General features: G+C 42.2%; 1 protein-coding gene across 1 annotated transcript; it reads left to right on the forward strand.

The window, feature by feature from the left end:
• Positions 1–9,159: 9,159 nt before the first annotated feature.
• Positions 9,160–102,402, forward strand: ENTHD1 (ENTH domain containing 1). Its single transcript, XM_060113950.1, has 6 exons — positions 9,160–9,508; positions 25,543–25,785; positions 35,672–35,790; positions 55,263–55,386; positions 89,327–89,722; positions 101,798–102,402. The coding sequence occupies exons 1-6, from the start codon at positions 9,160–9,162 to the stop codon at positions 102,400–102,402; spliced, it is 1,836 nt and encodes a 611-aa protein (XP_059969933.1).
• Positions 102,403–144,179: the final 41,777 nt, after the last annotated feature.

The following is a 144,179-nucleotide window of genomic DNA, read 5'->3' on the forward strand; positions in this document are numbered from 1 at the left end:
CCCAGTCGGCCCTGCAGTCTGAGTGCAAACCACACAGGAACTAGCAGATACAGGGCTCCAGAGAGTTGGGCGTGAGCCTTAGGGTATGTGGTTTTGTCTTCTTGCTGCTGGAGTAGAACTAAAATGCAGGAGGTTCACTGAAACACTTTTTCTTCCTTATGCTTGGTTTCAGTTTTAACAAGTTCGCCCTGAACGATTATGTTCACATAAGAAAATTTCTAATCCTAGAGATGGTCTGTCAGCGAGCTGCTGCTGGTCTTAAGGAAAATGCATTTTCTGAGTCTATCCAAGCATCCAGAGGAACATTAGGACTTCTTAGTGGAAATTTGTTAATACCACCCTGGATCACTCACAATGTTAAAATCCCAGAAAAAAAAAAAGCTTTCTTAGTGAACTCAGCCCATAATATTACCCTTAGCCCATAATATTACCCTTAAGAAAAGACAGAAGAAAAACTTAAGCCAGGATGAGTTCTAACCCCAGCTTTGCCATAGTCAGGTGTGAGCTGGGGCTTGTTACTTAGATTTGGGCGATTTCATTTTCTCCTGAGTAGGTTGGACTGAAATATTTCTGGGATTTTAAGATTTTTCACAACCTAACGTTTTTGTCACCTTCAACTTCCTTAGCTCTTACCTTCAAATTTATAGCCAGCTCTCTTCTTTAAGCTCCTTCCTCCCATACCAAGTGTAACTTGCGAAGGCCTCTTCCTCTGTGTTTGCTCTTGCTAGAAAACGGATTGCCAACGTTGCATCTTTTGCACAAAATTAGAGACATTGCTACTTGTTAAGTGGCACCGTTCAGCGTTGGGTGACCGGACCCAAGAAAAAGAGGGAAATACTGGCTGACAAGATGTTCCCAGTGTTAATCCCTTAAAGGCTAAGAAGGAGGGTATCAGGTAAGACAACTTGGGAGTCTCCGATTTAAACTTATTCTCCATTGTGAAATGGTATCCTTTTCTATCTCTTTGCCCCTTTATACCTAAACCTTGCTCAAGATTTACTTTTTTGGGGGGGGAATTTCTCCTTGGTTATGATCGTTCAACATTTTTATTGAAATAGAAAAGAAGAATCTGGTGTGGAGTCATTAGAGTACTTGGTCATAGTGGGTGCTCAGTAAATGATTGGTCAAATGACTTAAAGGAAGGAATTTGCTCCTCTTAAGTCTGTCATAAAGAACTTTCTTTTTATTAATACAAGTTGTCAAATGTTCTTAAATCCAAGTTGCATCTGAGTAGGGTCCCCACTACTTCCACATGTTATAAAGACAGACTTTTCAAGATAACAACGATTTTAAAACCACATCTCCATGTTGGCCTCAGTGTTCTTCAGTCTCCAGATTCTAAGGGCCTTCTTGGCGCGATCACCCGACAGCTCCATCGCTAGTTTTCGAACACTGAAATCCTCTGGCCACAGTCCTTATCCCGAGCCAGTGGCTTTGAAGTGGGAAGGAAGGGGACTGTTGACTAGGGCTGTACAGGAAGTGCCATGGTGTTCTGAGCACGGGCCCAGCGAGGAAGCTGCTTTCCCACAGGGCAATGCCCCCAGGGAGCAGAATACAACCCCTTCCCCTCCAAGTATGGCACCGAGGGCAGAACAGGAAGATCTCACAGAGAAGTTATTTTGGTAGTAATGATCTGCAGACATGCTACAGAGCATACTGGGTGGGAAGCAAGGCCCCTTCAGTGGTTAATTTCATAGCAGCTCTGTAACTGAACCGGTGCAAAGGCAGAAACTGAGAATAAAAACCTTCATGTAAGAATGCCAGCAACTCAGTCCTCACCATCACAGGACGCTCATAAAAATATAAGCAAAATCAGGAGGATTAAGACATATATGAAATCTGGACTTATCCACCATGGAGACATTTTCATTTAAAACCATACTTGTTTAAATTTTTCCAGCAATTCCTTTTGACGGGTCATTGTTACTATCAAAACTTCTTATTTATAATTATGTTTAATTTAACTTCATGGTAAAATGTGTACTTTTCATCCAATAGTATGGATTCAGACATTCTCTTTTTATTCATTCAGTAGATAATGTTTGAACACCTACTCCTCGTTAGGCCTGTTCCAGATACTGGGAATGTATCAGTGAACAAAACATAGTCCCTGACCTCCTGGATCTCACATTCTGGTAGAGGAAGGAATAATATATACGTCAGATGGTTGTACTGCCACGGAGAATTATAAAATGGAGCAAGAGTCATAGACAGTGTGGCTGAAGCGGGGGTTGTGATTTCATTAGGAGATCAAGGATATTTAAGCAAAGTCCAGAACAAAGTGAAGGATCTGGCCTAATGGTTCTTTGGGGAAACAGCTTTTGCAGGTATTAAGACTCGCAGGGGCAAAGCCTGAAGGTGGAAGCAAGCTTGATGCAGTGAGTGAGGTGACGAGGAGTCGAGATGGAGGTCAGAGAGGGAGCAGGGGCCGGAACACGTAGGGCCTCACTGGCTGTTGCAAGGTCTTTGGATTTTATTCTGGAGTGAGATGGGAGCCAATGGAAGATTTTGAACTAGAGAATGATATGATCTGACTTGTGTTTTAAGTTTTTCAAGTCTCATGCTGATCACTGTGTTGATAATAGACTGTACAGTAAGAAAGCAAGAGAAAAAGCAGAGAGAGCAGGTGGGAGGCTACTGCAACCATCCTGGCAAGAGATGACGGTGACTTAGGACAGATGTTGGGGAGTGATTGAATTCTGTATATACAGGGTGACCATAAAGTCTGGAGCCATACATATTATTATTATTTTATGTGTATTAGAAATGTGGTATTGATAAACCATTTATTACCTATGGAGCACACATAACCCAGACTTGGTAGCCACCCTGTGGCACAGGTGCGCTCATGGACATGATGTGCAGTGTGAGAGAAAAAGAGATACGTCAGCGGTGACCCCAAGGTTCGTGGCCCGAGAGACTAGCAGCAAGGATGTGTCATTTCCTGACACAGGAGTGACTGTGGGGTAGCAGGTCTGGAAGGCCAGATCAGGAGTTTGCTTTCGGACATACTAAATTTGAGATGTCTATGAGACATGCCAGTGGGGCCGACAAGGGAGTTAGACATATGAGTCTGGAGGTCGAGAGAGGTTAGGGCTGGCGATGAAACCTTGACTGTCGTTGACAGACAGAAGGATGTTGAAAACTATGAGACTGGATAAAAACACCCCGGAAATGAATACAGACAGAGAGCCGACTCCTCCAAAGTTGAGAGGTCAGAGAAATAAGAGGAAAACCGCCAAGGAGATGAGAAGAAGCAATGTCCTGGAAACCAAGTGAAGAAAGCTTTGTTCACTTTTATAAAACTCTGAGTTCAGGAAAAAAACCAAAACAAACCCACACCAAGTTATTGTGGTAAGATGATGTCTGTATTTGGTGGATGCTACAGTATTGCAACTAAATTATGGTGCCCCCAAATGGAGGAAAGCAGACAAGAAGAATCTCTTTACACAATGTTTCTTTAGCGGAGTGAAATTCATAGGTTGGTAGCACGTGAGCCCTTTGCCTGCCTGATCCACACCGTCAGTGTTACTGGCCTCTCCACCTGCACCGGGACCACCGCCTTTGAGTTTGCTCTGTTCTCTGTTTCCCATCTGCCCCTTCAATCACCTCCTATGTGCTGGTTACTCTCAAGTCTGTGAGCCCAGCCCAGAACCCTCTCCTTTATTCCAGTTATTTCTACTAAGCTGTCTCCTGGGCATCTTCCCATGGTCGCCCCCAGACACCTCACATTCAAAATGTCCAAAACAGAATTCATTATCTTTCCTGCCAAATCTGTTCCTCAGACCGTGTACATATCTAGGTGAACTAGCGACAACCATTCACCCAAAACAGAAACTTGAGAGTCACTGTAGACTCCTTCTTCTCCCTCACTCCCACATGTATTTGGAGCCAAGTCCAGTAACTACTACGCTTTAGCATCATATGCAAAAGTTTGCGTGTCAGAGAAGAATGAGCAGAGTGGAGTATGGCACCAGGCCCATGACTTCTGCTTTGGTTACGGCTTTCATCACTTATTGCCAGAACTATTATAAAATTCTATTCTATTTCCAATCCCTCTGTTCCTGCTTCCAATCTATTTTTCTGAACATACCGGGAGATTTGTTCTAAAAGGAGAAAGTGAATGGGTTTAAAAAGAAAAAATTGGGGTCTCTGACCTTCTCAAAATATAACAGGTAGACTTGTGACTGAGAAGGTCAATGAAGCTCAACATCAAGGACAAAAGATTGCTTCTCAGCATAGGGGAAAGAGCATAGGATTGCGTGCAGGAAATCTGGGTTCAAGTTCCAGTTAAATCTTTGCTAGTTGAATATTACTGGGGAAGTCATATAACCTATTTGTTCCTGCAAACTCAGCTCAGGTTCACCTCCTCCAGGAAGCCTTCCTTAACTGTGTGGTTTGGACAAATTCCTTTTTGACTCCCATAGCAAGCTATACTTGCCTTTATCATGGTAATTTGTCACATTTACTGACGTATTCCTGTTTATTAGACTATTAGATTATAACTTCCTTATATTCTCATGGCTCAGAATAGTGCCTGGCTCTAATGTAGAATGATGGCATGTGCCTCAAACTTAACATTATTATCTGTAAAATGAGATAATAACACCTACATTTCAGACTTCCTTTGAAATTTACATAAGATATGCATATAGAAAGTCTTCATAAACTATAACTCTATGTAAAAAGTACTTTGGGTTTATTCCTCACTACTTTATCAAGTCCAACACCTTACCATGGCATTCAAGGTTCTGAACCACCCATTTCCAGGCCATCTTTTCAATTTCCCTCTGACTCCTAGCCCCACTACTCTATACTACAGCCAGCTAAGTTGGTTATAATGTACCAACTTCTTTCATATCTCCTATCATTTTAAAATATATTTATTTTATTTATTTATTTTTGGCTGCGCTGGGTCTTCATTGCTGTGCACGGGCTTTCTCTAGTTGTGGCGGGTGGGGGCTACTCTTCCTTGCAGTGCACGGGCTTCTCATTGAGGTGGCTTCTCTTGTTGCAGAGCACTGGCTCTAGGTGTGCAGGCTTCAGTAGTTGCAGCACGCAGGCTCAGTAGTTGTGGCTCACGGGCTCTAGAGCGCAGGCTCAGTAGTTGTGGCGCACGGGCTTAGTTGCTCCACGGCATGTGGGATCTTCCCAGACCAGGGTTTGAACCCATGTCCCCTGCATTGGCAGGCAGACTCCCAACCACTGCACCACCAAGGAAGCCCCATATCTCCTATTATTTTGTATTACACTTACCTATCTACACGTCAGTATCAATAATGCAGGCTGTTATAATAATTATGATTGAAGCAGTAACCAAAAACAAAGGTAACTTTCATTTACTAAGCATTTTCCTATTCTCTAAATCTCTTTCCTTCCATTCCAGTCAGTATTCCACTCAGCCACTACGGTTCTTTAAAACATGGGTTTGATTACATTTTCAATGCCTACTGGATAAAATCACCTGGTTGTACAGACAAGGTTCTTCATGATCTGAATTTCCTCTGGCACTTCATCTCCCTGTGCTGTTTCACTAATAGTCTGCGACAGCCATGGTAACTACAGTGCTTGTAGTTTTACCAAGATAATAGGCTCTCTCAGCTGTCAAGCCTTTATACACGATGTGCCCTTTGCCTCTAATGGCTTCCTCTACTTTGCCTATCCAGAGAACTCCTGTCATTCTTTAAGATTCAATTCAGATGTAAACTGTTCTCTGAAACCGGCCCTCAAACACTCCTTGGTAGAATTAGATGCTCTCTCCTCTCCCATTATGCTATACATATCTTGTCGCAATCTTCTGGGATGCTGCCTGTCATCTCCACTAGCCTCGAAACTCATCTAGCATTGAACTCTGTCCTATCTGAGCCCTTGCTGCTTTCGGGGGTGCCTGACACATAGTAGGTGCCCAGTGAAGGTCAGTCGAATATTTCAAGGACTACCCATCAGTAGTACCCAAGGCCCTCATCGGAGGCACTCCATCACTGCCCATCACACACTTTTCATCTCTAGTAATCTACTACTAGAGATTACATTCTTTGTCCTTTGAGATGAAAATCAGCTGCGGACGGTGTTTCCAGTCAGTTAAAATTACACTAGTAACACAAATTGTAAAATTTATTATTTGAATGAAGGATTAGAGCAGTGCCACAGCCCAACAGATCGTGAAATGAAGACATTTGCCTTCAAGCCGCGGGATACCCTCAAGCGGGGCTTATTTTAACCCTCGAGATCCCTCTCCTTTGAAGCCCTGGGAGGGGCGGACTTTGGCTCTGGGAAAGGCCGGAAGTTAGGGGTCGGAAGTGAGGAAGCGGAAGTGGGAACGGGCGTGGGCGCTCTGGCCCGGTTGGAGGAGGCGGGGCTTGTGTTTCGGAGGGAAAAGCCCGGAAGCCGGCGGCTGGACGTTCCCCTCAGGTAGGAGCCTCTAGTGTGAGGGTGGGAAGGGAGGGGGCCTGGAGGGGCCTGGAGGGGGTGCTATCCCGCTGCCCATCCCGTGCTGCTCCCTGCTCTGGCTGGAGGCAGGCGGGAGGGCGACGAGGCCCGCAGGTCTGCGTGAGGGAAACTACATTCCTGTGTGACGCCATCACGTCACTCCCTCCTTCTAGAAGCTTCTCCAAGGCCCAGCCTCCCACTCGCAGTAAATTCTCTGAGGGCAGTCGCCGGGCTGAGTCGTCTTTGTGACCCAGTGCCCTCCGCAGGGCCTGCCTGGAATACAGTGGTCATTCTGAAAAGATTGTTGAATGAATGAAGTGAATGCCAAGGAACGACCCTGGCTACAGGCAGTTGATTCTCCCTCTGCCCTTCACGTAGGATTACACTGGTAAATAAGACAGTCATGGTCCCTGCTCTCAAGGAATTTCCAGTTTGGTGGTGAAGAAAGTCAAGAGAAAATAACAAACACATAACTATGCATCCTGATAAGTGTCATGAAGGAAATAAACTGGGTGCTGAAAAGAGCATGATGGGTAGACCTAAGTAGTAAGTGTGGTGGGTGAAGGCTTGTCAGAGGAGGCAACCCAGGTTTATGATATGAAATGTCTTACTTCTCTCCATTTCTAAATATTACAGGGATTTGGGTAGCCAGACAACCAAAATTCAGGTGTGAAAATTTACCCTCTTGGGCACTACTTTTGTCTTAGATGTCACATCACTGTATTTATTGATATAATCTCAAAATTTTGAAGGACCGAGTAAACTGAGCATTTGCATATAGTCAGGTGTCTAAAACACATAGTAAAACAACATATAATTTACAACTAACACCAATTAATTGAACTCCTTGTTAGCTTCAAAAGATTTCATTCGTAGAATGGTGTCTTACATATTCTGTGTTCATGTCACAAAGTATTGTACGTTAGTACGTTAGTAAATGATATTAATTCGCTTATCCAGACATTTTTCCTTGTGGTTTTTTGAATGGTTAGGAATATATTTAATTTTGGTATGATGTTCAGCACATCCATTTTAAACTACTCTATTGGATGGAAGCCTATTATGTAGATAGTTTTCTTGGGCAGAAAGTTCATTTATGAAAATATTTTTAAAAATTTTAAAATGCAGGTTAGAGAATAGAGGAAAACCTAAAAATTATTTTGTCCCTCCAAAATATACATAGGTAGTTATCCAGAAAAGAAAAAGAGGGTTTTAAAAACTGTTGTTATTTAAAAACTGCAAGTTATGATTCTAACAGGGTTTTTTTTTTTTTTTTTTAATAGACTTGTGAAGAAACAGATCAGTATTTGTTGCTCTAAGCCAGTGTCACCGTGCATCTCTGCATTGAGTGAGCTTGGTAGAGGGGGAGAAAAGGACAATAGAAAAAGAAAACCCTCGTGATTGAAAATTTTAATAGCTTATTGAAACACATTATAAATCGAGTTTTCGCTGCAGGAGTGAGTCAGATAAAAATGTCTGTGTTTGAAGTGCAAACAAGAGAAAATCAGAAAACTGTAAAAACACACAAGTTCTCTTTTTCTTCCTAAGGTTGATGATAGTCTCTTTTGGAGAAATCTTAATTAAACAGATAGATTTTCTATCTTGTTTATTTGAGGATGTGTTGGACTTTTACCAAAAAAGATTACTTATCCCCTTCTCTTATTTTTTTAAAAAGAAGTGATAGTTTATTTAGGATGCTTCTGAAAACTTATGTCTTCCTTAAATACATACACAGAAATTAAACAAGCCTGAGCTAGGAATTGAGAAGGTCAAGGAAGAGAAACAAAACTAAAAATAACAAACACATTTGTTATGGATTTTAACATTTTTCTTTTGTATGTGTGCAGTATCTCTAGTAAAATCTGATTATAGATTGTTGAGGCTTCAGTGGGTCTGGATGCTCATCAGGGCATCTTTTTCTAAAGCTGAGTGAAGAAAGTAATTTAACCTTTTCCTTAAACTTGCCAGCCTTACGAGGACTAAAATATTGGTTTAGGGTGCCATGAGTTAGCTGTGGAGTCCACTAAGGACAATCACTTGTCTTAATAGTTGATGACCCTCCCCTCTTTTAGATTAACAAGAAAACAGACCATATTTCGATCTGATTCTAATGACTTGTAAGTTCTAAAAAGGATACAACCATAGGGTCAGTTGATGATTCTAAGACTCAGTTTTCACTTAATTACTCTCAGGACATAACATTTTTATACATGACAACAAATCTTAAGCAAGAGATATCACAGTGCAAGTTCCATTTTCTTATAGTAACTTGTCCACTGTCCATGTAATGCTTTATAATAATTTTATTTCTGGCCAAAGAGGTTCAGTGATACTTTCAATGGAAACTTTTAGGTCTAGAAAGACCACCTATATTTCTTTAAATAACATAGACCAATCCCTTGTGAGAGATTTTCCCATATCAATCCTAGGAACATGTATATGGTACCCTCAATTCTGGCTGATGTAAGTGAGGCACTGATTTGGAAACTAAAGCTAGCTTTTTCAGACTGAATTGGTCTTCTGAGGACATTTAAAAAATATTTAACTTACGTATTGTTTGTGTCTTCCTTTGCAGGAAATTGATACCTTGTCAAGGTGGAGATTAATCATTTGTATTTGGGAGCAGCAGACCTGGGGATCAACTACCTCTCAAAGGTTTTATAAACCAATCACATAAACTCCTAGTCCATTGCTCTCAACTCCCATTTCACCTCCAAATTTGTCTTACCTATGGCATTCAGGAGGCAAATAAAAAACTTTGTGAAAAATTACTCAGATGCGGAAATAAAAGTCAGGGAAGCAACTTCTAATGACCCTTGGGGTCCTTCTAGTTCTCTGATGTTAGATATCAGTGACCTGACTTACAACACAGTTTCTCTCTCAGAGATTATGCGTATGTTATGGCAGAGACTCAAAGACCATGGGAAGAACTGGCGCCATGTGTATAAATCCCTTACCCTAATGGATTATCTCATCAAGAATGGATCAAAGAAAGTTATTCAGCATTGCAGAGAGGGGTTCCATAACCTTCAAACACTAAAAGATTTTCAACACATAGATGAAGCTGGAAAAGATCAAGGTACCAGTTGAAGAAGTTTATACATTGTGCCAGTAAAGATTAAGAGTTTGGGAGGGGATCATTTTAAAGCAGGAGCTGGGGGAAAGTTGTTCTTAAATGTACTAGCTGCCTTTCCTCTGGGACAGTTATGGTTTTCAGTTTAATCCTTTGTGTTGACTCTTGAGTGCCTTAGAGAACAATATTTTGTTTTTCAAAAGGATGTGTGAAACTAACACACTTAGGTATCTGATAAAATCATGTCTTATAGACAATGACCATATAAGAGAGATCGTATGGTATTTGTCTTTCTCTGTCTGACTTATTTCCCTTAGCATAATGCCCTGGAGGTCCATCCATGTTGTTGCACAAGGCAAGATTTCATTCTTTTGGACCTCGAGGGCATTATGCAAAGTGAAATAAGTCAGAGAAAGGCAAATACTGTATGATTTCTCTTATATGTGGAGTTAAAAAAAAAAAGCTCATAGAACAGATTAGTGGTTGTCAGAGGTGGAGGTTTGGGCGGGGAGAAATGGGTGAACTGATTTTGTTTTTGTTTTAGTCTAAATAAATTGAATTTAAAAAGTGAAAAAAAATAAATACACCAAAAACGTTAAAAAGTTGGACTTGAGGTCCTGCTTAATTTAAATATGGCAAAATGAATAATTTTCCGTGAACAAACTTCATGATTGAAGTCAATATGTCCTTGGAGTTAATATGTTATTTTGGGGAGCTAATCCAACCTTTTACCCCCAGTACCATTTTGTAAAGATCAGTATATCATACTAAGATATATATCTCTTTTATAAGTTAAAAGCTTCGGAGTTTGTCATCAAATAGTGTTGTCATTCAACCTGGGGTTGAATCCTGACTCTGCTACTGCCTAGCTGTGTATCCTCAGGCAATTTACTAGATTACTTGAGGCCTCAGTTTAGCTCTCTGTAAATTGGGATAATAACAGTATCTGTCTCATAGGATGGTTGTGAGGAGTGCAAATATGTTTGCCTATTTTTCCCCAAAAGATGTCAGCTCCATGAGGGCAGGGGCTTTGTCTACCTTGCCCATTGCTGGGTCTTGGCAGGAGAGGAGCCATCGACATTTGTTGAGTGAGAGAATAAATGAAAGAAAGAGAGTGAATATACAAAATGGTCCAATTTTGTTTAAAAAATTATGTTTATGTATATAAGAGTTCACCAAGTGGCACTGGTAGTATTAGAAATGATTTTTATTTCGTTTTATATTAACGTGTATATTTTAAAACACATTTTATAATTAGACCAAATAAAACCAAGGTGGCAATGTGAAAAAAAAGAACAAAATGAATAAAATAGGAGGCATGGTAATTTGATATAATAATGTCACTGTAATTATAATTAGACTGGAATTTAGTCATAAATGTAAGAAAGTGTTTCCAAAGACTATGGAATCTTCAAAAACTACGAAGGAAGTAGTTTTATGAATACGGAAATTTAGGTCATAAAGTAATTTTGTCGGGAGTGGAAGAGGAGAAGTAGGGAAAGGCTGTACAGGATACTGAACTGAGAAGATTCAGTAGTGCCTGATATTCTGCAATGGTAAAAGAATCAGCACTTCCTCCCCATCTAACGTAAAATTATGTTTGTTAAAGTGAATAGCCTTATGAATCATGAGAAGAGGATAAAATTCAGTGCAATCTCTGTGTTAAGTATACATTTAAAAAAAAGTCTTTTTTAGAGCAGTTTTAGGTTTACAGAAAAATTATGCAGAAAGTACAGAGTTCCTACATACCCTTCCCCACCCACACATGGTTTCTCCTATTAACATCTTGCATTAGTGTGGTACATTTGTTACAATTAAACCAGTATTGATACATTATTATTAACTAAAGTCCTTAGTTTACACAAAGCGTTCACACTTTGTGTTCTGCAGTTCTATGGGTCTTGAAAAATGCAGTGTTGTGTGTCTACCGTTCCAGTATCATGCAGAACAGTTTCACTGCCTTGAAAGTGCCCTGTGCCCCACCTATCCATCCTTTCTCCCCTGCCTTGAACCCTTGGCAACCACTGATCTTTTTATTGTTTTTATAGTTTTGCCTTTTCCAGACCGTTATATAGTTGGAATCATTCTGTACATAGCTTTTTCAGAACGGTTTCTTTCACTTAGCACTATGCATTTAAGATTCTTCCATAAGATTCTTTTTACAGCTCGAGAGCTCATTTCTTCTTTTTTTTCCTTCACTTAAAAAAAAAAAGCTTTATTGAGATGTAATTCATATATCATACAGTTCACCCATTTAAAGTGCACAATTCTATGGGTTTTTGGTGTATTATTAATTTTAAAAATTATGATAAAATAAATATAACATAAAATTTGCCATTTTAAGTGTACAGTTCAGTCACATTCATTACATTCACACTGTGGCACAACCATTACCACTGTTTATTTCCAAAACTTTTTCATCACCCCAAACAGGAGCTTTGTAACTCTGCAGCTTGATCTAATCTACTTCCTGTCTCTATAAATTTGCCTGTTCTGGGTACCGGATATAAGTGACATCATGTAGTATTTGTCCTTTTGTGTCTGATTTATTTAACTTACCATAAAGTCCTCTAGGTTCAGCCATGTTAGAGGAGGTATCAGAACTTCATTCTTTTTATAGCTGAATAACATTCCTTTGTATGTACTTACTACATTTTGTTTATTCTGTTGATGGGTTCTTGGGTTGGTTTCACCTTTTGGCTATTGTGAATAATGCTGCAGTGAACGTTAGTGTACAAGTATCAGTTTGAGTCCCTGCTTTCAATTTCTTTGGGGGTATACTTAGGAGTGGAATTGCTGGGTCATATGTAAGTCAATGTTTAGCTTTTTGAGGAACCACTAAACTGTTTTCCTTAGCAGCTGTACCATTTTACATTCCCACCAGCAGTGTAGGAGGATTGCTGTTTCTCCACATCCTTGCTAATCCTGTTATTGTCCATCTTTTTTTATTATTATTATTATTATAGCCATTTTACTAGATGTGAAGTAGTATCTTATTCTGGTTTTGATTTATGGTTCCCTACAGACTAGTTATGTTGAGCATCTTTTCATGACCTTGTTTGGCCATTTATATGTCTTCTTTGGAGAAATGTCTATTCAAATCCTTTGTCCATTTTTAACTGTTTTGGGTTTTTTTTTAATTTTAAAGTTCTTTATATATTCTGGATACAAGACCCTTATCAGATAGTTGATTTGCAGATATCTTCTCCCATTCTATATAGGTTGTCTTTTTACTTTCTTGATTAAATTTTGAAGAAGTCCATTTTATCTGTTTTTCCTTTGTTTGCTTGTGCTTTAAGTGTCATATGTAAGAACTCCTTGCCTAGTCTAAAGTCATAAGGATTTACACCTATGTTTTCTTCTAAGAGTTTTGTAGTTTTAGCTATTACATTTATCTTGGGTCCATTTTGAATTAATTTTTTCATATGGTGTAAGGTAAAGGTCCAACCTCATTCTTTTGCATGCAGATATCTAGTTGTTCCACTACTATTTGTTGAAAAATCTGTTCTTTCCCCATTGAATTATATTGGCACCTTTACAGAAATCAACCATAGATATATGGGCTTAATTCTGTACTCCTAATTCATTCCATTGATGTATATGTCTAGTCTTATGCCTGTGCCACACTATTTTTATTATTGTAGCTTTGTAGTAAGTTTTGAAATAAAGGAAAGTGACTTTATTTGCAACTTCAGCTTTGTTCTATTTCAATATTGTTTTGGCTGTTCTGGGTGCCTTGCATTTCCATACCAAGTTTAGCATCAGCTTATCAATTTCTGCCAAAAAGGCAGCTAGAATTTTTTCGAGATTGCATTGAATCTGTAGATCAATTTCAGGAATATTGCCATCTAAATAATATTATTTCCTCAAATCCGTGAACATAAGAAATCTTTCCTTTCATTTAGGTCATCTTTCGTAAGTGTTTTGTAGTATTCATTGTACAAGTTTTATACTTCTTTTGTTAAATTTATTCCTAAGTTATTTTTCTTTTTTTGGTACTACTATAAACAAAATTGTTTTCTTAATTTCATTTTCATATTTTTCATTGCTGATGTATAGAAATTCAACTGGTCATCTGATTTTTATATATTGATCTTGTATTCTACTACTTTGCTGTAATATTTTCTATAATAATTATTAGCTGTAATAGTTTTGTTTGTTTGTTTAGATTCCTTTGGATTTCCTACATACAAGATTATGTCATCTGCAAATAGAGATACTTTTACTTCTTCCTTTCCAATCTGGATGAATATTATTTCTTTTTCTTGCTTAATTGTCCTGGCCAAAACCTCCTGTACAATGTTGAATAGAAGTGGTTAGAAGAGACATCCTTGTCTTGTTCCTGATCTTAAGAGCTTTCAGTCTTTCACCATTAAGTATCATGTCAGGGATGGGTTTTTCATAGACACCTTTTATCAGGTTGACAGAGTTGTCTCCTATTCCTAGTTTGCTGAGTGTCCTTATCACGATAGTGTGCTGACTTTTTGTCAGATGCCTTTTCTGCATCTGTTGTTATGTGTTTTTCCCCATTTATTCTATTGGTGTATTACATTGATCTTCATAGGTGAACCAACCTTGCATTCTTAGCATAAATTCCACTTGGCCATGGTGTATATCCATCCTCTCTTTTTTTATGTGTTATTTTAGGTCAGGTTTGAGGCTTAATGATGAAATTGGAGAACATCTTCTTGGGTTTTGAGCTTGCTATGCTTCTTAATCCAGAAATTGTAAAGACATCAACTTCTGTTAGGGTTAAATTTATTATTAAAATTAAATACTAATTAAAATTTTCCATGCCCAAGAGTTAGGTTGTAAAAAGGCATAATTTTTTGGATAATAGTGAATGAAATATAATCATTTTTGTACTTTACAGAACAGCTATTTTATCACTGTACTGAGCAGAGCACTATTATAATTTCTTTTTAAGTAGAAAGAAAGGGTCAGCCCCTGCTTTAAAGAGTTTATGAGCTATTTTGAGCATGAAAATAGATAAGCATGCAATTATAAATATACAGAAAAACCTATTTATTCATTTATAACTTTTATATGTACAGGTATGGTATATATGGGTATGTTTGAATACACTGTCATAAAGGTCTTTCAGATCCCCTAATGGTTGAGTTTAGGATTAAAGAAGTACAACTATGCTGTGCTGGACTTTATAAATACTCTTGATGATTTGTTAGCATCAAGAGAGCAAAAAAAAAAAATGCAAGTTAGAACTGAATTGTCAGCAGAAGCATAGTACAGTTGACCTTTGAATAATGTTGGGATTAGGGGTACTGACACCGCCCCCTCCCCCACAGCGCACAGTGGAAAATCTTCATATAACTTTACAGTCCACAGTTCCACATCCTCAGATTCACCCAGGCACAGATTGTGTAGTACCGTAGTACATATTTATTGAAAAAAATCCACATGTAAGTGAACCCGTTTGAACAAGTTCAAACCCATGTTGTTCAATGGTCAACTGTATATTCATTTGTTGATTATGGAAGGTATATTAGTTATTGATTGATAACATTGGTGCACACTATTAATTTAATATTAATTAATGAAAAATGATTCCATTGGGGAAAATATTACTCATTTTATTTTTATCTTTTATACACTTCTCTTTTTATGTTTGTTCCCTAATGAGTGTAACATATTAGAATAGTAACTCTTGACATAATTTAATTTATACATAAATAAATGTATATATATATTTGGGGGTGGATGCATGCACAAAAATTTGTTACTGATGGTGTGTGCAGTTGAAATAGTTCAAAACCACCGGTTCTCAGGACTTCCCTGGTGGTGCAGTGGTTAAGAATCCACCTGCCAATGCAGGGGGCACGGGTTCAATCCCTGGTTTGGGAAGATCCCATATGTTGCGGAGCAGCTAATCCCATGTGCCACAACTACTGAGCCTGTGCTCTAGAGCCCATGAGCCACAACTACTGAGCCCACGCACCTAGAGCCCGTGCTCCACAACAAGAGAAGCCACCGCTATGAGAAGCCTGCACAGCGCAAAGAAGAGTAGCCCCCGCTCACCACAACTAGAGAAAGCCCACGCACAGCAATGAAGACCCAAAGCCAAAAAATAAATTAATTAAATTAAATTTTTTAAAATTGTATAAAAAAATCCCATTGGTTCTCGTGATAGGGTCAAGACTCTTAGTGTGTTCCCAATCTACCTTTCTACTCTTATTTCCTTAGTCTTCAATCTAGCACATTGCATCACCAAGCATTCTTAATATATTATTTGCTTATACATCGCTGTGCTTCTATTTAAGATGTTTCTCCTTCCCTGTAATATTCTTTCCTTGCTACCTGCTTTCTGAATCCTATTTAGTCTTCAAATCCTAGCGCAGAGGCCTTTTCCTTTGTACCCCCAACTCTCTTCTTTTCTTCACTGGGCAGAATTAATTGCTGCAACATTTTATTCATAATATAAGAGTGGTATTTTTTACAGTGTATCTTATCTACTATATATATCTCTCCTTAGCTAAATTCTCAGGGTGTATACCATATGTTAATCATCTTTTTACCATCAGGCCTTGGCACATAATAGATAATCAGTAAATTTTTACTAATGGAAGTCATAAAAATAATAAGAGACTTGAAGAAAGGAATGTGGTCATTGAAAAACTACTCAGTATGAATGATTTTGTTCAGTCAAAGAAGAAAAAAAGCAGAGAGTGAAGTCTGTAATGGGAAATTAATCGAAGAGAAACTGTAGTGATCCAAGTAATCGACAGCTGGATCCTATCCTAGAAACAGGTTATCAAGAAGAGATACAGAAAAGATAAAAGTAGAAAATATTATAGAAGAAAGTCTTTTTTTTCTCCATTGGTCTTTACACTTGCTGTTCCCTTTGCCTGGAGTCCCCAGATACCTGCAGTGCTTTCTGCATCCTCCGGATCTCTGCTCAAAAAGTCATCTTATTAGTGTGGCCTTCTAGATGTACCTTATTTATAAAAAAGCAGCCCCACCCGTTCTTTGTACTGATATGCCCTAGCCACCTTCTCTGTTTTCTTTCTCTTCATAGTATTTCTTATCTGACGTAGGGTATGATTTATCTTATTATTTGTTTATTGTCTATCTCCTCCTACCAGAAACTAAGTTTCATGAGTGCAGGAACATTTTATGTCTGCTTCGTCCATGCTCCATCTCCAGCATTATAACAGTGCCTATCATATAGAACATGATCAATAATTAATAATAGTGATACTACAGGGGAAAAATTCAGAAAACAAGTCACAGTAGTTGGGAAACGGGAGAAATTTATTTTCAAATAGTACATTAGTTAACATTTTCAAATAATGTTCTCAATATGTTTTTCTTCAACTTCCAGACAGCTTCTCAGGTGAAGTAAATTTAAAGCAATGAATCTAATTATTAATCTCAAAAAATTTACAATAAATACATGATTTTCCCTATGTTTTCAGACTTTTGGGACACTGTATTATACTTATTGTAGTTTTTTTAAAGGTTAACAGTTGGACACATTACTTTATATTTCGAGATATTTCACCTGAAATACTGGAGGTATATTTTGAGGTAAAGTTCTTTCTTTCCTGTATGGTATCTAGTTGTTTGAGCATTTTTAGATTTTAATAATAGAGCATTTCCATGTATGGTATCTCATTTGATTCTTACAACATCTTATAAGGAAAGTAGGATATGTCTTATCTTTCTTACAGAGATGATGAGTTAACACTCAGATTAAGTTTTTTAGGTAAGGTTGCACAGCTGGTTAATGGCTGAACATGATTAAAACATATATATCCTAATACTGTTTAGTTCTGTTCTATTATTATGCTACACAGCCTCTCCTAATTTTTAAGGAGTTCTTAAAAATATCCTAACAAAGTTTCATTGAACTACCAGAATGAACTTAATTAAAATTGTCTGAAAAATACCTGGTTGAATGTTTCATACTACTAAACAATTTATGTAAACAAATTATAGTATTCTTTTTATAAAACCAATTCAGATTCTCAGAAATGCATATTTATAACTTTATGTACTGTTTTATTCTCAATTAGGTAAGTCATGAAATTGCGGTTAATTTCACTTAAATGGGCCATTTTACATTTATATAAAGTAAATATATATTATACACATATATTTAAACTAAAGGTAGGTTTTTAAAAGGTACATTATAAAAAACAAATTTTCAGTGTTGTTAAAAAGTTACGTTAAGCTATTTTACTAGAAGTAGCATGCCTTGATGACATTACTGCCATTTTAGTTTTCTGCTGTCATTATCAGTCATATAATTTAGGAAATTAGATAGTTCACATTTATGTTGATGGCTGATTTTGTATAGGCTGCTTCTCTGTCTTCCAAAACTCGAGGATGAACCCTTACCATTCACCTACACATTTGCTCATTGAAGTCGTAATGTCTTGGAGTAAGAACAAAGCCTTTTAAGCCATAGTTAAGAAATTAAAATGTGAAAGGTAAATTTTCTGGAATATGTAATACATTTGTTTATATTTACACTAACTTATAAATGATTAAGATGAACTTTTTTTGAGAGGAAGTTTGTTTTTTGAGTTCAGGTACTCTTAGAAGGAGAGAAAAACTCAGGTATTTAGGCTTAGAGAAAGAGGAAGCCTGGGCAAGTAGGAGAAAAAAGGAATGATAGGGATTTTCTTTTCAAGGCGACTGGAATAAATTGAATAGAGACAAGATACCTGGAAAGAGAAAGTTCAAGAAAAAGAAAACATTTCAATGTAAAAAAATTATTTTAGATCTTGGTTAGCTGTGTTAAGGCTCTAAAAGTCAAAAAACTAAAATTTGGAGGTATTACTTCTCTTATGGAAGGGACTGGATGTGGGGAGTGGGAAGCAACAGTTCCTAAGCAGTGATGTAGTGACTGAGCACTGTGGAAAAAACTCTAGCTTCAAAGGGCAGAGACTTAATTTTAATTTTTTTCTACAGCTGTCAGACAGCAGTAGTCAGAATTCTCTAACCATTGAACTCACCTGCTAGATGTTGGTGGCTTGACTAATTAATGCAATGTAGGTGTGCTGATCTATCGAGAGGCAGGTTACTTAACACAGTGCTGCTGAGTTCATTTATAGCTTCCGTGAGCAAATGTGATTTCCTATAACAAACATTTTTGTAGTCTTGAGGAACAAATGAATTTCCTTTAACAACCATATTATAGACTTTTGGGTCATCATAAGCCTGTTCTGTTATTGTTAAAAGTTATATTACTGTGAGTTTAAACAAAACCTTTATACCTAGTTGAATATTTTGGATCGTCTTTCGCTCCTTTTCAACAAATACAGTCATACTGATAATCATAGTAGCAAGAAGCAAATCATGAATTTATATAAAGTTAACTGTTCCCGTCCAGCCAGTCTTCCCACAGTGCTCTTTGTTTATTGTACTCATATGGACAGCAGACAGTAAACACAAAAGGGCCAGTAACCAGGTTAGGACTTCAGTGCTGTGTCAGCAGAATCGTTCTCTTCTCAGGTTCTCATCAAATAAAATAGCTTGCATTTGTATACTAAAGTCAGTCAAAGAAAATTAAAGTCTATATTTTGTTATTTTTATAGAGCCAATCTCTATTTTCTAGTTTATCAACTTTATGACTTTGGGAAAGTTTCTTACCCACCCTAAACTTTCTTTTCTCATCTGTAAAATGGACTTCATAAGCTCTGAGGGTGGTTGTGAGGATTAGAGATAATGTCTGAAAGTCAGGCCCATAGTAAGTCATAAGTCAATGTTAGGTAAAAATATTAGCCATTGACATATTTTTACTTTTATTATTTCCTGCATCGTATATTCACGTTCAAGCAAAGCTTCATGCAAAATGCACCAGAAGTGCTTTCCCACTGCCTGTGGAGTTCACCCATCCGTAGCACTTTGTCCACACGTCTGTGGTAGCACGCATGGCTCTGCTGTAATGACTTATTTTACCTCAGTCCCTTCACTGGACTGTGGGCGTTTGGAGGGCTGAGATTACTTTAGTTGTATCTCTGTTTCTTCACCTGGTTTGTGGAGGTGTCGAATAAATGTTTGCTGGCTGAGTGGCCAGTGGGCTTTTGTAGGCCCAAAGAAGGGATTGGTAGCTTTGAGTTTCTTTTTATCTTACATGTTCTTCTGGTTTTCTACAGTGTTTCTAGGTATAGTTTTATTTTTATTTTTATTTATCCTGCTCGGTGTTTGGAGATCATTTTTGACGTGAGGATTCTATGGCTTTTCTGTAAAATTCCCAGCTCTTTCTGAATATTGCTTTTTTTGTGTGATTACTGTATTCTTCTTCTTTTGAAACTTCTTCTGAGTGACTACTGGGGTCTTGCAATCTGTCCCTTATGACTTTTAGTTAATCTTTTTAATCTTGTTGCCCCTCTGTGCTGTATTTTGGAAAAATTCCTTAGTACTATTCTTTGATTACTAATTCTCTCTTCAACTGTTAGATTTTGGTGTTTACCTTGGGTATTGAGGGTTTCTTCTTTTTAATCCCAGTGACTATAGCTTTCATTTCTAGGATTTTAAGTTGGCTCTTTTCATATCTATCTGTTCTTGTTTCATTTCTGCCTATTTTTTGTTTTGTTTCATAATTTCATATTCCTTGTTGTGAATGTGATTCCTGTGTTAATCTTTATTTAGTATTTATTTAAGTTCTGTCTTAATACTTATTTAAAACCTTTGTTATTAGATTTTTAAATCGTACAATAATATAGAATATTGATTTATAGAAGATCCTATAGAATCCTATAGAACATTGATTTCTTTTGGAGTGAATTTATGTTTTAATTGCTGCATTTATTGGCCATCTTAAGATTTTTAAAAATCTATTTTGGAATTTTAGTTTTCAGGCTTATTTTGGGTGAGAGGTTCTTCCCTAGCTAACCATGTTCACTTTTCCATTTATGCTGATTTTTCAGTTTCTACCTCCAGTACAGCATTATAAAGGTAGCTCAGGGGTCATGCCCTGTGATGATATGAGGGTGCCACAGATTCAGTTGCTGAGCCAGGGGGTGGCTTAGTTGAGTTCCAGGCCTTAGGGCTGCATTGTGTCCTTCTATTCCCACAGCTACAAATATGTTACAGCCCAGGAAGCAATTAGTGGCTGTTTTTGTTTTTTTTTTCCTTTTCCTTTTTCTTTTCTTTCCAGCCTTCTCTCACAAGCATGGATACCCCCTAACATCAAAGAGTGAGACCACCTCTGGTTCCCTAACACCTGAGGGGCTGAACTCCTGGCCGCCAGATCAAGAGCCCAGCAGCCCTGTGGCTTGAGCCCTGTTCAGTGCTTTTTCATTTCTCCGATATTTCTGGTTCTTGGAGGTTTTTATCTTGTTTTTCAGAACTAGTGATGTCTATTATTGCTGTGCATTTGGAACAGAGCAGAAGGGTACTTTGAAGCATGAACTTACTGTGCCAACTTGACTGAAGGTTTTTTATAAAAATAACTTGATCAGCTATACTGTTTGGGATACTTCTCCTCTTCCTCCACACTCCACCCCATCCCCACCCCTGAAGGCACTGTGGAGGGTAGATCGGAAAGGAGACTGAAGATAAATAAATGATTTAGAACATCACAGGCCTGAACTAAGGGAAATGGAGAGGAAAGCATGGAATTAGAAGATGGTTAGTAGGTGCAGTCAACAGACATGGATTACTGAGTCTGGGGAGGTGAATGTTCATATTTCTGGCTTAGAATGGAAGTAAAACTCACTGAGAAAGGAATATAGGAAGAAGAGTAGATCTTGGCAAGTCCGTGGGTCAGGAACGGAGAGAGGAGTATTATGACGTTTTATAACAAGAAGCCCACTATGTGTTTTTTGGTTTTAAGTCTGGTACGTGTCTCTTGCTGATGCATCTCAGTGCCCAATATCTTGGAATTTACCACATTTCCAAATCTCATTACATGACATTCAGTTGTGAATTTATATCGACTCCTCCCCTGCATTTAGGAAATTTTTCCTCAGCATATTATTTAACAAACATTTCTTAAGTCTCTCTTAAGTGAACAAGTACACTTCTGGCATTCGTGAATGTTACACTCTAATGGAGGAAAAAGACATTCATCACATAGGCAGTTACAAACTGTGGAAGCGCTCTGAAAGACAAGTGTAGGTGCTGTGAGAGTGTGTGAAAGCAGAGCCTGACCATCGAGGCCCTGATGTACGTGTAGGGTGAGGCGGAAGAGGGGTTGTTATCTCTCAGTAGAAGGCTTTCCTGAAGAAGTGGAATCTGGGCTGTTCCCTCTGCCAGGTGCTCTCTGCCTGTATGTCTGCTCAGCTGGCTTTTTCTTGCTATTTAAGACTCAGCTGATATGTTATGTTACTTCCTCAGTAAGACTTTCCTTGACTGCACCCTGAATTGATGTTAGCACGTCCCTCTGCTTTATTTCCTTTAGAGCATTAATTTTTATCTGAAATTATCTTCATTACGGACCTTGTCTCTTTTTTCCTCACCTGTGCCCCCACTACTTAGAACATTTCCTGGAACTTAAGTGTTCAGGAAATGATTAAATGACTGTAAAAGTTAACATCCTTGGAACTGGTCTCTTGCATAGTTGATCCAGTGATTTCTATGTCCTTGTCCTTTCAGTTTGGGAGGATTGCTCAAATTGGCCTTTTCCTCATTCATTTTTCTATTTTGTTCATCCTCCCCTCACTCCATTGTGTCTTTCTAATGGGGGTTGCCAATGGTAGCATTCCACCCTCTGGCCACGGTGATGAGTATATGACTTTCAAGCTGGGCCACTCAGTGTCATTCTCCTGGATGTTTCAGATTTGAATAAACGAAGAGGGGTACTTCTCAGGTGGCAGCGTGTGAGATGTGAATCTAGAGCTATCTGTGGTAATATCCACATCCAGATTGAAAAAGTCGACCTGCGAAAGGAGAAAATTAAGGCATTACACAGGGGGAAGCAGAGGTGGGAGGCGGAGGGTCCTGGTAGTTTTCCAGTCTCGGCTTCATTTGTATCTGAGGCCCAATTGCAGCCCCTGGTTTTCCCACGGCCCGTTCAAATTGAGTTTCTGTCACTTATAACCCAAACATTCCCAATTAAACAGTATATAGCTTTATTTTTATTTTAACCTTCACCTCAACCAACAAGCTTTTCATCTTGATGTGTTTTACATAGTGTCTTTGGATATTGATCTCTTACATAGTTTAATTGCTTATTTCAGAGAATGTTTTCTCCCTCCCTCCCTCTCCTCTCTTTGTCTGTCTCCCTCTCCTTGCCTCCTTTTCTCCCTCTCCCCCTTCCCAGTTCCCTTCCCTAGCCCCCCTTTTTTCAAACACAAAGCAGTTGTTGCCTAAGTTTATTCTATTTTCAGTACTATTCTATTTTAGTACTATGTATTCATTCTTTTTTGAAACATATTGGTAAGAAGTAAGTAGATGCCATCTTATTGCTATTGTTATTATATATCTCATCCCTGTTATTATTTATCTCAAGCAGGTTTATTGGGCTCTTAGATTTTTTTCACTTTCAACTTTGACGCTTTAAAACATCCAGGTTCCCGCTCTCCAGCATCTCGAGGGTGGTGGGAGGTAGCTAGGGCAGTGGGCAGCTTTGAATGGGAAGTTCACTTCTGGGTGATTTCTTCTCTGTTTTCTGTAAACTCCTGTGGCCCCACCGTCCTGATGCTGCAGGGAGGAGCCCTCCATCATTGACTGGCATTCTGCTTGACGTACCTGCTCGTCCCTCTGAACTACTGCAGCTGTCCTCAAATTCCACCAATCCATGCAGACTCCAAGTAGAATATTCCACATCTGTCCCATAATTTCTAGTTGTAACCTTTTCTAATTAGGAGTGTTGTAAGAAATTATTTCAGGCCAAGCAACTTTCTCAGGCAGCTAAGTTATAAATTGTCAATTAGTATTTTTCATCTATCTGGCTCCATTTGTATTATGTCAAGGAGAAAACTGAGACTTTTTTGGTCATTTGCTCCTTTATTGATTCATTCACTGAGTAAATGTGTGGTTTTTTTTTTTTGCAATACGCGGACCTCTCACTTTCGTGGCCTCTCGCGTTGCGGAGCACAGGCTCCGGATGCGCAGGCCCAGTGGTCATGGCTCATGCGGGCCCAGTCGCTCCGTGGCATGTGGGGTCTTCCCGGACCGGGGCACGAACCGTGTCCCCTGCATCAGCAGGCGGACTCTCAACCACTGCACCACCAGGGAAGCCCACTCAGTAAATGTTTATTGAGCATTTACTATGTGCCAATCACTCTTCTAGACACTAAAGAGTCTCTGCCCTCATGGAGCTTGTATTCTAGGTGAGAAAACAATAAACAAGTAAACAGATAACTATATAGAACAGTATTAGGTAGTGATCAATGCCAACTTGAAGAGTAAAACAGGGTAAGGGAATAGAGAGTGATGGGGGTGAGGCTATTTTAGAGAGGATGGGCAGAAGGAAAGCTTCTCTGAGGAGGTGACATGTGAGTAGAGACCTGAATGAATCAGGGGTCTAGTCATGCCAAGAGTCCCTGGCAGAAGCAACGGCCAGCACACAGCTCTAAGGAGGTAAAGAGTCTGGTGAGACTGCAGAATGAGGTGGCGAAGGTGGCTGGAGTGGAGGGAGTGAGGGGGAAAGTGGAAGGAGATGAGTTCATGAAGCAAAGAATGGGAAGGTAAGTCCCCCCACCAAATCAAGCTATGTTAATTATCCGGGAGAAGGTAGTATCTGGTGTGTTGTCCCCAAAGACTGATAGTCACAGCAGGCTTCTATCATGCAACATAGTGGTAACCCAAAACACGTGGGATTTTTAGGTTATTGACTGCAAGCCAATCATGGGAAATTAAGAGTGCTGAGAATGATGTGGTTTAAAGCAGTTATCAAAGAAGTTTGGAAGGAAGAAATGGCTAAGAAGTGAGATTAGATAAAATAATCTTGGAATAGATGGCAACTTGAGCAAAGGTTTTTGACATTGTCCATATCAATCTTAATGAAATGACTGGCACTTAGAGAACATTGATGGCCCCTGCCATCTAAATATACCCTGAATTTGACTATTTCTTACTACTTCCACTACTGGTAAATTATAGCTGGACATATTAACACTTTAATTAATCACACTTGGAGCCCCAAATGAGCATAGTAGTGAATCTTTAGGGACTTTCAGTTTACTTCTGGAAGACATGAGATATTAATATGAGTTGGTCCCAAGATGTGGAGAGGTGTTTCCTTTATCATTTCTCACGGGAGATGGTTGAGAATAGTACTAGTAATACTATATATTTGAATGAGTATAATCTAATATCTGTGAATTAACCTGAACAGATATGCTTATACAGTTTTCAGATAGGAAACTCAGGCTTAGACAGATCACCTAACTGGCTCAGAGTCACTCCGATGGTTAAGGACAGCATCATTATTAGAATTCTGGTCTTAGACTGTCCTCTGGCACTCTAGTAATGGCATCACATTACTTTGATAGGATGTTATGTCAGAGACAAGCCAATTGCCCTCCCTTCTCTTGTCCTACCCTAATTGTATCCCTAAGTTATACACAGTGTTGATTGTGTATATACACAATGTTGTGGGTACACCTGCCCATCCATCGTCCATCCATCCATCCATCCATCCACCCATCTTTGTATTTCTCTATCTGCTTCTCTCTTCTATCTACATATATAATGGTTTATTTCCCCCTGTGCTTTACAAATTTGGATCATGCTAAGCATATTACTTTAAATCTTTAGGCATATGTCATGGTCATACATCTAGGTCAGTACATCTAGATCTGATTCATTCCTCTGTATGCCTGTATTGTTTGATTATTGAAGAGTATATATTGCTTTCAAAAGGAAAATCCAATACCATATTTAAGGTGAAAAATGTAATGCCAGTGTATGATATGATTTCATCATATGTTTATTTACTTCTTAAAGCATAAGAAAAGCAGTACAGTTATTGACAATTCTAATGAAACTTAAATTTCCCTCTACATTTGCTAGAGGATATTTTTCTTTGCTTACATTTTCATTTTTTCCTAATTTTCCTCAGAATAAAACTTAATTGTAGCCTTAATTAATATTTTCTTTTCTAACCCAATTAATGTATTTTTCAGGTTATTATATCCGGGAAAAGTCTAAGAAAGTTATAACATTGCTGACGGATGAACAGTTGCTGCAGAGAGAGAGGAAAGTAGCATGTCGGACTAGACGGCATATCTCCTACTCTATGACATTTCCTAAAAGATTACCTGGTACGGGTAACTCACCAACAGCATGTGCTTCTGCTCCAGCACCAGAAATCCCTGCTTCAGAGAAGAAGCATAAGCTTCTTAAGGGTGCAAGGCTACATAATAAAAGTGAGTATAATGGGCATTGGACTAGAGTGCAATAGGTATCATTTAAGAACAGCTAAAACATATAAAACATTAGGTTTTAGTACTGAAGCATTAATACTGTATTAGTACTACTATTACTGTATTAGACATTATACTGTAGAGAACAATGATGAAAGATACTATTCAGTAGAAAATTTTATGACTGTTTTCTGAATGTGTTTATCTGGGATTCAAATAAAATGTTTTTGAGCTTTAAAGGTATTAAACTAGTGATTACCCTATTTGGCATTGTGATTCAGTTTTAAGATGTTAATCATAACTGGAGAGTGAAGAACTGTTTTCTGAGACTAGGGGTCTGGTTGTGTGTGCATTTGCACTATTTGATCCTCCAAATGAAGAAACTGATATTTTAAAAAATGTGCCTCAAAATTCTGAAAGTGCTCTAAAACTCTTCTGGGACAATACCCTGTGTTATATAACCCTTTCCTTTGCCTAAAACTTTAAATCTGGACTACTGAACCTAAAAAAGAAGGCACTTATTTATAATGTTATAATAGAAATCAGCAGGAAAATGCAGTTATCTTTTCTACTGAATTTGCTAAAACATAAAGGAAAGTCATTTTGCTCTAACTTCTCTAGTCCAAACCCTGTTATTAAATTGTGTGTAAAGAATGGACAGTTTGAGGAAGCAAAAACATTAATGAAATGCGACTTACGTAATTGTCCCGTGAAAGGAACTACACTTTGTGCCGTAAGTGAGGGGCATAGTAGGAGTAACGTAGAGTTAAAATCATTTTCAGAGGCCTGCCTCCCAGCTTTATCATGTAATTCTATTAAGCAACATCTTGAAAGAGAGATATTACAAGTGTCAGTTAAACATTGCAATTTAAAAATGTTAATAGTAATACCAACACAAACCCATCCTGCTAAAAATCATTAAAGTACTACTCTAAGTCAGGAGTTCTCAGATGTTCACTCAATTTGTACTTGTGTGGACTGGGGCAGTCGAAAGATAGTAAAAGAGGTGGGCATTGTAATTACAATAGTAAATACCAACCAAATGCTTCTGAAAGTCGAGGAACCTCTTTCTTTAGGGTACCCAGTACTTTGAAATAAATTTCAAAAGAGACACATTCTGAAATTTTCTCATAGAAGCCTTAAATTCAAACTGATATAGAAAAAAGTAACAGAGTAAAATAACCAATTATGACTCATCTAGAGTTTCTTCACCCCTTTTGCTACTTCTCTGTTACCTTTCTTGTTCTTCCTTCCTCCATTTCTTTTCCTCTTCTTTTCTTTCATTATAAACATATTTATTAAATTTATAATTTGAAATTTGGATATCTAGCAGAAATTTGGAGCTATAGCAGTGAGTAAAACAAAGTCCCTTTCGTCATGGAGCAAATATTCTAGTGACAGAGATGGATATTAAATACACATAAACAAAATAGATATAAAATATTATGTCAGATAGTGTCAAGTCCTATAAAGAGAAGGAAAGCAGTGACAGGACAGAGAGTGACAGGGATGCTTTATTTTAGGTCAGGTAAGGAGGGAAGGCCTTTTGGAGGAGGCAGATATTTAAACAGAGACTTGTATGAAGTAAGGGAACAATCCAGGTATATCTGGGGTGTTCCGGCAGAAGAAACAGCAGGTGCAGATGCTCTGAAACGGGAGCAAGCTTGGCTCACTTCACTGTAAGCTTAGGAAATGAGTCCCTAAATTGCTACAGAAGTAGCTCAGCTCTGAGCCATTATTATAATTCATATAAGAAAATCTAGCTTATTGCTTTATAGTCACTGCTTTTAAAAAACCCAAAATGGTATTTCCCAGCTTGATAACAGCTTCTTATTCACTAGGCTGAGCTCTGAATATCATTTGACTATTTAAAAAAAAAATAAATCTACTTGCAAATGAAGAAGTTTTGCTACAATTAATTTTTTTTCATACCATAAACATGTACTGAGTACCTACTTACTACATGCCAGACACTGTTCTAGGCCTGGTAAGCAAACTGGGTGTATTTCTGCTCTCACAGAGGTTATATCTAGTGATGGGCTTTCAGTCTGTTTCAAAAAACGGTGTTCAAAAAGAGTTTTGGTGAGTGACAGCATCGTTGAAGTGCATCTGTAGTAAGATTTAAAGTGAGTAGTGAATGTTCGTATATAAAACTGTAGTAAGTTTGTTAAAAATCTGTTACATTATTTTAAAATTTCATTTATCCATTACTGTGTATAGTACACATACATAGTAGACATCTAGATGTGCGTGTTTGTGTTCAAAAAAGAGAAATTAGAGTAAGTAAGCTTGGCAGTACTAACCATATCCATGTAGGCATTTGAATCTGAAACTGTATTTTAAAAGAAAAAAGAGAACTGACAGTTTGGTTGGGTGGCGGGGGGGAATAAGAAAATGTACTAGGGGGGCATTATTAATGGGTTAGGAGAAGTAACAAATGAAAATCTGGAGGTGGGTAGATCAGTTAAAATTAGGTGCACCCACAAGTGACAGTATTAGGCCACAAAATTGGTAGTGGTGTAAACATAATAGGAATTCTGCTCTTCTAAAATAATCCAGAACTAGGTATTCTAGGATTGATATGGCTCTCCATGATGTTAGGGCTCTTTCTGTCTTGTTGCTCCACCAAACTCAGCATGTAACTTCCACTTTATGATCCAAGATGGCTGCTTGACTCCAGCCATCACATCTGCCTTCTAGCCAGTAAGAAGGAGGAGGGGTTGAAAATACGGATGCCCCTTCCCTTTAAGGACATTTATGGAAGTTGCCTGTGACATTTTGGCTCACATGCTACTGTTTAGCACTTAGTTACATGGACGCTCCTAGCTTTAAGAGAGGCTGAGAAATGTAGTCTTTACACGAACCAACATGTGCCCAGATGAAAGAAGATCTATTGTTAAGGAAGAAGGAGAGAATAAATATAGGAGACAACAAATAGTCCCTACCATAGTGGGAAAGAGTACAAGAAATGGGGCTTCCCTGGTGGCACAGTGGTTGAGAGTCCGCGTGCCGATGCAGGGGACACGGGTTCGTGCCCCGGTCCGGGAGGATCCTGTATGCCGCGGAGCGGCTGGGCCCGTGAGCCATGGCCGCTGGGCCTGTGCGTCCGGAGCCTGTGCTCCGCAACGGGAGAGGCCACAGCAGTGAGAGGCCCACGTACCGCAAAAAAAAAAAAAAAAAGAATACAAGAAATGAATTAATCGTGGTAATATATGGTTGTCAGATTAAAAGGCATAGAGAATATAAATTTTAATATGTAGAAAAATGTGGGCAGATAGTTGAGAGTACTCAGCACAGTTTATAAAGGACATAATGAACAGTATTTGGAAATTTCAATTTGATATGACTTGCAACTGGGATCCATTGTAGGCCTTGAAGAACAGAAGGGATGTTTAGCTTAGTCACAGAACTTAGCTTTCTTATTACTGAAAACAGCTGTTGGTGGGAGATAATTCTTACCGCTTTGTGTAGACATGAAGGAGATACAAATTGGAGGGAAGCTTTATAAGAGACAGTTATTTCAATCCAGGCATCCAGGACCTGATCTAGGGTTATGGAAATGAGGGAAAGGTAATGTTTAAGGACAGAATTTAGAAAGGAAATGGGTAGGTAGCTGATGTATTGGAGAAGAAAGGGAGAAATGGAAAATGACTCTAACATTTGAGTTAGAGAAAATGGAGGCAAGTGATGGTATCATACAGGTAAATTTCCATCAGAAGGAATTTAAAGACTCCTCTAAATAATTTAGTTATAATGAAATATAAAATTGAATGCATTGCTAGAAATCTGATACCCTGGCTTTAGGATCCAGAGCTGAAACAGCTGTGCCTCACTTCTTTGTGGTGAATTAGCAAGGGAAAAAAAGGTACTTTAGAGAAGGTGTTATACACACATCACTACTTCTACTTCTTTTTACCTGTTCCTGGATGTTTCCCCCATGTTAATTAATTCTAGTAGATAGCTTGGGTAGTTTTTGTTTAAATGATTTTGTTGTTCGAAGGAAGAGATGAGCTGAAGGATAATTGCAGCTTGATTGGTAAGGTAGAAAGCTATATAAAGCACAGTGGTAACTCAGCTTCTCTGAGCTGTAAGCATCAGACTTAGGTCCTTTCCTTAGAGGTAACAATTATAAAAACTATCACCAGAGACATTGCTTACAACTAGACCAGCAAAGCATGACCTCTGGGGATCATCCAGTCTTCCATAAAGAGCTCTTTACTGGCATTATTCTTTGCAATGGAACTTTACCTGTATTAGAGAAGGATAACTCTGGCGTATGGTAAATGTAATAACATTCTACATCATGGAAATATTTCCCTAAAAATGGTATATGAGTCCTGTTGGACCAAAAGTTAAACTTCAAAGTAGTTGTCATACTTTTTAAAAAACCTTTTCATGGATTTTAATATCATATTAGTTGGAAAGGATACCTCACAGAGAGCAACATACACAATAAACACATGGGAGAGGTTCAATAATGATATGAGATAGAAACCTGTATTTCAGTTAGTCTCTTTAATATTACTGATTGGAGGACAGGGCTGACCTCTTTTCACATCCTCTTAGCTTTCCCTTGTTTTGAACCCCATGATGTGGCTGATCAACAGCTTCTACTGTGGCTAGAAGTGTAGACTCTGCCATTTTCTTGTTCATTGGTGTTGCATTTTGGCATTATTTTCAATCTGGCATCATTTCACTATGTGAATCTCTAAACCATTTGTCCATCGGCGAAGATTATTTCAGCTAAAACTAGATCATATAATCCATAATGTCCTTTAATCAAGCACATGTATATGATCCTCCATCTTAAAACAAAACCTTCTCTTGACCCCATTATTCCCCTCCAATTATTACCCCATTTCTCTGTGCCCCTTTACATCTCAACTCTCAAAAAAACCCTGCTATGCTCAATTTCTCTTTTTCTGTTCGTTCTTGAACCCAGTCAGGCTTGAGTTCTTACCATCCTACCAAAATAACATTTGTCAAGATCACCATCTTACTGGAGAATTATCACACAGCTGCTAATCAGTTGTCATACTTTTATAAGCAAAACACCAGTGTTGATATTACTTCCCACAGTGAACTTGGTACTTAGAGAGTTGATGTAGAGTCATACTTGGTTGCCTTATCACATACAGTCTCAATGGCAGGGCTTATGGTACAAATGGTGGTTGCTACTAAAATATTTACATTGGTGAATGTTCAAGCAGTGTTTTTTTTTTTTTTTGCGGTACGCAGGCGTCTCACTGTTGTGGCCTCTCCCGTTGCGGAGCACAGGCTCCGGACGCACAGGCTCAGCGGCCATGGCTCACGGGCCCAGCTGCTCCGCAGCATGTGGGATCTTCCCGGACCGGGGCATGAACCCGCGTCCCCTGCATCGGCAGGCGGACTCTCAACCACTGCGCCACCAGGGAAACCCCTACTTGTTCATTTTTAAAAGTTAATTTTGTTAGGTAAATGACTTAGTTTACTTCTGTTACACCTAAAAGGACACTGTCAATACATAGCAGCAATGTCTATTAGATGCTAAATAATACATAGAACAATTTGGGTATTTATGGAGGGTTTCAACTCCAGAATGTGCTGTCACGTTGTTAATGTCTGATAGTTTGAACGTCAGTTTGATATCTCATCTGAGGAATATCAAAGGGTTCACCAGTTCTGCTCTGTGGTATTATCTAGTGATACAGGCTCAATGAGATCTATAGCTTCTCTCCAGATGGCTTCTGCCAAGTACCTACAGCCGTGGTATCTAAGCACTCATCTTCGAATGACTCAATAGCATCGTTTCCTGCAGCATCTTCGCTTTTTCCTTTGAGGTTTCTCATTCACATACTAGTCCTCCTTGACTGTGACTTCACAGTCTTGATTGATAAATAGCTTGTGATATACAAGGTACTTCATTTCCACTAAGGAACTAAATGTGTGAAGTGTGTTCTCCACCTCCACTTGCTTGTGAAAGCCCAGAAAGCAATGTTGTGTAATCACCTAATTTAATTAAGCACACCTCACTTCCAGTGTTGTGTTGATGCTAAAAAAAAATTTCTAAATGAATTTCTGTAGACTCAGTATATTCTAACTGCCTTCCTTCTTGCTCCATAAGATAATTTATTATAGGCTTATAACGTTTTAGCTACTCTAGGCTAAAATGCATCTCCAGATATGCAAGATATTTTTTTCTTTCACAATCCTTACTATTCTTCAGTTTTCCTCACACTTTACTTCACAATTGACTTCCTGAAATTTTTATTAATCTACTTCTGTGATGTCTAAAAGTTAAGTCCATATCATTTAAAGGATAATTTGTTGCTGAATGCTCAAAGAGTGATAATAAAGATAGTTCCTCATTAAATCACTTGAAAGTACATAGATGATCTAAGCCTCAAACTACTGCTGTTTGCCGGTATTACTTATAAAATCTCCAAGTCCAAAATAAGCTCATTTTAATTATTCATTTTCATGTGAAGTTACAAGAAAGTGAAAAGTTAGAGCCATAAATGCAAAGTTCTTATTCTTCAGCATCTTTGTCTTATATCATACTTGCTCCTTTTGCCCATGTAGTTCCTTCTGCTTGGAATACTTTCTCCCTCTGTATTTATCAGGATCCTAGCCATCCTTCAAAGCCTTCTTCACATTTTACTTCCTGTTTGAGGCTCTTTCTGATTACTCTGGTACACATTGATTTTTTTTCCTCCTTAGAATTTCTATTCCTAAAGTTAGTTATTTTAAGAAAGTTTGACCTGTAATTGTTCTCTTCTAATTTTTTCCTATAAGTCTGTATGTTAGACTTATCTCACTAGTCAGGCTATAAACTTTTTGAAGGCAAGGACCAGGCTCTTTTTCTTGTATAATTCCTGAAATGATTTTGAAAAATTATATGCCTCCTGACACATTTTTAACTGACATGTGAAATTTTGTCTTAAGTATAGTAAATGCAAAGGATATAATTCAAAATATTGACATTAAAGACAAAAGAAAAGAAAACAAGCAAAACTGTTTCATGAGTCTTTTAAGAGCATCTAAAGGAATATAAATACCATTGTGATTCATATCTGTAGTCATTCATTTGAAACAATACATGGTCTTCTTTAACTATTGGACATTGTACATCATTCCTTTTTCTCCTTGAAGTCATATTTCTATTCCACATCCCTCACAGAATTTTATCCTGAAAGTATGTTTATGCTTGAAAGTTGTCTCTATATAAAATATGTATATAAATGGAAATTATTTTTCTAAATTGTCTGTGACCAGAGGCTTTAAGTGGTAAAGTAGTTCTTCTAGATTGACTTACCGTTACAATTATTTTTAGTACACAGTCGATCAAAACCACATAAATGGGGGCTTCCCTTGTGGTGCAGTGGTTAAGAATACGCCTGCCAATGCAGGGGATATGGGTTCGAGCCCTGGTCCGGGAAGATCCCACATGCCACGGAGCAACTAAGCCCGTGCGCCACAACTACTGGGCCTGAGCTCTAGAGCCTGCGTGCCACAACTACTGAGCCCACGTGCCACAACTATTGAAGCCTGCTCGCCTAGAGCCTGTGCTCCGCAACAAGAGAAGCCACCGCGATGAGATGCCCATGCACCGCAACGAAGAGTAGCCCCGGCTTGACGCAACTAAAGAAAGCCCGTGTGCAGCAACGAAGACCCAATGCAGCCAAAAATAAATTAATTAATTAATTTAAAAAAAAAGAAACAACCACATAAATGTGGTTAAGTACTTATTAAACATAAAGAATAAAATTTTATTGGAAAGACATTTTTTATGAGCTACATGGAACTGTTCATTTACCCATATGTAAATATTACTTATTGCTTGAAATAAACAGGGTTCAGCATAAATTCTGTTTCTGTTTTACATTTTTAGAGATGTAAATGCTGAGAAGATTTGTTCACCTAAAATTGGGTGGGGAATAGAAGGTGTTTTATTATAGCAATGTCAATCAATTTTATGAATTCTTTCCAAATAATATGCCAAAAATTATATAGTGATTTATTATAAAAATGTTTTTCATCTCTTGTCAACTGTTAACTTGATTAGATCTTTCTTTAATGTTGTTGAAAGCAAAGGATTGGAAACACCCCACTTAGAAAAAGATTTGTTAAACAGTCATTGGGAGCAATTTATGTTCTCGATTTCTGGAAATAATACCAAAAACCTTTTGCTAAAATTTATCAAATGACTATTAATTATTCTGGTTACATTTTAATTTAGCCCAATATATTCAGAATGTGTGGGAGAAATAAAAACACTAATTGCAGTGTACCCGTCAATACAAAATCTTTTGAGAAAATGATTTTATTGTGTCATATGCTTTAAATGAATTTTCATCAAGTCTTCAGAACTGCAGATTTGTTTCATTCAATTATTGGAGAATATTCACCATATTTACCTAGTTGTCAAAGTCGGCCCTCGTTGTGAAAACAACCAGTAGAATCAGATTTAAAGTTTCTTTCAGAAAACATCTAACTTTATTTAAATAAACATGTAACCAGACATCACTCTGGTTGTATTCACACTCCTCAGTTTTCTTAAGATAAATAGCTAAGGCATGAAGACTTGCCCTAAGTATGTTGCGTTGGTGAAATAAGGTGCCCCTGCCTCTGATGCTTTCTCTGCTCTTCTGTCATGGGACTCTTCCTCAGGAATGATGCATTCTTCGACAGTACCGAGGGATGGAAAGCACAAGGACATTAGATGAAACTTATCAACTGTCCTGCTCCTCCACACTGTGATATATCTGAGTACCACACATCCTGGTGTGGACCAAAAGAACTGTTGCTTGTGCCATGCTTTGCGATTAAAAGAAATATATATAAGACAGGCCAAACTTTGAAGCTCTACTTTGGGTTTTTCATGCCTTGATTAAAGGAAGCTTCCCTATACCAGTCTTTTTTACTATTGTTTGGTGCCTTAGAGACAATTATGCTTGTATCTTAAGGGAAGATGCACCATAATAATATGGGTAAAGAAAATGTCTTTCTTTGTAAAGTGGGAGAAAATTGATTATGAAAGGGAAAGGGGAAAGAACCAGCCAGATGCTTCTACACAGTTACATTCTCAGGCAGATCAGTTTTTGGTAAGAATATATACAGAACTTGTGCATCTGGAAATTGAGTCCTTTAAAGCTATCTATGCCCATAAAGCTATCTATGTACTTAGACTTGGGAAGTCTTCAAGTACCCCCAGAGGTGTGCATATACCAGTTTGAAGATAGATTTCTTATGCTTTTTGTGGTCCCCAATAATATGCTGAACTATAGTTGCTGCTAATACTTTTGTTTACATAGTAATTAACATAGGAAGGAAAGTGATATTAAGACTACAAAAACATTAATTCAGCAAAAATATATAAACAGATATATCAGCTTATCTTCATTGGCGTTTCTTTTTTGTTTAAATTTTAAAATTTTGTTTAAAAGTTTCTTTTTATAAAATAATCTATACATTTCTGACTAATTTTGCCTAGAACACATGAAATTCACACTGCAGTAATAAAGTTCTTTTAAATATTATTAGAATAATTATAATTGTCATTCCTGCTTTGCTAAAATTTCATTTGAGTAATTTTCATTTTCAAACTCTATTTTCTACACTATATTATACTTTATTTTTAAAAATGTTTCAAATAATAAAACTTAAAATTGAATCATTGATGGGAGAAAGGGCTAGAATTGAATTTGTATTTTTAAAATCTGTCTGAACTTGTCAATTATGATAAAGGGATATATTAAATGATTAATATTCATAGGTAACCATTGGCACATGATGTATATTTTGTAGACAAAATGGATCTTCAGAAGTGATTAACTTAAAAATTGTGAGCTAATGTGAAAACATTACCATTTTCTGTCAAAGTAAAATCTTAGCTTTATGTTGTTGACAGAAAACACTTCCAAGGCCAGATTGAAGCAAGAGCAGTGTCAAGACATTCAGTTGCCTAACAGAACTGTGTTGTCTCAGGAAACACTACCCCTCAAGATTAATGCTTGGAAATCAACAGAGGTAAGTCATTATAGTAGTTTCCTATTGCTGCTCTAACAAATTACCACAAACTTAGTGCCTTAAATCAACACAAATGTAGTATTTTAGAGTTCTATGTGTTAGAAGTCTGACCCAGGTCTCACTGTCCCGGAATCAAGGTGTCTGCAGGGCTGTATTCCTTTCTGGAGGCCCTATGGGAGAATTTGTTTTCTTGCTTTTTCCAGCTTCGTGTGTTCTAAAAGAAACTGTGCTTGTCTTTTAACTTTGTTTTTGATGTCTTCTGTTATACAGAATTTTAAATAAGAATAAGGTTAAATTAAAGTTTTCCTTTATAGTTCATGCTTTTTAAAATCTTATTTAAGAAATTCTTTTTTTTAATCCTAATATAATAAAGGTGTCTTATTTTTTCTTCCAATGTTCAAATTTTATGCCCTCTAGAATTTTACTATATAGTGTAAGATAGGGGTCTTATCTTATTTGTCCCCCTGTGGATAAGCAATATTTAATTTTTTGAACAGTCCATCTTTCTCTATGCATTTAAAAAAGGTTTTTACTGCAAAATAATTATAGACTTACAGGATGTTGCAGAAACAGTACAGAGTCCCATGTACCCTTCACCCAGCTTTCCCCTGTGTTGACTTCTATATAGCTGTAGTACAATATCAAAATCAGGAAATAAACGTTGGCATGTTATGCTAACTAGACTACAGACCTTATTCAGTTTTCAAATTTTCAATTCGTATTCATTTTTTAACCTGCATTGTGTGTGTATGTGTGTGGGTTCTATGTAATTTCATCCTAAGTATAGATTCCTATAAACCAGCACCAAAATCAAGATACAGAACTGTTCTGTCACCACAAAAGAAGTTCTTCATGCTATTCACCCCATCCCACTCCTCCCAACCCCATATATGGGCAACCACTAATCTTTTCTCCATCTCTATTGTTTTGTTATTTCTAGAATGTTGTGTAAATGGACTCAGACTATACGTAACTTTTTGAGATAAATTTTTTTTTTTCACTCAGCGTAATGCTCTTGAGATCCACTCAGGTTGTTGCATGAATAGTAATTCATGCCTTTTTATTGTTAAGTAGCATCCCATAGTATAGATGTACCAGAGTTTATTCAACCATTCACCCACTGAAGGTTGGTTGAGTGTTTCCAGTTTGGGGCTGTTTATGAATAAAGCTGCTGTGAACATCTGTGTACAGGTTTTTGTATGTGAAGTTTTCATATATCTGGGATAAATGTCCAAGAGTGCGCTTGCTGGATTGCATGGTAAGTGCATACTAAGTTTTTTAAGAAACTGTCAAACGGTTTTCCAGTGTGGCTGTACCATCTTACATCCACCAGCAGTGTATGAGAGATCCAGTTTCTCTGCATCCTCACCCACTTTTGGTATTACCACTATTTTTATTTTAGTTATTCTACTAGGTTTCTGGTGAGATCTCATTGTGGTTTTAATTTGTGTTTCCCAAATGGCTAATGATATTGAACATCTTTTTATGTGCTTATTTGTGCCATCATAACTTCTCTTTGGTTAAATATATATATTCATATTTTTTGACCATTTTCTAATTAGGTTGTTTTTTACCATTGAGTTTTGGGAATTCTTCATTTATTCTGGATTCAAGTCCTTTGTCAGAGAGGTGACCTGCATATATTTTCTTCCAGTCTGTGGCTTGTCTTTTCTTTTTAACAGTATCTTAACAGAGCAACAGTTTTAAATTTTGGTGAAGTCCAGTTTATCAATTTTTTGTTTTGTGGATCGTGCTTTTGGTGTTATATCTAAGAACTCTTTGTCTAACCCAAGGTTGTGTAGATTTTCTCCTAAAAGCTTTATAGTATCATGCTTTACATTTAGGTGTCTGATTTATTTTGATTTAATTTTTGTATAAGATGTGAAGTATAGGTTGAGGTTTAAAAAAAAAATTTCTTTTCCCTACAGATATCCAATTGTTTCAACACCATTGTTGAAAAGACTTAAATTTTACTCTAATATGCTTAAGTGTGATTTTCCTTCTCTCTCTTCTTTGTCACCCAATGAGACTTTCCAGTGGGAGGTCTTTCATCTTTATTTAATTCTGAGACAGTTATCTCTGGTTCAAATATTTCTTACTTTATTTTTATTTTCTCTCTTTCTTATCTGGGCTCTTCTTATCTGGATATTAGTAATTCTCTTTCTGATCTTCCAGTTTAATAATTTGTTCTCAGCTATGTTCATTCCACTGTTTATCCCATCTGTGTTCTCTATTTCAACATTCTGTTTTTACATTTGATATTTAATATTTCTATTTCATTCTTTTCATTGTGTTTTTTTCCTGTTTCATATTGCTTATCCCTTTCCTTATTTATTTTAGTATGTATATTAAGTTTATTTTAAATTCTTGGTCCATCTTTTCTAATATCTGTGCTTCTGAAAAAACCTGTAATTCAGGTTTTTTTAAATAGTTTTGATCCCCAAATGACTGGTTACCCCTCGGGGTTATGGCTGCTCTGTCTAGGATTGCTAGCGGTCGGACCTTAGTCTGTGTCAGCCCTATCAGCTTAAGTGGAATGTAGGGGAAGTGGACTCTACAGTGGAGAGCACCTCTCTCCCCTCCCCTCTCCCTCCAAGAATACCAGAGTTAATCATTCCTCACTCTGGGGATCAATGCCTCACATTAAATCTTTATCCTTAGCACCCCAAGAAGAAGCAGCTTTAGAGGGAGACACTCCTTAAATTGTAAACCACCTGCCCTGGGGGATTGGAAAAGGAAGTGTGAAGAAGCCTCTTCTCAAGCCTACCTAGTCAGTCCCCACTGAGTGTTCTTACCTCCTCAGGGCTTCTGCACTCGCCAGAAGCACCCCCTCCCAAGTTTAGCTCTCTGACTCACAACAGGTGCGCAGGCAGGTTCCAAGGCAGTGAGTGGGCAGTAATTCCACCAACTCCTTCCTTATTTTATTCAACCATTACACAGGCCACCTTCTGCCCCAGGCTAAAGCCAACTAGACACCCTCACCCCCCTCACACACAAACATACCAGTTCAGAATAGCCACGCCATCTCCCCTGCGGCCCCTCATGGTTTTCTTCTCATTTAAAAAAAAAATTTTACTGGGTTATAGTTGATTTACAATGTTGTATTAGTTTCAGGTGTACAGCAAAGTGAATCTGTTATACATGTACATGTATCCAACTCTTTTTTAAGATTCTTTTCCCATATAGGCCATTACAGAGTATTGAGTAGAGCTCCCTGTGCTGTACAGTAGGTCCTTATTCATTATCTATTTTATATATAGTAGTGTGTGTGTGTGTGTGTGTGTGTGTGTCAATCCCAGTCTTCCGATTTACCCTTCCCCCCTTCCTCCCCAGTTAACCATAAGTTTATTTTCTACATCTGTAACTCTATTTCTGTTTTGTAGATAAGTTCATTTGTAGCCTTTTTTTTAGATTCCACATATAAGCGATATCATATGATATTTGCCTTCCTCTGTCTGACGTCACTTAGTATGACAATCTTTAGGTCCATCCATGTTGCTGCAAATGGCATTATTTTGTTCTTTTTTATGGCTGAGTAATATTCCATTGTACTGTATGTATGTATGTACGACATCTTCTTTATCCATTCCGCTGTTGATGGACATTTAGGTTGCTTCCATGTCCTGGCTATTGTAAATAGTGCTGCAGTGAACATTGGGGTACATGTATCTTTTCAAATTATGGTTTTCTCTGGATAAATGCCCAGGAGTGGGATTTCAAGATCATATGTTTTTAGTTTTAGTTTTCTAAGGACACTCCTGGTTACTGTACCAGTGTAGGAGTACACTGTAGCGTAGGAGGGTTCCCTTTTCTCCACACCCTCTCCAGCATTTATTGTTTGTAGATTTTTTTTTTTTTTTTTTTTTTTTTTTTTTGCGGTATGCGGGCCTCTCACTGTTGTGGCCTCCCCCGTTGCGGAGCACAGGCTCCGGACGCGCAGGCTCCAGACGCGCAGGCTCAGCGGCCATGGCTCACGGGCCCAGCCGCTCCGCGGCATATGGGATCCTCCCAGACCGGGGCACGAACCCGTATCCCCTGCATCAGCAGGCGGACTCTCAACCACTTGCGCCACCAGGGAGGCCCTGTTTGTAGATTTTTGATGATTGTCATTCTGACCAGTGTGAGGTGATACTTCATTGTAGTTTTGATTTGCATTTCTCTAATAATTAGTGATGTTGAGCATCTTTTCATGTGCTTTTTAACCATCTGTATGTCTTCTTTGGAGAAATGTCTATTTAGATCTTCCTCCCATATACCTAGGAATAAACCTACCTAAGGAGGCAAAAGACCTATACTCAGAAAACTATAAGATACTGATGAAAGAAATAAAAGATGACACAAACAGATGGAGAGATATACCATGTTCTTGGATTGGAAAAATCAATATTGTGAAAATGACTATACTACCCAAAGCAATCTACAGATTCAGTGCAATCCTTATGAAATTACCAATGGCATTTTTCACAGAATTAGAACAAAAAATTCTTCTCATTTTGATGTCGTCCCTTTATAGTATCTCCAAGCTTGATCCTGAGGGAGGGGGCCACTGAATCAGAACTGGAACCTGCTCTGTTCTTCAGTGTCCTCTGACCTTCCCAGGCATGCACCTACTTACTCCTATTTGTACTTTCACATAAGAACACACATCTTTAATTCTGGCATGTATAGCTCCTCAAATAATATATTTTTCTCTATTTCCTTGATATTTTTTTTCTGCTTAATTTCTTTTAGGTATATATTGGGCCACTTAATCTCTCATTTTCTATGTCTTTCAACTGCTTTATTTTATTAAAATTTTTATTGAAATATAGTTAATGTGCAATATTACATTAGTTTCAGCTATACTACATAGTGATTTGACATTTGCATACATTATGAAATAGTCACCGTGTTAAGTCTAGTAACCGTCTGTCCCCAACAACTGCTTTTAAAAGTAGATTTTTGTAAAAAAAATAAAAAAGAAAAATGGTCATGAAGAACCTAGGGGCAGGACAGGAATAAAGATGCAGACCTACTAGAGAATGGACTCGAGGATATGGGGAGGGGGAAGGGTAAGCTGGGGCAAAGTGAGAGAGTGGCATGGACATATATATACACTACCAAACGTAAAACTGATAGCTAGTGGGAAGCTGCCACACAGCACAGGGAGATCAGCTCAGTGCTTTGTGACCACCTAGAGGGGTGGGATAGGGAGGGTGGGAGGGAGGGAGACGCAAGAGGGAAGAGATATGGGGATACATGTATGTGTATAGCTGATTCACTTTGTTATAAAGCAGAAACTAACACACCATTGTAAAGCAATTATACTCCAATAAAGATGTTAAAAAAAAAAACTTTAAAAAAAAGTAGTTTTTTGTTTCATTATGTCTCCATGCTGTATTTTAGGTAATTAATCAGAACCATCTTCCAGTTCATTTTCTTCTCCTTTCACCTCTGTCCACTCTAGAATTTTCCCTGCCCATTAAGTGTTTTATTTTGATAGCTATTGCGTTGCTTTTTTACAGGATATTCATTTGTACTTATTTCATCTCTGCCTGTTTTGGCTTCTTGTTTTTTTTATTTCTTTAAATTAATGCTATCCTTTCCATTTTCTTTTTGAGAACTAAATATACTTAGTTTTGTATGCTTTTTAGATTTCTTAGTTTCATTTTGTCAGGAGTGGGTGCAGTTTTCTTTCTGTGTTTTGGAAAACTGGTTTGTAAGCTCTCCTTGAGTGGCTCAAGTTTTTTACCTTTCTTTTTCTCTGAGTGTCCTTAACCTTTCCTGCCTGACAGTTTTTCATTTGCCTCCTCCTGACACCTGGGACTACGTAGCACATTTAGAACCTACCCGGGCAGCTTGAGGCTCCTTTCTTTTGCTCATGTCAGAGATATTGCAGATCCGGTCCCCAGACCACAGGATGCTGTGGCTCAGTTGCTAGTGAAGTTTAGTTTGTGTCTTCTCACCTGCTTGTAGACTACTTTTAGAAGCCATAGTCCCGCGCTGTGACTGATGCCAGGTTATTTCAGCTTCCTTTGTAAGTAGTGAAGCTCAATGCCTGGCATAGTTTCAAGCAGTGAGCCCATATTCAGCACTCCTATCTTGGATGGTCAGAAACTAACAGAAACTAGCACACCACAGTGGTAAATCTGTGTTTACCACTGTGGAATTGAGCTCCTGGTTTTCTCTACCTTTTTCTGGACCCAAAGTCCCAAAGGTCCACAGCTTCAACCTCCTTACCATCATGTGCTTTGTGTTCGTGCTCTCATCCATGAAGATGTTCATCTTGTCTTTTAACATGACTGTACCTTTAATTCTCACCTTTGTATTTTCTCTTTCATTACTATGTGTTTGGAGAACACACATCCCTGAAATATGAACACATAGAACCATCTTGACTAGAAACCTGTTCCACTCAAGACTGTATGAAATTATCTCATTGATTCATTCTTCTGTTTTATGTGTGTTTCTCCTACTAAAAGGAAAGCTCCTTTTCAGGCTCTTTAGAGACCCTTCTAGTCTTATTCATTATTGAATGTTCAGTTGCCAAACTCTTGTTAAAGAAAAGTGAAATGAATGAATGAGTAGACACTCAGTGTTAGCTCCCTTCCCCTCTTTTCCTGTGATACAGGCTTGTTTGGCCTCCTGCTCAGAATGCTTTGTTTAGTGTTCTGCCACAGTTCCTATGAGGGAGGGTTGAAATTATTTCTTGGCCTTCTGTTCCCGGCCCTTTGCCCCAACCAACTAGGTATTGGATTTACAAGATTTTCTAACAGCTCAGAAAAGTACATAAAATTAAAATTTCACTGTTTCTTAATTGCATAATAGTCCACAGATTGAAAATATATAGGTTATTTTCAAAGGTATGACATTAAGTCAAAATGATTTTAAAATCTGTAATCAGTTTATTTGCTCCTGATGGCTTTTAAAGAAGAGAATAGACTTGAATAATCTTATATGCTTTAGAGGGTAACAAAGACATAAAATATCACCTAGTGGGTGCTTCCCTGGTGGCGCAGTGGTTGAGAGTCCACCTGCCGATGCAGGGGACACGGGTTCGTGCCCCGGTCCGGGAAGATCCCACATGCCGCGGAGCAGCTGGGCCCGTGAGCCATGGCCGCTGAGCCTGCGCGTCCAGAGCCTGTGCTCTGCAACGGGAGAGGCCACAACAGTGAGAGGCCCGCGTACCGCAGGAAAAAAAAAAAAAAAATCACCTAGTGGTTTTTTTTTTAATCAGTCTTTAAATTCTCATTATTATTGTTTTTTCTTACTTTAGAAGAACCCACCGTAATTGACTTACATCATTTCACATCTTCTATCTGTGAGCAGAAAATGGTACCCTTATCTCAAAAGAAGTTTAAAGCTAGATTTTCCTTTTTCAAAGCATTACTATATCAGGACACTATTCCATCATCCTACTGACAAGCATTACTGTTATTACTGTCATGAACATTTGATGCAATCTAATATGTCCTCTTCAGTAATCTGCTTTTGTAGCAGAAGACAAAACCTACCAAGTTGAATAGTAAATCTAATTGTTGTTGCCAAATGTACTGCATCTACATTAAAATTCTCATGTTTTTAATACAGAATGAGAAAGAAATGATATCGTTGATTGCTTAGGCAAAATGAGGAGTGCTTAAAAAATCTTTTAAAAACTTTAAATGGAAACTTCTTTAACTATTCTTTTTCTACAAATGTGAACATGATCTAAAAGCAGTAAATAAAATTCTTAACAGAATAGGGCTTTCAAAAGCAGAATAGTACTTGCCTCTGATACAGTCAAAACTAAGGAAAGCCTTTAAATTTATGACACTTGGATGAGTTTTCTCTCTGTGTACTGTCCAGAATTTTTATTATTAAATTTGCTAATTAATAAGACTATTTGTAGCTTTTCACCAGCTCAAAAGACCTTCCTCTTTTCTTGCTTGAGGAGATTCAACGATGAGGTTATGATTTTTTTGGTCTCAGTTGTTTCCATAGCAACAGTTAGGGATGCTATAAATTGGTTCACACAAAAGTAAGTCTGACCAAAGCCTTCAGTGTAGTTGTGCGTTACTAAATCGCTAGTGACAGAAGATAACTGTTTACGTCTTACTGCCTCTGTTTATTATTTGTTAGGTGAAGAGTAAACAGCTTTTATCCTTGGATCTATTAGCATATCATTTATTATATTTGCAAAAATTTGAACTCATCAAAGCTGTTAGAGAAATGGAAATTATACTTATTCTAATTATGTTAATTCACTGTCCTTTTACCTCTTTTCTGCATCATTGTTTTGTGCTTAAAAGTCCTTTATTTTCATGTTTGGGCTTTTATTCTTTTTAAGTTAGAAAGTACTTGTTGAAAAAAGTTTAAACAATATAAAAGGGTGAAGAGTGAAAAACAAAGTTTCTTCTTACTTCTCTATACTCTTTCAGTTCCCTTCCTCAGAGGCAATTATTACAAAATTTTTTATGAATTTTGGGGGGGGAGATTTTCTGTGTCCATACATTTTTTACCTAAATGGATTCATTCAAGATATACTGCTCATTCATTCAAGATATACATGCTTTTAACTAAATAATATATCTTCATCTTTCTCTATAATAAATGCAATCATTCAATGCAAATTGTTCCCAAATACGCTTTTTTCACTAAACTATATATTATGGACATATTTCTTTATTAGTACATATAGATGTGCTGTATTCTTTTTTCATTATCACCATTATTATTAATTTTTCAAAAAAGATTTAAACACAAGGAGAGAAAGAACAGGGGACTAACTCACACACTTAATAGAAGTCTCAATAATCAACCTTCTGTTCACAAATATTACACCTTTCCTAAGGTAGCTACTAGACACATGTGACTATTTAAATTTAAATTAATAAGATGAAATGAAAACTTTAGTTTCTCAAGCACACTAGCCACGTTTCAAATGCTCAACAGTCACATGTGGCTGGAGGCTACCATGTTGGATGGTGCAGACTAGAACATTTCTAGTATTGAAGAAAACTCTGTTGGACAGTGAGGGTACTACCCTTGCTGCTTTAAGGCCTGGAGGTAGAGAACTTGCAGAGACAGAGGCCAAGATGTCAAGGGTATGTGGTTTTCCTTTAAAATTGTAAGGGATTTCCAATGCAGCATCAAAAAATGGACATTAAAAAAAATCTCTTTATCAGCAGTAAACATAAAAATTAGTTCTTATCACAACTTCAAATAGAATGCATAGCTGCCAAGAATTTTTTTTTCTTTTCTTTTTTTTTACATTATGAAATGATTACCACAATTAAGTTTAGTAAACATCCACCATTTCACATAGACACAAAATAAAAGAAAAAGAAAAAATTGTTTTTCCTTGTGATGAGAATTCTTAGGATTTACTTTCTTAACAACTTTCATATATAATATACAGCAGTGTTAATTATATTTATCATGTTATACATTACATCCCTAGTACTTATTTATCTTGTGCTGTATTCTTGATGTATAAATGAATCTTAATTTTTTTAACCAATCCCTGTTGGTAATCATCTTGGGATTTTTTATGTTTTTATCTCTTAAAAGCAATGTTGCAATAACAACCTTATACATACGTTTTTATGATGCTGTCCCAGAAATGGAATTGCTGAAAGGTCATGTTTATCTTTAGTTTTGAAAAGTACTGCCAAATTGTCCTCCCAAAAGTTGTACAATTTATATTCACCAAATGTGTATCCCCTCATCTTTGCAAATACTGAGTATTATCAAAGTTTTACCTCTTTGTCAGTCTGAGGTAGAAAAATTTTGTTTTAATTTGTTTTATCTTTATTATATATAAGATTGAACTACTTTTCATGTGTTTATTGGGCATTTGGGTTTCTTTTTATTTGTTAACTCTATTTGTGTCCTTTGTTCATTTTTCCGTTTGGTTTCTCACCTTTTTCTTTATCAGTTTCTAGAGCTATTTGTTAAATATTTAGCCTATTATCTCATCCTTTATCTATTCATTTTTAGTTTTTCATTTGATTTTTCACTTTATTTATGGGCTTTTTTTTTTTTTGCCTTTGTAAAGGAAAAACACATTATTCCTCCTGTGTTTCTTCTTTACTGTCATACTGCTACCACATTTCACTTCTAACACCAGAGATATGGGTTTTCCACACCTCAAGCAATTTTCTGACACCAGCTGGGTGTCCTACAATTTAATTTATTTTTGACACTGTCTACCTGGAGACAGTGTCAGATCCCACAGGTTAAGGGCTCAGTCCACAAGACTTCCCTCTCCCCGCCTCTGTTTCAGATACCAATTGCAAGTCCCAGGTTGTCACCTGTACTTCTGGCTGACCACTGTAAATCGGTGTTCCAATGACCCATTCCTTAGTTTCGATCATTTGCTAGAACAGCTTACAGTGCTCAGGGAAACGTTTACATTTACTGGTTTATTATATAATAAAGGATATGATAAAGGACACAGATGAACAGCCAGATGAAGAAATACATAGGGTGAGATCCAAAAATGCATCTGAAATGGTTTTGAGTTCAGGAACTTCTGTGCCTGTGGAGTTGGGGTGTACCAACCTCCTGGCATGTAGATGTGTTCACCAACCCAGAAGTTCTTTGTACCCTGTAGTCTGGGGATTTTTTATGGATGCTTCATCAGGTAGGCATGATTGATCATTAACTCAATCTCCAACCCCTCTCCCTTCTTGGAGGTTGAGGGTTAGGGGCTGAAAGTTTCACGTTTCTAATCATGGCTTGATCTTTCTTGTGACCAGTCCCCGTCTTGAAACTGTCCAGGAGCCCACCAAGAGTCACCTCATTAGAACAAAAGACACTCCTATCACCCAGGAAATTCCAAGGGACTTAAGAGCTCTGTGTCAGGAACCAGGGTCAAAGACCAAATGTTAGAACAAAAGATGCTCCTAGTACTCTTACCATTTATGAAATTATAAGCATTTTAGGAGTTCTGTGCCAGGAACCACGGACAAAGACCAAATATATATTTCTTACTATGATCACAATATCACAGCCTTATAGAAATCTAATTTTAATGTAGTCAAATGTGCCTTTTTTAAAAACAGCTTCTAGATATTAAGTCATTTCTAAAAAGAGTTTCTCTAGTGTAAGACTTTATAAAATGTCACCTTGGCTTTTTATTTTAACAGACTATTATTTAGATCAGTTTTAGGTTCAGCAAAATAGAGAGGAAGGTACAGAGATTTCCCTATATACCCCCATCCCCACCCCATACCCCACTATCAGTATCCCTCATCAGAGTGGTACATTTGTTATCATCAGTGAACCTAAATTAACACTTCAATATCACCCAAAGACCATAGTTTACATTAGGGTTCACTCCTGGTGTTGTATAAAGATTTTGACAAATGTATAATGTTATGTATCTGCCATTATAATATAGAGAATAGTTTCATTGCACTAAAAGCCCTCTGTGTTCCACCTATTCACTCCTTCCTCCCCACTAGCCCCTGGCAACCAATTATTCTTTTTTTTTTTTTTTTTTTTTTGCAGTACGCGGGCTTCTCACTGTTGTGGCCTCTCCCGTTGCGGAGCGCAGGCTCTGGACACGCAGGCTCAGTGGCCATGGCTCACGGGCCCAGCAGCTCCGCAGTACGTGGGATCTTCCCGGACCGGGGCACGAACCCGTGTCCCCTGTATCGGCAGGCGTACTCTCAACCACTGCGCCACCAGGGAAACCCCAATTATTCTTTTACACTCTCCATAATACTACCTTTTCCAGGAAGTCATATACTTGGAATTATACAGTGTGAAGTCTTTTCAGATTGACTTCTTTTACTTAGTAGTATGCATTTAAGATTCCTCCATGTCTTTTCATGACTTGATAGCTCATTTCTTTTTAGTGCTGAATAATATGCCATTGTTTCGATATACCACAGTTTATTAATCCATTCACCTACTGAAGGACATCTTGCTTGCTTCCAACCTTTGGCAATTATGAGTAAAGCTACTATAAACAATGATGTGTAGGTTTTTGTGTGGACATAAATTTTTAACTCCTTTGGGTATATACCAAGGAGCCCAATTGCTGAGCTGTGTGGTAATAGTATGTTTATTTTTGTAAGAAACTATCCCAGTCTTTTTATGCTTTAATTTTAAAAAATGTATTTAAATGCTATCTATCAAGAATTTGTTTTGATAGATGGAGAGTGTTAGAGATCCACTTAAAAAAAATTATTCATTTGGTTGCTCCGGGTCTTAGTTGCAGCACGTGGGCTCCTTAGGTGTGGCATGTGAACTGTTAGTTGTGGCATGGCTGTGGGATCTAGTTCCCTGACCAGGGATCAAACCCAGGCCCCCTGCATTGGGAGCATGTAGCCTTATCCACTGTGCCACCAGGGAAGTCCCTAGAGATCCACTTTTAAAATTTTATTTTTACAAATGATAATCAGTTGTCTCAACATCATTTGTTGAATAATCTGTCTTTTCTCCATTGATTTGAACTGTGGCTTCAATCACATAATAAATTCCCATTTATATTTGGCCCCATTCCTGGATTTTCCATTTGTTTATATTAAAGAAGTAACATGTAAAGATAAACCATAACATTAAAAAAGAAGGAAATACAGAAAAAGAAAGAAAAAAGACAAGAAGGAAGGAAGGTAGGTTGCTCATAAGGGGACAGAAGGAATAAGGTGGAGAGGGGAAATAGAAGCTATATTTCTTTGATTATACCTTGTTTTTAGATTTGTCATTGGAACCCTGGAAATATTTTGCACAATTATAAGACAAAAGTGAACTAAAGAAGATAATCCCTAAAAATGTAAAATAAAATTTACCTTTCATTCAGTTGTTATTTTTATTCTGAGATGTTGGTACTTTTTATCTGAGATTATGTGAGAATAATGTGGCATGAATCAAATAATAATCATGTGGTACTTTATTTGCTTCATCTTTGGTGTCCTTGACACCTGGGATTCTGAATATCAGAGAAAGAAGATAGGGATGTAAGCGAGAAGAGATTGCCAGAACCCAGTAGATCGGAATTGAATTGGGTGAATTTTACCTTAAAATTTTTTGGTAATTGAAAAACTTCTAAATTATCCAAAGGTCAAAGAGGAAGCTCAGAGGAAATTTTAAAATACATAGAGCTAAATGAGAAGACAACACAACATATCAAAATATATGAGACACTGCTAAAGTAGAGGTGAGAAGGAAGTTTATAGCCCTAAATGCTTAAATTAGAAAAGAGGAATATAATTTTTAAAAAAGAGAGAAAAGGTCTAAAATCAATAATCTAAGTTCCTTCTTCAGAAAATCTAAGAAAAGCAAAATAAACCTATAGGAAACAGAAGAGAGGAAATAGTAAAGAGCAGAAATCAATGAAATTGAGAACAGGTAAGCTGTTAACAGAGAAAATGAATGATACAGAAAGCCAGTTCTCTGAAAAATATGTAATTGATGAACCTGTAGTAACACTGACAAAGATAAAAAGATCCAAATCACCAATATCAGGATGGAATGGGATATCACTGCAGTTCTTGTAGCCATAAAAGGACAATAAAGTATTACTACCAATTTTATGCTCATAAAATTGACAACTTAGAAGAAATAGAACAATTTCTAAGAAAGTACAAACTACTAAAACTCAAACAAGATGAACCACAACCTGCAGCTGTTACAAAAATTGAATTTATAAGTGTCCTGAAAAAAAAATCTCTGGACCCAGATGGTTTTACTGGAGAATTATACCAAACTTTTTTTTTTTTTTTTTGGTCACACTGTGAGGCTTGTGGGATCTTAGTTCCCTGACCAGGGATTGAACCCATGCCCCCTGCAGTGGAAGCTCAGAGTCCTAACGACTGAACTGCCAGGGAATTCCCTACCAAACCGTCAAAGAAGGATTAGCATGAGTTTTACACAGTGTCTTCCAGAAAATAGGAGGGAACCCTTCCTAATTCATTTTATGAGGCGAGTATTACCCTGATACCAACACCAGACAAAAACAATATGAGGGGCTTCCCTGGTGACGTAGTGATTGAGAATCTGCCTGCCAATGCAGGGGACACAGGTTCGAGCCCTGGTCTGGGAAGGTCCCATATGCCGCAGAGCAGCTAGGCCCGTGAGCCACAACTACTGAGCCTGCACATCTGGAGCTTGTGCTCTGCAACAAGAGAGGCAGCGATAGTGAGAGGCCCGCGCACTGCGATGAAGAGTGGCCTCCGCTTGCCAGAACTAGAGAAAGCCCTCGCACAGAAACGAAGACCCAACACAGCCATAAATAAATAAAAATTAAAAAAAACCAACAATATGAAAAAAGAAAATATAGACTATTATCTCTCATGAAATTATACAGAAATCCTCAAAAAGACTTATCCAGTTGAATCCAACAATGTATAAAAAGAATTATATACCATGACCAAGTGGGATTTGATCTAGGTATGGAAGGCTGGTTCAACATTTGAAAATCAGTCAATGTAGTTCATCATATCTACAGATTAAACAAGAAAAAATCATAGGATTATGTCAAATGATGCAGAAAAGCGTTTGACATAATTCAACACCCATTTAAGATAAAAACTCCTGGCAAATTATAAATAGAAGGGAATTTCCTTAAATTGATAAAGATCATCTATACAAAACCTACAGCTAGTATAATGGAACAGGACCCTATGGTCTGTGCCCCCCATGTCCTCAGCCTGCCTTTTGTCTGTGGAAAAGCTTTAGCCAAAGAATAAGTTTAATCAGAGAAGTGAGAAAATGCAGAAACAAAGGAAAACAGTCAAAGAAGACCAAATAATAATAGTTTAGTCATCGAGCATAGTCAAGGACCTTTAGCTCCTTCTCAAGGGCTAGAGATAATATTCTGAGCCATATCCTGTGAGGTGTCTTATAGGTACTGAAACCCCCACCAGGTGGAAGAGGTTAACTACATGATGACCAGACTGTAGCCATGACATAAGCTGGTACAACTCCGAGAATTGGCCCCAAGGAAATGGGAACAAACTGATCCTAGAACTGAAGATAAACTGTACTTAAAACAACCAAGATGACGCTGATCAGACCACCAATGACCAATTTCAAGATGACTCTCAGAGTTGACTGTGCTGTTTCTGCATGTACCCCCCTCCCTAAGCCTATAAAAGCTCGTGCTCACTGATTGTCAGTGGGGGGCAGTCGGCCTTTGGACAGACATCCGCCCTCCCCTCCCCAGTTTTTGACATCTGAAATAAAGCAAACTTTCCTTTCCACCAGTATGGCCTCTTTATTGGCTTTTGAGCAGCAGCCGGACCCCACTTTTGGTTACACTGGCATCATAAATAAGGGTGAATGCTTTCCCTCTGAGATAAGGAACAAGGCAAGGACTCTTATTCAACATAGTATAGGAAGTTCTAGCCACTGTAATAAGGGAAGAAAAAGAAAGGAAAAGCATGCAAAATTTAAAGGAAGAAATAAAACTGTCCTTATTTACAGGTGACATGATTGTTTGCATAGAAAATCTCAAGGAAATGATACAACAAACCTCATAGAACCAGTAGTGAATTCAACAAGGTTGTAGGATATAAGATCAACATACATAAATCAATTGCATTTTTATATACTAACAGTGAACATGTGGTAACTGAAATTAAGACATATGCCATTTATAATCACTTCCCTGGAATGAAATCCTTAGGTATAATTATAACAAAACCTGTACAGGATCAGTATACTGAAAATTATAAAATACTGATGAAAGAAATTAAAACCACCCAATTAAACACCTACCATGTTCATGGATTGGAAGACTCCACATAGTAAAGATATCATAGTAAAACTGCCTCTAATTACTCTATAGGTTTGATGCACTTCCTATTAAAATTTCAGCAAAGTTTTTGTAGACATAGATAATAAGCTTAATCGAAAATTTATATGGAGGGACTTCCCTGGTGGTCCAGTGGTTAAGACTCTGTGCTTCCAATGCAGGGGGCATGGGTTTGATCCCTGGTTGGGAACAAAGATCCCACATGCTGCACAGCATGGCCAAAAGATTTTTAAAAATAAATAAATAAATAAAATTTATATGTAAAGGCACAGGCCCTAGAGTAGCTTAAACCATCTTGAAAAAAAAAAAAAAGAATAAAGTGAGAGTAATCACTCTGCCTGATATTAAAGCCTACTGCATAGCTACTGTAATCAAGGGAGTGTGGTATTGATAGACACTTAGGTCAGTGGAACAGAATGGAGAACCAAGAAATAGACCCACACAAATATAGCCAACTGATTTTTGACAAAGTGCAAAAGAAATTCAAAGGAGAACGATAACTTTTTCATCAAATGATATTGGAGCAGCTGGACATTCATAGGCAAAACCATGAACCTTAACTTAAACCTTATACAGAAATTCACTCCAAATGGATCACAGATTTAAATGGAAAATGAAAAGCTATAAAACTTTAAGAAAAATATTTGAGAAAAGTCTTGGGGTCTAGGGCTGGCCAAAAGCACAATCCATAAAAGAAAACAAAAATGATGTCAGACCTCATCACAATTTGAAAACTTTTGCTCTGTGAAAGACCCTGTTAAGAGGATGTAAAGGCAAACCACAAACTTGGAGAAAACATTTGCAAACCACATAACCAGCAAAGAACTAATATCTGGAGTATATAAAGAAGTCTCAAGACCCAACAGTTAAAAACCAAACAATCCAATTAGGAAATGGGCAAATGACATAAACAGTCATTTCAGCAAATACAGGTAACAGATAAACAGATGGAAAGGTCAACATCATTAGCCTTTAGGAATATATAATTTTGAAATATGAAATATCAAAATAGCTAAAATAAAAAACAGTGACAACACCAAATAATGGTGATCATGCAGAGATACTGGATCACTCATATATCACTGGTGGGAATGTAAAATTGTACAGCTACTCTGGAAAACAGTTTGACAGTTTCTTATAAAACTAAATATGTAGCTACCATAAGACCCAGCAGTTTCACTGTTAGGCATTTATCTCAGAGATATGAAAACTTACTTTCATACACTGTACACTGTGTTCACAGCAGCTTTATTATAGCACAATTCTGGAAACAATCTAGATGGCCTATAACAGGTTAAACAAACTGTGATACATCTATACCATGGATACTACTTGACAATAAAAAGGAACAAGCTCGGTGCTTTGTGATCACCTAGAGGGGTGGGATAGGGAGGGTGGGAGGGAGGGAGATGCAAGAGGGAAGAGAGATGGGAACATATGTATATGTATAACTGATTCACTTTGTTATAAAACAGAAACTAACACACCATTGTAAAGCAATTATACTCCAATAAAGATGTAAAAAAAAAAAAAGAATCATCCACAAAAAAGGAACAAGGTACTGATACATGCAACAACTTGGATAAATCTCGGGGAATTATGCCAGGTGAAAAAAGCCAATCCCAAAAGGTTACATCCTGAATGATTCCATTTATGTAACGTTCTTCAAATGTCAAAATTACAGAAATGAAGAATAAATTAGTAGTTGTGGGGAGCAGAGCATGGTAATAAAAAGGCATCAGGAAGGAGCCTTATGGTGATAGAAATGTTCTGTATTTTGATCATATCAATGTCAATATCCTAGATATGATATTATACTATAATTTTGCAAGATGTTGCCTTTAAGGGAGACTGGATAAAGGATACACAGGATCTCTCTGTATTATTTCTTACAACTGGATATGAATCTACAATGACTTCAGAATAAAAGCTGAATTATGAAAAGTGGCAAATCACTTGGAAAGTGGTTTGACAGTTTCTAATTAAGTTAAAAATAAACGTATCCTATGACCTAGCCATCCTACTCCTGTGTAAATATCCAGGAGTAATGAGTGCATTTGTACACAAAAAGATTGGTGCAAGAATATTCATAGTAGCTTTATTCATAATAGCTGAAATATGGAAACACCCCAAATGTCCATATGCAGGAGAATGGATAAACAAATTGAGATATTTTCATGCAATGGAATACTTCTTACAGAAAAACAAACAAACTACCGATACACACAAAATATGGATGAATCTCACAAATATTATGTTAAGCAGTGGGAATCAGATACAAAAGAATAAATAGGGTATGATTACATTTATATGAAGTTCAAAAACAGGCAAACTTATTGATGGTGACAGAAGGTAGAATACTGTTTACTGGTGGCGGGGGTATGGTATCAACTGGAAAGGAGCTTGAGGGAACTTTCTGGAGTCAAGGAAATGTGGTTATGTAAATATACACATAATGCTAAAAGTTACTGAGCTTTACACTTAAGGTTTTGCATTTTACTATATGTTAATTATACCTCAATAAAATACGGCAAAAAAAATTATCCCCCATTCATGGGGGAAGAAAGACAGGTCAGCCAATCCCACTGTGTAGACTTTGTTTGGATCCTTTCCCAGACTAGCTGTAGAAAAACCTATTTATGATACTTACGTTAAATTGAAAATCTGAACAGTTTATAATTGATGACATTAAGGAATTATTGTAAAGTTTACAGGTGTAAAATAATTATTATTGTTAAAGAGTTCTTATTGTTTAGAGATACATGTTGAAATAAGTGATATATCTAAAATTTGCTTCAAAATAAAACACATGAGTGGTAAAGATACAAATAAAACAAGACTGGCTGTGAGTTGATTGTTGTTTAACCTACATGATTGGATTATTGTCTACTTTTTACTCCATGATAAAAAGTTGAAAATTTCAACTATGGATAAAAGATACACACAGGTAGCTTTGTTATTACCAATAAAACAGAATAATTGGCCTCTGAGATAGTATGTTCTAAGGATGCTCAAGGAGTGGTAGGGAAAGTTAATGCCCCAAACAAAATCATTGCTTGTCTGCACTAGGTGTCTTTAGCAAGGAGTGAGAATCTTTTTTTATACTTGGAAGGTATAGTTTTTAATTATTTATTTATTTTAATTGAAGTATAGTTGATTTACAATATTATGTTAATTTCAGGTGTTCAGCATAGTGATTCAGTATTTTTACAGATACACTCCATTAAAAGTTATTACAAGATAATGACTATAATTCCCTGTCCTATACAATATATCCTTGTTGTTTATCTATTTTATACATGGTAGTTTGTATCTCTTAATCCCATACCCCTAATTTGCCCCTCCCCCTTGCCTCTCCCCTTTGGTAACCACTAGTTTGTTTTCTATATATATGTCTGTTTCTGTTTTGAATATACGTTCATTTGCATTATTTTTTAGATTCCATATATAAGTGATTTCACTAAGCATAATATTCTCTAGGTCCATCCACGTTGCTGCAAAGGGAGTGGGGATTCTTTTTTTGGGGGGGAGTGGGGATTCTTAAGGGCAGAATACCACCCAACACTAAGTGGACACCCACGTGTAGATAACTTACGTGCAAGTCCTTTCAGTCAAAATGTATTTATGATGATGTTAGCACATAGAGGCACATTGTATCTCCATAAATTGTCCATTCGTTGTAGCATATTGAAGCAGTGGGATTAAATTTTTTTCTACTTTCATGTGCTCTCTTGTTTTCCAGAAGGACCTGATGTTATTTAATGAGGATGATCCAAAGCCAGTTTTGCCAACAGTTCCTACTTCCATTATCTCGTCAACTACATGGTCGTCAGAAGGGCAAACAGATGTCTATAACCTCTGGGATGCAGGTAAATTAAGTAAAGAATAAAATTTTTACTCAGAAACATGAATAAGAAACACTGGACAGGAATTGTTTTTCATCAGATTTTATTTTGTTAAATATAGCCACAGTGGGGCTTCCCTGGTGGCGCAGTGGTTGAGAGTCCGCCTGCCGATGCAGGCGTCACGGGTTCGTGCCCCGGTCTGGGAGGATCCCACATGCTGCGGAGCGGCTGGGCCTGTGAGCCACGGCCGCTGAGCCTGCACGTCTGGAGCCTGTGCTCCGCAGCGGGAGAGGCCACAACAGTGAGAGGCCCGCGTAACGCAAAAAAAAAAAAAAAAAATATATATATATATATATATATATATATATATATATATATATATATATAGCCACAGTGGCTTTAATTTAACTTTAGTCATGAGGGACAGGGTTAGCATGGATAAATTCAACCCACACAGGATCCTGTAACCTTATTTTACCATTTGTTTCAATGTTTTTTTCTCTTTCATTGTTTTATTTCAAAAATTACTAACTACAAGCCTTAAATCTTTTATAAATATTTTTAAAGCAGAAAAATTCATTTTACTTCCTTCTCTTGTTTGTATTAATCTTCTCTTTGATGAAGAGTTTAAATTATGATATTTTTCAGAAGCAAGCATTAGATGAAAATATGAAAAAGCATGATGCATGGTATACCACGAGTTGGTTAATCATCTCTTGAGTAATTAACATTAGAGAATGGCACAGTATAAATTTATCCAAAACTGGCCTCCAGTAAATTACACTATCAAATTCCAACTGGGCTCTACTGCTGCTCAAGATCTGACTGATCCACTGTCGAGCCACTCCATCCTGTCTATCCTCCATGAACTCTCAGTTTTCAATACATTCTTCCTCTTGATTTTCTCAGAAAATAGGATGAAAGATCTGCCAAGATGAGAACAAAACGTTCTCAGTAGCTTTTATTCCCTTGTATATCTTTGCTTTTATATCTAGCCAGGCATCCTTTTCCTTTTCACAGAGTTGGCTCCTTAAGTTCTGAGTTACATCTTCTCCCTCATCTTTGGACCATGCACCTCAATTTTCCCCTTATATAGCAACCTGATATCCAAAATATTAAAACTGAAGTTTATTAGTATAGGTTTATATTACAAGTTCATATGTATATAGTTTTCTTATAAAGCCAGTTGTGAGAATGATGAGGATATTTTAATAGACCCAAAAACAAGGAATTGTGGGTTATGGTGATATCTGTAGTACAAGGTTGGCATTATTCACATGAATAATTGGCTGTAAGTGGTTAGAATTTTTTAGACAGCTTGCTTTGTATTCTTAGAATACACTTTATGTAAACTGATCCAGATCCAGAAGTTTGAAAGAAGAACAGTAAGGAAAATGTTTTTGTATTTTGATATCTCCTAACATTTCCACCCCCTAATATTTTTGAACAGACTATATTTTTTAGAGCAGTTTTAGGTTCACAGCAAAACTGAAGGAAGGTACCAAGATTTCCCCATATAACCCTTGTCCCCAAACGAGCACAGCTTCCCCACTATCAGCATCCCGCACCAGAGTGGTACGTTTGCTGCAATCAGTGAACCTACTTTAACACTTTTTTTAATCACCCAAAGACCATACTTTTCACTGTGGTTCATTCTCAGTGGTGTACATTTTGTGGGTTTTGACAAATATATAAGACATGTATCTACCATTATAGTATTGTACAGAGTATTTCTCTGCCCTAAAAATCCTCTGTGTTCTGCCTATTCATTCCTCCCTCCCCTCTAGCCCCTGGAAACCACTGATATTTTAACTGTCTTCATAGTTTTGCCTTTTCCAGAAAGTCATATAGTTAGAATCATGCAGTATGTAACCTTTTCAGATTGGCTTCTTTCACTTAGTAATGTGCATTTAAGGTACCTCCTTGTCTTTTCATGGCTTAATAGCTCATTTCTTTTTAGTGCTGAATAAGATATACTAGAATATTTATCTATTCACCTACTGAAGAGCATCTTGGTTGTGTCCAAGTTTTGGCAATTATAAATAAAGCTGCTGTACATATCCTTGTGCAGGTTTTTGTGTTACATGTTTCTCTCTGCCAGCATTTATTTTTTATTTATTTATTTATTTTTTTTTTGCGGTACGTGGGCCTCTCACTGTTGTGGCCTCTCCTGTTGCGGAGCGGACGCGCAGGCTCAGCGGCCATGGCTCACGGGCCCAGCCGCTCCGCGGCATGTGGGATCTTCCCGGACCGGGGCATGAACCCATGTCTCCTGCATCAGCAGGCAGACTCTCAACCACTGCACCACCAGGGAAGCCCTCTGCCAGCATTTTAATACAGGTGAATTTGAGTATAAATGAGCATCAGAGGCAACCCTTAAGAGGAAGAAAGTCACAAAACATGTCACTTGAGGGATGATTCCACCATTTTACTTGTTTAGGACTCATCTTAATTGGAGGAGGTTTTCCTATTTTTGAGTCTTTCTCTTTTCCAGTCTTTCCTTCACACTGATCTCAGAGATATCTTGCAAATGTAGATCTTAGCATTTCATTTTCCAGCTTAAAAACTTTCAACAATTCTCCACTGCCCATAAGTCTAATTTTTTTTACTGTCATATAAGACTTTTCATAGTCTGGTCCCAGCCTGCCTTTTTTGGCCTCATTACCCAATACTGCCAGTATTCACAATACTTTATGACATTCTATTACTTTCTCTTTAGAATGTCTTTGTTCCAGTTACTTCAGCTGTGAAACACATTGCTCTAAAACTTTTATGGCACAAAATAACCATTTATTCCGCTCATGGATTCTCTGGGTCAAGAATTAGGACAGGGCACAGTGGGGATGACTTGTCTCTGTTGTGTGACGTTATGTCTGGGCTTCAGCCCGAGAACACATATGCTGGGGACAGGAATCATCTGAAGCCTCATTCACTTAGGTGTCTGGTAGTTGATGCTTTGCTATGTCAGCTGGGCCCTCAGTTTCTCTCCACATGAACCTCTTTATGTAGTCTCTCCACGTGGGTTAGTTTGGGCTTCCTCATAGCATGGTGGCTGGGTTCCAAGGTTGACCATCCTGTGAAAGAAAGGACCAGGCAGGAGCTGAATAATCTCAAAGTCATGCTGTGAACTTCCTCCCCATTCAGTTTATCAGGGCAATAGGAAAGACTTGCCAAAGTTCAAAGGGAGGGTATGTAGATGCCTACCCCTCCATGGACAACTGTAAATGGCATATTGAAAGAAAAGCATATGGGATGGGATGTGTATTAGCACGGTCATCTTTGGAATATACAGTCTGCCACAATTCTCCATCAAATAATGAATGTTTAACAAAATCCTATTCAAACAGCAAGGCCCAGCTCAAATGTCACTATTGCTATAAAATCTTTCTGCACACTAAACTAGTTTCTCCTTTCAATGTGTTTCTACAGGACTTTGCCCATACCCCAAAAATAGAATTTATAGTTTTGTATCATAATGATTTAATAAGTTTTATTTATTTTAAAATTATGTAAATAAGTGAATATATTCTGACTTATAAAATCGTAGATAGAACTAAAATCCCTCTTGACTGTCCCTTAACCCAACACACTCCCCTGTCCAGAGTTAACTGTTGTTTTCACTTGGTTGGTTACTCTTTAGACCTTTCTTTGTGTGTTTACATACATACATGTACCTTTAGAAGTATGTAAGATTGACTTTGTTTTAGAACATTGCTCTGTATTTTTTGGAAACTTTTTCTAAGCAGTATCACTTCTCAATCCTTCAGTGTATGTCAGTATTTAGAGATTTACTATGTGTTTCTTAAACTCTTGCATTGCCTGGATTTTATAGTTTATTTCCATGCTGATAGATATTTTCGTGTTTTATATTTTTCACTATTACAAATAATGTTTCAGTCAATAGCTTCCTGCACATATGTGAGTGTTTCTTGAGGGCAAATTCCTGGAATGGAATGGAATCCCTGGGTCATAATGTATTCCCATTTTCATTTTAGTTAATAGTGCCAATTAGCCCTCAAAATATCAATACCAATTTACACTGGCTTGCAGTATGTAAGAGTACCTAGTCACTCACACCCTCACCAGCACTTGATATTTTTCAAGTCTTACATTTTTATCACTTGGATAAAGGTTGCATTGCATAGTAGGTATAATCTGCACATTTCCACATATTAGTTATATATTTCTATTTCCTCTTCTATTGGATAAGCAGGATTACCTGCTTATATCCTTAACCTATTTTTCTTTTGGATTGTGTGTTGTTGTTAATATAAATTGATTTTGTAGGGACTTGCCTGGCAGTCCAGTGGTTGAGACTTCGCCTTCCAATGCAGAGGGTGCAGGTTCAATCTCTGGTCGGGGAGCTGGGATCCCACATGCCTCGCGGCCAAAAAACCAAAACATAAAACAGAAGCAATATTGTAACAAATTCAATAAAGACTTTAAAAATGGTCCACATCAAAAAAAATCTTTAAAAAAATAGATTTTGTAACATTTTTACATATATGTTACTAATCCTTTCTATTACATATGTTGCAAATATCACCTTCCAGGCTGTGAATTGTCTCTAAACTTTCTTTATAGTTTTTTGTTTTGTTGGTGTCTTTATGGAAGTTCTGTATTTCGTGTAGTCATTTATTACTCTTTTCCTTCAGAGCTTTTGTTTCTTGTGTTTTTAAGAAGACTTTTCCTACACCAAGTTCATAATATGTATTTACCCATATTTTATTTTAATTGTTTTGGTTCTTTAATCCTTTGGGATTTAAAGTCTTTCTGAATGGTTTTAGATAGTGTCAGTGGGCAGCCAGTCGTCTCAGTTCATTTTTCTGTACTGTTTTGAAATGACCCTTTAACCTGTACTTAACAGTACCTGTTTTACGACTCTATTCTGTTTCATTGATCCATTTTAAATTTTCCTTCTTTTTGTAACTATTATAATAATTTGCCATAGTGTGAATGTATCTTATTTAACCAGTATTATGTTAATGGTCACTTAAGTTATTTCCATATTTTTATTGTTAAAAATAATGATGAGGGGCTTCCCTGGTGGCGCAGTGGTTGAGAGTCCGCCTGCCGATACAGGGGACGCGGGTTCCTGCCCCGGTTCGGGAAGATCCCACATGCCGCGGAGCGGCTGGGCCCGTGAGCCATGGCCGCTGAGCCTGTGTGTCCGGAGCCTGTGCTCTGCAACGGGAGAGGCCACAACAGTGAGAGGCCCGCGTACCGGAAAAAAAAAAAAAAAATGATGAAATGACATTATTCTCCTCTCTCAAAAAAGTAGACTTTTTATTGATATTTTTCCTCAATTTGAAGCAGATTCTAAAGTGCATTATTCTGAATTTCTGTTGGTAAATTCTGTCCAGTTCACAAACTTATCCCATCAACAGATGGTTCTAATTTCCATGTTATGATTTTGGCACCTTCAGCCCAAGGCAAAAGTGAAGTGGGAGAGTGATTCTGGTACAGCATCCTCAGTTCTTCTTTTCTTCCTTGCCCTTCCTCTCCCGAGGCGCACAGTGATGGGCTGTTTACACTCTGGCCTGCAGTGGATGGGAGCACTCACCACACCCTCACCAACACTCCGTCTCTGCCTCACTGGCCTCATCCCTCTCCTTCACTCTCAGAGGGACCACTCTTGAATTTTGTGCTCATCATTTCTTGCTTTTCTTTTTAGTTTTACTACATATGTTTATACTCTAAACAATATATTATTTAGTTTTCACAGGCTTTTAAGCTTTGTCTAAATGGAGTCATTCAGAATTTATTTTTCTGTGACTTCCTCTGTCACTCAATAATATGTTCTTAGGATTCATCTATGTGTGTATATTGTTGTCATTTATTTTCACTTCTGTATAGTATTCCACTGTATGCATATATTAGGATGTATTTATTCCGTTCTAGAATACTATCATCAGTACTGTGTGTCAGGTTTTTTGTATTGCAAACAATGCTGTTTATGAACATACTTTTACAAGATTCCTGGTTCTCATGGACAAGTTTCTCTAGGGCATATATTTGGGAGTGCAATTGCTGATGGTTCAATATGAGCGTCTTCAAATTTACTAGATAAAACCAAACTGTATTCCAAAGTTCACATTGCTCTGTGTCCTCACCAACACTTGACATTGTCATTTTTGAAAACAATTGCCAGTCAGTTGGGCGAGAATTGGTATCTCATTGTTCTAAAGTGTATTTTCTTTAGTAATGAAATTGAGCCTATTTTCATATGTGTATGGCTCATTCATATTTCCTCAACTGTGAAATGTCCATTCGTGCTTCTGCAAATGGCATTATTTCACTCTTTTTTTATGGCTGAGTAATATTCCATTATCTATCTATCTACATATATATATATATATTACCACATCTTCTTTATCCATTTTTCTGTCGGTGGACGTTTAGGTCGCTTGCATGTCTTGGCTATTGTAAATAGTGCTGCTATGAACATTGGGCTGCATGTATCTTTTCGAATTATAGTTTTCTCTGAATGTATGCACAGGAGTGGGATTGCAGGATCATATGGTAAAACTGTTTTTCGTTTTTTAAGGAATCTCCATACTGTTCTCCATAGTGGCTGCAGCAATTTACATTCCCACCAACAGTGCAGGAGGGTTCCCTTTTCTCCACACCTTCTCCAGCATTTATTATTTGTAGACTTTTTAATGGTGGCCAGTCTGACTGGTGTGAGGTGATATTCAGTGACTAAGGAAAGAGGATGGTTGACATCCATTAAACAGAGCATCTTGCCCATCTGATTTTTGAGAACCTCTTCTGCAGTGAAATGTCTTCTGGCAAGCATTTATATGGGACATGAACATCTTCACACAGTGTGTACATACATCCTGAAGGTTCATCCACATATTTCTTTGTCACCAGTGTTCCAATCTTACTCTTTCCAAGTTAGCACCCATCAGCCGTGAATTGCATCTTGCCTTCCATGTGAAGTGTGCGTCTGTTTGCAATTCTGTCTACTAGGAAGATTTTCCTACTGTCTTTTAGGGCACTTCTGAGTGAGGCTCTGATTTAGCAGTTAACCACTTCTGACTAGTGACACCATTCCTTGCAGATATATCTGTAAACCAGTCCTATACTTTTCTCTCTTAACTGGCAGTTCTCCATGGAGCTATAGGTGTAAGTTGAAGGGGAAGCAGTAAAAGAATTCGAGCAGGTTCCACGGAGTCTGAGACATCTGCTTGAATAGTTTACATGGGCCTTCTGGCTTGGTCTGGTCTCATCTATTCCATTTGATTTTACAATAGAATGCTGCTGTGTGTTCTGTGGACCAGATAACACCCATTACATGATGGGCACATAGTCATTTGGTGTCCTGTGGTGTAGGCAAAAGAAGACATGGCTTTACTCCAAAGCCCTAGAGGTCAGCTTTGTGATTTTCCTATTGGGGCTCATGAGAGACTCTGCTTAACGTCTTTCTCTGCCTTGGGCACTAGCACTGGTTCTAGGTTATAAGGTCCACCTGGCAGGGCAGCTTATACAGTGGCCTGGGCCTGTTGCAGAACCTTTTCTTGCTTTGATCCCCACTAAAAAATGGCAGGAAATGGTCAGAGCATCACACCCAAATGTGGTATACGTTGCCTCCAAAATTCCAAGACACCCATGTTACTGTGTTTTTTTTTCTTTGTGTTGGACAGTTCGAGGGGCAACAGCTTGTCTCTCACTTCCAAGGGGGTATCCTGACACACTCCAGACCATTGAATACTCTAAAAAATCCACAGATGTGGCAGCCCTAGAACTTTCCTAGGGTTTATCTCCCACCTTCTGCATGCATGTAGCACCAAGAGGGTTTGTTACTTCCTGCTTAATAAGTCCAGTTAGCATTGTATCATCAGTGTAATGGACCAGCGTGATGTTCTATGGGATATCAAGAAAATCCAGGTCTGTCTGGTCTCTGTTAAAAGACACTGTGAGGCAAGACAGTAAAGATTTACTGCGTCCCTGCCACGCGAAGCCTGATTCTAATTATCTTTATTAATAGAGATTTTTAAAGGAACATATCTAGACCAATAACTGGACATTAGATGCTAGGGGCTGTGTTGATTTGCTCTAGTAAAGATACCACAGCTGGAATTGCAGCTGTTATTGGCATCACCACCTGATTATATTTGCAATAATCTCTGGTCGTTCTCCACAAACCATCTGGCTTTTCAGAAAAATAAGAATCACCACCCCTACAACTTTCAAGTCTTTGATGGTAGTGCTAATGTCTGCAGTTTCCCCAAAAATATTTTTTGGAGTGACGAGGTGTAATTAATTCTAGGGGTTTCTACCTAGTCCTTTTAAATGTAATAGCCTGAACTCCATGGGTTGTGGAGCTAATGTGGGGATTCTGCCAGTTACTAAGTGTATCTATTCCCATTATATATTCTGAGACCATGGAAATAACTAGAGGTAGGTCTGCGGTTTTACTGGACCCATTGTGAGTTGGAGCCTAGGCAGAGACTTCATGTGCCACCTGATTTCCATAAATCCCCACTTAGTAGAGGATAATGGCATTGTTGGATCTCCAGAGATTAGTGTCAATTAAGAGCCAGTATCTAACAAGACCAGAAAATTCTGTGTATTTCCCTTTCCAAGGACAGTCATTGTTGTAAATGGCTTCAGGTCCTCTAGGGAAGGCTTAGGGGAAGATTTACCATATATACCTGTGGTGGGCGTTTCAGGATTCTTTCTCAAAGGGATCTGACCTTCCCCTCAATCAGGAGGTTCTGGCTCTGTGAACTGGCTTCAATTTAGGAATTGAGTAAGAGGTCATGACTCCTCCCATGATGACACTAATTAGGGTTTCCACCTATATATATCAAGCAGCTCTTAGTAGGCTGCCCACCTATTTTCTATCCATCTTGTGATTCGTTAACCATTACTATACATCCCTGAAAGTAAAAAAAAGCAAACAAACAAACAAACAAAAAACTGATGTCATTGCATCCCTGTGTCTACTGTGGTTGTTGTGCCTAGCTTGTCTCTACGAGTTAAGCGGTAGCATCTGGCTGTTACCACTCCGGGATGCCATTATTCCCACTGAGATCAGAGAACCCAATCCCACTGCATCATCCCTATGGTTATCTCTAGCCCACAGATGACAAGCACTACAGGCTCTTCAATAATGCTTGTGCCCCATCACAATACATTTTTTAGCGCGTTGGTGAAGAGTGTATATTCCAAGGCAATTAGAAGGTATCTGAGCATGTTGTACATAATAATAGATCGTTCCAATGGTCCCATCTCCTGGAGCCTTTAAGCTTCCTCTTACAGCATGCCAAGGAAGTGCCTTTTTTCTGAAGGCCACTCCTGAGTCCCACACACATGGTGTTCTCTCACTCACTCTCTGGCTCTCACTGTCACTCTTTTCAGGTCCTGCTGAAATGTTACAGCCTAGGGAGGCTTTCCTGAACACAGTATTAAAAATTGGCACTTCATCACCTCCACTGGCGCTCCCTCTCTCTCTTCCCTGCTTTATTTTCCCTGTAACACTTATCATCTGATGTGCTATATTACTTATGTGTCTATTTGATTTAGTAAGAGGATCGTTGGATCAAGGGGTTCTGCAGACCACCCACAGTTATCGTAGTGACTCTGCCATTACCTTAGCTCTGACTTTGAGCTCTGCTCTTTGCCACTTCTAGGTGTGTATGATGCTGTTCAAGCAGTTGCTTGTGAGTTGGGTGCATTACATTAATGGCTTCCATTTTGAGGGCAGTTGCTATATGCTTTCACGTTTCCCTGAAAGTATCTTTCTATCGATCATCAGAGCATTGCAAAGCATGTTTTTAATTAGAGAACTGACTACAGAAATTTGAGAGGTTATCAACATAGTAACTGTGTATTGTATGGTTGGTGAAGAAATCCAATTAAAACCTTTTTTTAAATTTAATTGTTCCCACTTTTTTACTTCAAAAATATGGAAAACATGATTTGTGTGTGAAAAACAGACATAAATGAAACTACTAAATGGGTTTTTCTTGAAATAAATAGGGCAAAGCCACAATCATTTGCAGAAGTCAATTAAATAATTAAAAGACTAAAAGGATGGTAACTACATTTAAAGATGCCACCTTTTATTTGCCATGCAGTAGCCAACTTTTTTCATCATTTTGATGATTAAAAGAGACTGACTTTTGAATTATTTATGCATTTTAGGTCAAGAAGCCATCCCACCTAAATCTTTTTCTATGTTACTAATGAGTGTGTGTATTATAAAAAATATGGTATAACCCTTAGACATTTCAAATTAGGAGAATCAAGCTTAATGTAAACTAAGGTGACAAGTTCTTCATCAAATGACTGTGACATCTGAGGTGTATAAGTCCCAATTTGACTTTATTTGAGTGAAACAAATGGCTATATATCTATTTCCAAGAGTGAGTAAATTATGCATCCTACAGCTATTTACTGAATACCTACTATGTGCCAGGCACTGTGCTAACTGCTGGATATCCAATGATGACAAGATCCCTGCTTTTATGTAAGATGGGGTAAGAGGAAGCTGGGCAGGTTTAAAGAACTGAAGCAAATTTAGTAGGGCCTTAGGATTAAGTGGATGATAGGAGAGGTACCAGATGAAACCAGAGAGATAAGCAGAGTCTTATCAGTAAAGGTGACCATATAATTTTTTTGTCCAAACCAGGATACTTTTTTGAGAGTGAAAGGAGGCACAACTAATAATTATGCCAGAATAACAGATGTAAATCCAGAGCTTCCTGGGCAAGGTGGTATTGCTATGGTCTGAATGTTTGTGTCCATCCCCAGTTCATATGTTGAAAACCTAATGTCCAAGTTGATGGTATTAGGAGTGTTAACCTAAAGCAGTAAAACAGCTGGTTATTTTATGGGCAAAGCAAGTTTATTCAAGAAAGCAAAGAATTGCAGTTCGGACATGCAACTATGGCAATCCATATGCAAGTCTAGTAAAACAAAGCAAAGGAAACTCTTTTATAGAGGAGAAGGGGAAGTTGGGAGGGACTGTTATAAACAAAACGTCCATTGGAGGAAACTGGAAGTTCAAAGTGTAGTGGCTTTTCATTGGCTGAGTTGTGACAGTCTCTCACTGGCTGAGCTGCTGCCAGGCAAGGAGAAATTCTTTCTTCCTCCTGCTGGCTCTAGTAAAGTAGTGTCACTTCCTGTGGAAGAGTCAAGGTTCGTTTCTTCCTGTTGGGATCTGTGTTGACGTTGAGTGGTATGTGCCTGAGAGCTCTTCTGGTCTCCAGACTTTATTTTAGTCGTTTCCTCTAAAACGACTTTGGCCTTTGGAAGGTGATTATGTCACGAGGATGGAGCCCTCGTGAATGGAATTGGTGATCTTATACAATACAAGAGACCTCACAGAGCTCCCCAGCCCCTTCCGCCAGCTGAGTGCAGAGTGAGAAGTCAGCAGCCTGTTCCCAGGAAGAGCACCTTCACCAGAACCTGACTATGCTGGCACCTTGACCTCAGACTTCAGCCTCCAGAACTGTGAGAAAGACATTTCTGTTGTTTATAATCTCCCCAGTCTGTGGTACTTTGTTACAGCAGACCTAACAGACTAAGACAGGCATGTGTGCCCGGCCTCCTTATAAGCCATGCTGAGGAGTTTCAGTTGTGTCTGGAGAACGATGGGGAGCCTTTGAAGTGTTTTAAGCAAGGACGTGATATAACCAGATCCTTGCTTTAGGAAGACGACTGCGGATGCGGTGTAAAGAAAGGATTGGAGGAGGGCAAGTTAGGAAGAGCAGTCAGGGGTCAAAACAGAACTAGAGACTAAGAACATTTCTAAAATGCAACTCTGATCTGGTCAGAATGCTGAGGAGCTCCCCTTAGGATGAAGTCTGACACCTTAGCCTGGCAGATAAGCTCCTTCTGGCATTGGCCTCTGCTTTCCTCTCCAGTCTACCTTTCACCTCCTTCCTCCTCCATCACACGCAGTGGTCTAGCTGTGGATGCTGAACCACTTGCCATAAAGGCCGTGTTCTCTCACACTCTGCATATGCTCATTCCTCTGTCCTCCATTCCTATTCATTTGAATCCTTAGGGTTCAGCTAAGATGTGGCTTCTCCCAGGAAGCCTTTCCTGACATGCTGGAGGCAGGGTTATCGCTCCTCCTCCGGGATCTCATGGCACTCTGTGTGTGCTCCAGGTCCGTATTGTCATTACCCATTACTTCCTCTGTCATCAAGCCAACTAGACTATGATTTTTTTTTTTTTTTGAGAGAAGGCCTGTGTCTTGTTCATCATTGTGTTCTCTGCCTCTAATCCAGTGCTTAGTCCATAGTAAGTGCTCCACTAAATAACTGTTGGCTTAAAAAGTATCATTTGAAATGCCCCTAAATTGAGTATAGTCTTCCTCTTGCTCTTTCTGCATTTTTTGCATATACTTTTAAAAGTGTCTTCAGAGAAGATTCATCACAGTTTTTTTTTTAACATCTTTATTGGAGTATAATTGCTTTACAATAGTGTGTTAGTTTATGCTTTATAACAAAGTGAATCAGCTATACATATACATATATCCCCATATCTCTTCCCTCTTGCGTCTCCCTCCCACCCTCCCTATCCCACCCCTCTCGGTGGTCACAAAGCACCGAGCTGATCTCCCTGCATCACAGTTTTTTAAAAGAAGAGCAGCAAAGCGGGTGTGCCCCAAGTTCACCAGTGAGGTTCGCTACCAGCAGAGATACCTTCCGAAATTTTGTGGGATTTCCCTCATCCCTAATTGACACTTGATTGTTATATTAGCTTTAAAAAAGTCTATTTAAAAGGAGGAAACACATACAATTTAAAATAATGTTCACGGATTTAGAGAGGGAATGCATGTGGGCATTGGTGTTGGTCCAGATATTATTTATGTAGCTTTTCCTTTCATATAATTTCAAATCTGTTCTGAAACCAGGATCTGTCTCTGGTGTGGCAGGAACCCAGAGACACAGCATGGATGATCCTCCTCCCCCGGTTTCTAGATGTTGTTACTCAAGTTAGTGAGTTTTAGAGGGAGGAAGGTCTGGAGGGCAGAGAGAGAGCTGAGGGGCTATCTTAGTGGTGAAGAAAGACAAGGGGCTGTCAGAGAGATGGAAGAACCCTCAAAGGCAGAGGTGGTGTCTTAACTCGTGCTTGAGTCGCCGGCATATTTTCAAGTCATGACGTCAAGTGTGCCAAAAGGAGTAGCTGTATTTTTTTAATTTTTTTTTTTCGTAATTCAAGATAATCTTAAATTTCCCGATGGCAGAGCATATAACCTCTTTCACGTAGTGGGAGGTTCTGAGTGGCTGACTCAGATGCCCTCTTACCAGACTCCCTACTTGCATTTCTCTTCTGCTTCCATCCTCTTCTGCTGGTGTGAGGTGAAGAGGGGTGGGCATTCCAAAATGTTGCTTGCTTTTCCAGGCTCCACCTGGGAAACAAGCAGAAATCCTCTTCACCCTCAGAGTGAAAGCACGAGGGAAAGAATTTTCCTCTGTTTTGTTCATTGCTGAATGCTCAGTTCCAAAAAGAGCTAGCTAATGGTAGGCGCTTGTTGGATAGATGGATGACTGGCCCTTCCTTGGTTTCCCCAACTCCCAAGACTCGGCCCTGGACAGACTCAGGATGCAAGAGCTCCCTCTCCAGTCCCTAACTCTTGCTTCCTCTGTTTATCTTCCCTCTCAGAAGATCTTTAGTCTCAGGTAGATGCTTGGGGGGAAGGGGGGAAACAAGCTAAACCAATATTCTCCCCAGATTCCCTCTGTTACAAGTTAATCTGGCTTTTGTTTGTTTTCAATTCAAGTCCTTCATCTCCAGACCCACCATGAAACTTCCTGCTGGGCAATGGCAGCTTCATATTTAGGTGACTGTGCTTGGGGAAAGGGCCTTGGGGACTCAGTATGTGTGGGACTTGTGGGGAGGAAGACTATGTCTGTTAACACTTCACTCATCATCCTTTCACCCTTGTAACCCAAGTTTCTAGCACAATGCCCAGCACATAGTAGGCTCTCAATTAATCTTTATTGAATTCAATAATGGATGAGTCAGAATTGGTAAGATATTGAAGAGAAAAGAGCAGAAGCTTGGGGGTGTGCTCAGGGTAAATGTGGAATGAAATAGATATAGAGGGAGGAATACTCAGTATTGTTGATTCTTTATTGAAACAGAATTCTATTCAATAGAGCCACATATTTTGTTAATTTTGATACTACTAAGGAGTGTTGCTGTTATTTTTATTGTTTGTAATGGTATGTGCTCTCTAGAGCACATTTCAACTTAGTAAACTAATTCTCTAAATTAGAGTCAAAACTCAGAGACTGTCCAACTTTTCATAAGCATAAACTGAAATAACTATTCATGAGTAGATAATAATTGCTAAGTCATAGTAAAATTCTAGAAGGGAGGCTTAAGAAATTTGGTTTAAATCCAGCAGATACTTACTGGGTTTCCACTGTGTGTCAGGCGCTGTGGTAGGCATGGAGATTTGGCAGTGAGCCAGGCAGGCCCTGTCTGCCCTCAGAGAGCTTCTTTTCTGGTGAAGGTGATCGGCAATGAACAAATAAGATAATTATAGAGTGTAAAACGCGCTGTGAAGGAAATAAACAGGCAGCTTCAGTAAAGTGAATGAGAGTCTTAACTTTAGTTAGGGTCATCAGAGAAAGCCTCTGAAGAGATGATTGGATGTAAGATGAGGATGAAAAAGCCTAGAAAGGAACATTCCAAGCAGAGGGAATAGCAATTTCAAAGGCCCAGTGTCGGGAAAAACTGGTTAGCTTGCTCCTAGAATTGTGAGGAGGCCAGTGAGGCTAGGAGGAGCAAATAAGGGGAGGGTGGTATGAAAGGAAGTCAGAGAAAGGTGGGCAGGAGCCACGTCACGCAGGACTGCTTAAGTCACGGGGAGTTTTGGATTGAATTCTGAGTACAAAGGGAACATTTGAAGCAGAACAATGGTATCGTCTGATTTATAGTTACTTAAATATAAACTGGGGAAAATGCATTATGGGAGGAAGCAGAAGCAGAAAGACCAGTGATGAGGCTTTGTAGACTGTCCAGGTGACCATGGCTGAGGGTGGAGGTAGTGGCTATGGAGAAAAGTGGGCAGATTTGGCACATATTTTAGAGTTCAGCCCTCAGGATCTCCTGATGGTTGGGTGTCAGCATGAGGAAAAGGAGGGAAACAAAGATGATTCCTAGTTTTCTGCCTTTGGGAAGTGAATATGTGATGGTGCCATTTACTGAGAAGGGCAGGACGGGAGAGAACAGGTTTGAGGATATATTAAGAGTTACATTTTGGATATGTTACACTTGAGGTGTCTATGAGACATACATTGAAAGTTCTGTATTTGTTCTGGAAATATTGAATACCAGTACACTAAAATAACTGAACTCGAACTTAGACGATTGTTTTTCCTGTTTCTTTAATCAGTCTCTCTTTCCTTGAGACACCTAATTAAAGATTCTAACTGTGCTTTCTGGATGGTGGTTATGTCTGCTGTGCATTTCAGAGATCTGAGAATTTTATTACTGTTTCAAAAAAGCACAACAAACCTTGAATGTAGGTCATCGTCAGACACACCTGATCCCTTAATAAAACTCAGAGAGAAATCTAGTAGTTACTCTTTTTGCCATTCTTGTTGATCACAGTCCAGCATGTCTAACATGTTCAAGCTACAGTTTCGTTTCCCTGAAGTTAGCAGTTTTAACAAAATGGAAATAGTGGTGCTTGATTTTCCCTCTTCATGTTACTACCTTCTGTAAACAGGGTATGGGCACTTTAGAGGACTGGATGAAGTAGATAGTAAATGACCTCGTGTGTAATATGATAGCACTATTGTACTGCAGAGGTACTCTGAAAGTGCCTTAGAGTTCTGTAGCAGGTGTTTCTTTTGGACCAGCATGCAGTGTGGCCTTGAGACAAGATAAGCAAAGGGCTACAGCAGTTACAAATCTTGATAGCTCAGTTGTGGCTCATGGCAAGGTCAAGTGTTTTGAATAAATACATTAGAATAAATTTGGATTTAAAAAGGTGTTTTGCTTCCTGGAGGTATTTGACTCAATTAATTTAGAAAAGAAAAACCCAGAAAGGAGCACTTAATACTTTGATACTAATAGTTACCAATCCTTTGCTACCCATAAACTTGGGAAAAGACTGATTATTCAGAAATATTCAATCACTAAATTGCATCAGTTCTATGATAATCTTAGGAAAACTTGGGAAAAGATTGATTATTCAGAAATATTAAATCACTAAATTGTGACAGTTCTATGATAATCGTATTTTAACTGTTTTCTCTGCCCCTACTGTGTGGACTCTTGTCATCTGTTACCTGCACTGTTAGAACACCTTTGTCAGTGATCTCTTTGCCTAAATCTCACTCCTGTCTATCTTCCACATAGTCTCCACAGCCATCTGTATAACACACAAATCCTCAAAACAGCCTTTAATGGCTTTTCATTATCTACAAGGTAAAAACTGTACTCCTGACTTACTTCATTTTCAGCAATGTGGTGGACTAGACACTCTGAAGGTCCTCTTGCAACAAACAAACAAAACCTCTAGATTCTGGAATAAAAGATAATTTTTAATGCACTGTTGGGTTCATGGGAGCTAAAGGAAATCTCTAAGGGCAAAACAGAACAAAAATGCAAAAACCAAATGAACCCGAGAACTGAAACCTGATTAGAGTGGGGAGCTGAGAGTTTAAAGGAATCAAAGATAGTTTTCCCTGAAGACAAATGCTGCTATCAACATCCACAATCAGAAAACTAAGGCTTGAATGAGTCTGTGGCAAGGGAGGGAGTGGAGCGGAACCTCAGACTTCTGTATTAGCTGGGGGGCTAAAGTGCTTGAGGTCTGTTGTCCCGGCTCCTGACAAAAACGCAGATCCTTTCTGGAGGAAAGCAGGCCCAGTTTAGACGCCACTCTTACAGATTAACCTTGGCCAAACGTGATGTCATCATCAGTGACCACCAAAACACAAGGAATAAGCCTGCATGACTGAGAGTCAACAAAGTCACGAACAGCAGATTTAACTTTCCAAAGATTTCAGAGCTGAGTGTGAAATGTTTAAGAAAAAAAAAAGAAGTCAATAAGGGACAGATGACTAGACAGATCTGGGAAATAACCAAATAAAACTTTCAGAAAGGAAAAATAAAATTATTTCAGAGTAAAAACCCAGTGGATGTGGATGGATTAAACAATAAATCAGATAAAACTGACATGAGAATTACTGAATTGGAGTGTGTATTAGAAGATATTCCCTAGAATGCAGCAAGGAGGCAAAGAAGATGGAAAATATTAAAGAAAACTTGAGACACAAATGATAAATGAAATTTAATATAGCCAATTACAGTCCCAGAGGGAGAGAATATATATGTAGAAAGAGAGACAAAGTTTGATAAGATCATGGGAGATAATTTTTCCAGAACTGATGAAAGACATGAGTCCAAAGATACAGGAAGCATAATATATACCAAATAGGATAAATAATTTAAAAAATTTTCAAGCTCTCATATCATAGTGAACCTGTGGAACACCAAAGAAAGAAAGAAAGACAAATTATTTATGAAAGAATAACAAAGCAGACTTTTCAACAGCAACGTTAGAAGCCAGAAGACAGGGAATAATACTGTCTCTATTCTCTGAGAAAATATCTGTCAACCTAAAGTGTGTAATCATTTAAGAACAAGAGTGAAATAAAGTCCTTTTCAAAAAAAAAAAAAGACACTTCAAATAAACAAAAACTGAGTTTACCACCACAGACCCTCAGTAAAGGAACTTATAAACATATATTTCAGGAAGAAGGAAATGATTCCAAAAGGAAAGTCTGAGGTTTAAGAAGGAATGGTGAGCAAAGACGTTGGTTAACACATAGGTCAATCTAAACAAATACAGTTTTTGAAAAATAATTATAACATTTAATTTGTGGTGTTAGAAGAAGAACTGAAATGCTAGTTGTAACAACAGCATATAACTGAGAAGAGGGGCAAGTTAGAGTTACAGGGTTCTAAAGTCTCTGAATAATGATTCAGAAGGTGGGTTAATATATTAACTTTGGACTCTGCCAGGCTACGTATGTGTATTCGGATGTTAAAATGGACTCTTTCTGACTCTCTTTTGCCTTAGGAGCTAATAATAAAATAGATAGCATATACCAAATCCATATGTGGAAGTATTTATTTATTTATTTATTTATTTAACTTATTTTTGGCCGCGTTGGGTCTTCATTGCTGTGCGTGGGCTTTCTCTAGTTGCAGCAAGCGGGGGCTACTTTTTGTTGCAGTGCACAGGCTTCTCATTGCAGTGGCTTCTCTTGTTGTAGAGCACGGGCTCTAGGCACACGGGCTTCAGTAGTTGTGGCACACGGGCTCAGTAGTTGTGGTTCACGGGCTCTAGAGCGCAGGCTCAGTAGCTGTGGCACAGGGGCTTAGTTGCTCCACGGCATGTGGGATCTTCCCGGACCAGGGCTCGAACCCGTGTCCCCCTCATTGGCAGGCAGATTCTTAACCACTGCACCACCAGGGAAGTCCATATGTGGAAATTTTTAAAAGGAAATGGAGGAAAACCTACTCTGTGACTCTTGAGCCCCACCCTCGTCACACACACACACACACACACACAGTTTGGAATGTTATAAGGGGACAGTGTGGTGGAAGAGTTTGGTGAAGAAATGTCTTGGGAGGGAGCTATTGCCATATGCCGTGAGTCTCCATGCAACCCCCTTTTGGGGGAGCAGTGAAGAGACTGCTACTTGCTAACCCCAACCCCATTGAGAGAGGCTCTGAAATACGTTCTCTGGAATTGGAGAACCAGTGCCTGGCTCATACCTGGAATTATAGTCAGGATCTGACTCTGGCCTGGAGAGAGAGTCGCTGACCAGTAGCGTTGGTAGTAAAGCCACTGAGGCCTGGTGAATTGGTTTCGGCCTGTGCCCCATAGCTGATCAGAACAAGGGCTTCCCAGATGTGGGTTTTGCAGGACAGAGAGCCTTCGTGGTCATCTTGGGCCCTGTCCAGTAGTGGTGCCTGGAGGGCAGAAGGACCTCAGCAGAAAGAGGCTGGAAGTCTGTGAGGAGCCTCCCAAACAGCAGCTGGAATAGAGATGCGTCCAACCCAGACCTTAGAGTCATCCCTGGCTTATTTCTTTCTCTCATATCTGCTCTACCTTCAAAATATATCCAGAATCAGGTCACCTCCATGGCTTGTCCTGGTCCTGCCCGTTGCTGCTAACGTGGTTCATTGAAGGAGTCTCCTAATTTGTGACCCTGCTCCTCTCCTTGGCCCCATAGCCTTTCTCCACAAAAAAAGCCAAAGTGATTTTATAAAAAAGAAGTCATAGCCTATCATTCCTTTGCTTCAGAACCCTCCAGGGACTTCTCATCTCCTCCAAGGACACCTCTGATTGCCTTCCTCTCCCGCCCTTTCCCTGTTGCTCGCTCTGCAACGCCGCCTGAGATCCCTTGGTGTTCCTGGGGCCTGTCAAGCACCCTCCTGCCTCTGGGTCTGTACAGGGATGCTTCCCTCCGACTGGAACACTCTGCCCTCCACTAGTCCACATGCTTTTCTCTCTCACCTCCTTCAGTTTTCTGCTCAAATATCACCTTAACAGTGAGGCCTGTCCCCCTCCCTCTCCCCACTGGCCTGCTCATTCCTGGCTTTCCCTGTACCCCTAACTGCTTCATTGTCTGCCGCAGAACTTACCACCATCTGACTTACTATATATAAGTACTTAATTGTTCATTTCTTCTTCCCTCACTATAATGTGAGCTCCAAGAGGACAAAGACTTGTGTTTTTGTTCACCGTTGTATTTTTAGTACCTAGAATAGCATGTGACACATTGCCTAATAAATATCTTCAGAATGAATGAAGGTGTGAAATGAAGGACGTGGAGGGAGGAGAGACTAATCAATCTTAAACGCCACAGAGAAGTCGTGTGATGTAAGGACTGAAAAATGTCCACTGGATTCAGCAATTAAGAGGCCACCGCTAGCCTCTCAGAGGGCCACTTCGGGGTGAGAGAGGGGTAAGAATGGAAGCCAGAGTATAGCGTTTTGAACGAAGTGAACAGGAAAGAAGGAAGTGAATTCACTGGGGGGGAAAAAGAATCAATTTTCAGTGTGTTTGGGCGAGGGGAGCAGGAGAAAGATTCAACAACAACCAGAGGAGCTCAGAGAAGAAGTATGTACAGTAGAAGAGACTGGGCTCCTCTGCGCTGAGAGGAGAAAGCTAATAAAAAAGAAGTTGCAACAAGAAAGAGAGGAAGTGACTTGTGTGGGGGTCTCAGGGGCACGGCTGGCAGAACAGGCCCAGTGGGCATGGCGGGGAAGGGCTGAGGGAAGGTGTAGGACTGGTTGTGGACGCAGTTCAGCAGGTGAGAGGCTGAGCGGATCAGCTTTAAGTCTCTCTTTTGTTGATGAATAAGGGAGAAGCTCATCTTCTAAAGTGAGAGAGAGAAGTTCAGGTTGACAGGAGTGCTTGAGGAGAGCAGTGACGGTTTGGAATTGTCTTTGAGGGAAACAGGAGCGCTGAGGACAAGCAGAAGGGTCTGTGGGCACTCCTGAGGACCTAGGCGGCTTGAAAAGCATAGGTTTACAGTGTGACTTTTCTCTCAGTCGCCTGGGAGAGGAGAGGAGGAGAGGATTCTAATGCATGTCAGACCTGAGGTGCTACACTGAGAGTCTGTGGGGTTGCAGGGGGCGGGCAGCAGGGGCGTGGGTGGAAGGAGCCGAACCAGACCTGGACGGCCCACGTTCGGGAGTGGGGGCTCCCCAGGGCACACTCGAGTTCACCCCACAGGAGAGCCAGCGTGGGGTGCCTGCCGTACAGGGGGCCTGGATGGCCATCCTAGCCAGAGAAGCGACAGCCACCAACAGATACGTGACCACGACAGGGGCCAGATGAGGAAGAGACAGACACTTGTCCCTTACCCCCTGCCTCTGTTCCAACACCTGTGAGAAGCTGAGCTCAGAGGCGGGAGCTGTGTTCCTCCAGTCGACCTCCAGAAGACGGAAGGGAAAGAAAAGTAAAAAAGCAGCCAGAGCAAAAGCGCAGAGGTGGGACAGCACCTGGTGTGCTGGGGAATCTTTCACGCACTTAAGAATGACTGGCACGTCATGGGGCAGGTGACTGGAGACTGGAAGGAGAGTTGAAATTCTGGTCAGATGGGATGTAGCCCCTCTCACTCCTCACATCCATATTGTCTTTCTCTCTGATCTCTGTGCTGTATTTTTTAATGATTTCTTTGTACCTGTCTTCCAGTTCCTAATTTTCTCTTCAACTGGAGTTAATTTGCTGCTTAAATCAACCAATTATTTTTTAAATTTCAGTTATTTTATTTTTCATTTTGAGAAGTCTACTTGGATCTTTGTCAGATCTACTTGGTTTTATTTTTATAATCTCTCATTATCTTTTCAAGCTTTTATTTCTTTAAACAAATTAAATATGTCTGTGGTTATTTTGTCTTCTGTGTTTTGTAATTCCGATGAATTAACAATGTCTAAAGGCTTTGCTGGTCTAATTCTGCTGGCTTTTGTATTTTCAGGCACAGTGCATAGTACATGATCCATCCTCAATATATTTGTTGCATAAATGAATGAATGATAATATATGGAAGGTGCTGGAATAAAAAGAGCAAATGAAACATTAATAGATAAATTCCAATATGGTGCTGTAAGTCATACTATTAAAATATAAGCTACGGGCAAAATAGGTGAAGGGGATTAAGAGGTACAAACCTCTAGTTATAAAATAAATAAGGTATGGAGAGGTAATATACAGCATAAGGAATATGTCAATAATATTGTAATAACTTTATATGGAGACAGATGATTACTAGACTTGTCATGATGATCATTTCATAATGTATGCAAATGTCAGATCACTATGTAGTACACTTGAAACTCACATAATGTACATCAATTATAGTTCAATTATATTTATATATATATATATATATATATATATATATATATATATATATATATATATATATATACAGAGAGCTATAAGAACAAGGACCATCCCCCTTTGCTGGGGGAAGAGAAAAGGTACCTGTCATCAGGTATTCAGTAAGGTGTTTTCCAAAGGGACATAGATTATATAATACTTGAAGTTTTAATAGGTCAGGGTTTTGTGTGTATGCTTATCTTGAGTAATAGAGCACTCATGCTTTATGAGAAATAGCACTTCATTTGAATTCACAATTTAAATGATATTTAAAGGTTTGTTGCAGTATTGCAGACTTAGACATGATTTTTACTCAGTACTGAGGTAAAAAAGTTTATTATTGGTCTGTACATCTAATGGGGAAAATGTTTGAGAACTGTAGTTCCTCACCTCATCGTCATCTTTCCACGGCACACCAGGTCTCTTGGTCTCAAATACCAAGAACCAGTGAATACAAAGAGCATGCATCGTGCTTATGGTCTGTGAATACAGAAATTTCTGGGGAGAAGGGAGAGTACTGGTGTGTTCAGGTTCCAGTCTGCTTCCAGGCAGGGCCGTGGTGGGGACTCCCTCGTAATGCCACCTCTTTAGACTGTCCCAAAATACAGTGCCTGTTGATTTGTTTACTGTGGGCCAGGTACCATTTCAAACATCTCGTATATTTAATTCATGTCAGAATTAAACCTCTGATCCAATTTAGCTTAGTATTTTACTCTCCTGGAGTCACCTGTAGGGTTTTATTGTCATTACAAGATTTGGTTGGATGGTCACAAACACTTCAGGCACCTGCCCATCTCGGTCAGCCTAGAGTATGCCCTGTAGCACGTGGAGACCTTAGCATGCCAGAGACCAGATCCACTTAAACTCTAGTCTAAAAAACAGAAAAATGGACATAGGTAATGATCACCAGCTTCCCGAAGACATTTCCAGCTTCAGTTGTTGTTTTTTTTTTTTTTTTGCAGTATGCGGGCCTCTCACTGTTGTGGCCTCTCCCGTTGCAGAGCACAGGCTCTGGACACGCAGGCTCAGCGGCCATGGCTCACGGGCCCAGCCGCTCCGCGGCATGTGGGATCTTCCTGGACCGGGGCACGAACCCGCATCCCCTGCATCGGCAGGCAGACTCTCAACCACTGTGCCACCAGGGAAGCTCCCAGCTTCAGTTTTGATAACGATAATCTATTGAGGGAAATTATAGTTTTTATTATTGTTGGAACCATAACTATGATGTAAAATTTAATAATGAGCATCCTGTGTCTACCTAGTTTATAATCCATTCATTGTGATCCATTTTCATGGCCTGAAAGTCTTCAGCCGTCCCGCTTGAAGATTTTTAAAGAAAAGCACCTTAATTTTAAATGTGTCCATATCTCTATTTTTCTGTGAGACGCTAAACCATTATCTCAAATTTATATTGAAAGAAGTAGTAAATATACTTGGCATATTTCATAGCTGTATTTTCCAAATATGTTTTTTTATGTTAATACTTGGATATAATATATACTGCAGTTAAATATAATGATATATGATAAAAAATTCTCAGGACCTACAACTGTGTGTATATACACCCACACATACACATATGCGTACACACACTTATCATAGATCATATGGAGAGTATAGCTATTCTAACTTATTATGATTATTTGGGGCTTTATGTATATATTGTAAGGTACATATATTAAGATTTTCATGTCAAACATGTTATTTAACTTTCACATTAAATATCCATTTTAAATTAATGGCCTGTCTACTTTAAACCAATATATTAATAAGCAATTCAAATCACCCCTCCATGTTAATAATTTATAACTGTGGCCGCTTAGCAAAATGGCCTTATTATCTTTTTTTTTTTAACATCTTTATTGGAGTATAATTGCTTGACAATGGTGTGTTAGTTTCTGCTTTATAACAAAGTGAGTCAGCTATACATATACATATATCCTCATATCTCCTCCCTCTTGCGTCTCCCTCCCACCCTCCCTATCCCACCCCTCTAGGTGGTCACAAAGCACCAGTTGATCTCCCTGTGCTATGCGGCTGCTTCCCACTAGTTATCTGTTTTACATTTGGTAGTGTATATATGTCCATGCCACTCTCTCACTTTGTCCCAGTTTACCCTTCCCCCTCCCCGTGTCCTCAAGTCCGTTCTCTACATCTGCGTCTTTATTCCTGTCTTGCCCCCAGGTTCTTCAGAACCTTTTTTTTTTTTTTAGATTCCATATATATGTGTTAGCATATGGTATTTGTTTTTCTCTTTCTTACTTACTTCACTCTGTATGACAGACTCTAGGTCCATCCACCTCACTACAAATAACTCAATTTTTCTTTTTATGGCTGAGTAATATTCCATTGTATATATGCCTTATTATCTTCAGGTCCTATTTCCTTTGATTAACATAATTACTAAAGTAGAAGCTCCTTCAGTTACACAGTTTTAAACTACAGAAAGACATATTTTGGCCTCCATCTTTTGTCATGCATGCCAGCTCTCTGTTTTGTAGCTGTAATTGGATACTATGTATCATACTTAACAAGAGAACTGATCACAGCAATAGCTCTGCTTTGTAGCTGTAATTGGATACTATGTATCAGACTAACAGGAGAACTGATCACAGCAATAGCTCTGTTGGAATATAACACCCATTATTAGATTCACAATATAATAGAATATAAAATAATTTGCAGTGATTATAGTACCTGAAACAAGGTAGTGGAATTATTGAAAAATGAAAAAGTGTTACCAGTATGGGAATGTTCCTATCTGTAGGCAAAGTCTCTCAACTCAGAATTAAATCTGATGTTCTCTTTTAAAAATGATTTCATCATCATCTCCGAACTAGCAAAAACATTTTCAGTACCTTCGACAGCATAGCTATTTCTCTTTTGTCCTTAGGCTCAAAGCGTGGAGGTGTGTTGTTGGTGGGTTTTTTTTTTCCCTTGCTTCAGGCATTTTGGTGATAGTCTGCATTTAAATATGCTGTCTGATGTCTTACATAGGGAATAAGCTTCTTCCTAAAGATAACTGTCAAGAATATCCAAACCAGCTTTAATATGACTGACATTTCAAGGTCCTATTTTGCATTAATCAAGTATATTAGCAGGTGTAAATCACTGTGCAGTAAAGAGACTGGGTACAGTCTCATAATTAATACTGGGCTTCCATCCAGGAGTCTGCTGGATATATACATGAGAATAAAGCTTTTTGACATTCAGGTTTAAATTGAAAGAAAATGAGAAACCAGATAAAGCAAGCCAACCAAATTAATTCACTCTGTACTCCTCTCTGCCTTTTCAGTGGAATTCAGAGAAATTCTCTCCCAGAGAAGGTTGGGAAGCCCTCACGAAACAAACCCTTTAGTGTTTACAGAGTATCCATTTATGTGCTTTGTGTTCAAACATAAAAAGACAAACATTTTGCTGTTCTCCATCAAATCCCCACAGGTTCTCCTGGGCTTCAGAAAATTTTCCATAAATGCTGTTCATTCTTTATATGAATCCAAGAAAAAATCTACCCCACATCCCTTCCTGGGAGACTACAAACAGGCACAGATACACAGGCCAACTTAACTCTGTCCCCCTCTACAAGGCCCCGCATCCCTAAAGGCAGCCCCGGGGACAAATGGCCTGAACCCAGTCACTTCACAGTTATGCACCATTACAACGACTGTGGGAAAGAAGTACTTGGTGCAGCTGCTTCTTCCACACTCTAGTCCTTCTTCTGCTCCCCTAAAAAGAGCATTGGTTTAGAATCAGGAATCTGCAGTTCTAGTCCTACTTCTGCCCTTTAATCATTATGTGATCCTGGCAAGTCACCTAATCTCTGGAAGTCTCAGGTTCTCCTGTATATCACAAAGGGACTGAATTAGAATGTCCTCTAAGACTTCTCCTGCCCTATAATCAAGTTCCTTTTAATGACTAGATCATCCAGATAATGATTCCTTGAACAAACATTTATCAAGGGACTGTTTAGGTACTCCACCGGTCAGTTACAGGTTGAACAAGTTGAACAGGATGTGCGCCCTGAGCGGGTGTTGAACCTCCAGGGGTGCCAGAGGTGTCAACAAGCTCTAACAGGTCGTCAACCACAAATTTGCTTATTGCTGATACCAGAGCTTAGTGGCTGCCACATACTAATACGTAATAAATATTTGTCAAATGAATGAATAATATTTGAAATCATAAGTGAAAATAAGAATATTCACATTGTATTATGCAAAAGCAAAGAAAAGAGGGATTCATTTTAACTCTGAGTATATAGAAAAGACTTTACAAAGGAGGTAGTATTTGAATTGAGCTTAGAAGAGTGAAATAGTTTTTGATAGAGAAGGGTAAGGGTGAGGATATTCTGGACTGAGGGAAGAGCATGAGCAGAACCAGAGAGACATGAAAGTGTATGTCTGCCTAATGGCCATCACCCTGGAAGCTGGAATCAGGTATAAAGAGGGAGAAGAGCATTTCAGGCAGGAGGAACAGTGTGGGTGAAGACTTGGTGCCTGGAAGGAGCATGGTAAATGTGAAGAACCGGGAGAAGTTAAGCATAGCAGAATCATACGGTTTTAGGAAAAGTAGTACAAAAGGAGTTGAGAGGTAAATGGGGACTGATTTTTGAAGAGCCTTGTAAACCATATTAAGTAGTTTGAAGAAGTATTGGAAAGAAAATGATCAGATTTTCATGTTTGGAAATGTCACTCTGGCTGTGCTATGCAGATTAAACTGAGGGGACAGGGCAGGGAGACCTTTTAGAGGCTGTGGGAGCAGCTATGCTCCAAAATAACCCACGTGACTGGGAGGTTCATGGTCATATTAATAGAGGTAGAACAAACACCCAAGGATGAGGAGGCTGGAGGGTAGTGAGACTGCCCTGTGCAGAGGGATGACTATGTATTTAGAGCTGAAACTCAGCAGAAGTCAGAGCTGAGAATTAAAATGTGTGAATTACTTGCTTACAGGTGATATATCTCATCCTCCTTTAAGTATGGTAATAGGTGACGCCCTGGGGTATTGCAGAGGCAGAAAAGAAAGGGGCCAAAGATAACTGTCTACATTTTAGAGGAAACAGAGCCAGGGAAGAACATTGAAAAGATTGCTTAGTGAGATGGAGGAGCACCAGCAGAGTTCAGCTGAAGCAACCACAGAGGAATGAGTTTCAAGGAGTGTCTTGAGATTCCAATTTCCTTCTTCCTCATCGCTCCTGCCTGTCAGTCATGAGGTCCCCTGGCCCTGGCTCCTTCCTTTCTCTCCAGATTTCACTCCTCCCCTCTGCCACACACTTTGCTCTAGTACCACCGAATGGTTTGTATCTGCCCTGCTTTCCCCCACCCCACGCTGTCTGTAACCTTCATGGCTTTGCTGAGGTTGTCCCATCTACTTGGACACCCTTCCCATCTTTCTCATCTTGGTTGACTTCTCCTCCTTTCAGTCCGGCTCAAACACTACCTCTTTTAGAAGACTTCCTTGAACCTCTTTGACATCTTTGTACCTCTAAACCCTCACACAGTGCCTGAATGTGTAGTTTCTTGGTACTTGTTTTGGTATTAAATTAACCTTAGAATCTGAATTTCTCTGGTCTCCTGGTTGCTTTTCCTTATTTCTATTCTCTCCCAGCCCTAGAGCATTTAATTTAAAGATATAGCAATAATTTACCTAAAGTACTGTATCAGCCAGAATCCAGTAAAGAGACAAAACGGTGTACCAGTTATGATTCTGGCAGCTTTATTGAGGTATAATTATCATACAATCAATGTAAATATTTAAAGTGTATAATCTGATAAGTTTTGACATATGTATATACCCATGAAATGACAACCACAATCAAGATAATACTCATCACCCCCAAAGTTTCCTTGTGCCCTTGGTAATCCTTACACCTGCCCTTCCCTGCCTTGCCCCTTCCCTGTTCCTATGTAACCACTAATCTACTCCCTGTCATTATAGATTTTATGGATTTTCTAGAATTTATATAAATGGATTCATACAGTAGGTGCTCTTTTGTCTGGCTTATTTCACTGTCTGGCCTAATTATTTTGAAGTTGTGTGCATCAGTAGTTCACTCATTTTTATTGTTGAGTGATATTTCATTGTATGGGTATACCATAATTTGTTTATCCGCTCACCTATTGAGGGACATTTGGGTTGTTTTCAGATTTTGTCTGTCAGAAGTCTTGGGAATTCCCTGGCGGTCCAGTGGTTAAGAATCCACGCTTCCAATGCAGAGGGTGCGGGTTTGATCCCTGGTCGGGGAACTAAGATCCCATGTGCCATGTGGCTCAGCCAAAAAATTAAAAAAACAAACAAACAAACAAACAAAAAAACATTCATGAAGAAGTCTTTGTGAGGACTTAAATTTTGTTTTCTATTGGCAAATACCTAGGAATGGAATGCTGGGTCAGCCAAACTGTTTCCCAAAGTAATTGCACCCTCTTACATTCCCACCAGCAATGTGTGTTACTCTAACCAGTGTCCTGTGAATGATGAGGTCTCCCACTGGCTAGTGGATGCATGAACTCCCCACCTGTGTGAGCTCTGAAGATCACACCTACTGTTCCTTTCGGGAGGTGCATGCCCCAGCTTCAGGTAGCTTCCTTACCTGCCTGCACTGGTCAGCAGATCTCCAGAGGTTTCTCTGGTACTCTGCCCTACACACTCCTATCATCTGGGCCTCCGCAGATGCCCAGCACCATCTCAATTCGGATACTACTGCACTCCCCCTGGGTTCCCACTTCCTTCTCTGTGGCCTGAAAACTCTCTCCAGGCAGTACACTGGGAAAATCCTTAGGGCTCACCTTCTTTATTTCCTTCTTTCAGAATTCACTGTCCGGTATTGCCTGAAGTTCACAGTCTGGCAACACTGTTTCATTAATTTTGTCCAGTTTCTCAGTTGTTTTAAGCAGTAGGTTAAATCCAGTCTCTGTTCCATCTTAGCCAGAAGAGGAAGTCTCAGCACCAGTTATTTTAACAGAGTTTCTTCTTTGACCTATGGGCATTTGAAGTTTGTTTTTATTTATTTATTTTTTTGGCTGTGCCGCACGGCTTGTGGGATCTTAGTTCCTTGACCAGGGATTGAACTCGCACCCTAGGCAGTGAAAGCACGGAGTCCTAACCACTGGACCACCAGGGAATTCCCTGAAATGTGTTTTTAAATCTCCAAATATTGGGGAGTTTTTTCTGGATATATTATTATTTATTTCTAATTCAATTCCACTGGCCAGAGAAGTTAATATAAGATTTCAAGCTTTTAAAGTCTATTGAGATTTGTTTCATGGCTCAGCATATAGTTTATCTTGGTAAACATACCATGTATACTTGCAAATTTACCAAAAAGTGTATTCCGCAGTGGTTAGGTGTGGTGCATTATAGATGTTGATTAAGTCAAGATAGTTGATAGTGTTGTTTATGTCTTCTGTATCCTGATATTTTGTGTATTCTGTCACTTGCTGAGAGAGGGGTATCAAAATTGCCAACTGTGATTTGGTTGGATTTGTCTAATTCTCTCTTTAACTTTATCAGTTTTTGCTTCATTTAGTTTGAAACTCTGTTATACATCTACATACACATATTATGTTTATATCTTCCAGATGATTGACTCTTGTCATTATGAACTGTCCCTTTTATTCTCTAATAATACCCTTTGTCTTGAAGCCTATTTTATCTGATCTTAATATAGCCACTCAGCTTTTTAATGCTTATTGTTACATGGTATGTCTTTTTAAATCCTTTTACTTTCAATTTACTTGTGACTTTGTTTTTAAACTGTGTCTCTTGTATACGGCATATAATTGGATCTTGTTTTTTATCCAGTCTGGAAAATATGACTGAAAAAAACACTGATATGGTTGGATTTAGGTCTACTATTTTATTTTCTGCTTGACCCATCTGTGTTTTGTTCCTCTGTTCTTTCCTTACTGACTTCTTTTGGGCTAATTCAATACTTTTTAGAATTCCATTTTAATTTATCAATTGGATTTTTAGTTATACCTCTTTGTATTAATTTTAGTGGTTTCTCTAGGGATTAATTTATATATCCAGAACCTTGTGCAGTCCCACTGCATCACCACTTCACATAAAATGTAAGAATCTTGCAACAATATAGGTCTAATTTACTACCCCATCATTTATGCCGTAATTGTAGTATAAATTATATTTACGTTTGTTGTAATACTTCACACACGGTGTTATAATTTTTTAAATAGTCACATATATTTTAAAGAAATTAAGAGAAAAAATAATATTCTATATTTACCTTAATATTTCCCATTTCTAGCACTCCTTATCCTTCCCAAAGATCCAACTTCCCATCTGGTATAATAATCTTTCTTCAACCTGAAGTACTTCCTTTAACATTTCTTGTTATAAAGGCCTGCTAGCCATTAATTCTCTTAGTTTTTGTTCATCTGAATATGTTTTTATTTTGCCTTCAATTTTAAAGGATATTATTGCTGAATATTGAATTCTGCATTGACAGTTTTCATTTCCTTTCAGCACAATATATATGTGTGTATGTGTGTGTGTGTGTGTGTGTGTATATATATATATATATATATATATATATATATATAATAATCTGGTAATTAATACAGTTTATTGGCTTTTGCCCCTTTTTTGTTTTACCTTTCCTACTCCCTCACTTGTGCTCTTGGGATCACCAGCCAAATCAACTACCTGCATCTAAGTCTTTTTTTCGGAGTCTGCCTTTGGGGGAACCCAAACTGAAACATGTTTAATTTACGTTATATAAATCTGTATACGAATATACAAATACTTTCTTTTTTTCCCATGAAAAAGACCATTTGCTAAACAAATGTATTCTTTATATTCACTCATTTATTGAGAAGCTGCAGTCTCCTATACATTGTGAAATTGAACTGGTAACTTGTATTATTAGTTATTTTTATGTCTTTGGCACTTTGTGTGTATATGCATGCAAGTATGTATATATATTCTTTCCTTCTACCTATCTGCTTATCTATCTCAATAAAATACACACTTGCTCTTAAGTTCACTGACAGTTAGAACTATGACTTCCTCTTAAGTATGTCTCTAAAATCTAATACACTTCAGTGCAAACAGTAGGTGCTCAACAAGCGTTTCTTGATTGATCATTGATCATTCTTATTTTTAGGCTCCACATACACTATGCATTGTTATACACAAAGTCAACATATAAAATTAATATTAGATAATTTACAAATTAAGGAATTATTAAATTTAACAAATATTTGCACACCTCCTATAGGCAAAAGCATGGTGGAGGCTATGAAGTCAGAATGCAGGAGCATAATATGGTGTGTGATAGGCTCTATACAGCAAATCAGTGAAAAAATGAGTTTACAGAAATAAATACTATTTCATAGAAGGGAAGGATTAGGATTGAGCGATAGACATGACTGGAAATAGCTTCCAGAAGTAGTAATTATTTGAGAAGGGCCTTGAGGAATAGGTAGGATTTAAATAGACAGAGAACGGGGAGGGTGTTCCAGTGTTGGAGTGCAGGGTGAGAAATCAATGGTAATAAAGCTAAAGAAAGATGAAATAACACGGAGAATGAGGATAAAGGGACCTGAATGAACATGGGGTGTGTGAGCAACCAAGAGAATGGCCTGACTGAGAGTTAGTTTCCTATTGAGTAACGATAGAAAATAAGCAATGAAGGGCCTTTAAACCCAAGGCATGTAGACTTTGTCACTGAAACAAGAGGGAATTTTTGCAGGATTTTTTTAACGTGAACTCTAAATAACTAAAGTAGAGATTAAATTGAAGAGGATCAGTTTGGCACGTTGCACAGAAAGAGCAGGGATGAAACACAGCTGATGGCAGAGAAACCCAGTACAACTTGCTGTCTAGAATCTTCAGGCCTCTGTAGCTTTCCGGTTAAGTGAAGATTTTTTTCTTTTAAGTAATCTGTGCATTTAAAATCATTATTTTTGATTTGTCATTGTGCTTTCTCTTTTAGATCATAGTATTTTATTCATTTTAAAAGGTTATCAGTTTTTTAAAAAGTCTAAGCAACCAGAAGATTGCATTCTGTTCTTTCTGGACTATTGAGAAAGGGGGCTGATAGAAACATAATGACTCCAGTCTGGTTTTTTTCGTTGAATTTTAAGATTTTCTTTTTTGTTCTTTTGTAATTTTAAACTTTTGTACTAAACTTTAAAATTGTGGTTATACAGATGACTTTATACATCCCAATTCTGAGATTTCGATGGAGTGTTATTACGAATATTGTCACCAGAAAGTCAGTGTCACTTTGAATTATCTTAGTTTACATATTGCTAAATTTCAAGATGATTTCATTACTTATAGAAAGAGTTTCCTCCTAAGAAAAATGAAAGTCAATGGAAAAATATTTAACTAAAATTCACTTTTTAGGAATGCTTTTATGTCAATCTGGTGATGTACACATGCACTTTGGGATACCATTGATCTCGTATTCTACTAAGAATATATTAATTTTTTAAAGAACGTTTATCAACTAGGTATAATGATCATATGCACATCAGGAATATTTTAGAAGTTATTAAGTAGTTAAACTATATTCAATTAAAAAAACAAAGGCATTACCTTTTTTTATTCTTGTGCTTCAGTTTGGCTTTTCACTCAACAAGCACTTATCAAACACATCCTATGGGAATGGCACTGTTGTGTGCTGCGGTATAAAGAAAACTAGTAAGGTCTCCTAAAGGAGCCTGTTTTCAGGTAGGCAGCCAGACTTGTAGTTAACAAGATGAAGTGTTACCACTGCTCACAGGTCTCCAAACAGGATATGGTAAGATAAACAATAATAGGATAAGGCGAGGAAAAAAAATCAGGGCAAACTTTATAGAGAAGGTGAGAGTTGAATTGAGTTTTAAAAGATGAAAAAGTTTGGAGATGAGAGGGCTGGGAAAAATGGAATTCCTGGTAGAGGTAATGATTTAGGTTTCTTGAACTGTCTGATTCTGTGGTAAACCAGCAGCACTTTTGCCCAGGTTAGCCTCCAACTGTGGATGAAAATGGAAAGGAAGGTTAGAGTCAAAGAAAATTTGTTTTTCTTTATAATAACTCAGAGCCTGCAAGTGATGATAATAAGCATCTCACTGCACACTATGAGGCATGTTGTGATGCACATTGTGATATGTAAACACTTGATAGCAACTTACTTAATTCCTGTTGCCTCCTCTCTTTTGGGAGCTCAAATGAGACAGTCTTCCTCTTGCCCTCTCTCAGTTTTCTTTCTTTCCATATCCAACTTCAGATGAAACTATTTGAGAGCAAGTCCGTAGCACTGACAGTGTTGATAACAATTTGCATCTAGAAACTTGGACCAGGCTCATAATTCATATTCAGTAATATTTCCATATCAGACCCACCCTAAATTTCAGATCCTCTCCATTCTTTCAATTCCTTCAATTTGTAATAAATATTATTTGTCTGTTGTATTCCAGGTACTTTGTCTGTTATATTCTAGGTACTTTGGTAATATTAATGAATAAAAGGGACAAAGATCCCTGACCTGATGGAACTTACATTTTAGTAATCATCACAACTGCTCTGGAAAATTGCTTTTTTTCTCCCACAGAGATTTATTATTAAAATTAGGTTGCTATCTAAGAGAGTGATTTTCTTTTACAGGCTTTGTATAGACACTGGGGTGGGAAAACATTTTTTATTTCTGGGGAAAAAGGCTTTTTTGTAGCTGGGGGTTCTGTAAGGCTAGACCAGTATGATGTGGCATATTTTCTCTAGTTTATCTTGTAAGAGATGAAGGTTTGAAGGCACTAAAAATATAGTGGTTTCAGAGACAGATAAGTGGGTGAAGGGAGAAATATTTAAAGACAAGTTATTTGAAGCTTCCCTTGACTTGGCTTCAGTGAGGAGAGAGAGAGAGAAGACAGCCACCAAATGACTAGTGCATCAATTATAGCTTGGGTATACTTTATATAGACAGAATAGAAACATAGTAAGAAAGTAGAAACGACTAAATAGGAGAGAATTCTGTTATGGCATAAAAAAAATCCAATTATTAAAAATGCAGTAAATTTGAAATAGAGTATTTTCAGTTTTATTTTTTGTTTACAGCTCTTATTTGTTACTTCACAGATGCTGTGCCTGTTCCCTCAGAAAAAAGCCCATCTCTGCAGACAAGTGTGAGTTTCGACAGGAAATCAGACAGTACCATTACAAATATTGTAATAGAAAACCCTTTGCAAACGTCTCTAGAAAAGCAGCCAGCTGCAAAAAGTTTTGAAACATTGACAACTTTACCAGCATTTTGGCCATCTAGTAAAGAAGAGTTCATCAACCCTGATTTAAGGATATCAAAGTCGGAGTCTACTTTCTATAACCAGGGCTCTGTGGAGACACTCTCTGTCTCTCCCTCATTCAAAACATTTGACCCAGTGAAAGAGACTGTAATCAGTAAGGACCATCAGAAACGAACAGAATCCGGCCTGGTTCAGAAGGAGGATGAAAACCTCAAGAGCTTAACCACATGGGGTGAGTCTACAAAAAACAAGCAAAAAACCTCTTTTGAAGTACTCTTCTTTTACTTTTCTCTGCTTTCTGTCTCCTGTTTTTGTTCCCTCTTTTTACTCTCCATCCATTGGTATTAAGAGAGGTACTTGAGCTGGGAAAGTCCCTTTTTATTAAAGGGCTAATAGCAGTTCATCTTTGTGGGTTACACGTGCTTGATTGAAGCACACATTCTGAACAGTTTTGATGCAGAACAAGTTAGAACTAGCATTAAAGAAGAGCTTCCTGTTAAACATTTAGGCTAATTATTAAAAAACTATATGAAAAAAATTGTTTAGTATGTATATCGGTATGTACACACACACACACACACACACACACACGGGAACACATGCATGTGTGTGTGTGTTTTCCCTTTTTGAAAAGAGTTGTATACTGATTCCAAAAACAGGTGGAGAATCTCTTCCCTTTTCTGTCTTACAAAACATTAAGAGGGTTGCAGTATTCTTTAGACTGGATGATAAAGGATAAAGCCAGCTGAGATTCCAGGTCGTTGGCCATCAGATATTAAATCCTACATTTTTATAATTACACTTTCTTTTGTAAAGTTAATTAGTAAAAGAATAACTTGTTTGCTGGTGCATTTTTCAAAGACTAAGTAGTTTATTGATTCTTATATATGATAATGCTAATTAACTCATATAAATATAAAGTTTTTAATATAAATCTTTTAAACTGCCTCAAATTCAGGTCAGAAGTACAATATAAATACAAACAATGGAAGACAAAATGTTGAAGTTAAAGAAATTTATCTTGGTGCTAGTAAGGCCAGTGAATAACAAAACACTCTTCTTACTGCTCTTTCCAGAACTTTTTTGAATTGAATAGCCTAAAAATAAGACTAATTCTTAGTTTTGTCACCAGATCAACTTTTCTGCTGAGACTGCTGATGGAGAACCCAGTTAGTACTGGTTATGATGGCCATGTTAGTTTATGTGCATGGCTGTCCCCTGGGAAGTTGTTATTTTGATTCATTTCTTTCACAAATACCGCAAAAAGAAAATTGAAAATAAATTTTGGTCACTGCTTGTGCACCAAGTACATTTAATTATAAAAATTAGCAAGAAGTTCCTCTAAAACCAGTTAACAAGGAAGACTTCTTCTCCTACTTAAAATGAAGTAGATAGCATTAGTCTAATCCTCCACCAAAAATACTGGTTAAAGCTGGAAAACTATTAGAAGTCATCGTAAAACAACCAAGGTAGAAAACACATGATGGGTCAGGATCCTAGGAGAAAGGATTGTGATATTGTGATATAATAAAAAATATATATTTGGTCTTCATCACTGATTCCTGGCACAGACCTCCTGAAACCCTTGTAATTTCCTGAGTGATAGGAGAGAGAGGAGCATCTTTTGTTATTTATAATAAGCCCTTTCAAGCTCACCCCTGACTTGTGGGGAGAGGAGAGTGGGTGGATGCTGAGTTAATCATCAGGGGCCAGTGATTTGGTCAATCATACCTACGTATTGGAACTTCTATAAAAACCCTAAACAACGGGGTTTAGAGTGCTTCTTGGTTGGGGAACACATAAAGGTTCTGGGAGGATGGCACATCTGGAGAAGTCATGGCAGCTCTGTGCCCCTATCCCATACCTTGCCCTACGCATTTCTTCCATTTGGCTGTTCCTTTATAAACCAGTAATAGTAAGTAAAGCATGTTCCTGAGTTTTGCGAGCCATTCTAGCAAATTATCAAACCCAAGGAGGGGACCATGGGATCCTTCAATTTATAGTCAACAGATCAGAAATAGAGGAGGCCTGAACTTGCAATTGGCGTCTGAAATGGGGGGCAGTCTTGAGTGTTTAAGCCCTTAATCTCTGGGGTCTGCACTAACTCTGGGTAGTTAGTGTCAGAATTGAATTAAATTGTAGGACACCCAATTGGGTGTCCACAGAGCACAGGAGAAATCCTTCGTGTGGAAAACCCACACGTTTGGTGTCAGAAGTGATGTGAGAAGAGTAGGAAACTAGTTCACATTTAGTTGGTCCCACATTCACCTCAGTTTTCCCCGCTTGCATTGTTTGCTTATTAGCAGAGCAGGATGATAGAAGCTGAGGGAAAATTAGAGGCCTGGGCTTTCCACAGTCTCACTGAGCTTGGGAGGTAGGGTTGGAGTTTGGGACTTCCAAGGTGTCAGGGACTCAAGGGGCCAATATTCCAGAGGGGAGGGAATCACAGAGAAAAAGTTGGTAAGTCTTTGTGTAATTTCTTACTGTTACATTTGCCTGCTGCTAAACTGCTAATGTTCTGGATAAGATGCCGAGAAACGAAATGGGAAGCATCCAACCCGTTTAGCCAGCCTAAATGGGAAGAGGCTGACGAGCTAATCAGAGATTCTCATAATCTTGTGGCACTAAGAGACAGAGGTTGGAGTTCAGGATATGCCAAATTGTAGGGGCTCTGGTAAATACTCTGTGCTTTCAGCTGGGCTCTCTAACAGGCTACACCCTAAGCATCAGAAGTACACTCTAGGAGTAAGGACAAGCCAGAAATAGAACAGCCCTCCCAAATGCTGAAACCAAACTTCAACTAGAGCAAAGTGTCTGGAAGACAATGAAATCCTTTCTTGAGAGCTGCTACAATTTTTCATGCATAATGTTTGACATTCAACAAAAAATTACCAGGCATACCAGGAAATGAACAAATGACCAGAAATACAGGAGAAAACAGACAACAGAAAGAGACTCACAAATAATCGAGGTACTGAAGTTATAAGATAGGTACTTTAAAATAATTATGATTAATGTAATCAAGAAAACAGAAGAAAAGATGGGGAATTTCATCAGAATAGAATACTACTATCTATAAAAAAAGAATCAAGTGAATTCATGAATCCCAAAGCTGAAAAATATAATAACTGAAATTAATACCTTGAGGGTACTCTTCAGTTCACATGGCCTGAGATGTCCAAAGAGAGAGTTCAGCACTGGCAGAGAAGCTGAAAATTTATGAGGGAAACCCTGAAAGGGAGGGAGACTCAGATGGAGTCTCAGATTCCATTTATAAACTCTGCCCAAATCTTTGACTGACCGCTAAACTGTATGTGTAAGGGAAGACCCCAGTGACTCATGGAAAAAAAAAAAGAACACTGGAAATTATAAATATGTGGGTAAATATAAAATACTATATATTTTATTTTTAATTCTAATTTGAAAAGTAACATACAACTGTTTTCTTCCATTCTTTCTAGAGAATGGAAGAGGGAGCTGATAAGACACTGAGAAGACGAAGGAGTAGTAATTTGTAGTCCAGATTTGCATCCACCTGTGCTTTTCTCCTGTAGTGCTGAGCATCCCAGGGATAGGAATGAAAAGGGTAGATATTTAAATTGAAATAGGATTAGGACAGGGATTGGGGAACTGCAGCCTCTTGGTCCACAGCCTGTTTTTGTAAATAAAGTTTTATTGGAAAACAGCCACACTACTCAGCTCGCATATTGTCTTTGGCTGCTTTTATGCTACATCAGCAGAGCTGAGTAGTTCAAACAGAGACTGTATGTACCACAAAGCCTAAAAGATTTACTCTCTGGTCCTTTATATAAAAGGTTTGCTGACTCCTGAATTAGGAATTAGTAGCAGGTAAGGCAGAAGACGTTTTGGCAAGGGGGTAGGTAGAAAGTGGCTGAAGTGATGGATCCTTGGATTCTAGACTGGACAAGAAAGGAACCAGAACCAGGAGGCACTGATAGAAAATAGAAGGATCGTTGCATCTATTGTCTCAATGAGACCAAAGTGTAGATGTATTAAAAGGAATGTAAAAGGAATCTAAAAGGCTGGAAGTAATTGAGAAGAAAAGTAATCTTGGAAAACAAGATTTCAGAGTAGGGCAGTTGTGAGTGATGACATATTCTAGGGAATACTCAGAGGAAAGGCTGAAGGTCATTGTGGTTGAGGAATTCAAGAAATGATGAGGCTAGGATGGATGGCTAGTCTCAGATGATGGAGGATAGAGAAGATAGTACCTATTTCCTGGTTTTCTTTTAAGAAATATTTGTTTACATGAAGGCTCCAGGTCTGATGTTATAAACTCTTTGGAGATAATGAGCTGGGCAAATTAAAAAATACTTGCACACTCATGTTTCAGCAGTTCGCAAATATCAGGGAGGCTGTCTGAGGCAGCCACCTAATACACTTTAGTATCTTTACTGAATGAGAGGGATGGATTTGCTGCATCGACCTCTTTTGACCCTTTGATGATAAATGACTGTTCCTAGAACAGCCCATTCCTTCTGCTCCTCTGTTTATTTGGAGCTCAAACTGTTGTTTTAGGTCGTTAGTTTATCATGCACACTAAAAAGGAAGCAGGAGCTAGTAAGTACTTAGAAGCCAGATCTGGTGGTAGGCAGCTTTCATTATAGTCTCATAAGCCACAGTTAGGGTAAGTGTGTTAGACGCACTGGATTTTACTTTCTAATTTGGGGGAGGAAAAAAAAATCTATACATTCTCATGTTGGGATAGTTGTGAGCATTCTCACTGGCTTCGTCCTTTCTTTCTGTCTCATCGGTTCCATTTTCTTACTCTGAATTTCAGCAGTAGTTGTTCTTTGTAGCTGTTTTTCAGTTTACCTTTGCTGGGGAAAGAAACCAAACATGACACACACACAAAAGACTCATTAACCATACCTTTTCTTTTGGGCTATAAAAGCCTTCAGAGCTAGAACAATTAACAATTTCCCTAAGAAATGGGGAAAATGATAGAAAACAGTTCTGCAGACCATCTCAGCTAAGTCTGCGCTACTGGCAGGCTGATTCAGAAGCACCACGCAGAGCAGAGCATTGAAGGGAGAGGGGAGTCTTATCACCTGCCGGGGAAGTCACAGCGCAGGTGCTCCCTGTCCCCCAGACACGGCCCCGACAACTCTTCCAGCTGTGCGGCCCCTGCCTGCTTTTGTACAGACAAGAAGACACACTGATTTGATTTTTTTAATTTAGTGAACCAAACTTATACTTCATAGGTAAGTGAGTAAACTCACCTTTAATCCAGTAATCCAATTTTCCTAATACAAATGTAGCATAAGTGATTTATAATCACTTATAATGAGGCAGACATTAGCATTTCTCTGTGTTACTCCTAAATCTGGTTCTTTTGTGTAGCTTATTTATAATAATGGAATTAAAAATAAAATTTCAAATATTACATTAAAAAATTGAGATCTAATTCATGTACCATAAAATGCACCATTTTATAATGGACAATTTAGTGGTTTTCAGTATATTCTTAGAGTTGTACAGCCATCACTACTGATTCCAGAACGTTTCCGTGACCCTCAAAAGTCCTGTACAGGGACTTCCCTGGTGATGCAGTGGTTAAGAATCACCTGCCAAGGCAGGGCACATGGGTTTGAACCCTGGTCCAGGAAGATCCCACATGCCACGGAGCAACTAAGCCCGTGCGCTACAACTCCTGAGCCTGTGCTCTAGAGCCTGCGAGCCTCATCTACTGAGCCCTCATGCCACAACTACTGAAGCCCGCGTGCCTAGAGCCCATGCTACGCAACAAGAGAGGCCACCGTGATGAGAAGCCTGCACACCACAACAAAGAGTAGCCCCCACTCGCCGCAACTAGAGAAAGCCTGCGAGCAGGAACGAAGACCCAACACGGCCAAAAAATCAATCAATCAATTAATTATTATTATTTTTTTTGTGGCGGTACGTGGGCCTCTCACTGTTGTGGCCTCTCCCGTTGCGGAGCACAAGCTCCGGACGCTCAGGCTCAACGGCCATGGCTCACGGGCCCAGCCGCTCCGCGGCATGTGGGATCCCCCCGGACCGGGGCATGAACCCGTGTCCCCTACATTAGCAGGCAGACTCTCAACCACTGCGCCACCAGGGAAGCCCCAATTAATTAATTTTTTAAAAGTCCTGTACACATGAGGGGTCACTCCCAGTCCCCCTCACCCCAGCCCCTGGCAACCACTATCTACTTTATATCTCTCTGGATTTGTCTATTCTGGACATTTCATATGATGGAGTCATGCAATATGTGGCCTTCTGTGACTGATTACTTTCACTGAGCATCATGTTTTCAAGGTTTATCCATGTTGTAACATAAATCAGTACTTCCTTCCTTTTCATGTCTGAATAATATTCCAATGTGTAGATAAACACATTTTATTTATCCCTTCATCAGTTGATGGACATTAGAGTTGTTTCCACTTTTTGGCTGTTATGAATAATTCTGTTACGAAGATTTTTGTAGATGTCTCATTTTTTTAACCATAGAACAAAATCAGAATAGTTTAATTCATGTGTGTAGGTAACTTGACAGCCATTATGTATCAGTGAGGAAGACTGAAAGAGATGAATTGGAGGATGAAAAAAAAAATCCCTCTGTTGTACAGCGAACTGTTTAGTTGACCAAAGACCTGCTGCTAGCAGAAAAATTTCCATTTACTGCTAAAGAGAGTTTTTAAATACTTCCAGAAGTGTATTTGTCATCTTATTTTTGCAGTCCAGTACTTCCAAATGCTTTTTAAGTTTAAAATTGTAATATGATAATTAACAGACCCAATGTTATTCGTGAGTATAAAAAGTTAGAGATAACACATCAGCATTTGGAATAATTTTGTCAGTGCTATATTCAAGTGAGTGCAACATTCATTAGCATGCATGTATCACACAGTGAGATTTTTACAACCAGTCATTTACTGCAGTTTATTTGCAACATTCTCTGCATTTCAGCTCTGGGGGGTGGACTGTATGAAGAGGATGCTTGTTAACAAATAACCTCCTTAGTGAGCCAGAGAAGGGTCACTAAACAGTCAGGGAGATGCACCCTGAAGTGCAGTGTGCAGTGTCTGGTACAGCTGCAGCGTGTTTGGAAACAAAAGTAAATTGGCCTGCAGCAATTAGAGGTGAAGTGGCTTTTTATGAGCAAAAGCATCCTGTAGCCTATGAATCAAAGCTGCAGAACTGTAAACAGTGAGAAGCTATTTACTCAGCAGTTGTAGCTACAAAGCAGAAGAAAGGTGGGCATACAGTAAAAAGCAGTGATTCTCAAACCTGAGCATGCAACAGAAACGGAGGTTTGTTAAAACTCTGTTTCCTGAGCCCAGCCCGTCCCCCAAAGTGTCTGATTCAGTTAGTCCAGGGCGGGGCCCAAGAAGTTCATCTCGAACAAATAACCAGGTGATGCTGCTGCTGCTCCTGGTTCAGGAACCACACTCTGAGAAACACTACACGTAAAGTGGAATACCAGATACTCATCACGTCATACATGTGTGACTGTCATAACTGTGTTCTCTTTACATATATAACAATATTTGACTCAAATATTATTTTCTTCCTGGCCTTCTTAAATGTTCCTTATGAAATCATTCTTCCTGACCAGAGTGAATTATTTCTAGAATAGTTTCTTAGTACTCTTAATTAACATATGTGTTTTGGGTCCTAGAATCTTAGAATCTCACCAAGGATATATAGTTCTGTCACATGATGCGTTGATCTTGCCTGAAACATTCCTGCCAAACGGTCATTCAGGCTGTGCATGAGCTCCATGAGTATCAAGAAACTCACCACTTTCCAAGGCAGCTCATTTCATGTGTGGAAAACCATGACTATTAAAAAGTTTTCTTTTTTAAATTGGGCTGAAATCTCTTTTCCTATTACTTTCACCTGTTAACCCCAGTTCCAACTTGTGCACAATATGAGAAAAGGGAGATAAATATTACTAAGATTTTTGTGACTGTTGTCCAATAACCAAATATAGCCTTTTATCCTTTGTCCTCCTATCCACTTTTTTTTTTTTTTTTGCGGTACGCGGGCCTCTCACTGTTGTGGCCTCTCGCGTTGTGGAGCACAGGCTCCGGACGCGCAGGCTCAGCGGCCATGGCTCACGGGCCCAGCCGCTCTGTGGCATGTGGGATGTTCCCGTACTGGGGCACAAACCCGTGTCACCTGCATCGGCAGGCGGACCCCCAACCACTGCTCCACCAGGGAAGCCCCCTCCTATCCCTTTTTGAATAAAGATTTGCATATCCATCAACCATTCCTTATATATCTTTATATAAGGAATGGTTGTCATATTCCCTCACCATCCTGGCTGCCTGCCTTCTCAATTTTATATCCAGAATTTAACATAATTCTCTAATACTGTAAAAATAATTATAATATAGTAGAATAGTGTGGACTTAGAGCTTAGTGGGTTAGATTATATGGTTTAACATCAGAGACTAGAATTTGAGTCTCATCTCTGCCCCTTTTTAGTCCTGTGATCTTGGGAAAGTTTCTTTGCCTCTTTGAGATTCCTTTGCCCATGTTTTAAATGGGGTTATAGGGACTTCGCTGGTGGTGCAGTGGTTAAGCATCCGCCTGCCAATCCAGGGGACACAGGTTCGAGCCCTGGTCCGGGAAGATCCCACATGCCACAGAGCAGCTGAGCCCGTGTGCCACAACTGCCAAGCCTGCACTCTGGAGTCCGAGAGCCACTACTACTGAGCCCACGTGCCACAACTCCTGAAGCCTGCATGCCTGGAGCCCATGCTCTGCAACAAGAGAAGCCACCGCAATGAGAAGCTTGTGCACCGCAGCAAGGAGTGGCCCCCGCTCACCGCAACTAGAGAAAGCCTGCGTGCAGCATGCAGCAACGAAGACCCAACATGCCAAAAATAAATTAAAAATAAATTTATTAAAAAATAAAATAAAATAAATGGGGTTATAAAACCTACTCCACATGTTGTTATTGGAGTGTGGTGCTAAATAAAGAGAATTAGAAAATAGCTATTTGAAAAGCAATTTAAATCCTTAGACTTTTCCTCCTTGCCAAACAGATGAACAGTTGCCCTGAATATTCACCCACTCTCACAACCTCTGGCAGAAGTCTGGAGATTTGTTTTCTGGAGAAGGTAGGTGGAGGGTCTCTGAAATGAGAGATGCTAGGTAGAGTTGAGTGTGCAGGTCCTATAACAAACACTACAGGATTAAGTGACCATATGCAAACCAAATGCTGAATGCTGGAACCCTGTCTCCTTTCCCTGCTAGACTCCCAGCACACTGGGAGCCAGATCTTTACCTTCTAGGCAGGAGAGAGAAACTGTTCTCACAAGAACCTATAACCCTCAGAGGAAAGAACCAAAGACACTGACATTAGTGGTTCCCCAACAGATGACCCACTCAAATGACTATACACTGAAGCTCAGTGTTGACAAGTCTCACACTCAGAGCTTCCAATCAACTCTGTAATTTTTCACTCTTAATCATAAGCAGACAGCAAGGTGTTCCAGACATCTGAAAGAAACTTCTAACATGGAACATTGAAACAAGGGATAAGAGAATATGTTGCACCCATGAAACAAAAACAGGGTGTTACAAAAAGAATTTCTGAGAACCCCCAAAAAATAGCTCTTGGAAGTTAAAAATATAATAGCAGAAATTAACAACTCAGTGGTAGGATTGAAAGCTGAAGTTGACAAAACTCTCTGAGGAAGTAGAGCACAAAGACAAAGGTAGGGAAGATGGGAGAGAAAATTAAGATTAGAGGACTAGTCCAGGAGATCTAATACCTGGACTAGGTGGAGGTTCGGAAAAAGAATACAGAGAAGACAGAGAGGAGAAAATAAATTGTTAAAGCAGTAAAGAAAATTTTCTAAAGCTGAAGGAAATGGGTTCCTGATTAAAAGTCAGTTGACTTTCAGTTGACCTCAATGAAGTCACCCTTGGGGCACACAGAGAAGCCTCCAAACACAGCGGACAAAGAGGAAATTCTATGAAACTTCAGAGATAAAACCGTTACATACAGTTATACACAATGAATGGAATGACTCCCACTCCAGAGCAGCAACACTGGAAGCAAGAAGACAGTGGAATTTTGCCTTCACAATTCTGAAAGAAAGGATTTCTGGCCCAGAATTTTTTACCTAACCAAATATCATTAAGCCTAAAAGTAGAACGTGGACATTTTCAGACATGCGAGTTCTCAAAATTTTACTTCTCATGCATCCTTTTTCAGTGAACTACTGGAGAACGTGCTACTCCAGCATGAGAGTAGACCAAGAAAGAGAAAGACCTGGGATATAGAAAACAGGAGGATGGCGAAGGGACATGTCAGACGACAGCTGTGAGTGGAGCTCAGAGTGTTGCTGTCTGACTCAGAACACAAATACGCTGAGGCTTTCGTCATTGGCATGCCCATTACCACAACCCTCTTTTTTTTTTTTTTTTTTTTTTTTTTTTGCATTACGTGGGCCTCTCACTGTTGTGGCCTCTCCCGTTGCGGAGCACGGGCTCTGGACGCGCAGGCTCAGCGGCCATGGCTCACGGGCTCAGCCGCTCCGCGGCATGTGGGATCTTCCCGGACTGGGGCATGAACCCGTGTCCCCCGCATCGGCAGGCGGACTCGCAACCACTGCGCCACCAGGGAAGCCCACCACATACCCTCTTCTTAATCCAAGGATAGAATGTCTGGATAGGCCTGACCTAGATTCCTAAGTGTGCTTGTCCTATCTTGACCGTGTGTTAATGAAGTTCCTACTTTCCTTTTTGTGTCCTGCTGCTCAGGATCAGCATCAGCTGAGAATACAGCTGAGAATTTTGTGTCTCAGCATCATCTGCGAATACTCATTTCACCCCCCAAAAGTTTTGTGAATTCTTTCCTGAGAACTGGAGATAGGCCTCAGAGAGCTTTGAAGCAGAAAGTAGAAGCGGCCTGCCCTGGCCACATTTTTTACAGGAGGTCCAATTTAGTTTAGAAGGACATGAATATGTAAAATAAATAAAATTAATATAGAAAGATAAGTGCTAAATGGTAAGCATTAATTCCCCTCTTCTATGACTTACAGTGAATAAGTTTGTTTTGTTTTGTTTTTTAAGTAACAAGCCCAGAGTTAGTTACAAAGACTTTAGCACTTGAATTTGCCAATTTTTACCACCTAAGACATAAGTGAATGTAAATAGACATTCCAAGGAGACAAGAAAAAGTTCTGTGCCCAAGAAAGTTTAGAAAAACACTTGAATAAATTACAGGTGGCCCTTGAACAACATGGGTTTGAACTGCATGGGTCTACTTATACATGATTTTTTTCAATAAATGCATAGTACAGTACTACAGGATCTGAGGTTGATTGAATCTGCTGATTCAGAACCTCGGATATGGAGGGCCAACTGTAAAGTTATACAGGGATTTTCAAATGTGCAGAGGACCAGCGCCCCTAACCCCCATGTTGTTCAAGGGTCAGCTGTACTGTCGATTTCTCAGAACCTTAAATATGCTAACGGATATTGTTAATCTCCTAATGGGAGGCACAGTATGCAATTGGCTAGTCTTGACTTTGAAGCCCTGTTCTCACAAAACATCTTTTTACATCTTAAGGAACACAGTGTTCCCCAGAACAGTTTGGGAAATAATGATTTAGAATGAAGTGTGAAAGAAGAGATTTAATATGATTTTGCCTGAAGGGAAGTTTAAAACGTTATCAAATTTTTAATTTTATGGAAAATAGGCTTAGAATGCTTTTTATTTTACTTACAGTTTCTTGGTGGAAAAAAAAAAATTATATACATATGCTGAAGTGTCCTGGATCTCAGATGGGTTGGACTCAGTCTTGACTATATTTGACCATTAAGAGAAAAAGACTAGTTTTATAACTGTGGGGTACTTGTAGTTGGTTGTTCATTTTGCCATAATATTTTCTGTCAAAAAAAAAAATGAAGTAATCTAAGTTACAGGTTTCTCACATTTTCTACTTTAAATGTCAACTTAAAATGCTGGCAGTGAGTAGAATACTGTGTAATACTTTACTTTTCTGTTCTCTCTGATAAGTGTAGTGTAAAAATATATTGGGCAAGGTTTGAGAATCAAGATGAATATTGATATTTCTATTTTAGTTTCATTTCCATGGAATTATTGATATATAACACATCTTTAGATTTTCTCTGTTTCCTGCTTTGGGTTTATTTGGGCTTATTATGAGTATTTAACATATAAAATTCTAAGTGATTTATTTAAGTTGAGACCAGATAGGATTTTACACTGTAAAATTATTTTAGCTCTTACTGTCATTTGTATGTTGCCTAATCTTTGTCTGTCATTTATACATTTTAGTTTCAACTGCCTCGGAGGGAGCATCCTCCTTTTCTCCTTTATCCATGTCACCTCCTGATTCAGCCTCTCCAGAGAAGTCTGTTCATCTCTCACCCCCAATTTTGGCCAGACCTTCCTTCTGGACTTTGTCCCATCAACAACCTTCTTCTGCCTCTGTTGAAGATAAAGATAAGACAGCCAGGGTTCATAACCCTTTTGCTCCTAGGGGCCCACTGTCCTCTGATGAAGAGGAAAATGACCACCTCAACCTACTGGAAATTCTTCCAGACAACTCTGATTCTGCCAAAAAGAAGACAAGTCCTATTTCTAGCAGTAATTGGGTAGCATTTTCCACCCAAAATGTAGACCATTTCACCTCTATGTCCTATTCTAGTTTTCAGGCAACCAAAGACCTGCCTAGGGAGCCTGAAACAAACGATTCCACTAACGCTCTTCTAGGGGAGGTGAAAAATGCAGTAGTTAAATTACATGAAGATCTGAGCATGGTGATACGAGAACTTAATGTCATCAGTAGCCATCTGGTAAGCATGAGTGGGAATAGTCCACAAATAAACAAGTCTCTGCAGTTTCCCCAGTATTCTGAGGGGGGCTCACATCGAGTCTAACAATCTCAATAGCCATTTTTTTATAGAACTCATGTGGTGTCACTTCCCAAGGACTAAGAAATTAACCTTTTATAGATTCTCATTACTATGGCAAAAATAAGGTTGTTGGTTTGATTTTTCCTTGTCAGGTTTATTAAACAAGTATATTTCAAACCAATAAATTCATTTGGGTGGTTTATTTTTTACAGAGACAAAGAATCACCTTTGATAATATTTTCAGGTTTAGATATTAGTTCATTTGAAACTGAAGAGAATTTCATTCTTCCATGCTCTGTACTTAACCACAAAATACATTGAGCACTAGTGAAAGTTGTGGTCAGACTTCAAACTGCAAATGACTATTCTAGAGCTTTTGGATAAATTGGTAGTAAGAAGCCCTTCATTTTCCATCTGTATGGAGATTCATTGTTAACAAACCTTTGCCTTGATTTAGGAGAACTGAGTCTGGAGTATACATTTCACATGTTCTCATGTCAAGTTTCAGGTTCTGCAAACCAAGGGCCAGATATCTTTCCCTTCTTACGAATGCCACTGTTGGTTGAGAGTTAAGTTGAGACAAGTAGGACATGGAACAGGTGGTTTGTTGTTAATGTATATTGCAAAGTGAATTTAAATGTGTACTCTTTTTCTTGTATTTTGGAAAATAAATTTGGTATTTTTCGTCTTACATGTATCTTTTTAATTCTTTAAGACTGCCTTTCACGTAGAAATGTCTCAATTATTTATAGGGAAAATGCTCTGGTTTGGGGATTACAGACCATTGTTTCTCAATCCTGCTGCAGATTAGAGTCACCAGAGGACTTCCCTGGCAGTCCAGTGGTTAAGACTGCGTGCTTCCACTGCAGGGGGAGTGGCCAGGGAACTAAGATTCCTCATGCCAAGCAGTGCAGCCAAAAAAAAAAAAAAAAAAAAGTGGTAGAGTCACCAGAGAAGTTTTTGTTTTATTTCATATTTATTTGAAAGAATAATGTAAAGGGCTCCATGTACCTGTCACTCAGTTTCAACAATTACTAACCAAAGGGTAAAATAATATCTGATAATTTTGAAGAAGTATGAGACATTTAAAAAGTATTCTAATGCCCTGGGTGCCACTCCCAAATCAAAACTGATTTTCATCATGCAAACTTGGTTAAGAACTAGAGGGGACTCTTAGTGCAGGGACATGGGATGAGACAGGTAAGCCAATCAGAAGGCTGTTGAAGTTAGCCAGGTAAGAGCTGATGTGGCTCAAACCAGGGTGAGCATAGTAAAGGAAAGTGAGAAGTAATTCGTTTAGGGATTTGCTGATGGGTTGGATAAAATATATCAGAGAAAGAGAGGAGTCAAAGATGAACACAAGGTATTGGACTAAGCAACTAAAATTCAGGATGAAGTTGCCATCAACTGAGATGAGGAAAGTTGAAGACAGAAAAAAAAATTGAGGCATCCATTTTGTTAAATATCAGATGTCTATTAGATAACCAATTAAAGATATCAAGTAAACAGTTGGATATGAGAGTGAGTTTGAGAGGTCTAGATTGGAATGGAGGCTGAGAGTTAGTACTTGATTTTTATTTAGAGCTATGGGACTGGATGAAATCACCAAAGGAGTCAGTGTGATAGTGGAAAAGAGTCGAAGGCCTGAGCCCTGGGGCATTCTAACATGAGATCAGGAAGAAGTTGGGGAACCAATGAAGGAGCTGAGAGCCACCACTGAGGTAGGAACAAAAAAAATACAGTGTGTAGTGTTTGGAATCCAAGAGGATTTTTCTATTCTTGGCCCTTTTGTCTTCCATATGCATTACAGAATCATCTTGTCAAATTCTTTCCAAAGCCCTATTAGAGTTTGAATCAAGTTGCATTAAGTCTATTAATCAATTTGGGGGAATTTTTAAAAATTAATCTTCTAATCCATGAACATGGTATATCTCTATCTATGTCCATATAAATGTTCTCCTAATGTTTTTCGATAAGCTCATTATTTCCCCCACAGAGGGCTTCTATTTCTTTTTTAAAGACCTAATTCTTTGTTCTTGATATTTTTATGCTATTGTAAGTGCTACCATTTTGCTAATTTACCATTTTTAAATTTTAGAATAGTTTATAAAAATGTTCAGTGTACAGTTGTACATTGCACATCCATATAGCCTTTATTCAGATTCACCAATTTTTAACATGTTGCCATGTTTGCTTTATCTCCCTCTGTTGCTAAACACATGTATGTCTGTATACACATTATGTAGGCAGACACACACAAAAACATGTTTTGCTGAGCCCTTTGAAAGTAAGTTTCAGATATCATGACACTTCACAACAGAATACTTCAGCATACCTGTTGCATGAATCAGGGTAATTATTTCCCAACCTACCTTCCAGTTAACCAATTCTCTCTTCAGCTATGTCTAATCTGTTGTTAAATCTTCCCATTGGGTTTTTAATTGAGTTGTTCTATTTTTCATTTCTAGAATTCTACTTGGTTCTTTTAAAATCTGCTTTATGACTTTTCATAGGTCTATGTTTCTTGCAGATATTTTCAAGCATATCTTTGTTACTAGGAATGGCATGCAAACTAGTATAGAATTCTTACTAGTAAGAATAGTAGGGCCTCCCTGGTGGCGCAAGTGGTTGAGAGTCCGCCTGCCGATGCAGGGGATACGGGTTCGTGCCCCGGTCTGGGAGGATCCCACATGCCGCGGAGCGGCTGGGCCCATGAGCCATGGCCGCTGAGCCTGCGCGTCCGGAGCCTGCGCGTCCGGAGCCTGTGCTCCGCAACGGGGGAGGCCACAACAGTGAGAGGCCCGCGTACCGCAAAAAAAAAAAAAAAAAAAAAAAAAAAAAAAAAAAAAAAAGAATAGTAAGTAAACTAGAAAGTATTCTTGATAGGAACTATTAAGAATAGCTTAATACATGCATTTAAGGCTATAAATTTTCCTTTACACAGCTGCAATCCACAATTTTAAAAAATTGAGATATAATTCACATACCATAAAATTTACCCCTTTAAAGTGTACAATTTAATGTTTTTAGTTTATTCACAAGGTTCCATTATCCTATTCTAGAACATTTTTATTACCACAAAAAAGACATCCATACCTGTTAGTAACCACTCCTCCAAGCCCCTGGCAACTACTAATCTACTTTTGTCTCCATGAATTTGCCTATTCTGAATATCCCATATAAATGGAATCATATAATACTTGGCTTTTTGTGTCTGGCTTCTTTCATTTAACATAATGTTTTTTAGGTTCATCCATGTTGTAACATATATCAGTACTTCATTCCTTTTTATGGCTGAATACTGTTTTATATGGATATATACCACATTTTTTTTATCCATTCATCATGGACATTTGGGTTGTTTGCACTTTTTGTCTGTTATGAATTTGTGTGAACATGTGTTTTCATTTCTCTTGGTCATATACCTAGGAGTTGAATTGTTGGGTCATATAGTAATTCTTATGTTTAACTTTTTGAGGAATTGACAGACTATTTTCTGAAGTGGCTTCAGCATTGAACCACAAGTTTTGGTAGGTATTGATAATATTTTCATTGTCTTTTGGCTCAACATATATTCTAATTCCTATCATGAAGAAATGTAGAAGTGTACTTCTTAATTTCCTAGCATATTGTACTCTCTGGTAATTCTAGCACCTAAGGTTTTTGCAGGTCTGTTTTTATTATCTATTACCCTGCTGAGTTGTGCTCATGATGTTATGTTTCTCGTGTACCTGATTTTTTTAAAAAATAAATTTATTTATTTATTTATTTTTGGTGGCGTTGGGTCTTCGTTGCCACACACAGGCTTTCTCTAGTTGCAGAGAGAGGGGGCTACTCTTCATTGTGGTGTGCAGGCTTCTCATTGTGGTGGCTTCTCTTGTTGTGGAGCACGGACTCTAGGCACGCAGGCTCAGTAGTTGCGGTTCGTGGGCTCTAGAGCGCACGCTCGGTAGTTGTGGCGCAAGGGCTTAGTTGCTCCGCGGCATGTGGGATCTTCCCAGACCAGGGCTCAAACCCATGTCCCCTGCATTGGCAGGTGGATTCTTAACCACTGTGCCACCAGGGAAGTCCCAACGTACCTGATTATTTTTGACTATGTGCTGGTCATGACACTTGAAAATTTATTTGTACAATTAACACAAGAATTTGTTTTTTGCTTCTGCCAAGTGCCAGGTGCTATTGCACCGCCATACTGGTTAGGTAAATCAAGGTCATGGCTTGAAGTTTTCTAGAATACCCAGGTTAATCTCAGACTTAAATTCCTCATAAGAGATGATTCATTTCTAATTCATTCTCAATGCATAGCCATTGGGTTCCACTTCGCTGTAAGGAGTATCTCTTGTTAGATACCCCACCTTGTGTGCAGTAATTTCTGTTCCTATCACCTTTCAAGGCCATCAAAATGAAAGTTGGCATTTGTTGAACTCAACAAGTGCTCTTAGGGAAAAGTGGCTTATGTGCTCATTTGCCTGTTAGGTCTCTGTCTTTTTCAGTGCCTATTATTTATAAGACTCTGTACCAGGCCCTGGGGATACAGTGCTGAGCAAAATCAGATATAGTTCCTGTCCTCACACAGCTTGAGTTCTAGAATTCTGGAGAAATTTGATAGATTAATCAAATTGTTTTTTAAAATGTGAGAGGCTAACAGTTCTGGGAATTTAGGATTTGACCTGGTGAAAGAATTCTTTAAGGAAATAATTTTTGAGCTGAAATATGAATTCCAGTGTTATTGAAATAAATGTCACTAATGACATGTTGGGCAAATAAACTTCTTTATGAAATAAAGCAGAGCATAAAGTAAGTATGAAATCTTAAGACATCTTCTCTTGGCTTTCTTCATGCATCTGGGAAATCCACCAATGGATTCTTAAGGGGTAGTAGGATACAATACCTCTTTTTTGTAGTGGCTATAGAATTTCTTAGTTGTACATTGCCAACAGTTGAGAAGAAGAAGTTTCCAGAGATAAAGCATTCTTCACTTCCCACCCCATCACCAAAAAGTACTACGTCAGACATCTTGAAATTTACTCGTTTAGAGACCCCGCGAATAATTGAGGCAACAAAAACTATCCCTTTGAGAAACTACTTTACTTACTATGTGCTTGTTGCATGCACATAGTAACTTCAGAATTTTTTTTTTTTTTCGTGGTACGCAGGCCTCTCACCGCTGTGCCCTCTCCCGCTGCGGAGCACAGGCTCCGGACGCGCAGGCTCAGCCATGGCTCACGGGCCCAGCCGCTCCGTGGCATGTGGGATCCTCCCGGACCGGGGCACGAACCCGCATCCCCTGGATCGGCAGGCGGACTCTCAACCACTGCGCCACCAGGGAAGCCCGTAACTTCAGATTTTAACTAGGTTTTACATAGCTCATATATTTTAATTCAACCATTTGTTAATCAGCATAATTAACAAGCACTTATCTGAGTTTCTATTTAGCCAACTCCATTAAACGAATAGAACAAACTTGGCTTAAATTAGCAGTGGGTATATTCTGACTGACTTTGTAATTATCTCAGATTAAAAATACTTCATTAGATGTTATTCTCTTAAGCATTTTACTTGGAACTTGAGGATCTTATTATAAGGCAGTTATAAAAATATTTTACAGTTTACTTGCTGTCAAATTACTCATGTGTTCATTGTTTAAACATTTATTAATCACCCTTTATGAGTAGGCAGTTTGCTAGACATTGGGGATACAATGGTGAACAAGATGGATGCAGTCCTGTCTTCAGAGGGACGGTTTAATGGAGACAGACAGATAAGTGGGCAATTAAAGTGTAATGTGTAAGTCCTGTGAATTTGGGAAGCACAGGATGGTGTGGAAGAGCCTGGTAGAAAGCCACAACCAGCTCTGATCTGGGGGTCAGGGACTGCCTCCCGGGGGAAATGAAGTCCAAACTGAATTCTGAAGGATAAGAAGGATTTAGTAAAGCAAAGAGGGTTAGGGTAGAGAGGGAATTTTCTAGGCAGAGAGAACAGCATGTACAAAAGCTGGGAGCCAGAACTAGGAGAATTTGAGGATAGGACTGTGAACTGGTGGGTCAGAAATGTGAGCACTTTAGTTTCCCTTTAAGCGTCGACACAGAAGGTGATGGGTAGGTAGCACTTATAGACTAAATAACAGAAAAGGACCAAGTGACAAGGAAATGGATCGTATTGAAAATATAGTGTCATAGAAATGTGGGGGTCGAAGGGTTTCCAAAATCCATTCACAAACGGGTAAAAATAGCCTTTAAAAGGGGGTTTGGGAGACCTTGGTGACTCATCTCCTCACCAAATGAGTTTGTGGTGACAGTGGTTTGCTCCTGGCTGCCCAAGGAGCCCCTTCTTTCGTGTGCCTTCATTTCACAGAGAAAGGGAGCAGAAGACAACTTGGCACATGAGTTAGGCACTCAGTATCCTGGGGACTGTTGTTCTAGGTTTCAATGTAATAGAGTGGATTCTGAGATGTGATAAAAAAGGGAACTGAGGTATTTTAATTTCTTGCAGAACACCAAGTAATTTGGGGAGGCCAGCCATATTATCGTTATGCCAGAATACATGTGCCACCTTTTATCAGCAGGCAGGCTTAGAAAAGAGTCAATTGGCTCAGAAGAAACTAGGTGTTTGGTAATTTCAAATTGTCTTCTCACTGATGGTACAGAAAGTTCTCAAAGATACGGTAATTATTGCAGAATTATGGCTTCGGCCATTCATAGCTATTCAAACAGTAAAATTCCATTATAAAAGATGACAGTCTGTGTGTTCAGTTGTGCTGCAGTTGAGAACTTGTCCCCTATAGTGTTACTGCATCGTTCTTACGCCATAGAACAACGAAGCAAAATGCAAAAAGCAGTAGTTCTAGGACTTGGAGATTGATTAAAACTGGAGGATGCGAAATAGGAATGAATCAAGGATGAGCTCCAGAATTCTGGGGTGTGTGTGTGTGTGTGTGTGTGCTTCAACAACAAGAATGGTTGACATTCATTGACTGCTAACAATGTTCTAAGCACTTTTTTTTTTTTGCGGTACGCGGGCCTCTCACTGCTGTGGCCTCTCCCGTTGCGGAGCACAGCCTCTGGACGCGCAGGCTCAGCGGCCATGGCTCACGGGCCCAGCCGCTCCGTGGCATGTGGGATCCTCCCGGACCGGGGCACGAACCCGTGTCCCCTGCATCGGCAGGTGGACTCTCAACCACTGCGCCACCAGGGAAGCCCCCCATCACTTTTTTTTTTTTTTCTTTTTCTTTTTTTGGCGGTATGTGGGCCTCTCACTGTTGTGGCCTCTCCCGTTGCGGAGCACAGGCTCCGGACGTGCAGGCTCAGCGACCATGGCTCACGGGCCCAGCCACTCCACGGCATGTGGGATCTTCCCAGACTGGGGAACGAAACCCGTGTCCCCTGTATCGGCAGGCGGACTCTCAACCACTGCGCCACCAGGGAAGCCCTGGCCTTGTGCTTCCTAACGTTTGTGGGACACCTTACAGTTGGCAAAGCACTTGAATACATCTCTCTTTAGTCTCATGGCTCTTCGGAGAGCGAGGCAGAAGAGGGATTGGAGCCTCAGAGAGGCTGAGTCAATGGCTCAAGGTCACACAGCTCTGAGCAGTGGGCGGGACACCTCCCCTGGGGTTTCTGATGCAGGAGGCATCCTGTCCTGACACTAGCTGTGCCGCCTCCAGTCCCTCTCCTGGCACAGGGAAGCATCAGCATTCTAATCAGTTGCCAAAAACTCAATATGGAGTCTCTGCCCTTAAAATTGTCTTTTACATTCTTAATCTTGTAGATTAGCTTTGTTTAGCTTTGTTTAAGCCATTAACATATTTCATCATCTCTAATATATGGAAATTAGTATTTTCATGTGGCTCATTAATCTCCGCTCCTTCCCCTAAAAGCCAGAGCTGTTGATAACAATATTACACAAAGACCAGAATACCTCACATTCTTGAGATGAACTGGAAGGGGGCAGTGGTGATTATCCACCGAGTCTGCCTCGCCTAGATGACAATCTTTAAAAGGGTGAATTTCAATGACTAATCTGCTGAGGTTTGCAGCCACGCTCTGCTGTTTAACATGAGAAAATAAGCAGTATTCGACAGCTTCTCAGCCCATCACCATCACGGCATGGAAAAATACAGTAAATAGAGATGCTTTATATTCACAATCAATTGATTATTAAAATTCTGAATTTTAAAGAATTTTAAAATAATCTAGGGGGCGGGACAGGGTTGGGAGTGAGCGTGTGCCTTTCTGTGTTTTCTCTCTTCTGTGTCTGCAGCTGGCCCCTGCAGATCCGTCACCCGTCTGACTCCCTAGTCTACATGGGAAACGTGACAGGGTGAGAGCCGAGTCTTCACCGCAGCTCCCTTGGGATGGGGGTGGGAACTTCCAACGGGCATACAGGTGTCACCAGAGCCGTCCAACAGGGGTCGAGCTGGTTTCACTGAGGCAGTGGCCTGTCCAACCTGAGGTCCAGAGCTGAGGGCTCCCACAAGAGAGGGGAAGCTGAGCCACCACCATCATCCCTGTATTAGGGTCCTAGGCATCCTTGGCCACAAGCTTGGTGGCTTAAAATAACAGTAATATATCATCTCACCATTCTGGAAGCCAGGAGTCTGAGATAAAGGTGTGATCTGAGGGCAGCGAGGGGAAAATCTGTTCCAGGCCTCCCTCCCTCCCACCTACTGGTGGCGGCTGGCAAGCGTCGTGGTCGTCGGGGTTCCTTCGCTTGGAGACACCTCCCTCCAGCCCCTTTACATGGCGAACTCCCTGTGTCTCTTCACGTGTCTGCCCTGTGCACATGTGTCTGTGTCCAAATTTCCCCTTTTTGTCAGGACACCATCATGTTGGATTAGGGCGCATCCTAATGACCTCATTTCAATCTGATGACCTCTGTAAAAAAAGACATTCTGAGGTACTGGGGGTTAAAACCCCAACATGTAATTTTTTAGGGGACACAATTCAGCCCGTCACAGTCCCCCTTTCCCACACACAGCCTCTCCTCTACTCACATGTGAACAAACATTTCAATAAAAGCAACCCCTTCCCCAGGCTCCCACCTAGCTCAATCCAGCCTCGCTCCCAAGAGAGTGCAGTGTGGCCGAGGCCAGCCCTCCTCAGGTTCCCTTTCAACCATTCGGAGGCTGTGCAGGCTCACAGGAGGCGGCAGGGTGAGAATCGCACTTGGGGATCGGACGGTGGGGATCTGAGTCCAGGCTCTGCCGTTCTGGTCTCTGCAGCCCTGGGCCTACTGCTCAGCCTTCCCAAGCCTCTGTTCCTTCACCTGCATCGTGAGTTAATAGCACCCACCTTGCCTGGTTATTGTGAGAATTACGCGAAAACATGTCTACAAGGTGCCTTGCACGTAGGAGATGCTCAGTAAATGTTAGCTCTCTCTTCCCATCTCCATGTTTCCCACACACCTCACACAGTCCTGGGATTTGGGGCTGACCTGATATTATTGTATAGTCAGTTCTGCAACAAATATGTGCTTTTCGAGCTGCATTTGTGGCTCAATTAGTTGGCAAGGAGAAGCATTTTTCAGTGCCTGGGTTTTCAGAATCCACCAAGGGGTACCAAGCCAACTGGTAGGCTGCCTTCTTTGAAAAAGACACAGGGCCAACGCCGTGCCTGGCAAAGATTGACTGTCGCAGTGTCTCTCCAAGTCCCATGTTGCGTGGGCCTTTGTGTCTGCCGTACATAAATCAATTGCCCTGTTACTGGGAGCCTGCATCCTGAGGAGTAGTATTCAGAAGAGAGCAGCTGCCCCGGAGCACGCGTCTCTCTGCTCAGGGGCCCCCGCTGACACTGGCTCCTCCGTCCTTGCCTCAGGCAGGTGAGGCTGTAACTGCTGCAAAATGACACTCATGGGAGTGCTGCCCCTTGCCGAGGTCACTGCCGTCTCGATTTTGCAGGTTCAGAAATGCTTGCTTTATTAGCTTTTCCAGAAGTGCTCAAGCCAGAGGAGACTGATTTGTAATAACCCAAATCAAAAGAGACTCTTTTATAAGCCGGATCATTCTTTGGTACCAGACTTCAAGTGTTTATTCATTCATTTGTTTACTCATTCACTCATTCAACAAACACCGAAGGAAGGGCAGGCACTTTCCCATGTTGACTCATTTAATTCTTAAAATAATCCCAAGAGGTCTCATTATCCTTCCCTTTACAGACGGGGAAACTGAGGTTTGGAAAGATGAAGTCATTTCCCCAGACGCCTGCTCTTGTGGTGAACTCAGGATAGAGACAGGAAAGAATATGGGGGGACCAAAGAGAAAAGCAGTGAGGAGACGAGGCTGGAGAGGCAGGTTGGGGCCTGATTATAAACCTGGGGGAGGGGGTGTCCATTGAAGAAACAATACACCAGCATCCTGGTGACCGTCAACCCAGAGAGGAGAAATCGTGTGTGGCCAGAATGCTTGCATGGATGCATGTGGGTTGCCCAGCATCCTCCCATCTCTTCATTAGGGTGTCTCCAGCTAACCACAGCTGTGCCCTCCCGCAGAAAGCGTTCCCTGATCAACATTCTTATAGCCAGTGTACTAATCAGGTCTCTAAGTTATGCTGTGGTCACAAACACCCCAGATTCTCGGTGGCTTATGACCACCACAGCTTATTTCTCTCTCAGGTTAAACCTCAGCTGCTGGTCAGCCGAGGCTCTGATCCACAGCATCTTCTTTTTGAGATCCAGGCTGAAGGAGCAGCCCCTCCCTGGGATGTGCTCTCACGGCAGAAGGGAAAGAACAATGGTGAAACCACACGATGATTTTAAAACTTCTGGCAAAAGTTACTAAGTAAGCCGCCTGGCCAAGCCTGCTGTCCCTGGCAGGGGAGTAGGAACGCTTTCAAGTTAAGGCAGCAAATAATTGGCAACAGTAATACAATCTACTCGAACAGTTTATTTACATTTATGGTCTATTTTACAATATGGAAATCATAGCAGTTCCCTCTTAACAAGGCACTTACATAGATTAAATGAAATGCAATGTGTCTGGCAGCACAGTAAATTGTCAATTTACTTATAACTTTTTAGTGCCCAGCACAGTGCCTGGCACACAGTGGGTGCTCAAGAGTTACTTGTGGAACGTTATTCATCAATGAATAGTTACCAAGCACCTACTCTGTGCCAGGCACTATTGTAGGAAAGTTCTTGGGATCTAGTGGAGAACGAGACAGGCAAGGTTCCTGTTGTCATGGACCTTACAGCCCAGTTAGTGGGCACAGGCAATAAACAACTAAATCAGAATTCCAGAGAGTGGTAAGAGCTGTAAAGAAAATAAAACAGATTGACTGAAAACAGGCCAGAGAGTGAATGGCACTAATTAACACAGACCCCACCAAAGAGGTAACTTTGAGCTGAGACCTATATGATGAGAAGGAGCCAGTCATGAAAAGATACAAGGAACCAGCATCCTGAGCAGACGGAGGATAGCACAGACAAAGGCCCTGAGGCAGAGAGGAGCTTGACTGTTTAAGGAACAAGTAGAAGGTCAATCAGGCCAGGGTGTCCTGAGCCCAGGGGGCACCCACACAGAAGGCAGCTGGGGAAGAGGCAGGGGCCTCTGCCCCTTTCCTAGTGTCTTGCTTCCAGGATCGCCACAACCTAGCACAGTGCCTGGAGCACAGCCAGAGTCTCGGAAGGATCTATTTGAGAAAGAGAAACCATCAAGATGGGACAACAGCCACACTAGAGGCAGAACTCCTCCCCTGGAGGGGCTGTGGATGCTCTGCCTGTTCTTTCTTTCTGATTCTCCTTCTTGGTTCCTCATTGGCCCCTAGAAACTTCTCTCAGAGCAGCATCACCCCATGACACGTTACAATTTCCAAAATTACAGCTTTCTGACGATGTAGAGATGGACTTCATTCTTATAAAAAACTCTCCCCAAATCACCGTGTGGGATGGGCCAAAGCGAATCCCATCCACTGCGATTTCTGCTGGCTCTGCCTCCAAACCGAGGCAGCCACTGACCTTGGCCTGGATTTCAGGGTGACTTTCATTTTGGGGGCCTGGGTCTCGCTACCCACAAACAGTGGAGTCACATAGTGTGCACGTCTAACTCCACCTCCATGCTTCATACTACGCCGGCTTGCAGAAGAGAAGGAGCCAGTAATTTGGGTTAACGCAGAGGACTCAGACCTCAGAATGAGCCGAAATAGGACACGAGACTCAACGGTTCCCTTGGTGCCCTGGTGCCTCTCGCTGTGAGAGCATCTTTCCTTCCGTGGTCCACAAGGTCCTAGTGTTTAAAGATCTGGGAGGTCTGAAGACACCTGACTCCTGTAAAGTGATGGTGTTTAGTGCCAGGATGGAGGATGCCTGGGCCAGGCCGGCCAGGTGCAAGCCAGGACGTCAGTCTCACAGGGAGGCCTTACCAGGGGTTCCAGTTGGGAGCGGGGTAAGGAGGCACCACATGGGCAATCCCACTGTCTGGGCTCATTTTAGAGCAAAGTCCTGAGCTGCTTGTGCAGGGATGGCACTGGAGGAGGCCTGTGTACTTGGCTGGGAGTCAGAGGACCAGATTCTGGTCCTGGCTGGTCTCTGAGTCAGGTGACCTGGGCCCCAGCTCCCCATCTGTAAGATAAGGACCTTGGGGTGGATGGTCTCAGTGCCACCCCCCATCTCTGACATTCTCTGATCTTGCAGGGGGTGCTGCTGTAGGAATATGGAGCATTAAAGTGAATCCTTCTGGGGAGGGATAGTGGGCAGAGGCCACCTCTGGGTCAAAGAAGCCATGGAGGGGACGCCCATTGGACCCTCCCAAGCCAGACTGGAGGATCAGCTCCCACCAGGAAGGAATCGGCCTGTCCAGGAACCCCTTCAAGAGGGGCCATGCCCCTGGAACCAGGCTGATTCGGGCAGTCAGTCGACCTCCTGGTCCAGGGTGGCTCCTTGGCCAGCGGCCTCTTTAACATTGGATGTCCCAGAGACAACAAAGTGATAACCCGTCAAGGTGAGCCGTCGTGGTGGAGCAGGGCCAGACCCCGGCCCAATTAGAAAGAGTCTCGAATCTCTGGTGGGGCTGTGGCACGGCCCCTCCTGCCAGAGGTCTCAAGGGGAGGTGGGTATTGGAAGCAGATGGGGGTGATGAGGGAGAGGCAGACCCACGAAGGCAGAAACGGCAACCTGAGGAGGCTGCAAGTCAGCTGAAGCACCCCAAGTCCAGGTTACCTAATGATGCAAAGAAGGCTGCAAGGGGGCAGAGCATGACTGAGCAGGCGGCCCAGGAGGGTGAGCCGAGGAAGATGGAAGCCCCAATGGGAAGCTGTGCCCAGGGCACCCCTGAGTGGACGCCATGCGGAGCTGTGACCGAGAACCTGGCAGAAGGGGTCCTGGGCGGGAACCAAGTTTTCCTGAGTGCCTGGCACAGGCGGGGCCGTGGACGAACCCATGCCAGGGACGGAGCTGTGACACGGACTAAATATCAACGTGAAGGTGACTCTTGGAGTCGTGGACCCACGTGGACCAGCCTCTGAATGGAGTCACAGGCCAGAAGCGCAATCCAAAGAGCCAAAAGCAATAATAAGGAATTCCTCTTTTTGCCTTTACATCTCTTTTTTTTTTTTTTTTTTTTGCTGTACGCGGGCCTCTCACTGCTGTGGCCTCTCCCGTTGCGGAGCACAGGCTCCGGACACACAGGCTCCGCGGCCATGGCTCGCGGGCCCAGCCGCTCCGCGGCATGTGGGATCTTCCGGGATCGGGGCACGAACCCGTGTCCCCTGCATCGGCAGGCGGACTCTCAACCACTGCGCCACCATGGAAGCCCGCCTTTACATCTCTTAAAGCTGATGCAGCTTGTGTCCTGAGCGAGACGTTTTGGATCCTCTTTTTCCCTCTTACCCCACTCCTCTCCTGGGCTGCTCCTTTGCCACAGCCCCAGCACCCCAACTCTCCAAGCTCTGCCTGACCCACAAGCTCCAGAAGGTGGATAGAGGCCCTCCCAGCACAGGGCGAACCAGGGCCACCCACATGGGACTGGGGGACACACATGGGGGCTGGGAAGCCCAGAGGAGGGCACTGTGGGCCTAGGGCCAGGGCTGTGGTGGGAGAGGGAGATGGAGAGGGAGGAAGGAAAAGAGGAAGTTAATCACCGTCACACACCAAGCTCTGCAAACTAGGCGTTGCCTTCCCCTGGCTGTGGTGAGGACATTAGGCTCAGAGAGGTTAAGGAACTGCCCAAGAGCACACAGCCAGTACAAGTCGGAGGCTGGATTTGAACATGGATCTGCTTGAGACCAAAGAAGTATTCTTGCAAATACATGACACTACACTTCCTATCAGAGAAGTGCAAAGAGAAAGTACTCAGAGCTAGCTCTGTGCGTGTGTGTGTGTGTGCGCGCGCGCGCGCGCGCGTCCAGGTTGGGTGAGGGGTGGGCGATGAGGGAGAACAGTGATAAGAAGATACCATTAGCTAGAAAAGAGAAGCGAAAAGAAAGAGCTGCAGAGGGAGAGAATAAAGAAGTACAGTTGCAGGCATGAACCTCAAGGACAGACATCTGGGAAATTTTAGAGGTTGTCAAATCTTTCTTTTTTTTGCGGTATGCGGCCCTCTCACTGTTGTGGCCTCTCCCGTCGCGGAGCACAGGCTCCGGACGCGCAGGCTCAGCGGCCATGGCTCACGGGCCCAGCCACTCCGCGGCATGTGGGCTCCTCCCGGACCAGGGCACGAACCCGTGTCCCCTGCATCGGCAGGCGGACTCTCAACAACTGCGCCACCAGGGAAGCCCTGTCAAATCTTTCTTGATGTGTTTTTTCTAAAGCCCTGGTGTCCAACTGATGGCATAACTTTGGGATGGAAAAATGGAGCCAATTAAATGACACTCCATCACGAAATGTTTTCCCAGAAACCTCTCCATTGCCCTTGCAGGGCCCCGGGGCCCCACTGAATGGTTTAAAAGGCACAGTGTTCAGTCACAATGTAAAGACCCAGCACTTTGCATCCGTAGCTGTGCATCATAATGTTTTGCTCTCAGGCTCTGGGGCCCAAGTCTATTAAAATTCTGATGCTTCTGTGGCTTTGGGATTGGATAATGATAGAAACTTCAGCAGAGGAAGAAAAAGCTCTAATGGCAGTTAGTACAGCAGAAGTCAAATGCAGAGAGGACAGTCACAGTGCCAGGGTCGGCACTTCCTGACAGGAAGAGAACACCCACAACAACTTTGGGTTCATGGTCACAGCTGATTCTTGGATGTTGTGAAAGACAGGAAGGCGTATTGATAACAGTAATAACAACAATGATAATACATTAGTAGCTTACATTTATATTTCACATGTGGAATTTACACCTGCAGAGGACTTGATGTTTAACAAAGTGCATGTCATACAATTCCCTCTCTCCATCCTGACAACAACCTAGCGAAGCAAGCAGGAAAAACACTGTGGAACCAAATATACCTGGTCCCCCCCCCCACCCCACGCAGAGCAAAACTGCACGACCACTCACTGGGAGGTTATGTGTGGCCATGTCACTTAAAACCTCGCTGAAGCCTTTACGTTAAAAGTCATGTGTTCCCGGCCACGGAACAGCCTGGGTCCCAGAGCAGGGTGACACCAGCAGAGTCCCCAGGCAGCACGCGTGTGTGTCGGTTGGTAGACAAAGACTCCACCACAGCAGCACCTCACCATACTGATGCCGAAAGCTCGGCCTCTGTGCACCAGTGTCGAATCGAATCTCGAGGACAGAGTTTTGGGTGAAGTAGAAAAGAATAGCTTTATTGCTTTGCGAGGCAAAGGGGTGCACACAGCGGGCTAATGCCCTCAAAACTGTGTGTCCCAACCTGGGAGGAATTGATGAGGAGTTTTATAACAATGGTTCAAGGGCAGGGTTGCTGATAAGGATGAGGGTGTGTGCAGGGACTGCACTCCTTTAATCTGGCCTCAGGTGATCTGATGAGCTTTTCTGGTTCCTTTAATCTGGCCTCAGGTGGTCTTCTCTGGAAGGAAGAATGCTAACATCTTCCATTTGTTGAGGGTTTTAGTTCTGTAAAGACCTCAAAGATACTGTTATCCCTTGAGGAACCAGGACCCTGCCCCAAGGCTGCACTATTGTTTCTTGACTGTTCCTCCCTTGTCTCTGCATCCCCCCCACCCCCCTGCCCTTCCCTGATTAGCAATTGTTCTAATCTGCCCTTTGGGACTCAGGGAAGATCATGGAGGCTGGAGTCTATTCCCTGCAAACAATAAACCGTGGGACAGAAAGGCTACGTACCCAGGAGGCCCACAGGGTCCCACTTGGTTTCAATACTGACTGGTGCAGAAATTAACCCCATTTCCAAAATGAGCAAATGAAGACACACTTCCCTAAGGCCTCTTGGATATCAGTTTGCAATGGATCCTCCGTCTTCTGCTCCTTCCTTGCCATCAGGGAGAGCAAGGATTGAATCCAGCTCGGCTTGAGTGTTAGAACGGGTGACCCTGGGCAAGCTTAGCCTCTGTGAGTGCTGCATTGCTCATCTGGGAAACAAGATGAACACAGGGTGGTTGGGAGAGCTTAATCGGATGCTGTATGGAGAGCGCTTGGCTGTAACGGGTGCTTGGCAGCCCTGCGACCCCGGCCCTGCGCCCTCCCCACTCCACCGGCGCCATATCTCACAGGTGCTCCTGCAACTCAGGGAGCTTGAAGATGACTCAGGGCTCCCCAGACACACTCCTAGAATTGCTCTTCCTCCTGCCCTCAGCTGAGTAGAATTTTTATTCCTGTCTGGGCTCAGAATCCGGAAGGTATCTCCTCTGTGTCCAATTAGAATAGTTTTCATTTCAAAATGTCCTGTTGTCTGGGAACAATGGTGTGAGGCAGAGCTGAGCTGCTCCTGAGAACAGAAGCAGTGGAAGGCGTCTGAGAACAGTGGCTCCTCTGTGCGGCACCAGGTGTCAGCAGGAAGGTCTCTGTAATTAATTTTTAAATTTGCTATTATCATGCGTTTAGGCAGTAGGCTGACGTTTCGCTTGGTTTTTTTTTTTTTCTTTTTTTTTCTTTTTGCGGTATGTGGGCCTCTCACTGTTGTGGCCTCTCCCGTTGCGGAGCACAGGCTCCGGATGCGCAGGCCCAGCGGCCATGGCTCACGGGCCCAGTCGCTCCGCGGCATATGGGATCCTCCCAGACCGGGGCACGAACCCGTATCCCCTGCATCGGCAGGCGGACTCTTAACCACTTGCGCCACCAGGGAGGCCCTTCGCTTGGTTTTGACCTTTAAAAATGTTACAAGCAATATCAGCTTTTCTCCGATGTGAAGGACACTGACCCAGAGGCTATAAAAACCACAGCCTCGTGGACTGGCATCCTTCCTTTTAAAGTTTTCTCTCTTTTCCCTTGATTTTACTTGTCATCTATATAAAGCAAACCCCCACACACAACCATTGTTTTCTGGAAATGAGGTGTATGTTCCCATCCCTTCATTTTCCATTCCCAAAGTGTCTGTCACACCTTTTTTTGGGTGGTAAAATATACGTAACATAAAGTTTCCCATGTTAGCCATTTTGAAGGGTTCCGTTCAGTGGCATTAAGAATATTCATGTGGTTGTGCAGCCATCACCACCATCCATCCCCTGAGCTTTTTCATCTTCCCAAACTGAAACTCTGTGCCCATCAAACACTAAGTCCCATCCCTCCTCCCCCAGCCCCCGACACCCACCCTTCTACTTTCTGTCTCTATGAACTTAACTATTTCACTTAGCAGAATGTCTTCAGGGTTCATCCATGTTGTAACATGTGTCCGAATTTCCTCCCTTTTATACATTTATTTATTTATTTATTTTTGGCTGCGTTGGGTCTTCATTGCTATACGCGGGCTTTCTCTAGTAGTGGAGAGCGGTGGCTTCTCTTGTTGCAGAGCACGGGCTCTAGGAGCACAGGCTTCAGTAGTTGTGGCTCGCAGGCTTAGTTGCCCCGCGGCACGTGGGATCTTAATTCTCCAATCAGTGTTTGAACCCATGTCCCCTGCATTGGCAGGCGGATTCTTAACCACTGTACCACCAGGGAAGCCCCAGAATCTCCTCCTTTTTCAAGGCTGAATAATATTCCATGGGCTGGATAGACCACACGTTTCTTAAATGGTAAAAGATCCTTAATGGTCAGTGGTTATGCCCTGTTTCTCAGTGTAGAAAGTGTTGTCTCTGCACCAGATTTCATTTGATCCCCAGCAGCGTTTGGAGATGGACATGATTAGTCTGTCTCAGATGTGAGGAGCGAAGTCTCAGAGATGCTCAGGCCTCGGACCCAGGCCACCCTGATCTCAGATGTGAAAAGTAGAACCTATGCTTTGTTCAGGCTGATGTTCACTTTCCCATTTTATTTCTTTCCTCACATATATTCATTCATCAGAGTTTCCAGCAGGGGCTCAGAAAAGGTCAGGGTGTTAATAGACTCTCATCTCAAAAACCTTTCGAGAAAGAAGGAAAAAAACCCACCCCAATCCCAGTGCCTCCGCTGTGATCTGCCAAGTCTAACTCCCAGTCTTCTTTTTTGTTTGTTTGTTTAACATCTTTATTGGAGTATAATTGCTTTACAATGGTGTGTTAGTTTCTGCTTTAGAACAAAGTGAATCAGCTGTACGTATACATATATCCCCATATCTCCTCCCTCTTGCGTCTCCGTCCCACCCTCCCTATCCGACCCCTCTAGGTGGTCTCAGAGCACCGAGCTGATCTCCCTGTGCTATGCGGCTGCTTCCCACTAGCTATCTATAGTCTTTTTATAGGAGAAGATCACGATGATCGTGGGGGAAACACAGCAGAAGGAAATCTCTTATTTGCATTTAAAACCACGCAGGTGAGGCGGGGTCAAGGCTGGGGCAGAACCACACCAGGCCGGGCCGGGCCGGGGAAGCCGGGGAGGTGGCAGTAGCTGCTGTTGGCCGAGCACCCGGGGCAGCAGGTCCTCTGCTGGGGCCTTCGTCCCGTGTCTGACAACAACCCCACAGCTGGGAACATCTGCCCCCATCGTGGAGACAGTTAGGCAGGCAGGAAGCGAGCCGGGTCAGTACAGCTGCAAAGTCCACGTTCTCCTGCCTCATCGTCAGCTCCTCTGCTGGCAGGCTGGAGAAAGGAAGGTGAGACCATTCCCCAAGTCCACCTTCGGGGCGGGGGACCTGTGACAAAGCTCAGACTGGGGCTCCTCCCACTGCTGCCATCACGGCAGGGCCTGGGGACCCTCCTCAGGGACAGGACTCCAAATGTCGCCCCACCCCGCCCCCTCCCTGGACCACCTTCAGGCAGGGAGGTATTGGTGGCGGTCCTTGGCGCCGAGATATTTCTTCGCCTATTCTCGATAAACCGTGGACATTTCCTGAGTGCCTCTGCTACGTGCCAGGCTCAAGGCTAGGGACCAAGGCACCAAGATGAAGATGACCTTGTCTGTGACCTTGAGGGGCAGACTAGAGACAGCCGTCCCCTACCTGTTACCATACAATGGTGCTGGGTGAGGGGCTAATTCTGCCAGGGATGGGGAAGCGCAGCTCAGAAGAGATGCTACTGAGCCGGGTCTACGAGGCTGAGCCCACCAGGTGGAGGCGTGGGGTCCAGGCTCCACAGAGGGCACAGGCTGTGTGTCGTGCGCTGAAAGTCCATGGTGAAGGGCCGTCTGGTGAGTGACAGTAGGTGTTCTGGGAAGCGGGTGGGTGCACCGTCTGTAAGACCCTGAAGACGATGAACACAGGACTTTGGACTTTCTCTTGCAGGCGGTGGGGAGCCAGGAAACGTCTGTAAGGGGGAATCAAGGGCTCATCAGCGCCTGATGGACAGACACAATGGAGCCGCTGGGAAGGAATGGGAACACTGCCCCCCCCTCCCCCAGGGCAGACAGGGTGCCGGGATGGAAGACTGTCACATCGTGAAGCCTTCTGGGGAGCAGATGTGTCCTCAGAGGCTTCGGGCCCTCAGATCGGCGTGTCTGTTAACAGCCGCTGCGTGCCTGGACTGAAAAGTCTCCCCTCACACAGCTCCTTGAGGGCTGGCTGGCTACGTCTGTAAGATACCGCCCGCGGCTGCACAGTGGGGAATGGAGGCTTCAAAGAGGCAGAAAGGCCTGGCTGGCCGGCCCAGCCTTCCAAGGGAGCTTTGGGGTGTCAGGAGGGGTGTGAGGCCCTTCCTTCCCCGACCAGCCTGCGGAGGAGGCTGAAATGTCATCAGAGGCTCATTCCTCTGACATGATGTCTTTTCTTTCCAGGCACCAGCTTTAGAGGTGCCGTTCAACTTGGCCGCTCTCATTAGCTGTGCAGTCATCGGCAAGCCCCTTAAGCTCTTTGAGCCTCGGTTTCTGTAAGGAATTGACCAGTTTCCTTAAGAATGGTAAGACCTACATCCCCCAAGGTTGGCAGCAAGGGGACACTTCCGGAGGGGATGGGGCAACTCTCCACGGTTCACTGATCGCTACTGCTGGCCACATGAATACATGCCCCCGTTAATGCTCTGGTGAGAGGTGGGCACTGCCCTTGAACCCACAGACTGGACTAGGGTGACAGCAGAAAAGCACATGTGACTATGAAGTGACAGTGAATGGACACAACGCAGCCCAGTCTCTGGGTTCAGAGGCCCTGTTCTGCTTGAACAAGTTCCAGAGGAAAAGAGCCCCGGTGGCGATCCCGAGCCGGTTCCTACGGGCACCAAGTTCTGACGTCGTGACTCTCTCTCCAAATCTAGGTACAGTGACTTCACGTGGGTAACTTGAAATCGGCCATAGTGGAATTATTTATGCCGTGGAAATTGGCCAGCACTACACAGCAGGACTTTTTTTCTTTCTCCCCAAAGAGCTGTTGGTTAAATATTTATTAGTACACCACTGGTTAGTCCCACATGCCCATTCTCTGACCCAGAAATTCTACCTCTGGGTAAAAAGTAAGAGAAAAGAGTCCATCCATCCATCCAAAGACAAGGGCAGGAATGTTTTAGCTGCCACACCATTTATAATAAAGCCACATTCATGAATAAACAAAGAGTAGAAATGGGCCAATGTCCACTGGGAGGAGAATGGGTAAACTGAGTCACACCTGTACAATGGATACACCTCGGAGAGAGAGAGGGGCAAATGTTTGATACACGACACTCAACAGCATGAATGAATCTCACAGACTTTATGTTGTGTCTCACAGAAGTCAGACACAAAAGACTACATTGTATGATTCCATTTATATGTTCAAGAACAGGCAAAACTGGTATAGAATGATAGAGGTCAGAATAGTGGTTACCTCAGTGGGGGGGGGCAGGGCTGGGATTGAGTGGGAAAGGGCAAGGGGGCTCTTCCATATTTTGATATAGGTGACAGTTACACAGGGGTACATATACGTAAAAGCAAATCAAGTTATGGTTTAAGATTTGTGCACTTTGCACGTTACATGCCTTGCAGGTAAAAAGTAAAGACAGTGTGTGTGTGTGTGTTTGTGTGTGTGTGTTTGTGTGTGTCCTCCTCCTTCCTAGCTCTCCCGGGGCATCTCAGCCCCCAACTCTCAGGAGTTCAGACCTTCCTTAAAGTGCAGACTTAAGAAAGATCACCTCCTGAGTTCTGGTATTCTGGAACACGCCGCCCAGGCTCATCTTGCTAGGATGTTCCAAACTCAGGCTCTAAACCTATTTCTTACATCCAGGATCTGGGATGCTCTGGAGAAGGCAGACCTGGGGCGTACAGCGGAGGTCTGAACCCGCCTGGGGAGAGTGAGGCCAGAGGATCCGGCCCAGAGGACTTGGGGCTGCAGAACTGTCTGAGTCAGTCCTGGGGACTCAGGAGAGAAGGAAGTCAAGCCTTGGGAGGAACTGGAGATGCAGCAGAGCCAGGTGAGGCCCAAAAGATGCTCAGCATCCCGCCGGGCCACTGCCTGCATGAGACCTCAGATGAGTCTCCCAAGCCCTCTGAGACTCCATTTCCTCATCTGTAAAATGGGGATGAAGATTTCACAGGCCTCTTACTTGGATCACAAGAAGTGATATGAGTGAAATACCAGGCAGAGTTTTATTTTTTTTTTAATTTTAATTATTTATTTATTTATTTATTTATTTATTTATTTATTTATTTGTGGTGCGCAGGCCTCTCACTGTTGTGGCCTCTCCCGTTGCAGAGCACAGGCTCCGGACGCGCAAGCTCAGTGGCCATGGCTCACGGGCCCAGCCGCTCCGCGGCATGTGGGATCTTCCCGGACCGGGGCACGAACCCGTGTCCCCTGCATCGGCATGCGGACTCTCAACCACTGCGCCACCAGGGAAGCCCGCAGGCAGAGTTTTAGGATGTATGGAAACACTATATGTGCTCAAGAAATATTAGCTGAATATGTTAAATCTAACAAAGCACACACCCCCCAAAATAGATGAATACTAAATACTCCTGCTTAACCAAGCCCAAGGGTCCCAGGGGTTGGGTGGTGGCCTATTTGTGCAGGAAACTCCCTCCCTAAATCCCTGAAGAATAAAACGTTCTCATGCTTATCCTGTTTTGCTGTTACTTTTATTAGAAATCATGAATTCACCAAATTCCTCCAGCTGATGCCCTAACCCTATTCCACAGCCAATGCCCAGCTTATCAGTACAGCTCCCAAGCCCACCCTGCAGTGTCTGCTGGACCTGTAGGGAAATGTCTGCAGTCACCAAGTGGCCCGGGGTGGGGTGGAGTGGGAGTGCCACAAGGAGAGAACAGCCAGGCCTTCTCCCCAGTCCCCTCCCTTGCTGCCTTTGGACCCCTTCTTTCTCAAGGGCACAAGTGATCAAGCTCATGATGCCCCAAGCTTCTGCCTGGTGAAGACACCTTTAGAGGAAACAGCAAATCTTTTCTGCAAAGCCTCCACCTCCCAGGCCACGTGCAGGCAGGGCATCGCTTTAGGGCTCAGGCCCCCAGACAGAGCAGGACAGACCCTGCTCAGCAGGCCTGGGGGTGTGGGTCACCGATACCATCCCTAACCAGAGCCAGAAAAAGGCTCCACCTGCTCTGGGCTGCTCATCATCTTGGGGGTTGGGTAGGGGGTACGGGTACCTGCGGCCTCTGAAGCCCTCTAGGGAAGGCAAACGCAAGCTCTCGGTCCCAGCCTCCCAGGCCTGTGCTGCCAGCTCTGGGGTCCTAAATGGCCAAGTCCAGAGCCAGGGCTGGCCAAGATGCCTGCTCACCCTGGTGTCCGTTGTGCATCTGGGCCCTGAGCATCTCTGAAGGCTAGCACAGACTGGGACCAGACTGTCCAGTTACCCTCTTCTGACCGCTGGTGCGGCGCCCAGACAAAGTGCTCCACCTGCTTGTCTGCGTCGTGGGGATCCTTTAAGTGCTCTTGACCTGTCACCTTCAGAGGAGCCAATGAAATGCTAAGTGGCAGGGCCCAGCGCCAAACCAGGCACATGGCAGTGGTTGTCATGCTCACATATGTCTAGTCTGAGTGTTCGTGTTGGTGCAGTTTTTTCTGCTGCCCTTCCCTGGTCTGTGCTCCCTGGGCCCAGCTGCACCACCATCGTGGCTCAGACCCTGCCTGGCTGGTCGGTGCAGGCTGGCCTGTCTCCCGCCCCACCTCAGCCCCTGCCCTGAGCCTAGTGCTGAGGCCGCCTGCACCTGCTGGCCACCCCGTCCTGGACACCCCTGGGGGGTCCGACCCCCCACCGACTACCTCCCCCAGAGCCAGCCTGGGCCCCAGTCTAGACCAAGGTCACCCCGCCTCTTGTTTGAGGGCAATTTTTTTAAGAATCATCACATTATTAGCAAGCAAACTGCTCCTTCCTGCCAGAAAGATGCTAAATACATTTGTTGTTATTCTCCATCTTTAACAACTGTTTTTCAGGGCTTCCCTGCTGGCGCAGTGGTTGAGAGTCCGCCTGCCGATGCAGGGGACACGGGTTCATGCCCCGGTCCAGGAAGATCCCACATGCCACGGAGCGGCTGGGCCCGTGAGCCATGGCCGCTGAGCCTCCGCGTCCGGAGCCTGTGCTCTGCAACGGGAGAGGCCACAACAGTGAGAGGCCTCCGTACTGCAAAAAAAACCACAAACAAACAAAAACAAGCGCTTTTCAAACTGAGACAGAAATAAAATGGAAAAAGCAAAAGGGTTTAGGATCAGTAAGATGCCCTTGTCTGCTTCCCAGCCTTTGCCACGAACATTTCTACACCCATGCGTGGTCACACCCTGCCCGCCCACCCCTGCTTTTTCTTACACCATCCTGCGCACGCCATTCTTCATTTCATAATATGCCCCTTGCAGTCCTTTTGTTATCAGGCTGTGTAGATCGACTTTATTCTCGCTAATGGCTCCTGGGATACCATGGTATGAATGCTCCACGGTGTATAGTGTTTCAAACCCATTCTGATGGAAATTTTTTTTTTTTTTTTTTTTTTCTTTTTGCGGTATGTGGGCCTCTCACTGTTGTGGCCTCTCCCGTTGCGGAGCACAGGCTCCGGATGCGCAGGCCCAGCGGCCATGGCTCACGGGCCCAGCCACTCCGCGGCATATGGGATCCTCCCAGACCGGGGCACGAACCCGTATCCCCTGCATCGGCAGGCGGACTCTCAACCACTGCGCCACCAGGGAGGCCCTCTGATGGAAATTTAAGTGGCTTCCATGCTGTACTAAATACCTTTGTGTACTTATGCCAGTAATTCCATGGAATAAATTCCCAGAAGTGGAATTGCTGGGTTGAAAGTCAAGGCCTCTGTGGATATTTCGTAGTGACTGCTCCCCGGGGGTCAGCCGGCAGCCTACCAGGTGTCCTGTGCTGGTCCTGTCCAGCCTGCCCACCTCCCCCTGCCCACGAGCTCCAATGCAGGCCTCACAGCCAGGCCCACCCACATTTGACAGTCATTCATCATTAGCGTCTCTGGCCAGCCTCGTCCTAGGTGCTGGGGATGCTACAAGGCCTGGCCTTGGATGAAATCCTCCTCATCTGTTAGGTCTCCTGGAAGCCTTCCATGCCCTCTTCCTGCCCGTGCACCTCAAGAGGGCAGAAACAGCTCTTCCTGCCCGCGGAGAATGGAGCCCACACACAGAGAGGGGCAGAAACCCCGAGAGGCCAGGAGAGGTGCCCTCCCTCCTGCAGTAAGTCCTGGGAGATCTCCCTGGATCCTGACAACAAACTCACTAACTCACTTTATTTACACTGGCTCCAAAGAGGTTTGCTCCTGGGAATTCCTTAGCGGTCCAGTGGTTAGGATCCCGCGCTTCCACTGCAGGGGGCCCGGGTTTGATCCCTGGTCAGGGAACTAAGATCCCGCAAGCCCTGTGGCGCAGCCCAAGAAACAACAACAATAACAATAACAGAAAAAGAGTTTGGTCCTCCCCACCCAACAAACCCTAGGGTGCTTCCCTCCTCTGTGGGCCCCTGGGGCGGAGACCCAGCTTCCGGTTCTGCGTCCCCAGCACCTAGCAAGCGCTGACAGTCACTTTCAAGGGCATCCACCGTGATCCTGTGGGGGAGCACGTGTCCCTTTGAAATCAGGACACTCAGGCCAAGAGGGTCTGTGTTTTGCCGAGAAATGACAGGGTCATGGTTTCCACTCGGGTGTTCGCTCTGAGTCCAACTGTGACTGCTTCCCACAAGGATGTTACTGACTCGAATCCAGCAAGCCCTCCACTTGTACGAAGTTTCCTCAGAGCTCCAGGCCGATCCCCTGACCTAGGTACGCACCCTGGTTCCCCTGTGTCTTATCAGCAGAGAGGTTGGGAGTTGCAGGAGTACTAGCATTTCTGAGAAATGGAAGGAATGCAGATAACGAGGCAAACTCACTTGCACGAAAGCACCAGGCTGTACAGCACGGTGCCGCCCTGGGGTGGCCCCAAGGGTCCCGGGCTCCTGAGAGCCCCTGGGGCTGTGCCCCAGGTCCTTTGCAGGCCCCTGAGGAGGAAGAGGAGGTGACAAGACCAGCCCCGTTTGGGAACACGCAGGGTTTACTGTCCCTCTGAGGCTCTTCGGTGTTGGGCCCCAGTGTGGCTAGGGCTTATGTAAGTCAGAAAATTCAAAAGTTTTCTCCCCATGTGACATTTCACAGCCTCGCTCCCGCCCATCCTCATGACAAGAGCAGGGACACTTCCAGGGAAGACAGAAGCATTCAAGGCACATGTGACCCTTGTCCGCAGGGACCCCATCTGGTCCTTGTCATTCCCTCCTCATGGGCTCTGAGAATCTGGGGTCTATTTGCCCAAGGACATGAGAGGTTTCCAGAAGGATCCACATCCTGGCACCACTTGGGTCCTCCCCAGGCCTTCCCACGTCCTCCCCACGTGATGAGAACACGTGATGAAAACAAAATGATGCGACTCTGGGGTGTGTGAGCTGAGGGGACCGGGGCTCTGAGAGCTGAGCAACCCCCTCCAATGGATGAGACAATGCAGGCTGAGAGCAGCTGTAACCGAGTGGGATCGGGGAGAAAAGCCTGCTGGCCGAGGAAGTGGGCTTTAGACCTCTCTCACTGGAGCAGAGAGCCCAGCACTGCTCCTTTCCTCCCTCAGGGCCAGCTGGTCTCCAAGGAGGGAGGTGACAGGGCAGGTCCCAGGAGCCGAGGGGCACGGGGCCCTGGGAGCCCTCTGTCCAGCCTTCTCCCACAGGGTCCCAGCCAGTGCTGGTGCCCGGCCTCAGGCAGCTGTCTCACGCTGGTTTGCGGGCTCCATCTTGGTGAAGTTAGTTTCTATCTGCATCAGGGGCCCCAGGAGTGACAGAGTCAGGTAGCCTCGTGGGCTGGGATTTGGACAGAACTAGTGCTCCTGGAGAGATGGGACACTGGGGTCAGACAGATCCAAAACAGGCGATGCCATGACATAGCGTACTGAGAGGGGGTAGGGTTTTGCAGCTCCAGGAGGACTTCCTGGAAGAGGAAATACCACAGACACTTCTTATAAAACCAGTAGTCACTCTCCAGCAAAGCCCAGGGAGATGGGGACGGGAGAGGATCCAGGCATCCAGGGACCAGAATAAGCAAAGATTTGGGGGTCGGGGGTAACATGAGCCGGGTGGGGTGCTGTAGCTAGCATGGAGTTTTGAGACAGGGTATGGAGAGAAGGCTGGAAGAGTGGGCAGAAGGCAACTGATGTTAGGGAGAGGGAGTCTTGTGCCAGAAGCACTGGGGAGCCACCAAAGTTGAGGGGCTGACGCAGCGGGATTCATTCATGCTTCACATAGATCCCGTGGGTCAGTAAGGAGGGCGAGTGAGGGGACCCCGTGGGGTCCAGGGGAGAGATGACAAGGGAACCTGGCCCAGAGGTCTTGGCGGCAGCAGAAGGACCCCAGAGACAATTTGGAGGCAAAGTTCTCGGGGCTTGAAGCTCAGCTCCCTTCAGCTCAAGGCCTGAGCAGGGAGAGTTGGTGGCCTGGGCAGGTCCCAGAACGGAGGTGGGCTTCAGCCTTCAGAGGAGTGACATGAGGCAGTCAAGGGCAGGAGCCCAGGGGAGCCCATTACACCCAGAGCCCAAGGGAGGGAGAGGCCATTAAACAAGTTCACTAATTTAAGATCATGTAGAAGCTTCTCTAATGATCGCTGCAGGCTTCCCCGGAGGCCTTGCTTCCAGAAGTCAGGGTTCTGCTTGTCAGCTCCAGGTAACAGCAATTCCATTCACATATTATAGTCTCGGGCCTAAGCGTCTGCTTTCATGTTCCAGAGACAGAAGATAAATGGCCCTTATTGTTTTGATGTATCTGGTGGCACCATCAAAGCTGTGCATAGAGGGCCCTGAGCTGCTTTTGTACGTTGTTTAGTAGGCACTTCAAGACCTTTCTCCAGGAAGAAGACACATCTGAGCTGAGAAATGGCTCCTAAATTAACATAGTCCAAATCCACAGGACCCACATAGGGGCGCTCACCCCTCCAATTAGAACCGCGGGACGAGCCTGAGCCCAGGACAGCGGGAGCGAAGGCATCGGTGCCCCAGTGGGCAGGAACTCAGCAGGGGGGCAGCCAGCCTCTCACCGGATGACCGGGCGGGGTGTTGCAGGAGCAGGAGAGGAAAGCGTGGCGAGTGAGGGCAGGCTGAGGGCCAGGCAGCCTGCCCGGCTGTCACCGAGGACCCTCGGGGTTACTCCAGGCAGGGTGATGATTGCCAGCCAACAGGGAGGACGCCGTGGTCCAGAAGGAGAAGACACAGCCCCTCCACCAGCCCCCGCGGGGAGGCTGGGAGGGCCAGAGGCCTGCTCTGTGATGGGTGAGGGGATGGGGGATCTTAAAGCCACCTGGAGCTGGGCAGGGTCTCTTTGGGCATGAGCCTGGTTTATTTGGAGATCTCTGTGAAGGTCAGGATGGAGCTGCAGTGCTAATTCCAAGTGCCAGACCACTCAATCAGGACACAATCCAGCCTCTTCATTAGAGACCTAGTTCCTAGTCCATCTTTCAAACTAATGAGAAATCTTGTTTGGACGCATTGGGGTTTTTTTTTTTTTCCTTCATTTTTTATTACTTTCCCCCAAAGCCTTTCCTGAATACAAATCTATGTGGGGAAAGGATGTGGCTTAGTGTGCTGTCAGCTCTGCAGGTCCCCTCTGGGGGGGCCGAGCTCGCCCAGGAACCGGTGCTGACCTGAGGGTCTGCTCAGGAGGCAGAGCTGACCCCCACACTTCTTTCTTACTCCCCATCTGCCAAGCACCAAGTTTCCTGGGTGAATAAAAATCCCACAAGCAAACAGTTCCAAGTGCTGCCTTCTGACAGCAAGAAACTTGCAAAGACAACAGCAAGACTGTTCCAGAGTGGCGGGCCGGAACCGGTGGGGAGGCCTGGGCAGGGAGGGGAGGAAAGGACGGGGAGTGGGGGCAGCAGGAGGGGCGGGAGGGGAGGGTGGGGGAGGGCAGGCACTGGCTGCTGGGGTGGGTGAGGCCTGCAGGCAGGAAGAACTTTCCAGACCAGGTCCAGGATGGCCAGACTATACAGGGAGACAGAGGTCAAAGCAAGTTGCTGCCAGGGTGTGGGGACCGTAGGGACCAATCGTTTTGCATGAGGAGGACATCCCTGCTTCCCGGCCCAGTGGCCTCATTGGGACCCAGGAAAACAGCCCATGCTGGTGCTCAGGAGCCCCTACCAAGGGCCAGGCTGGACCCCTGTGCAAGTGGGTATCAGGTCCTGACTCCTTTTTCTGGGAGAGACCAGGGGTGGTGAAGCAACCGGTCTCATAACTCATGACAGTGCAAGATGCGTGGCCTCGCACATGGTGGAAGTCAGGGTTCGAACCCTATCTGCACTCAGCAGCTGAGGAACCCAGGTAGGCAAGACCTCACGGCAGCCTTCTCATTTGCAGAAGGGGAGAACTAGTTCCTGCCTCCCCAGGAGGCGTGCTGGGGGCTGGGCGTGAGGGAGGGCTCCCCCTCCGCACCCCAGGCCTGCCGCCACCTCCTGGGCTCCCCCAGGGCACCCCTGCCCCACACAGCGCAGCCTGGGCGCTGCATCGGAGCCTGCGTCATGGGTGTCCCCCAGGGCCGGAACCACCTTGGCACGTGGTCCCGCGTGGAAGGAGGGGCGGCAGCCTGGGGACCGAGTCACTCAGGGGAGCTGTGAGTGAGCTCCAGGGTGTAGACGCTCCCCCAGGCTCCAGGATGCGGCTGAGAGTCTCTGGAAACACTCTGCTCCCGGGGACATGGCCACGTGCCAAGGTCCCCATAGGTCCAGCTCCCCTAAACAGAAAGCTGGGCTCTGACACGAGCCTGCTTGGTGTCTGAATCTCTACCCTGCCGGGTGACCCGGGCCCCCAGGGTGGCTGCTGATGCCTGCCTGGTCCCCCATGGGCAGAGCAGAGGGCCCAGGCCACACCAAGCTTTCCTGTCAGAAAGCTGTCACTCTTCGGGCCCCCATCCCCTCCTGGTCGCAGGCAGCCCCAGAGCTGTGACCCTCCCCTGCTCAGGCGGGGGACGCAGGCCAGGTCTGACCCGCCTCGGGATGAGGTGCTCCGGGAGGAGGGCCGTCGCACAGCCAAGTGTGAGTCTGGAGAAGCGGCCTCCCTAGGGCCCCAGGCCCCTCCCACGCCCGGTGCGGTAGATGCCCCAGGATCCTCTCCCTGCCAGAGCCAGCTTCAGCCCAGACAGATGTCACAGCCAAGATACCTTTCCTGAAATCGGCTCACTTTCAACCCATTACTCTCCTGAACGGCTCTGTATAAAGCTTCTCCTCCTCCACGTTTTGTTCATGCCCTTCAGAGGTTTGCAACGGGACTCATTTCTTGGCCCCGGGACAGGCCATCCGTCTTCTTAATCTGACCTCAGAAATCAGCCACCTGGGCATCCCCAGCGGCCCCCACTGCCCCCTCTAACCCCTGAGTCCTCTGGGCGCCTCTCAGGGCAGCACCCTCCCAGACCTCCAGCCCCTCCAGGAGAGGGACTGCTGCCCCCACGTGCCCGGCCCCGTCCTCCTCCCTCCCGCCCCACCAGGTGAGGGCTCACAGCTGCTCCCGCAGGAGTCCGCCGGCAGCCTCTCCTGTCAGCAGGGCCTCCTCCCGGAACCAGGACGTCTTAAGCTTGTTGGGATCAATTGCCCGTGGCGGTCCACCTGGCCCCCCTGCCAGGCACTGACAGCTTCCGTGGTGGGGAGGAACGAGGACTTCTCAGGACTCTGAACCAATCCCTAAGGGACATGGCCTTCAGGGTGGAGAATGAAGCGGGATCTGGAGGACGGGCAGTAAGAAGCATCCCAGAGCCAGTGACCTTGTATTTAGAAAAAGCCACAAGGCTGTAGGCCCTGGGGAGCCCTGTGAGGGGCAGCAGGACCAACAGAGTCCAGTGCCAGGCCCGGCGCACAGTGGGCACTCAAGAAGGCCTGCTGAGGGGCAGAGGAGGTACGACAACTCTGGTGAAGGGAAATGGTGTGTGTGTGTGTGTGTGTGTGTGTGTGTAGGGTGTGTGGATGGTGTGTATGTATGGGTTGTGTGTGTGTATGTGTGTCAGTGATTTCTTGGTGGGGACAAGTCCCAGCCTTCTCTATCTTTGACTTGAACCCCCATTCAAAGACCCACTGGCCGGAATATACCCTTTAAGTTTATATAGTGAGCAGTTCAAAGAAAACTGATTGAGCATCTGCTCTGTTCTGAGCAGGCAAATGATGAAAATGCAGCAGTAGGGCTTCCCTGCTGGCGCAGTGGTTGAGAGTCCGCAGGGAACACGGGTTCGTGCCCCGGTCTGGGAAGATCCCACATGCCGCAGAGCGGCTGGGCCCGTGAGCCATGGCCGCTGAGCCTGCGCGTCCAGAGCCTATGCTCCGCAACGGGAGAGGCCACAGCAATGAGAGGCCCGCGTACCGCAAAAAAAAAAAAAAAAAGGAAGAAAGAAAATGCAGCGGTAATGATGAAGACGTAGTCCTTGCTTCATGAGGTGTGTGTGCATTCTGGAAGGCTTCCTGGAGGAGGAGTGTTAACCCTGCAACAGACCAGAGAGACTTGGGGTTATTAGACTAGTGGTTCTCAAACTGGGGTCTGAGCCCAGCAGCACCTGGGAATTTTAGAAATGTAGATTCTCAGGCCGAATCAGACACAGATGGTAAAAAGCCCTCCAGGTGATTCAGGTGAGAACCACTGGGCTGGGCTGTGGGAAGACCAGCACCGAGAGAACCAGATCCTGGGAACTCTCTCCTTTGGCCAAGAGTTTGGGGCCTGAAAGCGTTTTCCAGGCTCCTGTCCAGGTGCTGAATCATTCTGCAGGTCAACAAAGTGTGCACCTGGGGTACGGGCAAAGCAGAAAACATTTCTCAAAGAATTTGATATTTAGTATTTCTACAGAGGACATCAAAATCATCATCCGGAAGTACCAGAATCTTGGACATTTTCTCTCTTTTATCCCCCAAATTAGACAGTATTAGGATTGCTCTACAAAGTCAGTGTAACTTCAGGCTTTCCCACACATGGACCATCTCTTCGCCCCCTGCTCTTGCCCCCGGGGCCCTCCTTCCTTCAGGAATCACCTTCCTTTAGAAGTGGGTCTTGTGAAGGACCACTGTGCCCCTCTTGGCTTTCTCTGAAGATATCTTCACCCTGTTCTTGAGAGATGTGTTTACGTGTTACAGATTCTAGGCGGACAATTAATTGACCCGTGTTTTAGTCTTTGATGATATTGGTTTCCAGGCTCCTAGCCTCTCTCACTGCTGTTAAGGAGTTTGCCTTCCATTGAACTGCCATTCACAGGTGGGTCATTTTCTCTTCTCTTGGCTTCTTGTAAGATCTCCTTGCTATTCTGCATCACTGTGACGGGTCCAAGTGTGGTTTTTTTTTTAATCCCTTGCTTAGGATTTATTGTGTGCCCTGAACTGAAATTCATGTCTTTTATCAGTTCTGGAAAATCCTCAGCCATCACCCCTTTGAGTAATGACTCCCTCTCCTGTTCTTTGTTCTCTCCCTCTGGCCCCCCAAGTAGCTGTGCATTTATTTCTCGCCCCAACCTTTTCGTCTTAGCCTCCATCTCATATTTTCGGTCTTCCCCTCTGTCCTGCGTTACGCGTTCTGGTAATTGCTTCTGCTCCATCTTCTAGTTCACTGATTCCCTCCTGAACTGGGTCTACTTGCTATTCCTCCCATCTGTGGAGTTTTGTGTTTCAGTTATTACGTTTTTCATTTCTAGAAGTTCTATTTGGCTCTTCTTCATATCTCTCTGATCACATTTTTAGCCTTGTCTGTGTTCTCAATTCCTCTTTCTTGAAACATTGTTAACTTATTTTTCTTTTAACATCTTTACTGGAGTATAATTGCTTTACAGTGTTGAGTTGGTTTCTGCTGTATAACAAAGTGAATCAGCTATATACTTCTTTTTATTCTAGTTCTGATCATTCAAAACTAGATGAAATCTTTTCATCTAGTTTTACATGCATGGTTTCTGCTGACTCTGACTCATCATGGATTGTTTTCTCATGTGTTTTGCAATTTGACACTGTGGCCTGATGATATTCTGTAGGCACCCAGGAGGACTCAGAAGACGTGGGTGTGCTGCAGCCATGTGCACCGGGTCTATCCACCCAACACCACTGTAGGTTAATTTCATGGCTTGGGGTTTTCTGGACCACTGATCTCACAAATTAGAACCCCAAATGCTAGCGAAGTTCAGGCTAAATTGACACGTTCTCAGGAAGGAATCTTTTTATCCTCATTCATTGCAGAGCCCTGGACAAATGAATGTCCTTGTTATCTTTCTTTGGCAGAAGGTTGGTTTTTATAGCCCACCCTTATGCTGAGGGTACCATCTTCGAGTGTCCCAGCTTGAGACAAGGATCTCACTTCCCACTCCCAAGCTCTCTTGAGCTCTAGGTAAGATAGTGTCTGCATTGCAGTTAAAACCCAAAGTTCTAGGCTCCTGCTAGCAAACGCCTCAGGGCACCCAAAGGTCAGCATTTGCTTCTTCTTCTCGTGTCAGCTCCCGCATCATTACTGGCTCTCAGGAATTTCCCTTACTTTCTTGCAAACTTAGCTATGCATTGAATAAAGAAGTTTGTGGTAACTGAACCTGCATTTTTAGGTGTTATTATAGCAAGAGTGTCCCCCCAATGCCCAGGGGATCTGACTATAGCAGAACAGATACTGTTCACCAAACCATTTCTTCTTCCCTTGGGGCTCACACCTAGACCACATCCCCAGCACCCCCTGCAGCTAAGCATGGTGACACGTCCAGTGGGACCATTTCCAGGTCAAGCCCATGAAAACCTCCCACATGATCCACAGCGGCAGATGGCAGAGCCACAGGATGGATGTGCCTGCATCCCTAATCACTGCTTGAAGGAGAACTGCCTACCATTTCAGATGTTAGATGAACAGGAAAAAAGCCCCTACCAAACGTAAGGTAGATAGCTAGTGAGAAGCAGCCGCATAGCACAGGGAGATCAGCTTGGTGCTTTGTGACTGCCTGGAGGGGTGGGATAGGGAGGGTGGGAGGGAGGCGCAAGAGGGAGGGGATATGGGAACATATGTATATGTATAACTGATTCATTTTGTTATAAAGCAGAAACTAACACACCATTGTTAAGCAATTATACTCCAATAAAGATGTAAAATAAATAAATAAATAAATAAAAATAAAAACTAAAAAAGAAAAAAAAAAGGCCCCCAGGACTTAGGGGTTTATCTGTGACAGCAGCTAGCATTCCTTAACTAGTCCACTGGTCCACCATTTGCCAGAATTAAAGTCTCATTTAGAATCGTCCCACAGTTTAGTATTACCCACATAATCCTTTCACGCCTTAGGGGCTTCAAGGGTATTTATCTGGCCTGGCTCTCAGGAGGCAGGACAATGGGTCACAGAGCCTGAGGGGCTCACTGGAGTTGCAAATGGGATGATGGTTTGAGAAAGGTCCCCCTTCCCTTCCCTTCCCTGCCTTGTCACCGCTCTGTGCCATGCCCTACGTTGACCACTAAGTCCCAGGCATGGCCCTGCTCTGGAGGAGCTCCTGTGTATGGGGGACACAGATGCAGATACAGGCAAACCTGGGACAAGAAGATGATGGTCATAGTGGACTGAGGGGCTGTGATGACTCAGGCAGTGGCCCATTCAGACTGAGATTCCAGGGCCTGGCTGGGCAGCACCTGTCACAGGGACCCCGTGGTCCAGGCCACTGGAGACAGAGAATCAGGTGGGCCTTTCCCTGATCCAAGCAGGCAAGATTCCAGAGGACAGCACAGCCCGCCTGGCAGGGAGGGGCCTGGGCATGCTCTGGAGGTGGACACATGGCCCAGAACCAGCAGGACTTCGAGGCCACCCTGGGCAGGAAAACCTCATTTCCACAGCCCTTAATGACACCTTGCTTGGTCAGCTGGCGACATTGTCGGGATAGCACCTACAGTGAGACATCAGGCCAGGGGATGGGGCTACTGGACCCCATCTGGACCCCAGTAGCCTATGGACCCCATGGGCTCCTGGACGGCTCACAGCCTGGAGGGACAAGGAAGGGCCCCCCCGCTGGGAACCAACACACACACACCCCTCCTCTGACCCTCCCAGCTGCTGGTAACAGCTGTGTCCATAGCCCCCCAGCCAATAAGAACACAAGTCGACTTTATGTGTCAACCTGGCTGGGCCATGGTTCCCAGACGCTTGGTCAAACACTATGTAGGTGTTGCTCTGAAGGTACTTTGTGGGTGTGATGACATTTACAATCAGCTGACTTTGAGTAAAGGAGTTGGCCTTCCACGATGTGGGTGGCCTCATCCAATCCATTAAAGGCCTTAAGAGCAAAAACTGAGGCTTTCCAGAGAAAAAAGGATTCTGCCTCAGGACTAGAACACAGACGTCCTGCCTGAGTTTTCACCTGCCCTTGGGATTTGGGATTTGCCACCTCCCACAGTCATGCAAGCTGATTTATTAAAATCAGTCTCTCAATTCCCTTCTCTTTCTCTCTCTCCCCTTCCTCTCAGCCTTCTCAACCAAACCACAGTCTCGAGAGCTTTCCTGTGCTCCAGACACGGAGGGGCAGCCCTTGTCTTTCAGTTCCTGGTGGGTCTCGCAGGGGATTCAGACTCATGTACGATGCCAACCCTGACATATCCCAGAGGATGGGATCCCAGCCAGAGTTTCGGGGAAGATAGCCCAATCTGGGAGAAGCCTTGAGGGACAGGCTGAGAATTCTGCACTTTGCTCTGGAACATCATGCCAGCCTCCCCACATCCATCCTGGGCCTGACTCCCACCCACCCAAAATAAAATGTCTGAGCGCACCCCACACCTGGGGGAATTGCCGGAATGGGAGGGGGTGACAGCAGGGACGGCCTGGCCTGGCCTCGCTCCCAGAAGAGTTTAGCAGACAGAGAAGCCCCACATACCTGCACCGGGGCTGCAAACTTGCCTCAGGAGAGCGATGGTCACTGGGCTGCATGTGCTCAGCGTTCACTCCACGGCCACAGGGAGGCCAGGCTCCTGGGAAACAAAGTGCCACTTAAAAACCCATCATTTCCTACTCCCCTTCCATCCCAAGCTCCACAGGTCATAAATTCCAGAGGGAAGAGGAGGCCGGCACTGGGGGCTGCGGTCACGACCCAGCTGCATCTGTTGCTGCAGGTGAAGGCCCTGTGGGAATGGGGTGCAAAGGGTCACCATCAGCCCACGGCATCCCTGTCAACCCCCCACATATCCTTCAGCCTGGGCCAGCCCTTTGACCTTGATGGGGACTATTTTGGTCACTGCTCTGCATCCCAGAGAAAAATGCTCCCCCTCTGCGTCTCTGGTTACCCCAACTTGGAGTAGAGCCTCTGGGTTTTTCGGGTTAAAGAGCAGTGGGAAAGCTATGAACACAGGTGAACCCAGTAACTCGCTGTTAAGAATACTCAGGAGGGACTTCCCTGGTGGCTCAGTGGTTAAGAATCCGCCTGCCAATGCAGGGGACGCGGGTTCGAGCCCTGGTCCGGGAGGATCCCACACGCCGCGGAGCAACTAAGCCCATGCGCCACAACTACTGAGCCTGTGCTCCAGAACCCGCAAGCCACAACTACTGAGACTGTGAGCCACAACTACCGAGCCTGTGAGCCACAACTACCAGAGCCCGTGCACCTAGAGCCCGTGCTCCACAACAAGAGAAGCCACTGCAATGAGAAGCCCGCGCACCGCAACGAGGAGTAGCCCCCCTGCTCGCCACAACTAGAGAAAGCCCACGTGCAGCAACAAAGACCCAACACAGCCAAAAGTAAATAAATAAATTAATTAATTAAAAAAAAAGAATACTCAGAAGCCCACAGACAACTGGGAAGTGTAGTTCATTTTCACTTACATCTTAAACCCTGTGGAGCCAGCCGGAAATAACACAGACCTCGGTGCTGGCTGGTCAGAGCTGGAATCCCGGTGCTGCCCCCGACTGGGGGAGGGCCCTGGGCTGGTCACTTCATCTTTCTGAGCCTCCATCTCCTTGTCCACAGATGTGGGAATAATAACATCCTCTTCACCAGGCTGCCATGAGAGTGAAGGGCCGCATGGAAGTGCTCAGCTGGCTTCCGGCGCTCTGTGCCCAGACCCCCAGCTCCACCTCTGTCCCTGCTTGCAGAAGCATGTGGGGACATGGGACATGTAACAACTAACACGATTCCAGGGTGAGAGGCAGATGGGGGGTCAGAGAAGGCCGGGAGGGATTTCAGGTGGGGAAGAGCGTGGGCAAAGCCCAAGACAAAATGTGGGCTTTGTAGGCATTTGAGGGGCGTTTCCTGTGCCCCTTGATACTTTCAGAAGTAGGGGCTTGGAGGGTTCCTCTCAGGCCAGGGCTCCAGATGGACTGAGCGGCCTCCCTCCTTGTGAAGGGAGGGATGGGGATGAAGGCCCCGTGGAGCCCTGGGGCTGTGAGGCATCATCACCTCTACAGCAAGTCACATCCCCTGTGGGATCTAACCATGTGGGAGTGAGGCCCCAGAAAAACCCCCAGCCGAATGTGGGAGCTGCAGAGGAGAGGAGGCCAGCGTCTAAGGAACGATGCGTCTCCCTGTCCTGAGCTACCTACTGTGTGCCATCCCTGGTGGAGGAAGCAGGGCCACAGAGGTGAAGTTCATGCACTGAAGGGTCTCACAGTGCATTCCACAGCTTCTTGTGGCTACAACACGGAGCCTGTGCGGAGCTGCCCTTGAGAAACATAGCCACAGTGACCTGATCTCACCTGATGCAGCAGTTTCCATCTCCACTTCAGAGACTAGGAAACTGAGGCCCAGAAGGGCGTGACACCTCTAGGCTGACACAGCTCAAACCTTCTGAGTACTGGGACCCGGGGAATTCCCAGCTCTGTGGCTTCCTTGCTGCATGACCTTGGTGGAGGCACTCCCACCTGCCTTGGTTTCCCCATCTATAAACTGGGAATCATCACTGCTTCCTGTGCACTGGCCCTAAGAATGAAATGAGATAACACATGTGAAAGAGCCTCATCAGATGCCTAACATAATAAACCTTGATTAGAATTAGTATCCAGGGCCTCCCTGGTGGCGCAGTGGTTAAGAGTCCACCTGCCGATGCAGGGGATACGGGTTCGTGCCCCGGTCTGGGAGGATCCCATATGCCGCGGAGCGGCTGGGCCCGTGAGCCATGGCCGCTGGGCCTGCGCATCCGGAGCCTGTGCTCCGCAACGGGAGAGGCCACAACAGTGAGAGGCCCACATACCGCAAAAAGAAAAATAAAAAATAAAAAAAAAGAATTAGTATCCAGACCACAATGCTATTATTCTAATTTTCTCCCATTAAGTACTCTGTATTTGCTAAATGAGTGATTTTTTTAACATTTTATTATGAAAATTTCAAACACACAGAAAAGTTGGAAGACTTTTTAGTGAACACCCAGATACGATAACAGTAGAATTCTACCGTTTACATTTCATAATACTTGCCTTATCAATATCCATCCATCAATCCATCTTATTTTTTGATGCATTTCAAAGTACATTGATGATATCAGTCCAATTCCCCTTAAATGCTTCATAGTTAACTGTTTGAGAGGTGAAATTTACATACAATGAAATGCACAAACCTTAAAAGTCATTTGCATATAAATGTGTAACACAAACTTGTATCAGAATAAAAGACATGATTATCATCCCAGAAAGTTTCTTCGTGCCTCTTTTCAGGCAGCCCTGCCCCTACTCCAAGGAGGCAACCACTGTTCTGATGTGGTTTCCACTATAGGTTAATCTTCCTGTTGTAAAATTTCATATAATACAGGACATGATTTCATAACACAGTACTGTATGTACCTGTACCAGTTATCTGTGGCTAGGTAACAAATTAGTCCAAAATTTAGCAGCTTAAAACAACAACACCTAAGATTTCACAGTTTCTGTGGGATGGGAACCTGGAGACGGCTTAACTTGACCTCTGGCTTGGGGTCCCCTAAGGCTGCAATCCACACACGGGCTGGGGCTGCAGTCTCATCTCCAGGCTCGGCTGAGGGAGGTCAGCTTCCAAGCTCACTGGAGTGGGGGTCGGCAGGATCAGTGCCTTGGAGGTTGTTGGATTCAGGGCCTCGTCCCCCCGGATATTGGCCTCAGAGTGGCATCTTTCAATCCCTCGTCACGTGGGCCTCGCACAGGGCAGCCCACAGCATAGCCGCCAGTTTCCATCAGAGCACGGAGGTAAAGGGTCAAGAGGGGGCAAGAGCGATGGAAGCCAGGCTTTTTGCCGACTGCTCTCAGAGTGACAGCCTGGACTTCCCTGGTGGCGCAGTGGTTAAGAATCCGCCTGCCAATGCAGGGGACACGGGTTCAAGCCCTGGTCCAAGAAGATCCCACATGCCACGGAGCAATTAAGCCCTTGCACCACAACTACTGAGCCTGCACTTTAGAGCCCGCGAGCCACAACTACTGAGCCCACATGCCACAACTACTGAAGCCCATGTGCCTAGAGCCCGTGCCCTGCAACAAGAGAAGCCACCGCAAAGAGAAACCTGGGCATCGCAATGAAGAGTGGCCTCCACTCTGCAACTAGAGAAAGCTGCGTGCAGCAAGGTAGACCCAAAACAGTCAAAAATTAATTAATTAATTAATTAAAAGAAGTGACATCCATCGCTTTTGCCATATTCTATCCATTAGAAGGAAGTCACTAGGTCCAGCCCACACTCAAGGGGTGGGGACTGTACAAGGGCATGAGTACCAGGAGGCAGGGTCACTGAGAGCCATCTGAGAAGCTGCCACCACAGCACCCTTGGGCAAGACACCCAGGGCCTGCCCATCACCAGCTGGGGACGGCCCTCCTGGCTGCTCTTTCTCCAAATGCCCCTCTGGCTCCCGGAGAGGGCCACAGTAACAGTGCCTGTGTCCCTTGGCGTGGCCTCCTGGGTAGCAAGATGCTCCTCTCCATGGCTGCAGGTGGCCTGGTTCTTGTCCCAAAGCTGACTGGGGCCTTGAGCTCCTGACCTTTGCCTCTCCGTCCTCCTGGAAGGAGCGTCTGGTGTGGAACACCCCTTTGGGGAGCATGTAGCATGGGGTGCCCTGGGGTGGGGATGAGAACTCCCCCAGCTCTGCATTTAGCTGACAAGTTCTGGTGGCTCTCCTTTCCTTGGGGACGGTGCTGGCCATTTTCAGCACCAGCATGGCAGGTTGTCCCCTGGTTTGCCCAAGAAGCATGACTCTGGGCTATGGTCACTCAGTGGCAGGACAGGGACGCTGCCCTTCCCATCACCTGAGACACAGGAGGCGAGAGTGCACTCAAAGTGCACCGTGTGAGGGGCTTCCGTGGTGGCGCAGTGGTTGAGAGTCCACCTGCCGATGCAGGGGACACGGGTTCGTGCCCCGGTCTGGGAAGATCCCACGTGCCGCGGAGCGGCTGGGCCCGTGAACCATGGCCGCTAAGCCTGTGCGTCCCGGGAGAGGCCACCACAGTGAGAGGCCCGTGTACCGCAAAAAAAAAAAGCACTGTGTGAGGAGGAAAGAGCACAGAATCAGGTCCAGGCTGTGGCTCAGCCCTCAACCCACGTGGAGACCACAGCATCCTCCCGCCAGACTGTGAACACACAGGGCCTGGGGTGGCCGCTTGGCCGGTGATGTGCTTTCTATTGTGGCAAATATGGGGGGGGAAACGGGCAGGAAATCAGCAGAGAACCAGAGATGGAGGGAAATAAGACAAGACAGAGAGACAGGGACAGACAGAGAGAGACAGGCAGAGACGATACACAGAGAGGGGCAGAGAGGGAGGGAGAGCAGCGGAGAAGACAGAGGGACCAGGACGTGAGGCTGGAAGGCCCACGCTAACGGGCTGAAATGGGGTGAACGGGGGTGTCGGCGGCAGCACGGGGGAGACCTCCGTCCCAGAGCCCTGCATCGCCCGGGGGAGACTCAGAAGCCTCATCCTCAGGAGCTTCCATCTGGGTCGTAGCTGAGGAGACCCCAGGAGCTGCCAGCCTGGCCGCGGCGGAGCACAGGGACCCCGGGCAGCTGTTTGGGAGAAGATCAGACCCAACCCCTGGGAGAGGGCACAGCCGGGAGGGTGCTGCAAACCCACACACACTGGACAGGTGGATGGGTCAGTGCAATGTGTGTGGAGGGAGGCTTCCCTGCCCAGGAGCTCAGAGAGGCCCGAAATGCCACTTCTGTGTCCTAGGGGGTTGTCACCACCCAGGGATTTGTCTCAGCGGTGTCCAGGCCTTAGAGACCCCTCCGCCTCCCATTCCCCCACCCCCACCCCCCCACCCGCCACCCCCCACCCCCGAGCTCGTGAGCAGCGTGTGGCCCTGGGATGCTTCGGCCAGGCAGCTGCTCCACACGGCCACCCCTCCTGGGGTCAGACCCCAGTCCGCTGGAGCAGCAGGGTAATGCCCCCTCCCCACCCCACCCCCTCCTTGCTGGGAGCTCTCTCCTCCTCCCTCCCCAGACTCTCCAAGTTCTCCTTTGTGTTTTGGAAATAAAAGTCAGGAAGTCTTGAGCAGCACTCATCTAAGCCGCTTGCCTCCCCTGAGGCCAGGAGGCCGGAGTGTGCTAAAAAGCGAGGAAAGGAAACGAAGACGGGAAAGGAGAGGCAAAAATCTATAGATAATATATCCAAATATTAGCCAAGCCTCACACAAAAGCGAGGAGTGGAGGGGGCAGTAAAACGGTTCAGCTGCTGTGGAAAACAGCACAGCAGTTCCTCAAAAAATTTAATACAAGATTACTCTACGACACAGCAATTCCACTCCTAGATTTGCACCCAGGAGAAAGGAGAGATATTTGTGTAACCATGTTCACAGTAGCACTATTCACAACAGCCAGAGGTGGAAACAACCCAGATGTCCAACAGCAAATAAACAAAATGTGCTGCATCTGTACAATGGAATATTATTCAGCCTTTAAAAGGAAGGAAATTCTGACACACAGATGAGCCTTGAAGACATTATGCTCAGTGAAATAAGCCAGTCACAAGAAGACCAATACTGCATGATTCCACTTATATGAGCTACCTGGAGTGGTCAACTTTGTAGAAGGAAGAATGATGGGTGCCGGGGGCTGGGAGGAGGGGGAGGGGGAGTTGGGCACAGAGTTTCAGTTTGGGATGATGAAGAAATTCTGGAGATGG

Source organism: Mesoplodon densirostris, chromosome 11 (genome assembly GCF_025265405.1).
Source record: "Mesoplodon densirostris isolate mMesDen1 chromosome 11, mMesDen1 primary haplotype, whole genome shotgun sequence".
Lineage (NCBI taxonomy): Eukaryota > Metazoa > Chordata > Mammalia > Artiodactyla > Ziphiidae > Mesoplodon > Mesoplodon densirostris.

Excerpts from the sequence above, each read along its gene's own strand:
- ENTHD1 (XM_060113950.1), top strand. The coding sequence starts at position 9,160 with ATGGCATTCAGGAGGCAAATAAAAAACTTTGTGAAAAATTACTCAGAT. Across the intron at positions 9,509-25,542 it reads TGAAGCTGGAAAAGATCAAG|GTTATTATATCCGGGAAAAG; the intron begins GTACCAGTTGAA and ends TGTATTTTTCAG. Across the intron at positions 25,786-35,671 it reads TGCAAGGCTACATAATAAAA|AAAACACTTCCAAGGCCAGA; the intron begins GTGAGTATAATG and ends TGTTGTTGACAG.